Below are 141,187 nucleotides of genomic sequence, written 5' to 3' on the forward strand. Positions count from 1 at the left end.
TGGTTGAGGACGGGGGTGGGGGTGGTGGTGGGAGGGACTGAGGCCCAAACCCCCTAGGAACTGTCCAAATGCGAAAGACCGCCCAGCATGGCCAGCTGAGAGCGGGGAGGATTTGAGGAGGGGAGTTGTCCACATTTCCCTGTCTGCTGCCCGCCCCCCTCCCCAGCCTCTAGCAGTCTCATCACACTTCCCAGCAACTTCCTCTCACTGCTGGAGCCCTAAGCTTCCTCCAGCTCGGGCGCCTCTCCTGTCCTCTGCTCCCTTTCCAGGGCTGCCCTGCACACTGGCCTCACCCCCACTGGTCCCTTCATGTGGTTTTCTTCCACAGATGGCTCCTTGGAAGCAGGGACTTTGTCTTTGGATTCCAGTATCCTCAGCACTTAGCACAAGGTCCCGTCGTGCAGGTAAGGGCTCAATACACACATTGGTTAAAGCTCCGGTTTTTAAGCTGTGCAGTGCACTAATCTCTCTGCAAAAAAAAAAAAAAAAAGATTTCTGTGGTCAAATAAGTTTGGGAAACAGTGTACTAGACGTCCCCTTTTTATAGATGCACGATGCACGTCAGCATATTCAAGGTTCCAAGAAGTCCTGCAGTAAAGAACTTGGTTAACCCATTGCTTCCCTCGTAGAGTCGGGCGCAGAGCGCGGCTCCCTGCAGATCGCCGATGAACCTTCCGGGGGCACCCTCTGTGTAAAGTAAAGTGTCACTTCCTGCCTTCCCGTGGAGCTCCACTTGCCAGCCTCTTCCCCTCCTATTGTCACTTGGGGTTCTCCGATTATGGGCTCCTCTGGCCATGCCTGGGGCAGAAGGGCAGTTCACACAGTCCGGGGACCCAGGGCCTTCTGTGTTGATGGCCAAATAGGGTTCTCCCTCCCTCTCCGTCGTTATAAGTTAAGTGCTGATCCAATTTAGGGTACCAAATGTGGAGGGAGGATATTTTTAAGCTCTCCTTGTGGAGCAGGAAGGATGGAAGAGTCGTGAGAGAAATGCTGTCAAGGGGCCAAGAATCCTCGCGGTTCAGTCCCTACGGTCTCTGTACAGCCCAGGGGATGGGCTTCCTCGCAGACCCTGGAACTGCTGTGCTTTTGCCATTAAAATTCCGTTATTAATGACTCATTGTTAGTGCCCTGAAAGGAAATGTGAGGGGAGGCTAGGGAGGTGGCCTTTGTTAGCAGGGCCAGCCTGGGTCAGGACGACCCGAGGTTCGAGCCCTGATGCCCTCAGCAATGAGCCCTTTGCGCAAGGCTCTGCTGCCTCAGTTTCCTCATCCGGAGATGCTGTTTTCAGGGAGCCCTGACACTGGAGGGAATGAGGCTGTTTGGTTCATTATATCTTCAGTGCTAATACAGGGCAGGGCACTTAGTAAATGTTCAGTAAATATTCATTCAGTGAATGAGGGATTCTATGCATTGTCTTTTCTCCACCGGACACCAGCACCAAACCTACCCAGCAACATAGGAGGTGCTTTAAAATATCTGTTGAATGAATGATTCTGTATACCCCTCCCCTGACTGCCATTCCTAGTGCTACTTCTGACCTGTAGTCATTGCTCAGCAAATATAAAATGTTTGTTGAATGAGCGTTTCTGATCGTGCCCCCCACCCCAGACCCATTATATTGTGCCCAGTACTCAGTAGGGACTGGAAAACACTGACCTGTTTTCTAGGTACACACTATGTGCCAGGCTGAGCCTGTGCTAAAACTCCTCCCTCCCCTCCCCTGTCCTCTCTTCTCGTGTTGGAGATTTGGTTCTCTCCAGAGTCCCAAGGGTGGTAGTTGCCATCTCACTCATTTCAGTCAGCGGAGAGGTAGGGATCAGTGAACTGCCAAGCTGAAGTTGGGTAACAGACAAGGAGGCTTCCTGTCAATCTCAGGACGGCCCCCAGGCTCCGAGTGAGCACTGCATTGCCCTCCTGGTGCTGGAGGACGGCTGACTATTGATAAAAAATGTCCCTCTGCGCTTTCCAAATTAAGACGACATTTAACTGAGTGCTCGCTGGCTCGCCAGCTCCTTCAGTCTCCCGGGGGACAGAGCCCATCTTGGTGGAAACGGTTTTGAGCACGTCCAAGGTCTCAGCTCTGACATCTCGGCTTATGTCAAGAAGTTTCTGTAACCTTTCTGTTCAGCACACTCAGTTCTGTCAGCGTACACACTGCCTCACCCTCAGTCGGTTACTGGGTATAAGGGCTGGCATCAGCCTACTTGGAGGGGTTGCAACGTTCGGGTGAGAGCACTAACCCTCACGTACATACAACCCCGCCCTGATCAAAGGTCGGTTGCCTCAGAACAGCAACAGCTCTACCCATGAGTTCTCCAGGTTCGGCGGGGAATAGAGGATCACAGTGGGCCTTAATCTTATTTAGGTCACAGACCCCTTTGAGAATCAGATGAAAGCACTGACTCCTTCCCATAGAAAAATGCACGTCTTCGCAATTTTGCACGCAGTTCAGCAGGTTCTTAGATCCTGAAGCCCAACCAAGAACCCCAGGTTAAGAACCCTTGATGTATTAGAAAGAACATGATTCTGCACCTCAGATGCAGATGTCACAAGCCTGCCGTGTGGCTCTGGGCCAGTCGGCTCTTTCTGTCTTGCCATTTCCTTGGCTATAAAATGTTCAGACTCCTTGTGACTAAAATTGCCCACGTCTGTGGAGGTTTAGATAGTGACTGAGAGCAGTGCTGCTTATCTTTTTATAGGTCACATGTTCCTTTGAAAATCTGATAACTCCGTATCTCCTGCCTAGAAAAACACCTGTACACAAAGTCTCGCCTGGCATTCAGGGGGTCCGAGATTTAGGACTTTTGAACTAGAGTGAGGCAGTGATCCAGTTGCGAGCCCTGGTTCCAGTTTCCCTAGGTCACCTCCTCTTCCCATCTCTTCTCTCCACCTCCCAACATCAGCTCTGCACTGAAAATCCACTAGTAATTGGGGGTCAGCACTGTCTACTCCAGTGCTGTGGTTTTCAGACTTTGTCTTCACATAATGGAACATTTTTTTTTCTTTTCTAAGGAAGTCTTACCTGGAGCTCCAATATAGAGAAAAGGGACTCCTTGTAGCATCTATTTACCCATTTATTCATTTATTCTTCCATTCAACAAGTATTCATCAAGTGTTGCCTTGTGCCAGGTACCTGGCTGGTCAGGTTGGAGACCCTACCTGCTTGGTGTCCCCCAGCCTCTTTCATTGACTTGGGGAACCCAGCAGCTTGCAAATCACAGACCTTGTAAAGAGTTTACTCTGCCTCGGAGTGATCAGAGACCTAGAGACCCTGCTCCAGAAGCATTCCTGAAGCTCCTGAAGCACTATGAGGGCCTCATTTTCCTCATCTGTAAAATGGGATAATGGAATAATGATGCCTCATTGCATTCCAAGTGTGGATGGTTTTCATTATCCCTAGTTGGGAGTATGATTGGCCCATTTCTGTGGACAGTGAACATGTGTACTGAGCTCCAGAAAAAGGGCAAAAGGAGAGGCACATAAAGGAATTTTTCCCTTTAGTATCCAAGAAAGCCCCACATTACTGAGAAGCTGAATAGACTGCTTGGAAATTTCCAGGGAAATTATAAAGCTGAGCCTTGGGAAAATATTTGCTATTTTTTTCACTCCTTTCTCTCCTGGAAGGTTTGCTGCTGTCAGTGTCAATTTCATAGACCCGGTTCACACACTGTCCTCTAGGGCCTGAATTCACTGCTGTGACAGAGGAAGATTTACTCACGATTGGTGGGTCTGGAAAGATGACTTCTGTACCTGAAGGGCTGCTTGCTGGTAAAGGACAGGAGTCTGCAGACACCCACCCTGCATCAGGTCAGTTCCAAGTCCCTCTCACTATGTGCTTGGAAGAGCAGAGATGTGAAGGCCTGAGTGGCTTTGGAAATGTTCTTTTCAACAGTGTTTCTTGAGGGGATCTCAGGCAAGTCTGCCACTGGCAAAAGCTCACGTATGGGGGCTCTTCCTTTCCTTTCCTTGGCTGGCAGCCTAGTGTCAAGGTCGAGGGCATGGGTTTTGGTGTTGGACAAGCCTAGTTCCAATTCCTGGCTCTGCCTCCTCTCTCTGCTTGATCTTGGGCAAGACCCTCAGCCTCTCCAAGTCTCATGGCTTTGTCTGTGAAATGGGGATAATAACACCTCCCCTCCTAGGGCTGTGGAGAAATGAAATTAAATCCTATTGTAAAGACTTGTGTCTGCCTCGTGTTAATGCTCTATAGTCATGCTTTCCTTAGCCTTAATCTTCCAGCTGAGAATCGGATTATTTGATAATGTAGCAGCAGCAGAGGAGCAGGGGTCAAGAGTACCCATGTCCATCATTGCCTACCTAACACTGTGCACCCTCCTGTCCAGGCCCCGCATGACCCTCTGGCCAGGGACTGGATGACAAAGAACCTTCACTCTATTCTGCCATCCTCCCTCTCGACAGGTGCAAACAGGATAACGAGCCACTGCTTTTCCTTTATTAGTAGGTCAGAGAGCTTTGCCTGGTGCCCCAGGATCCAGCCCCCCACACCCTCCAGTGTGCACCCAGGCCATCCTTTCCTGCTTGTGACACTCCTTGGCATCTGCTCTGCAGGAGGATGAACCCTCTGTGCTCTTACACGTGTTTTGCCAGCAAACACTTATCTCAGCGGCCAACTGTCTTCCTCCAAAAAATCCACAGGCAGAGCCAGCCCCTAACAAGGGGTTGCTTTGGTCAGCCCGCTGTTTGTCCTGGGGCTCCTGCCTCCTCTGTAGGGCAGCACTGGTCACCTTAAGTTCTCAGGCCACCTCTGGTCAGTGAGTTCAAAGATTAGAGAAACCACCTCCTGTCCCAGAATCCTCAGGGCCTGGGCTTCCTAACATCTCCCGGGGCCCCTGGTTCCTGGATCCACAGGTCCCTGCTGCTGCTGCCGCTGCTGGTCCTGCCCTCGGCCCCCTTCTTTCCAGATCGGCCCCCAGGGCCTTCCGAGCCCGAGGCCCCGCTGGTGGCTAGGTCTAGACTCAGGGTCCTTCCGCAGACTGAGAGCCGCCGCAGCACCTCGGAGGCGGCCTCCACCGGCACGGCGGGGCGCTGCTCCAGCAGCATCTCCAACAGTGAGCTCATCTCCGACAGGAAGGTGCTGGCCAGCCGCGTGCCCGTCGGGCTCAGCTCGGGCCCCGGCGCCTTGCCGAACGTCTGGAAGGTCCTGGGCTCCTCCGAGGTCGCAGCGTCCGGGGAGAACACGTTGTCACGGTAGTTGGTGGCGAGGGGCAAAGAGAGTCTTGCCATCCAGGCTGGATCGGGGACGCTCAGCCGGTCCAGGGCGAGGCCTGCAAGGGGCGGAAGGGACGCGGTGAGGGCGGAGCCCATGGCGGGCGGGGGTGGGGTCGTGGGCAGGGCGGGGCGCCGGACAAAGGAGGACAGGGAAATGGAGGGGACCGATGGGGCGGCCGGAGGTGGGCGGGAAGGAAGAGGCCCTGACAGGGAAGCGCTCCGGGCAGGAAGGCAGCGGCTGATGTCCGCGCGTGAGCTGAGTGAGGACGCGGCAGGGGGAGGAGGAAGGCCTAGAATTAGAAATGGCCCGTTTCTAAAGCATCTCCCGGTCCGTGGGGCTGTTTCAGGTTTAGGTGTCCTTCATCCATCCCTGTACAGCCAGGATTTTCACTCCCTCAGGACACCACTAGCTGAGGATGCCGGGGGTGGGGGTGGGGGAATCCCCGTTTTTAGCCGTTGCTGGAGTTCCTGGCTTGGTGCTGCCTTCGGTTCCTATTCATAATAATAGTGACCACTTATTAAGTACTTCTGTGCTAGGCAATTTACATAATTATCTCATTTAACCTCCACACAAACCTTTGAAGTCAAGAGTATTTTATGGATGAGGAAACTGAAGTTCCAAGAAGTTGTCACACAGCTACTAGGCAACCAAGCCCAGATTTGACCCCCAGGTCTGATGACTTGGAAGCCCCCTGTCACTACACCACTGCACCCAGTCTCTGAAGAGCTGGCCCTTCCTCCCCCTGGATGCTAGGTGGCTCTGGTTTCCCAGGCCTACTAAGGTCTGTACTGTTGCCTCCTGGCCCCCATGCTCTCAACTCCTCAACCTTCCCCTGTCAAACTGCAGGAAACCGTGTGAAGGGGCTGGCTGCCTAAGAGCTGTCCCAGGGAAGGGCCGGGGCGGTGAAAAAGTGTCCCCCAGGCCCCAATCCCACCATCACACTTCTCCTTTTCCCATCTCTTCAACAGAAAATCCTGTCTCAGAAAACTAGTTCCAGGCCCAATGATAGAGGCCAAGCCAGAGGGAAGAAATTATAGGCCTTGTGGTTAAGGATGTGTGTCTCTAAAAAAAAAAAAAAAAGGCACAACATCTGCTTTAACATGTATTTAATATTTGCTTAAGGTAACCTGCTTTAAAATCTGTGCATAGAATGAAAGACTGGAAGGGGACGCGTCATAGTGTCAACTGAAATTACCCCTGGGCAGAAATGATTTATTCTCTTTTTGTTTATCTGCATTTGTCTATATTAACCAAATATTACTTTTGTGATTTTGAAAAGTTATTGCAAAATACAGTAAATGCTGTTTCTATTGATAAATGAGTCTCGGTCTTGCCTTCACAGTGTGGGGCTGTGCAGGCTGTGAGGCAGGGTCACGCCCCTTCCCGACTGGTCCAGCCCACGCCTGGGGCTTAGTGAACGTTTATTGAATGATTGAATGGACATAAATATTAACCCTGGACATTTGGGAAATGTAAACCTAAGTTTCCTGAGACTCTGGGGTAATAAGGTTAGACCTCTTCTGGTGTTACAGAATCAGGCTTTTCCTTGCACAAGGGTCAGAGAGCTTTGGAAGGAATGAAGCTTGGAATGAGAAAATCAGTGGAGTGTAGGAGAATGGCTGAAATGCGATGATGAATTCACTCCGCGGCAGGTGGGCACTGGGCAGGCCTGGATTTGATTTCCTAACTTTGCAGCTTATGAGCATTGTGACCTTGAAAAACTTGCTTAACCTCTCTGAGCCTCCTTTTTCGCTCACAAAGTGGTGAAATAGTAGCACTTATCTTGTCAGGTGGCTGTAAGCATTCAGTGAGCTCATGCAACGGTAAAATATGGTTATCGTCACATCCTCAGGTGGGGCTTTTATCTGATGCAGCCAAGACCCCAGTGTCAGGCACATTCACCAGTAGCCTCATCACAGTCCAGCCCTGTGAGCAGCGCAGGCACTTCTACCCCTGCTGCGCTCTTCGTCACACCACTTGTTACCATCTCCCTGTGTTCTTTGCCCTCTGTGCTGTGGGGAAGCAGGACCACATGGGAACTGAGCCCACAGGTTCCAGCGCAGAGCTGGTGCACACAGATATAATGCAAGGCACTGAGGTCGTCTGAAATTTTCTAGTAGCCACATTTAAAAAGTAGAAAGAGAAGGTGAAATTAATTTGTAAAAGTTTTTTTATATTTAATATCATTTTATCACATAATCAATATTTTTAAAATTATTAATGAGATATTTTACATTCTTTTTTCATACTAAGTCTTCAAAATCTGGAGTGTGTTTTATACTTCTATCACATCTCAATTGGTACTAGCCATTTTCACATGTGGCCAGTGGCTACTCTATTGGACCTCACAGCTCTGCATTCTAGACAATGCTGTCCTGTAAAACTCTGTAGATTTGTGCTGTCCCAAGCAATATCCATTAGCCACACGTAGCTACTGAGCTCCGGAAATGTGGCTGATATGACTGAGGAACTGAATTTTTCATTTTACTTGATTTTAATTAGATTTCATTTTACTTAATTTTAATTTAGAGCCACACTGCCTGGGTTAATAACCATTGGCTGCACAACCTTGGGAGAATTACTAAACACCCTGGCCCCTCAGTTTTTTTCCTTTATGAAATGGGGATAACGAATAGTCCCCATCTCAGAAGATTTTCTCGTGAGGCAATTAGAACAGGGACTAGCACATAGAAAGCACTCAATAAAAGTTAGCTATATATTTTTTTAACCAAGGAAAGGGAAGTCCCTGTCATGCCTTCAGCGCACAGAATATGTCCAGATGAAGAGCGGATTATTAACTACAGAAACAGAAAGTCAGCGTAGGTTGGACTTACTGTGCGTTACCTGAAGGGGGCTGACTGATGCGGGGGGGCGGAGGGAGCTGGCAGATTCTTGAATTCTCAGGGTAAAAGCGTATTTAAAAACATCAAAGAAATGCAGATGAGTGGTTTAGGAGGTAGAGAGAGGTCCCCTGATGGTAGGTGGGCTCAGGATGGCTTCCCTTCAATCATTGAAGTGACTCAGGGCAGGCTGTATTACCTCTCTGAGCCTCAGTTTGCTGATCTCTAAATTGGAGCTCATAATATCTACCTGAAAAGACTGTTTGGAAGCTTAACTGAGATAATGTATATAAGATGCTTCCTTGGTACCTGGCACACACCAAGAGCTCAGTAACTGTTCACTATTCTTATGATGATTTTTTTAAATGAATGATCAGAGTAGAATCTGATCTTTAAACAAATGAAATCTGAAGCTCCAGGGGAAGTGAAAAAATTTTGCCGATAGTCTTCTCCAGAAATAGAAAGGCTGTTTTCCTGCAGTGGATTGGAGCAGAACTCTGAAGCCTGGGCACAGGAGGGTACCATGGGGGCAGAAGCGGGGTCGGGGTGACCCTGAGGAGTCCCTACCTGTGTAGGGGTCCAGCAGGTTCGACAGCTCTTCTTCTAGCAGCTGCTTCACAGAGAGGTCCTCCTCAGGGTCCAAGGGCCCTTCCTCCTGATCTGGTTCTGTCTGGCCACCAGCCCTGGCACCTGGGCCATCTGTGTCTGGGATTGCACTCCTGCAAAGGGAGCCAGCACAGTCCGCGAGTGAGGAAATTCACACATAGATTCATTCATTCCTGCTCATGAATAGTCTTCTATTCATGCCAGCATTCATTCATCCACAGAGGGAAGTGGGTCCACAGCCCAGCCTTCAGAGTCAGACCAATCTGGGTTACTTGATCCCAGCCCTCCTGCCTACTCTGAGTCTGCTTCCTCATCTGTAAAATGGGAGTAATAAATAACACTCACCTCATGGGGCGTTGTGGGGGTAAAATGAGGTGTAAAGAGCTTAGCACAGTGTTGTAAGCCGTCAGCAAACAGAAGTGACTATGAATGCCCTGATATTACTCACCATTGTCCCTCCATTGCTTCTCATTACCTGGCATGGAATAGGAGTTTAGTAAACTTTGGGTGATCTAATGCAGTCATCCTTCCACCCCTCCATCCCTCTATCTGAGTATGAGCTCCAGTGAGGGCAGGGATATTTGTCTGTCTCATCCCCTGCTCTCTCACCAATGCTCAGAATAGGACTTGGCACATAGTAGGTGCTTAATAAATACTTTGTGGACTGAGTGACTGAATGTTCCTTCCTCCCTATTTGAGGCTAAATCCCAGACCAGAAGAGCAGGTCAATAGAGGATGCAGCTGAGGTGAGGCATCCGAAAGCTACTCAGAATCTACTATAGAGTCTCCTGCTGTCTCCCTGACCCCTCCCTGCCAAAGACCCTCTCTATCACCTGGGGGAGGCCAGTTCCTGGGACTACCTTAGCATGGTGGGGACAGGCCTGGCGCCTCATCCCAGCATCTGGAAAAGCTCCCTTTAAGGCCTGGGGGTCCTTGCTGCTTTTTTCTGTGGCCATTTCTGCTCCTATGCAGGGGTAGCAAGTTTGCAAGTAATGGCAACAACTAATGTTTATTGAGCAATTACTCTGAGTCAGACATATGCTTTGCAAGGTATATTTACCTTCTCATCAAACCTTTCACGTCTGTAAGGGGTTCTCTTGTTGTCCTCATTTTACAAATGAGAAAACCAAGATTTGTAAAGATTAAGTAGCTTGCCCAAGGTCCCCACAAATTAAGTAAGAATTCAAATCCAGGCTGATATGACTCTGGAATGTGTGTGCTCACCGCTACTCTACACTATTTCTAGCTATCTTTGCAAAAAAAAACAACAAAAAAAGGACTGTAAGTTGTCACAGCAAGAGCACTGAACCGGAAGTCAGTGTCCTGAGAGCTGGTCCCAGCTTTGCCACTCACTGGCTATTTGACCTTGAGCAAAGTCACTTTACGGGGAAAGGACTTAGCATTGTTTGTGTACCTCCCATGTGCCAGGCACTGGGCCATGGGCTTAGAACGCATGTGATCATTAAATCCTTACCCCATCACTACAAGGAAGTGCGGTGACCTCTGTTTCATGGATGAGAAACTGCATCCCTGAGGCTTGATTTGCTCAAGTTTACATAGCTGGCTTGGATCAAACTACTTAGAGCCTCAGTTTCTCCATCTGTAGCAAGAGGGGGTTAAATTAGATGTCCTCTTGAGGTCTCTTTAATTCTAGGACGGCCCAAAGGAACACACCCACACACCCACATCCTTAGCCAGGAGCCTTCATATTATGTTTAAGGGTCAAGAGAAAGAGCTAAACGTTACAGATTTAAAGTTCATAGCCCAGCACCTCTGCAATCAGGGAATAGATAGATAATCAGAGCCTCAGGGATGAAGTCGCTTCCTTAGTGACTCGGGTCCTGTAAATACTATTAATACAGTTGCTCCAGGACCAGGATGCCTGGGTGGGGGAATGGATGCTGTTCGCTGCAGTCTCCTAGGGGAGCAGCGTCTGGGATGTGCTCACCCTTCCTCAAGGCACAGAGGCTGCAAGCGTGAGGGCAGGCTGGTGGGGGGCTTGAGAAGCCAGTGGGGGCTACGTGCAGCTTACCTGCTGCCGCCGGGCTTGGCCAAGTACTTATTTCCCCGGTGGTTTGGTTTGGGCTGGAATTGGCCCTGATGCAGCAAGGACAGCAGCTGGGAGATTTGCTACAAGACAGGAAAAATCTGTTGACTCCACACAATTCCGACCCAGCACACTTCCTCACCGGATGTTTCCCTCAATGCCGGTGCTTTCTTTTTATAGTCTTTCCTCCAGCTTCAGATGTTTGTGGATCGGATGGGGGATGGTGAACGGTGATGGTGACGGAGGCAGGGATGTGTGCAGACAGGTTCCCTGCTTGGCCATGTATCAACTACAAATTCCCGGGACCTGGGAGTCTGAGAGAGAGAATGAGAACCCTCTGGGCCTGTCCCCCAACTCTCATTCCCCCAGGAGACCTGCTCCGGGTGGAAGCTGTGGGACGGGGGTGAAAAGGGCATGTCCTGACTATAAATGTATTATAACCTCGATAAGGATTATTGTAAAGTGTTATTTCCCCCGCTTCAGTGATGTTCAAAGACTGAGCCATTGTTGGCGGGCCAGATGTAAGACTATGTTGTACAGAAGGCAGAAGGGTGTCTTTGAATCATTCGTTTATTCATCCTTTCATTCGCTCGACAAGTATTTAATGAGAGCTTGTTTGTGCCACACCGAGCGCTTGCTGGGGGGGTAAGAATGAGAACAAGACCCAGTCTCCGCCCTCAGGGAGTTCCCAGTCTGCCAGGGAGGACAGTCAGGGGAGACAGGACACAGCAGTTGCTATGGGGGGTTGCACCAGGGATGAGAAACGATGGAGGTCAAGTGGAGCAGAGGAAGGCCCCTCACCCAGCTTGCAGCAAGGAGGGAGTTACGGGGTGGGGCTGTGGATACAGGGGGAAGTAATTCACTTATTTCAACATATGTTTTCTGAGTTCATACTACATGCCAGGCGCCTCTGCTGAGACCCGGAGGTTCCACAGGGGCTTGGCAAGTGGAGAGAGGGTGAGGGCCAGGGTGAGGGAGGAAGGGAGTTTCGGTCAGAAGGTGCTCAAGCTGAAAGGCCAGAGGAGACGGTGGCGTTTCAGAAAGGCTGGTGAATGGGGCAGGGGTGGGTGAGATGTCAGGGTGAGGCCCCACAGGCCCTTGTGAGGGAGAAGGCAACAGACCAAGTCAAGGTCGTTTCTAGCTTGTTGTGTGATGTCAGGCAGGTTTTTAGACACACTCAGACCTCAGTTTCCTCGTCTCTAAGGTGGACCTAAAAATACCACCCAGACTTCTTTACAGGGTTGTCAGGATTAATTAGGTGGTTTGAAAGTTTGAAATGCTCTGCAGAGTCAAGGGGTTTGGGTTGTTCCTCCTAGAAATGCTGCCTCTGCCTCCCAACTGGGCCCAGCCCCCCTCTTCCCCGAGAGGGTCCCTCTGCTCTCTGGGCAGCTCAAGACAGAAAATGCCAACCTCAGAGGAGAGTTGGAAGGGGAGGTGGCCAGGACTGGGGTTTCACTGTGATGTGCGAGGGTCAGGGTCCCATTGCCTGCCTCAGGGCAGTTCCCACCTCCTGGCTCAGGCCCAGAAACCCTCCTACAAGCACCTGCCACCCTGTTTTCGAGTGACAGCTGCTACTTCAGGGAAACTCCCTGAGTGCCAAACCCTAAGTTGTATGCTGTCATTCAGGCTGTCATTTCACAGTTAGAGTCCAGACTCTGGAGTCAGACTTGGGTTCAAGTCCTAAATCTGCCCCTGTTCCACTTCCCATCTGTGTGGCCTTGAGGAATTACTTAAGCATTCTGACCCTCAGTTTCCTCAGCAGTAAAAAAAAAAAGGGAATAAAAATGAGACTCAGGTCATGTGTTGGTTGTGGCTATGAGGATTAAATGAGTGAAAGTCTATAAATTACTTAGGAATAGATCTTATGATAAGCACTTAATAACTGTCCAGTGGTATATAATCTCATGTCATTCTTCAGTAACCCAAGGAAAGAGATACCATTATATCCACTTTACAGATGTGGCACCTGAGGCTCACAGGGGCTACACAGCAATTAGGGGCAGGGTTGGACTTTGAGCTGGGATCTGACTCCCCTGTGGCACTGTGCTACCGGAAAGACAAGCATTAGGCAAGCTGCCTCTTACCCTCAACTTGATCCCAACTTGGTACCCTCCTCTCTTTCACCCCAGTGGGGTCACCCACAGGGCTTGCTATCTGCTCTCTCTGTTTGCCAACCACCAGCACAGTGTTTGGCACAAAGAGCTCATTCAATAAGCATTTGATGAATGAATGGGTGAATGAATGAATGAATGAATGAACAAGTGAATGAATGCATGGCTCTGGGCAACTTCTGGGGCTGCACAGAGCCCAGGGCAGGACTCCTGAGAGAGCAGCTGGGCCCTCTCGAGGTGGCTTCCTGGGGAAGGGGTGGGGGAAGGAAGCTGTGTCCTTGCTCTGCAGGAAACATGAGCTGATAGCCTGGCTCATGACAGAAGTGTGCCTTGGGCAGGCAGCCTGGCACAGGGAAAATGATCTGGGGTTCAGAGGAGTTGATACGGGTGTGAGATCAGACACCGTCCCGGAAAAAGCTTTCCCAGGTGTGTCCAGTAAATCCTAGGTCACTGGACACAGCCATTCATCATCCCATTTAATTCTCAACCCCCTGGGAGGTAGACACAGCTAAGTTTGACATCACAATCCCCATTTTATAGATGAAGAAAATAAGGCTCAGATGTTAATGTTGCCCAGCTCCTAAAGTGGCTGTGCTGAAACTGGAACCTAGATCTGCCTAACTCCCAAGTTCCAAGGTTGTTTCCACTGTCCTATCCCATAGGCCTAGCTGGCAAGCTCTGGGGTCTCAGGCAGGTCAAATGCAGCCCCTGAGCCTGGGGGCAATGATGCCTATGCCGGCTTGCTTCACCCGGAGGTTGCCCAGATGAGATGAGGGCAGGTGAAATGGAGAAGAGCTTTGCAGAAATCATCATAATCATTTTCTGAGTGCTGACTACACGCCAGACACTGTTCTAGAGGCTTTAAGCACATTCACTTTATTACCTTCAAGCAAACTTGGGAGATGGGTGCTGTTAACTTGGGCAACTTCAACAGAGAAGCTGAGTGACTTCCCTGTGGTTCACAGCTTGGAAGAGGTGGAGCCAGAATTTGAACCTGGGCAGCCTTGCTCCAAAGCTTGTACTCTTAATCACTACCTTTGCTATGTGTCTACTTGCACAAGGCACTCTAAGTGCGTGCTCATATAGGAATTAACTGACCAAATCCTTAGGACAATTCTGCAAGGCAGATGCTCTTACTGTCATCCCTATTTTATAGATAAGGAAACTAAGGCTCAGAGACAGTAAGTCATTTGTCCAGGATCACACAGCTAAATTCTGTTGACCCCAGAGCTGTGCCCTGAACAACTGCACCCAATGCATCCTAAAGTGCGTGGTGAGGCTGAGGAATGAATGTGAAGAATGCGAGGGTAATGGGGTCTGATGCTGTTGTGGGCGGGTGAGGGGGGCTGACAAGAGAGGGAGCTGCCCACACCGAGTTACCTGAACAGGAGGCGAATCCACAGTGAGCTCCTCTACGGGGTTCCGCTCCGCAAAGGCAGCCACAGACAGCCGGACCAGGCTCCGCAGGATCTGACGGGGGCCTGACTCTTTCTCAGGGGCTACTTTGCCATGGAGATTCCGCTGCCGCCTCAGGGTTGCAGAGGAGGCCGGCGGGCTCAGCGGGGCCTCCTTACTGCCCTGGTCCCCAGGCACCCTCCCTGTGGGGCTGCCCGCAACCTTCAGGGGCCTTGAGCGGGGCTGGCCCGTCGCAGGTTGGGGCTCGGGAAGGTTCAGGTTCTCCCGGGAGGCATTCCTCTGCCTGGGATGGTTGAAAAGGAGGTTGACAGTGTCCTGCAGCACCTCTCGGCTCTCGGCCAGCGTTCCCTGGTTACCTTGGTTACGCAGAGTCCTGTACAGGGTCGGTGTGAGATGAAAGGGGGCCTGCAGGCAGGGGTCCCAGCCTGCTTCCATCATCGCTTCCTTGCCCACGTGCTTGGGGGGCTGCCCAGCTTCGCCAGGCTCATCCACCTGGCCCCTGAGCACAGGCACGAGGTGGATGTCCGCCTTCTGGATGTGTTTCTGGGGCCTCTTGGGCTGGTGACGGTAGGTGGACTCGGCCTCCCGACAGTTGTAGGCCCTGTTGTCCTTCTTCTCCGTCCGGCAAATGGACATAATCAGAGCCAAGATCAACCCGGAGATGGCCAGCAGTACGACCAGGCAAATCACCGTGAGCACCGATGTGCTCAGAGCCCCAGGCTCACGGGCTGAATCCCTCAAGTGGTCCACACTGGTGACGAAGAAGACCCTCAACAGGGCCCGGGTCTGTAAGGAGGGGCTGCCCCGGTCTTCCACCACGATCTCCAGCTCCCACTCACTCCCAGTGAGGCTGCTGGCATTGGTGATGTTGATGAACAGCTGCCCCAGGTGGGGACTGAGGACAAAGAGACCGGCTTCGTTCCCACTCTGAATGCTGTAGAGGAGCTCTCCATTTGCCCCCGAGTCTGCATCTCTTGCTACAATGGTCACCAAAAGGAATGGCCGGGAGCTGGGGGTGGCCTGTGGTGGCATGTCAGTGCCTGCTGGACCCACGCCATTGGGAGTTTCAATGGGCACCAGCAGGTGACCTGTGGAGGCATTTACAAGCACCGAGAGACTGGCTTTCCCATCGCTGAGTATGGGGTGAATCACCTCTGGGACATTATCATTGGCATCCAGCAGGCTGACCCACACAGAGACACTGGATGCAAGCTGGGGCTGCCCCCTGTCCTCTGCGATCACCAGGAACTCAAAGCCGGCCATCTGTTCATAGTCCAGTGACCTCTGAGCGGTGACCTCGCCTGTGTCTGAGTCAATAGCTACCAAGTGAGAAACTGGAGAGTCCTGGATGTGGTATGAGATTTTCCCATTAACGCCCAGATCTGCATCATGGGCCTTGATGGTAATGAGGTGAAGAGAGGGTAGGTTGTTTTCCCGAGTGGAGACCTGGTACCTGCTTTTCTCAAACACAGGTGCGTTGTCGTTGGCATCACTGATCTGAATGCTGAGCTGTTTCTTGACTGATAAGGGCTGGGGTCCTTGGTCTTGGGCCAAAAGAGTGAGGGTATATTGCGGCCACTGCTCTCTGTCCAGCGTGGCATTGGTTAGCAGCATGTATGTGTTGCCATTGGTCCTCTTCAGCCTAAAGTGGCCCAGCTCTTGGCTCAGCCAACAGTGGACCAGGCCATTGTTTCCTGAGTCTAGGTCATTTGCCATGATGAGAGCAATGAAACTGTCCTTGGGAAGAGCTTCGGACACCAGGGATGGTTGGGAGGCCCACGTGATGTGGATGTTTGGGGTGTTGTCATTGACATCCAGAACCTTGATGAGAATTTTGCAGTGGGCTGGGATGGGATTGGGACCCAGGTCCCTTGCCTGGACATCCACCTCGTAGGCAGGATTCTTCTCATAGTCTAGGGGTTGACGCAGAGTCACCTGGCCTGTCTTGGCATCAATACTGAAGGTGTCCAGCACCTCTGGAGGCACATGCTTACTGAGGAAGTATTCCACCTCCCCGTTGGGGCCTTGATCAGGGTCTGTGGCAGTCAAGTTTATGAGGAGAGTACCAGGGGCAGCGTCTTCTTGGATTTCCAGTGCCAGCGAGCTCTCAGCAAACACAGGGCTATTGTCATTGGAGTCCAGGACATTGACCTTGACCAAGCTGGTGCCTGACTTGGGGGGGTTCCCACTGTCATAGGCAGTTAACACCAGATCAAAAAATGAATGGATTTCCCGGTCCAGCTCCTTCACCACCACGAGTTCCGCGTGTTTGGTCTCATCGGGCCCCACAATGACATCCAGGGCAAAATGCTCGCTGGGAGACAGGGTGTAGGAGTGCAGAGTGTTGGGGCCAGTGTCTGGGTCCAGAGCTCTGTCCAGGGGGATCCGGGTGCGCAGGGAGGCGCTCTCAGAGATTTCCAGCTCCTGCTCACCTTTGGGAAACTGAGGCTGGTGGTCATTGATGTCCAGCACCTGGACCTCCACGTGGATGAGAGCCAAATCCCCTGTGGCAAGCACGTCAAAGGAAACCAGGCAGGGATCCTGCTGCCGGCAAAGCTGCTCCCGGTCCAGCCGCCTCCCTGTGCTGAGCAGGCCGTCCTTGGAGTCCACCTGGATGGGGAGCGCCTGAGGCAGCTGCAAGACCTGGAAGGCAGCCCCTGCTCGCCCAGACCTCTCCTCCCGGCCCAGTTCCTGAGACAGCTTCCCTATCACTGTGCCGGACGGTACTTCCTCTGACACTTGATATTTCACAGTGAGAGTGGCGACCTCCTGACAATCCCCTGAAAGGAACAAGTAGCCACCTGGCCCCCAAAGTCCCAGCAGAAGTGGCAGAAGTCGCATCATGCTTACCGCCAGAGTGGGCTAGATCCAGAAACCGCTAGAGTTCTTCAAAGGCTGGGCAAGTCCTCCAGTGTTTCCTGGGGGGCTTGATTAGCCCTGTTCTCCTGCCCCCAGACCTGCTGGCACAGCCTCGTCCCATAATTAGTTGATGGAGCCAGCAGAATTCCCAGGCAAGGCCATCTTCATCAGAAGAGATTTGAGGGGTCCAAGGACCAATGAAGTAAAATTGTTCAGGGGCACTGTTGGTCCCCGTTAGCAAATGATGGACAAGAGCCGGTCCAGGAGGGACTTGACCCAGTAGAGCAGGATGTGGGGATCTGACTTCCAAACAGTTGCTAGGCTGGGGAAACAGAGAAGCAGCTTTTTCCTATGGAAACCCCACCTACAGGAAAAGGGAGGGCTATGAGTTTCTATGCCAATTAGAGAAAGAGAGTTTCCGTGAAGCTGAGTGGCCCGCCGCTGAGGAGGATGCGGCTGGGGACAGGCCGGATGGGAAGGTGCCGTCCATGTGGCAAGGCAGCCACTGAGGGGAGGGGAGCCCCTGCTGTGGCCAAGTGAGCAGAGAGCCTGAGCCCCTCCCGGGCAAGTCACACCCTGGCCTCTCTTCCCTTCCTTGTCTCTCTTTGTTTCCGTCATCCCCCGTCATTCTTCCCCCATTCCCCTTTCTCCCACACTTGTCTACCTCTCAGTCTTGACGTCGCCCTCATCACCCGTTTTTGTCTCATGGGAAGCAGCGCTGATTAAGAGAGTGGCCGTCAGAGCCAAAATGCCTGGGTTCAAATCCTGACTCCGCAACTTCCCAGCTGGGTCATGTAGGACAAGTCACTCAACCTCTCTGGGCCTCATCTTAAGAGCGCGGATGGGAATAACAACAGTAGCCCTCTCAGCAGGAAATCGTGGGGATGAAATGAAACGTTGGCCCGGAGTCATAGGCAATGACATTGTTATTAGTGGTGGGTGGCGTGATCTGCCAGCTTGGCCTACCTTGTGGCTGCCTCTGGCTCTTGCACTGGCCCTGGGTCAGTCCCTGCCCACATACTTCAGGAGCCAAAGGTGCCCGTGTCCTTGGCTCCTGAAGTACAATGACCTTTCTGACCCGACGGTGTGGCCTCCCTCCCCCTTCCCTTCCGGCTCCCTAGCCTCCTGGCCCATTGTTCTCCACATCTGGTCCAGCCTGAGCCCCTGTCCGGGGGAATCCCCCAGCTCCTGCTCCTTGGTCTTGGAGGTTTTTATACCTTTCCCTCTCCCACACCTTCCTCTCCCTTTCCCTCCCTTCCTCCAATTCTTCTCTTCCCACTGCTGTTCATGTCCAAGAGTCCCGTCACAGAGGTGAGGCCAGGAGGGGGGCGAGTGGGCAGTTGGCTTGGGTGGCCTTGAGGTGGCTTGCTGCTTCTCATTTCCTCCTCCATCCACTGCCCCCACCATTGTCCAGTCTCGCACTTTACCTTGAGGTTGAGTCCAGAGGTTTGTAAAACTTTTGAAGTGATGGGAGTTAAGGGCCAGCTTCCCCTCGATGGGTGTTGGCAGCTCAGTCCTTGGGGCTGGAGGTGCCTGTTGGGACACAAGTGACTCCAATCAGGCCCATTGGCCAGGGGGCTTGTGGCCATTAGGATGGGGCGACTGAGAACCTCCCTGGCCTAAGCCTCACCTTGCACCCCCCTTCCCCTCTGTATTCTCTTTCCCACACCCTATCCTTTCATATTCTACCCCTGGAGGTTTCCCAATAGCAAGGGGCCTGAATCCAATGGGGTGTTTCCTACAGTCTGGCTCTGAAGACAGAACACTCAATAGCTCGGAGACATGGCACAAGTCACATAACCTCTTTGGGCCTCAGTTTCCTTCTCCGTAGAGCGTGGCTGTCACCCATCTCCCAAGTTTGTGGTAAGGATTTGATGAGATAATGCAAGTGAGGGCTTGGTGCAATGCCTGGTACAGAGAAAGCACTCATTACATGGGACTAGTTTACCTTGTACTATTTGCCAGGCTTTATACCTCGAATGCAAATGGTAAAAATGGTCTTGCATTTGTCCCTTCACGTTTTTTCCTCTGCCTTCTTGGCCAGGAAGGCTCATTTCCCAGGGCTTCTTCAGCTCGGGCGAGGGCCCAGTGCTACCTGCCCTGCAAGGGGAACCAGCGTGGGCCCCAGGTCCTCTGGTGACAGTCAGCCTGCATGGCGGCCTCACTGTCTGGCCCTCACTCACCCTACTATGTGCAAGGCAGTGAGCAAGACAAAGTGACCCCCAAAGGGCTTGTAGTCTCAAGCCAGGGTGGGGAAAATGAAAGAAGTGGGTCCAGTGGATGGCTCCAGAGTCAGGCTTAGGGATCAGGGGAGGCTCCTCCTGGAGGACGCTCCGACACACCCTGAAGGGTGGGGAAGAGTGAGCGGGGGTGGGGGGGGGCAGGTGTGAGCAGGTGGAGGGAGCAGAATGGAAGAGGCTGGAGGTGGGCGAGCTTGCTTCTCGCAGTCCCACACGAGGGCCTGTGCGAGTGGGGAGGAGGACGGTGGGCTGGGGGTGTCAGCAGGGGCCGCCAGATGATGGAAGGCCCGGGACCCCGTGCTCAGGATTTGGACCTTGTCCTGAAGGCCATGCAGAGCTTTGGAAGGGGTCTGAGCAGACTGATGAGAATAGCAGCTACCTGCCAAGCCTCGTCCCGAGTGTTTTACCTGCATCGTCCCATGCCACCCTCACAACCAGGCCATAGGGGTGAAGAAGCTGAGCATGGAGGGTTGGGTAGCTTGCCCAAGATCACGCACATTTGCCCTCCGCAAAGCCCCTTCAACTGTACTCTGGGACGTCGAGTGAAAGGGAACAGAGAAGAGGGAAGAAGGCGGCCAGCTGGGAGTAATGCAGGGGAGCTTTGGTGCAGGAGACTCTGGTGCTGAGAACGTTTCTAGAGTGCCATCTGGTGGCCAAAGGCAGGAAAGCCACAGAGGCAGGGAGGTGGGTGGCTGGAGTTCTCAAACGTCCACAGCTCCAGACCCGTGTTCCTGTGCTGTGTACAACACAATGGAAGGAGCTATACCCAGGTGACAATCATTTCACTTAGTGGGAAACCTAATGTGACCCAACGCCCACAGGAGGAATTATGGAATTCATGATTTTACATGTGTTAACATTCATATTCTGGAAAGGGCATTGATGTGTGTGTGTGTGTGTGTGTGTGTGTGTGTGTGTGTGTGTGTTGCCTTGACTGGGATTCGTGGATGTAAAAAATGGACTCACAGGCCAAGAAAAATTTTGAATTTGGATTTCGTAGGTGGTTTTTTTCTTGTTCTCTGTTTTACTCACGTTGGGGGCAGGAAGCTAAGACAACCCTTTAAGAGTCCGAAGTCAGCAAACCAGACCTTTTAAAGGCTATTACCTCTGGGAACGAGGTCCCCTTTTAGTAATATTTCCTCCTCCTTTCTGGCTACAGGGTCAGTTGATCTTTAGCCGCCACATATCAGGGGGTGAAACTGGAGTTTATCTGGAGAGCCTTCATGATCCTGAGTTTTGAAAATAGGTTTGAAGGAGCAGAAGTCCTCTGAAATAGGTCCGAAATAGCTGAGGACAGCCTCCCTCTTTTTGAAAAGAGGGCAGGCTTGGGCTTGGTGCTTGGAGGCCTTGTTCGCCACCAGCCTTGGGGTTGTTCACACTTGGGTCCATTGTTTGGGAGGGGTCAGGGAGTGAAGTGAGAAGGGTGGGGGGTCAGAGGATCCCTGGTGTCCTGAGGAACCTTGAGGGTTCAGACCAGCAGGGTGGGACTCTGACCCTTGGGGGACTTGAAGACCAGCTGGAGGAAGGCTAAGATCATGCCCCACCTATGAATGTCCTACGGGGTTGGCTGCTCACCCCCAGGGCTCCCTGTGAATCTGCCCAGTCGCTGGCCATAGTCATCATCGCCCACCAAGGCAGTGTTGATGAAACTGGGAAGCTTCATCCTCAGGATCATTCTGGTTGGGGAGGTGACTGGACCACCTAAGGTCTGCCTCTTTTTTTCAGCAAGCCCTTGTTGAAATTGGAGGCAGTCTAGCCAGGGCCATTGACTGGGAGACTCAAGTAGCTGTTCTGGGTCACCTGGTCCTGGCCCGCACTCTGTGATCTCTGTTGGGACAGACCACAGATGTCCATTCCCACACAATGGCACCTCTTTCTGGGCAAAGAGCAGAGAGAAGAATGCACTTTGCAGGGAGAAATTTGCCAAGAAATAAGACTTTTCAAGAAATGAAAAGGCTTTGTGCCTTGATTAAGAGTGGTATCTCTCAGAAGCGTCCACATATCACGATCACTTGAAAAGCTTTTCAAAATACCAGGAACAGGGCAAGAAAATTCATACTTTTCTCTTTCGCAGCCTGCCAAAGAGAATTTTATAATTGCCAGCTCTATTACCCCCTCTCTGAAAATGCTTCTCACCTTTCAGATCATTTGGGACCGGATTGAGAAAGTTGATTGGACCTTTTTTGCTGGCAAGAGAGGCCTAATTGATCTACATAATAAAAGGAAAAATAGATGAGGGGGTGGGGGATTGCTGAAGCTTGAGGATATTGTGGAGGGAGGTACCCTACAGAACAGGCAGAGGCTGTGAAGGAAGTAGATTGAAGATAAGGACTTTCTAACAGATAGTTGTAAACTATGGATCACCTTCGTGGTTTTCAAGATAAATGCAAGAAAAGATTTATAATTTATTTTGTGCTTTAGCAACCACAACACGGCCCCCCCGAACAGACCACATAAATTCTGAGTTGATAAGGGTAACACTTATGTCTCTCTCCCCAATCCTCAGAGGGGGAGAGGGCTACTTCCAGCATGTAGATTTCGGTTCTGATATACTGTAGGTCATTCTGCCATGCACCCCTTCTCCACCCCACCCTCACTGAGAACCACTGACATAGAACTTCTTAGAAGCACCAACAACCTTGTAAGGGCCAAACTCTACAGCCATCAGGCCTTTCTCACTGAGCATCCTCCTGGTCCCCACCTCCCCCCTGTGCTTGTGTCAATGCTCAGCAGAAGCTCTGCACACAGCTGGTTCTTCTTCTGTATTTCTGCAGGCTCTTCTCTCTGCTTCTCTGAATCCTCCTTTGGTTTGCCTTCCTTCTGACTCCCAGGTGTGGGCACGTCCACCAGATAACTCTTCAGCCCTCTCTTCTACATAGGGTTATTAGCTCAGAAATAGTTTGCCAGATTTAACAAATAAAAATATACTGTGCCCTGTTAAATTTGAATTTCAGATAAACAATGAAAAATTTTTAGTATAAGTATTTTTATCTGGCAATCCTATCCAGAAGTAATGTATGATCTTACCACAAGTTCTTTTCTGTTTTCATTTTTCCTCTTCTTCTTTTTATTTTTAGAACTTTGGTTTACACAGTGAATTTGAAAATCTATCAGTAAACACAAAAATCAAACATATTGACTGGGAGCATCATCTGTGCATGAATATTCAGAGGCTGACTCTGTTGATTGGCCTTGTTATGTATTCAGCATTTCTCGGTGACTCTAGGATGGAACTGTTCTCACACTGGAAGAACCACCCCAGAGAAAGCCTGGATCACACTCATTCATTAATTTATTCGGTCATCCAGCCACTCTTTTTTTTTTTTTTTTTTTTTCTTCAGTACGCGGGCCTCTCACTGTTGTGGTCTCTCCCGTTGCGGAGCACAGGCTCCGGACGCGCAGGCTCAGCGGCCATGGCTCACGGGCCCAGCCGCTCCGCGGCATGTGGGATCTTCCCGGACCGGGGCATGAACCCGTGTCTCCTGCATCGGCAGGCGGACTCTCAACCACTGCGCCACCAGGGAAGCCCCAAGCCACTCATTTATTTGGTGGAATTCAGCATGTTCTTCTCCATTTACAAGGTCAGGGTTTTTTTGGGAAGGGAAGTGGTAAATAGCTAAAGCTGACCCACATTTCCCCTTTCCATTGGTTTGGTTTTCTTTCTTCACATAGAATCTAATCCGCCTAATCCTCACCTTGCTTCAGAAAGATTCTTGCAGGAAGGAAAATGAGTCCTGCCATCATTACATAAATTCTCATGGGGCTCCCCTTTATAAGTTTATGACAGCCAGGAGTTGAGCCTGGAGCTCCGAGAGAAACAGCCATACACTGATTTATGATGGCAGCCGCTGCTAAATCTCACCCCTCCTTCTTTCTTACAGTGCCATGTTACCTTGGGGTTACAAAACTCTTTTCACTGTTATTCAGGGGAATAATAATAAAGTCCCAGTTTGCAAGTATAAACATGATCATTCTTTGCCTATTATTGTAAATCAAATTTTACCTTTTGCATCAGAAGCACAGAAAACATTTTTATACTGTTAACCACCGCAAGCCTCTCTAGGAGTCTGTTTTTATATAACCCTGGGATGACCTGAGGTATTGTTTGAGCTACGCTGACCAGGGAAGCTGGCCACACAGGTAGTCTGGCTATTTCTCCTTACAGACCTGAGCACTTTGCATGAGCAAAGTGTAAACTTGATCTAAGCATAGCATTAGGGTTCGTAATGTGGGCTCAGGACTCCAATTGCCTGGGCTCAAAACCTGGCTTTGTAATTTCCTATCTGTGTGACAGTGGCAAGCCACTTAACTTCTCTGTGATCAGTCTCTTTAGCCTTAAAATAGGGATGACGATGATGGTAATATGTTACAGGGTTACTGTCAGGTCTAGGCTAGTCAATACAGAACATTTAGAGTGGGGCATGGGACAGGAGTAGCGCTCTAGTTGTTAATTATTTATAATTGCTTTTAGTGTAGTAGCTCTCAATTTTTGTTTTGAGGATGAAGCCCTCGTTTTAAAGAAACACCAATTTTTCAGATTCCCAGGCGATAATGGTAAATTTTTTGAGATCTACGGAGTGAGCAAATATATAACGACAGGAGACCAGCAGTGATACTTCTGTAATGAGGTGGGGCTCACCACCGTCCAGTCCTGTCCCAGAGTTGGGGCAGGGCTTTCCCTTCCACACTGCTGCCCCTCTCTACGTCAAGGCTTGTTTCAGGGGTGCTTGTGAGTGGTGGCCATTGAAAAGGAGGCTGTCCCCTCTGGGCAGGTGGGATGAGCTCAGCAAAGTCTCTGGACACCATTTGGATACCAGTGATGGACGGGAACCAGTGCAGGTCCTGATGGAAGCCCTGCTGGTCCCTACAAGACCAGACATATTTTTTGACTTACTCCTGCATCTCTACCCAATGGCCTGGGTCTTGACCTCTGGCCTAGGTCACACATCCCATCCTCTCCTAGCCCTAGACTCCATCATCATCTAGTGTCCCTGGGAACGGGGGATGGAGTTGGGTCTCTTTCTCTCTCTCTTTGTATCTTCATTCTCACCTATCATGATGTCATAAACTGTAATCCTGACTTTCCTAGGGCCTTCCCTTTTCATTCTTAAAGCCAGAGTGATTTTATTCTGTATTTCTGTTTCAACAAACCCTAGTTCTTTCACAGGCTCTAGGAGAGGGTCAGACTGATGCAGAATTGGTCCTGCTACTATATGTCACCACTGAATGACACCGGTAAAATCACTTCACCCCTTAGTGCCTCAACTTCCTGATTTGTGAAATGGGGAGATAAAATTACCTTGGTCCTGGGGTCCTGGGTGTTTACATGGGACAATGCGTGTAAAACGCTTAGCACAGTGGAGGGCTGGGCACGTGGGGATAGCTCAATTTAAAACCAAACGACATAAAGCCAGTCACATAAAACCAAAGATACAAAAATGTTATTTTTATGGAGTCTAAAAAGAAAATTAAGTAGAAAACTCTCTTTATCCAATCCTGACCTCCGAATGGGACTCTGAATGCTCAGTCCACTTTAAACATTCATCCAAATTATTAACACTGCTTTGAAATCCTCCCTTCTATTCCCTCCATCCTGTGACCTCTGACATGAAGTCATGATGTGATGTCACAATTCACCTCCTACTCTGACTTTGTGAGAATTTCCCGACCTGGTTCTTCGGCTCCCTCACTTTTTGCATCTGGGAGGTCTCTGTCTGTGTTTGTGGTCTCACCTCCAGGCACTCTGCGGTACGGTTGCCATGCATTTCTCTCTGGATTTTATTTCCTTTGGCTAAACATGAACAGTGATATTAGTGAATGGCTTCAGAGAGTCTTCTTCCTTCCTTTACGTTTTTAAGGAGTATATTTCTGGTTTTGGTGTCCATTACAGGGGTAGTTAGGTTTCTGTTCTGTAATGGTCAAGATTTACAGTACAGAAAAGTAGGGCTGATTATTTGCATTTCAAAGATTTCCCTTCTGTGGCAGTCAGGTAAGCCCTTCCAGTGCCCGATTTTTTTTTCCCACTTGGCTTTTCCTTTCTCCTGGGTGCAGGACCAGCATCGTAATTTGTGAAGCCCAGCACAAAATGAAAATGCAGACCCTCTGTTTTCCAGGGTGGCTACACCACTTTACATTCCCAAAAGCAACATACGAGGGTTCCAATTTCTCCACATTCCCACCAACACTTGTTATTATCTGTCTTCTTTTTAAAAATTGTTAATTGAGGTGTAATTTACATAAAATGTTATGTTAGTTTCGGGTATATAACAGTGATTCACTATGTGTATGTGTTGAGAAATTATTTCCACAATAAGTCTAGTTAACATCCGTCACCATACATACAGATTTTTTTCTTGTGAGGAAAACTTTTAAGATTTATTCTCTTCGCAACTTTCAAATACCGTGTACAATACAGTATTATGTACTATAGTCACCACGGTGCACATAACGTCCCAATGACCTATTTATTTTATAATTGGAAGCTGTATCTTCACCCGATTTGCCCACCCCCTACCTCTGGCAACCACCAAATGGTTCTCTGTATCTATGGGCTTGTTTTTTTTGTTTTTTGTTTTTTTTCTTTTTATTATAGCAGTCCTAGTGAGTATGAAGTAGCTTCTCATTAGGGTTTTGATTTCCCTGGTGACTAATGATGTTGAGTATTTTTCACATGCTTGCTGACCACTTGTATATCTTCTTTCGAGAAATGTCTATTCAGATCCTTTGCCCATTTTTAGATTGAGTTACTGGTCTTTCTGTTGTCAAGTTGTAGGAGTTCTTTATATGTTCTGGTCATTAAACCTTTATCAGATATATGATTTTCAGATATGTTCTCCTATTCTGTGGGTTGTCTTTTCACTTTCTTGATAATGTCCTTTGAAGCACAAAAGTTTTTAATTTCTTTTTAAACTGTTCTTTTTAAAAATAATTAATTAAGTAATTAATATTTTTGGCTGTGTTGGGTCTTCGTTTCTGTGCGAGGGCTTTCTCTAGTTGCGGCGAGCGGGGGCCACTCTTCATTGCGGTGTGCGGGCCTCTCACTGTGGTGGCCTCTCTTGTTGCGGAGCACAGGCTCCAGACACGCAGGCTCAGTAGTTGTGGCTCACGGGCCCAGTTGCCCCGTGGCATGTGGGATCTTCCCAGTCCAGGGCTCGAACCCTTGTCCCCTGCATTGGCAGGCAGATTCTCAACCACTGCGCCACCAGGGAAGCCAAAAAAGTTTTTAATTTTGATGAACCCAATTTATCTACTTTTTCTTTCGTTTCTTGTGCTTTTTTTCGTATCTAAGAACCTACTGCATAATCCAAGTTCGTGATTTATTCCAACATTTTCTTTTAAGAGTTTCTTAGTTTTACCTTTTACATTTAGGTCTTTGATCCATTTTGAGTTAATTTTTACATATGGCATGAGGTAGGGGACATGTAATTTTAACTCCCACTCAGCCTGTTAATAATCGTGTACCCTTTGGTAAATTCTTGAACCTCTCTAAGTTTCAGTTTTCTCACTCGTAAAGTGGGAATAACAGATGGTACCGAAATCATAAGGCTATAGTGAAGATAAAGAGAAAATTTACATAAAGCACGTAGCACAGGGCCTGAAGCATCCTATGCTTAATAAACATGGTAGTTATTACTGTTATGAACAATGAGTGAATGCCTTCATAGTGGAGGTGTCAGAAAGATGGGCAGCATTTCTGAGACCGGGATCCGAGGAGGGAGAAGAGGCTTGCGTAGTCTACCTGGGGGAGCAGGTCTGGGATTGTTATAGGAACGTCTGCCCCCGGTAGATCGCTGCCTCATGATCACCTGTAGGGATTGGTAAAAATTCTAATTTCCGGACACTGTCACAGAAGTACTGAAAGGAACCCCCTGGGTAGGGGGCCCCAGAATCTGCATTTGTGTCAACTTCTCCAGAGGCATACTTATTAAGTGTGCAGGGCTGCGGTACGGGTGACGATGGTCGCTCCTGCAGCGCCGCCTTTGACCTGCGGGGGGCGGCCGAGGGGCCGGGGCGGTCAAGGCGGCTGCGCAGAGCCCTTCTCACGCGGGGGACTCCCAGCCAGATCCGCGCCGCTCAGCTGACAGCTCCGAAGACTGAAGAGGCGGTACGCTGGTTGAGCCGGGCGTCTCCAGGCGGAGCCGGCGAGTGGAGGTGAGGGGACCCGGAGCTAGGGTGGAGGGCGGAACTGTCGGGCCCGGCACGGCGGGGCAGCCGGAAGGTACGGTGGGGACTGCGCTCCGGGCGCGCGAGGCAGAGAAGGGCGGCCGGGCCGGGACTGCTCAGCGGGCTTCAGCTCCCCAGACCCGGGACTGGGCGCCCACAGCCCGGCCCGGCTAAGACCCACGGGGCGCTTAGAGGAGGAAGGGGAAGGACCAGGCCCTGCTCCTTTGGGACGCCCCGGGAAGGACCACACCCGTGCAGCGCCCTCCGTGTCCAAGCGCCGGGGCAGGTAGCAGGGCCCGGGCCTTCCCCCAAGTTGTAGGTGAGTCTCACAAACAAGGACTCCACACCCCGCGATGAGCGGTGGAGACACCGGCAGCGGCGTGCTGAGCCCGGAGCCAGGGCAGACCCCAGGGCTGGAGCCCGCACGGTGTGGCCTGGGAGTATGAGTAGGATTTTCCCAGGCCCAAGGGAAACCCGGAGGAGGAGGGGCCTTCCCTCACTGATGTAGCGGTTTCCGGTTTGCCAAAAGTAATATTAAACTTGAATTCTCTCTTGTGTCGTGGCACCGGGGTTTATTCTCGTTCCCGTGTTACGGCTGAGGAAACAGGGTGGTCCGAATCCAGGTTTAGTTATGTATTAGCTGTGTGACTTTGGGCCAGCAAGGACTTAAAATGTCATTTTTCTCTGTATAATGGAAGTAGGGCCAGGACTTGCTCCATGGGGCTGTGGGAATGTAACGAGCTAATGCATTTAAAGGGCTTAGCACAATGCCTGACACACGGTAAGAGCTCCCTAAGTGACTGTTCTTACGGTTACTGTGACGACCGACCCAACCTGTTCCTAGTGGGATGTGGCAACGCTGTCACTGAACCTTGATTCTAGTCCCCCATAAGAGCACACTGCATCTCACCCCAATTCAGTTCTCGCTTTTTCCAGTGTCTAATGTAAGGCACTGGTAGATGCTGAGAACAATATACGCAGATGCAAAAGACTTGATCCTCACCCTTAAGGAGCTAATGCGGTCTGGTAGGAGAGGAAGTGCAATTGCAAGTTCAGGGGAAGAACTGTAATGCAAGGTGGGTTGTGACAATATCATAGGAAAGTTGCAGTAGAAAAGTTTGCTGGATTTTTAAAGAAAGACATGATATCTAATTGGAAAATTTTACGTGGAATAGGGGCTTTGGATATGGGTCTTGAAAGCTGAATGGATAGAATCAGAAGGAAATCTAGGTCAGCGATCTGAATTAAGGGACTGGGACCCAGTGGCAGCTTCAGAAGCTGGGGTCTGGGGGGGTAGGTCATGAGGAGCTGCCGATGGGAAACAGCTTGGAGTAGAGCTTAAGCCTGGCTGCTCATTAGAATCACGTGGAGAGCTTGGATAGCTACTGATGCCTGATTGAATTGTTCTGGGGTATCGCCTGGGTATTGGGATTTTAAAAGTAGCTCCTCAGGTGATTCTACCATGCAGGCAAGGTAGAGAACACTAATCTAAAACCAGAAACTATAAATTCATCTCACCCCATTTATAATGTTTGAACAGGAAGAAACAAAAAGCTTAATTACATTATCACCATGTACTACACCTGGTAAAATTGTTTACAATTAAGTAATGTGAAAAGACGGTATAGTACATAGTAATACTACTCAGTAAATGTAAATTAATCCTGAATTTCATTCTTAGCTTATTTGGGAGTCACACATCTGAGAATTTGGTTTTAAAATTATGGTTTTACATCATATTTTTTGCATATAATATTAGGATGTTCATAGGATTCTCTAAAACCCATCTATGGACCACTCTCCCCTTCTCCTTCATTCCCCGTTAAGAAGCCTGGTAAAGCATTTAGAATAGGACTTAAAAGTGTGTGTGTGTGTGTGTGTGTGTGTGTGTGCGCGCGTGCGTGCGTGTGCGCTTTTATTGTTTTGTTTTTAAATATCCTGCTGTCTTGCTTAAATTAACCTAATGTTGAGTGTCCCTGGCAGGATTAATTCATTAGCAGGCAAGAGGACAAACTGGAGGGGGATAGGAAGTGAAGGAATAGAGGAAGCAGAAGAGGAAAGGAGAAACAAAATCAAGAAAACCGCAGGAAGTCGTTTGTTATGGGAGCATGCTGTACTGTCCTCTCATATGACCTCGGTGTTTCTCCTCAGCTCCTCCTGGGGCTGAAGGCAGTCAGATAAGAAGGGTGCTCTTATTACTGGGGACATGCACATGTCCGTTCAACCACGTGCCTCAGTTAGGCTGACCTAGGAGAGTAACATGCAGCTGTAGATTAGGATTGACTGTGTGTTAGGATGTGTTTGATTTAAGTGATGGTAACGGAAATTCAGAATTTAAATTTGGAGAGGGTCCTAACACCATCTTTTGTATTTTTTTTCTGCAATTGGCAGGATTTCTGTAGTATACCTAGTATGAGTTCCACATCTTGGCCTCTTATCCAGCTTCAGCAGTCTCATCTCCATCATCTGGAGAGTAAATGAGATTTGCATGAGTTCCAAACTGAGCTGAAATACGGACTGCAATGCCAGTATCCTTTTCTTCTGGTTGTTATTAACAGGTACTAACTGACCTCGAATAGAATATGTCACTGTGTCTTAGGGACACAGCTCAAGCAGAACTGTTATCATCTGCTGGAAAAACGTACCTTTTGAAAATGGAATCATTTTAAATGAATCTGTCTCAGTTTTGTAGTATCACCTTTTATAACGTGAAAAACCATGTCCTAACTTTTCAATTCTGTGCATTTCCGTGTAGAAAAATATTTCAGCCAAGAGGGAGCATATTTGCAAATGCAGTTATAGTCCAATATTTTAATTGATAGAATGGTAATTTTTGGTGGTGGTTTTATTAAAGTAATTTTCGTAGATGCTCACTACATATTTTTTGCACGTTTAAATTATCTGATAGTGTGGTGCATCTTTCAGTTGCTGTGATTAAAAAGCATTGTACAGTTTAATTGTAGCATATTTTCACTGTTGGTGTTACCTTAAAAAATGATAAATGTTACAATTGATTTGACAAAATTCATTATTGTTTCAAAAATTTAATGTTATTTTGCTACTTCCTCAGTTATCTGTCTTACATAGTATCTGTCCCTGTAACATTCTCTAGAGTAGGGTGGTCTCAACTGGGAGCAATTTTCTTCCGCCTTCCCTGTGCAAGGGGGGGATATTTGGCTGTGTCTGGCGATATTTGTGACTGTCACAACTCTTGAGGAAAAGGGATGCTATTGGTATCTAGTAGGTTGAAGCCAGGGATGCTGATATACATCCTCTAATGCACAGGATAACCTCCCACAACAATTGTTTGTTCCAAAATGTCAGTAGCGCGGAGTTTGAGAAAACCTGTCCTAGAGATTGCTGTGGATTTAAAAACTTCATTTATTTTTAAGCATATCAAGTATACTTTGACTACTTTTATGAGCAAGGCATTTTCGGAAGTTCAGTGGGCAAGTCAAACTAATTTGTGATTTTTTTGATTGTGCTTTTTTTCTTAAATCATACCTAACTGATAAAGTCAGCAATTAAAAGAACCACAACTCTCCTTTTTGGAAAAGGCTATTGCTGTTGCAGAGCTACTGGAATATTAGATATGCCTGTCATTTTTAGTTTGACAGAAAAGTGAGAATATTGATTAATTCTTTGCAGTTGTTTTTGAGGAACTTTCTTTTTGGGGGGTGTGCGGGGGGGCCGTGGACAGTGCCGCTAGACTTTTCCAAACTCTGTGCCTTTTCTGTTCTTAACTGACTTGAATGATTGTCTTCAGCTCCTCAGAAAATTAAATGTCGTCAGAAGACCGAGAAGCTCAGGAGGATGAATTGCTGGCCCTGGCGAGTATTTATGATGGAGATGAATTTAGAAAAGCAGAGTCTGTCCAAGGTGGAGAAACCAGGATCTATTTGGACTTACCACAAAATTTCAAGATATTTGTGAGCGGTTAGTTAATATTCTCTTAAACAGATTTTTCTAAATAAAGGTTATTCTCAGTTTCTTAGTGTACCCTAAATTATTTATTATCTTGTATTTATAGGCATCAGTGATATATGGTAGTATTACAGATTTAATGCCTGTTTCTCTTTTAATTGAAAATTGAGCTGGGGGTGAACAATTTTCAATTTGATCCTGCCTTTTTGATCACTGAATTAGGATATTGTCCTGCATATTTCATGCATCCTAATCGTCTTAACTAGCAGTTCATTAGCCATGAGTCATTGGCTGTTAAATAGGGATAATAAAAGAGAAAATGAAATAATATATGTGAAAACACTTGGAAAGATTTAAAGTACCATGGCGGTTGTTAATACTATTTGGTTTCCAGAATCTTTTCAACCACCATAAACACATGACACTTGCTGCTACTCTGTGACCTTCTGCTTCAGAAAAAAGTTGAAAACTGGTACTTTTGATACCAATGTACCAGATGTCATCTGTGAACACTTTCTTAAAATGTTTCTACTATAAAGGCTTTGAGTAAACAAATTAAGTGTGATAACTGAAAATGAAACTTCGATTGTGAGAGTGTTGTGTGTTGTATCTTGCCCTCAAGAGATCCTTGTACTGGCACAAATTCTCCCAACTATGATTCATGGGTAGTTGGCACATGGTGGTCTAAGTAGGTTGTGGCTCTTTGATAGAAATAAACGTTCTTTTCTCTAGATTGTGTCTTTAATCATCTACTGTAAAACAACAACAAAAGAAAACATTGTGTTATTACTTGTCATTAGTGTTAGGAATTATACTCAAAAGTGTATACAAGAATAAGTTGTGTATCTTCATTTTAAATTTCATGATGCTTAGTAGATTTTTTTAAGGGCTTACAAGATTTTTTTTTTAAGGTGGCGGCTACGAAGTAACATTAGGGAATAGAAGGTGCTTTGGGGCAGGGTTTTTATCCCCTCAACCAAAGCATTACGTTTTTCTTGAGCATTGCTCAGCAGTAACGGACACTCAAGTGTTGACCAACTGATCCTTTCTAATCTTTGTTTTTGGTTCAGGCAATTCAAATGAGTGTCTCCAGAATAGTGGCTTTGAATACACCATTTGCTTTCTGCCTCCACTTGTGCTGAACTTTGAACTGCCACCAGATTATCCATCCTCCGCCCCACCTTCATTCACACTTAGTGGCAAATGGCTGTCACCAACTCAGGTTAGACCCGAAACTTAATTTCTCCTATCCATCTTTAGAAACTTAAAAATCATCTTTAATTGAACACTACCTTGATGATCTTGAATTCAGTGCATGAAGAACAAATGGGTTTGATTTTGTAATTTTTTTTCCCCTTGCCTTCATGAATTGCAATGTTAATAAATTGAAAATGTTTGGTGTTTTAGAAAAGAATGGCGTAATTAGAACGATTAATCATTTTGAATTGCAGTAGGAGTAATTTCTAATCAAGTATATTGTTTCTCTCTTTGTCTTGTTATTTTCCTATTTAATCTGTATTGTAATGGATACTATAAGGTCCTCCTCATTTTCCTTAGATGTTGGTATTGCTTTTTTTTGTTTTTGGGGTTTTTTTTTGCTGTACGCGGGCCTCTCACTGTTGTGGCCTGTCCCGCTGCGGAGCACAGGCTCCGGACGTGCAGGCTCAGCAGCCATGGCTCACGGGCCCAGCCGCTCCGCAGCATGTGGGATCTTCCCGGACCGGGGCACGAACCCGTGTCCCCTGCATTGGCAGGCGGACTCTCAACCACTGCGCCACCAGGGAAGCCCTGGTATTGCTTTTTATTTTTTTTAGTTTCTTATCCATTCCTTAAATGAAAGATTTAATTGTAGTCAGGAGGACTAAAATTGAGCTAATGTAGTTATAATAAATATTTCCTAAGAAAACGTAAGAGTGCTTTTATTTTTAAAAGTCTGTATATTAATAACAGAGTTGTTGACTACTCTCACATAGGTGTGACTGCACACAAATAGAAATGTGTATGATTCCTGTAGATATCTCATTAAGGCTTGAGATCTTATATTATGATCTTTATCCTGGGTTGTATATCTTTTTCTAGTAACAACCTCAGCTCTTGATTGAGGCATAAATATGGCTTGAAGCTAATATCATGTATTCTGGGGTAGATAATGGATCAGTAGCAGTTATTTTTCTAGAAGTCATGATGAAGATTGATAGGCTGATGTATTAAGACAAAAGCTGTCAGAGTTACTTGACCTCAAGGAACAGCTGTCAGTTTTTCCTTTTTGATCGTGTAATTTTCATTCCCACCCCTGCTCATCACCAGTCTAATCTTTAGATGAGAGTGCTTTTGTAAAATTGAACTTACAGTTTAAAAACAAAATTAAACTTTAAGAAAGAATAATACATGTAGAGTAAAAAGGAATTTTACCTTACATTTTAATATCTGTGTCAGAGGCAACACATGCAAGACAGTGGATGATTTGCCCAAGAATATCAAAGATGTTTGACATTTAGATCACCGAGAGTTGACTGAATTATCTAGATGTTTATAGTCCCATTTCTCTAGAGAGCTCTTGATACTTTATGTCCATGCATGTTTGCACATATACAGTTTCAGATTCCAGCCAAATAGCATCTACTTAATGCTGGCTTTTAGGGTGTGGGGAGAAGAGGGTTATTCATTATTTTATGTTACACAGCTAAAATTACAGTAGGGTTCTCTATCAAATTTTTGTCCTTCTTCAGTTCTTGTTTGTTACTGGGCCCTGATTCCTTGGCATCATGAATTTCACCTGTTGATAGTGAAGTTGATTCATGGACCTGTCCCTCACTGAATTTGGTTGGTAGATAGAAGTGGGTTTAGTTTTCTAGTATTTTCCATTATTCCTCTTCCAGTATATATACACAGTCTCTCTCATGCTCTTCTCTTTCTTCCTCCCTTATTCCTCACATTTATGTACATCCCAGATGCCTCTTTTGAGAAGGGACTAGAGAAGAAAAGAGGACGGAGGAGAATGGCTTCTCCACTGGACTTGGTAGCCCAAACAATACTCACGAACAAGGCTTCCCTTTTAGTATTTATTACATTTTAAAGATTTCATCAGGTTTCTGGTTGATCATATTGCATGATTCATATTCATGCAAATGTATAAAAGCATTAGTTGTCCAATCTTGAAGTAGTCAGTAAGTGTTTAATTTTGTGCCTGTATAGGGTTTAGTGAATAGCACTACGCAGCGTAAGGAAGAGAGAATGTGGTCCTTTTTCACTTGGTATTCAAATTTACAAAATTTATTTACATCTGGAAGGCTTATTTTTTGATGTTTACCTTAAAAAGAAAAGCTGCTTATGATTCCTGAGCTCTACTTTAAAATATTTTACATTTCTAATGGAAAATCTTCTTATATTTGCCTTTCAAATTGAACAGACCAGTTTTTTGGGGTTTTTTTGTTTTGCGGTACGTGGGCCTCTCACTGTCGTGGCCTCTCCCGTTGCGGAGCACAGGCTCCGGACGCGCAGGCTCAGCGGCCATGGCTCACAGGCCTAGCCGCTCCGCGGCATGTGGGATCTTCCCAGACCGGGGCACGAACCCGCGTCCCCTGCATCGGCAGGCGGACTCTCAACCACTGCGCCACCAGGGAAGCCCATGAACAGACCAGTTTTAAGGAGGAAAAGTCAAAATAGTTTAAACTTTGGTTGCTTAGGTTAGGAAATGTGAGCTTTGCCTATGGCAGCCAAACCATGTTAAGGGCTTATAATCATGTCTGGGTTCAATATCAGCCTGCCTCCCTCTATTAGCCAGGATCTGGTGTAAGCCCAGATTGCTTAGTTGAAATCAGCTTGTAAATCTGAATACCAAGGACTCTGAGGTTAGATTCTGTTAGTGATTCTTTCGCACGAGGTGGCTTCTTGATACGACTGAAAGAATTAATTTTAAGGTTTGGATGGTATTTTTAAACTGTTCTTTTCCTAATCATTATTGTAGGGTACCTACAGGGCTAGGACTCCAAGGAATAGAAATAGTTCATTTTAGAACTAGATCTCTTCTCCTACACGAGGTAGCAATACTAACGTGAAGAAAAATAAAGAACAGAAAAAGTCCCCCATTGCAGTGGCTCGTATGTAAACCTAGTTCTGCATTTGGTAGAGTCTTGCTGTTTCTCTTGTTTTAATGATACTTCTTTTAGCTCTGACCTTGTGTTCTACTGTGGCTCGTGTTGCTGAATAGTTTAAGAAGTGCTTCGATAAGAACACTGATGCTGTTGTGCAGCACAGTTTATCACAGAAGTGAAAAACCATGTTAGGAGGTAGAAAACCCTGACCTAAAAAGATTTCAAGGGAAATCAGGAGTTGACAGCATCGTCATCTTTCCAAACTTACCAGCATCCTCATGTGTTTTCCCCTAGCTGTCTGCTCTCTGCAAGCACTTAGACAACCTGTGGGAAGAACACCGCGGCAGCGTGGTCCTGTTTGCCTGGATGCAGTTTCTTAAAGAAGAGACCTTAGCGTATCTGAATATTGTCTCTCCTTTTGAACTCAAGATGGGTTCTCAGAAAAAAGTTCAGAGGAGGATGGCTCAAGCTTCTTCCAACACAGAGCTAGATTTTGGAGGAGCTGCTGGATCTGACGTAGACCAAGCGGAAGTTGTGGACGAGAGAGCCGTGCAGGATGTGGAATCGTTGTCCAGTCTGATCCAGGAAATCTTGGACTTCGATCAGGCTCAACAGATAAAATGCTTTAATAGTAAATTGTTCCTGTGCAATATCTGCTTCTGTGAGAAGCTGGGTAGTGAGTGCATGTACTTCTTGGAGTGTAGGCATGTGTACTGCAAAGCCTGTCTCAAGGACTACTTTGAAATCCAGATCAGAGATGGCCAAGTTCAGTGCCTCAACTGCCCAGAACCCAAGTGCCCTTCAGTGGCCACTCCTGGTCAGGTAACTCTTTTACTCTGCTGACAGCTGCCCCCTAATTCTCTCTCACAAAGGGAGACATTTTCTCAGGAACTTCTTGATAGGGCTCATCAGGGCAGTCTGAGGCCTGGGAGCCAGCGCACAAGTTGTTTCATTGTATCCATCAAGAATGCCACGATCTTAGTTTAAGCAAATGTAAATGCTTCCTTTGCTGGCTTTGGAATGTGTGGTCCTCCGCAGGGATGAGCAGTTAAAAAAGTAAAGTAATTCTGGTGATTTACTCTGTATATCTGCTAGGTGGGGGAAGTTCTACCCTGTCTTTATGTGACAGGGTTGGGATCTGGAGGGGTTATCTCTTAGAATAGTTAACCAAATGTTTTACAGACTTTTAAAGACAGCCTGCTTGGTTTCCTTTTTTTTTCAGTCAACTCCATTAAGGCATAAATGTACTCATTTAAAGTGTACTGTCTGCTTAGTTTTTTTTTTTTTTTTTAACATCTTTATTGGGGTATAATTGCTTTACAATGGTGTGTTAGTTTCTACTTTATAACAAAGTGAATCAGTTATACATATACATATGTTCCCATATCTCTTTCCTCTTGCGTCTCCCTCCCTCCCACCCTCCCTATCCCACCCCTCCAGGAGGTCACAAAGCACCAAGCCGATATCCCTGTGCCATGCGGCTGCTTCCCACTAGCTATCTCCCTTACGTTTGTTAGTGTGTATATGTCCATGACTCTCTCTCGCCCTGTCACAGCTCACCCTTCCCCCTGTCTGCTTAGTTTTTACACATGTGTAGACCCATGTAACCACCATCTCAGTCAAGATGTAGACCTCCCATAACTTGGTTTGATTTTGAAGGTAGAGCTTTAGTTTATGTGCCTCTGGTTTACACTAGCTTCCTAAGGATCTCCTCAGGATCAGAACTGGTTGGGAAATCATCAAACCTATGATGTTTTATATTTCCCTCCAGGTCAAAGAGCTAGTGGAAGCGGAGTTATTTGCCCGTTATGACCGCCTTCTCCTCCAGTCTACCTTGGACCTGATGGCAGATGTGGTGTACTGCCCCCGCCCATCCTGCCAGCTGCCTGTGATGCAGGAGCCTGGCTGCACAATGGGCATCTGTTCCAGCTGCAATTTTGCCTTCTGTACTTTATGCAGATTGACCTACCATGGGGTTTCTCCATGTAAGGTGACTGCAGGTAGGTTGTAACTGTGTGAACTCAGTCTCCCAGCGCTCCACCCGCCTCCCCCCCACTCACCGGAAATAAAAAGAGACATCACTTCAATTCTTCAGTTTGGAAGAATTGTGTTCTTCTGTGTTTGTTCAACACATACTTTTGAGTCAGTTACTGTCCTAGGTTCTGGGGATACAGCAGTGACCAAATGCTCTCATGGAACTTACATTCTAATGGGGGAGATAGGCAGACAAAATAAATAAGAATATTCGATGGTGGTAAATGCTGAAGAGGGAAAAAAAAATAAAGCAGGGACAGGCTATGAAGTGTCCTGAAGGGGAAGGGGCTTTGGATTTTATTTAGAAAAACCAGGGGAGGCCTCGCTGGCAAAGTGGTTTGAGTAAAGACTTGAAGGAAGTAAGGAAACAAGCCACGCAGATATCAGGGGGAGCATTCCAGGGAAGGAATGACAGGGTAATTTCTGTCTATGAATATGGAATAATGTAGATCCTGGTCGGCAGATGGCAGATGCAGAGCATCTAAGCCATCACTCTTGTTTCCACTGTACACATGTTTGATCAGTCATCAGGTGCTTTCTCAGTGAGCCCTGGGAGGCCTCAGAATCTTCCTCAACACAGTGCTTCAGAAGGCCACCCTCTATTGAGGTCGTCACAGGAGGTAAAACCTGTTAGCCATTTCTGATCTAGATTAAGGTTTGAGGAATCAGGCCCTGGACATCAGTTTGACTAGACTTCGGTGACTTAGTCTTTCTCAAACTAAAAGGGCTGATGATAATAGCTACTTCATAAGGTTCTTGTAAGTTTGAAATGACCTGTTGGAGTGCTACTTAAAGTTGTAATAGTTGTTATACTGGTCTGTGACAAGGTGAATACAGAAATTGAGAGTCAGTGTTTGAAACTTTAATAACGATTTTGCTATCGCTATTCACTGACTAAATTTTATGGCAGTCAAATCTAATAAAAATTTAGGCTTATATTTTTTGTCTTTTTACCCTCATTTTTCTAATAATTCATTTGATTATATTTTGCAAAAGTACTGGTCCTTGACAGAGTGAGGGAAAAAAACTGGTACTTAACCATAGTTTGAGAATGGGCTAATGTATGGAAAATGCAAAATGGTAACTCTTTCTTTTTTAGTTTGTGTATTTATGTATTTATTTAAATTATTGAAATATAGTTGATTTAAAATGTGTTAGTTTCTGCTGCACAGCAAAGTGATTCAGTTATACATATGTGTACATTCTTTTTCATATCCTTTTCCACTGTGGTTTGTCACAGGACATTGAATATAGTTCCCTGTGCCATACAGTAGGACCTTGTCGTTTATCCATTCTATATAAATACAACAGTTTGCATCTGCTAACCCCAATCTCCCAATCCATCTCTCCCCCAGGCCCCCTCCCCGTTGGCAACCACAAGTCTGTTTTGTATGTCTGTGAGTCTGTTTTTGTTTTGTAGATAGGTTCACTTGTGTCATATTTTAGATTCCACATGTAAGTGATATTATATGGTATTGGTCTTTATGACTTAGTTCACTTAGTATGATAATCTCAAAGTCCATCCATGTTGCTGCAAATGGCCTTATTTCATTCTTTTTTATGGCTGAGTAATATTCTGTTGTATCTATATACATACCACATCTTCTTTATCCATTCCTCTGGCGATGGACATTTAGGTTGTTTCCATGTCTTGGCTATTGGCTATTGTAAATAGTGCTGCTGTGAACATAGGTATCTTTTTGAATTATAGTTTTGTCTGGATACATGCCCAGGAGTGGGATTGCTAGATCATATGGCAACTCTTATTTTTAGTTTTTTGAGGAATCTCCATACAGTTTTCCATAGTGGCTACACCAATTTACATTCCCACCAACAATGTAGGAAGGTTCCCTTTTCTCCACACCCCCTCCAGCATTTGTTATTGGTAGACTTGTGTGTTATTTTGTTGGGTTTTTTTTGGCCTTGATGTGTGGCATGTGGGATCTTGGTTCCCTGGTCAGGGATTGATCCCGTGCCCCCTGCATTGGGAGCATGGAACCTTAACCACTGGACTGCCAGGGAACTCCCCTGTAGACTCTTTTTTTCTTTCAAAGTTTAGTTTTTATTTTTATTTATTTATTTATTTTTATAAATTTATTTATTTATTATTTATTTTTGGCTGTGTTGGGTCTTTGTTGCTGCACGTGGGCTTTCTCTAGTTGTGGCGAGCGGGGGCTACTCTTCGTCGCGGTACACGGGCTTCTCACTGCGGTGGCTTCTCTTGCTGCAGAGCACGGGCTCTAGGGTGCGCGGGCTTCGGTAGTTGTGGCTCGCGGGCTCTAGAGCGAAGGCTCAGTAGTTGTGGCACGTGGGCTTAGTTGCTCTGCGTCATGTGGGATCTTCCCAGACCAGGGCTTGAACCCGTGTCCCCTGCATTGGCAGGCGGATTCTTAACCACTGTGCCACCAGGGAAGTCCTCCCCTGTAGACTTTTTAGTGATGGCCATTCTGACTGGTGTGAGGTGGTACCTCATCGTAGTTTTGATTTGCATTTCTCTAACAGTTAGCAGTGATGAGCCTCTTTTTATATGTCTTTCGGTTATCTGGATGTCTTCTTTGAAGAAATGTCTATTTAGTTGTTTTGCCCATTTTTCCATTGAGCTGTTTGTTTGTTTTTTGTTGAGTTGTATGAGCTGTTTGTATATTTTGGAAATTTAGACCTTGTCGGTTACATCATTTGCAAATGTTTTCTCCCAGCCTATAGGTTGTCTTTTCATTTTGTTTACGGTTTCCTTTGCTGTACAGAAGCTTGTAAGTTAGATTAGGTCACATTTGTTTACTTTTGCTTTTATTTCTATTGCCTTGGTCAGGAAATGTTTTGCCTGTGTTCTCTTCTAGAGGTTTTATGGTGTTATGTCTTATATTTAAGTCTTAAACCACAAAATGGTAACTAGTAATGCCAGTATTACTATAGTTATTAATTGTTATTAATTAATTAGTTATTAATTGATTATCAGTGTCATTATCTCTAAGAAAGGACTCTGAGCGGAGAATGAGTAAATACAGTACTTCCAGTTGCCTATTGCAGAGTTTTGTAGTGTTTATAGGCAGATGGGATGGAGAACTCACCAGAATATAATGTTAGCCTTTACTTTAGACTTCTGTATCCTTATCATTGAGAGGCTGAAGTACATTTCGGGTGTTTCACAGTGTTTGGGGAAGAAATCAAAGATAGGCTTGGGGGCTTCAGCAAAATTAGCAATCTCTTTCTCAGTCTCTATATCTATATATTTGATATTACCATACAAAATATATGATATACTAATAATTTTATTATTTTGAGAACATTAGAGCAGCAACCTTTGTGCTTAAGATGTCTAGGAACACAAAAACGTTTTGAATTAGTAGAGGAGATAAAAGTGACAGGATAAAAAAATACATGTCTGCTACATCTAAGTAGAAGTGACGGAGTCATGGGAATGAACAACACAGAGAAAGGATTCACAAGTGAAGCAAAAGTGCAGATAGAATTCTGCCCCTGAAGATGTCCACTGCGTTTAGAGGGAAGATGTCCACCTCTAAATAATGTGAGGAAAGTAAATTAATAACATAGCTAGAACATTGTTGAGAGAGGTCTTTAATTAATTGTGTTGAAAAATTAAGGTAATAGAATTATGAGCAAAAGCCTTGTCTACAACTAAAGCCTTTGGGAATGGCTGCCCATTCCATTTGAGTTAAGTGATAAAGCAGTAGAAACCAGACTGAAGAGTATTAAGGGGAAAAGTTGACAGGAGGGACTATTCATTTCCTGTGGGTGGTAAACTTTATTCACTGGCTTCTTTTTATATACAGAATTGAATAGCTGGTCTTTGCCCTGGTGCTCTTGTTTAATTTGGTAGGCCTGTTGTTATCAAATGGTGAATGATGCTGATTTAGTAGAAAATCAGCGTCTGTTTCAACCTTTGTGTCATTTAGATAAGTCAGTCTTAAACTGTACTACTAGTTGTACTAGTTGCACAAAAATATCAACATTAATAAGTTAAAAGCAAAGGAAAAAGATAAGCTGTTATTCTGTCACCTTTAACAAGTCCAGCTTTTCTACTTGGAGGATTCCCGTCTGTTCTTTGTCTTTCATGCATGTGTAATTTTTACCTAGTTACAACCTAAATATGCTTTTTTCTGAACTCCATAATGAGTATTTTAACTGAGTTGTAGCCATCCTAATTATAAGTTTTAATAACTAAATATTATATCTTAAGTGGCTCCACACATAATTATTCCCTTGGACATTTAATTCGTTTGCCATTTTTATATGTAACTTTACTTTGGATTAATTCCTTATGATTAAAATCCCAGGAATAGCATTATTGAGTAGTCAAAGGTTATGGCCAATTTTAATGGTTTTTAATCAGCATTACAAGTTGTATAAAAGTTAATTTTCCATTTCACTTTCTAGAGAAATTAATGGACTTACGAAATGAGTACCTGCAAGCAGATGAGGCCAATAAAAGATTTTTGGAACAGAGGTATGGTAAGAGGGTGATTCAGAAGGCACTGGAAGAGATGGAAAGTAAGGAGTGGCTAGAAAAGAACTCAAAGAGCTGCCCATGTTGTGGGACTCCCATTGAGGTAAAGGTTTGGGGACAGACATGGCGGCAAACCTAATTGCAAGCATGTTACGATTTCCTCAAGAAGCCTTTTAATTTTGTGCCTAATTAAGAAAACACATTTTGGTATTTATTAAACTTTCTTAACTTGGAAGATGTAAATTTACTACTAAATATTGTTATTGACCTAAAATGTATGTAGGCTTCCCATTTCAAAGTGCTTTCATACGGTGACAGTTGTTCTCACATTATATCCACCTCAAAATTGAGTGGGTTATAAAGAGGCCATACTCGAGCTACAGTCAACTCTTAACTCATCTACGTGACTAAAAAAGAATCAAGCCTGACTTCTCCTCCGAACTATATACCCTGGAATTTAATAGCTGTTTTACAAGTGCCTGCTTATGAAATGGAGACATCTGAGTCAAGATAGATAGATACATCTACTGCTTCTTGACAAAATCTTAATATGTTTCAAAATTGAAATATGTCTTTGCATTTGATTCTGTTGTTCCAGTCCATCATATCTGAGCTGACCCTTGTGGTGATGCCCCAGTTACTCCATTAAGGAAACTGGCCTTCTATTTAACCACTTCTGACATGCCTCAGCTCTTATAGAATGGGGGACTTGGTACCAAATGTTTACTTAGATTTATGTAAAAAGTTTAAATCCCACATATTAAATCCAAACATTTTAATATTAATCTAACTGTATGTTTCACTTATACATGTTTGGTTTGTATTTACTGTTTATCAGAAGAGGTTTTGCTAAGTATCTAATTGTAGGAACACCTGCTAAGTGTTTTCTGTATTTTACTTGTAATGCAAGCGAGTTAGGCATTCATAGTTATCATTGTGTGTTACCTGTATATCTCCACCCTGCATTAGAAAAGGGAGAAGACAAGGAGAATGTTGTACCAAATCATTTTGTCATGTGCATTTCTCTTTTGCTTTTGTAGCCTTGATATTTTTCTCTGTCTTTCCCACCAGAAATTAGATGGATGTAACAAGATGACATGTACCGGCTGTATGCAGTATTTCTGCTGGATTTGCATGGGTTCTCTCTCCAGAGCAAACCCTTATAAACATTTCACTGATCCTGTTTCCCCATGTTTTAACCGGTACGTACACACAGACTCCTAGTCTCAGCAGTTTTGGGTACTTGGTTTGCGGACCATAAGCCCAGAAAGTTTTACTTCAGTACTTTGCTTATTTAGAGAATTCTCATATATTTTCCCCCATGTATGAATTTTCTTGAAAATGAGTTTTATGATGAAAATATACTATCTGGGGATTTTCTTTTATTTATTATCCTCCTCAACTTTTTTAGTGAAAATTTTCAAACATACAGAAAAGATAGGACTATGATTAATAGGAAGGATACCTTCCACCAAAATGAACAATTGGTAATATTTTGCCATATTTGTTTTCTAAATTTATTGCTGAACTACTTGACCCTAAGTTGGAAATATGATGCTTCATGTCTATATGCTTTTTTTTCTTTAATTAATTAATTTATTTATCTTTGGCTGCGTTGGGTCTTCATTTATGCGCGCAGGCTTTCTGTAGTTGCAGTGAGCGGGGACTACTCTTGGTTGCGGTGCGCGGGCTTCTCATTGCGGTGGCTTCTCTTGTTGCGGAGTATAGGCTCTAGGCACATATGCTTCAGTAGTTGTGGCGCGTGGGCTCAGTAGTTGTGGCTCATGGGCTCTAGAGCTCAGGCCCAGTAGATGTGGCACACAGACTTAGTTGCTCCGCGGCATGTGGGATCTTCCTGGACCAAGGCTCAAACCCGTGTCCCCTGCATCGGCAGGTGGATTCTTAACCACTGTGCCACCAGGGAAGTCCCTCTATATGCTTTCACATGTCTTTCCTACGATAAGAAAAGTCTTCTATATAACGACAGTACTGCAAAAAATTTAACAACAATGGCATACTATCATATAATAAAATATTTAAGACTTATCAACTATCCCTAAAAATATCTCTTGAAGCTGTTTTATTATACCAGGATCTAATCAAGTTCAATCACTTTATTTGGTTCTGTCTCTTTAGTTTCTTAATGGAGAAAAGTTTTGCCCACCTTCTTTTTGTTTGTTTGTTTGTGTTGCGGGGAGCATTGACTTTTTGAGGAGTCCAGGCTGTTGTCCTGTATAACTTCTTACCTTCTGGAGTTTTGTTTCTCCATGGTACCTTTTTTTTTGTTTGTTTTTTGTTTTTTGTTTTTTTTTCGGTACGCGGGCCTCTCGCTGTTGTGGCCTCTCCCATTGCGGAGCACAGGCTCCGGATGTGCAGGCTTAGTGGCCATGGCTCATGGGCCCAGCCGCTCCGCGTCATGTGGGATCCTCCCGGACTGGGGCACGAACCTGTGTCCCCTGCATCGGCAGGCGGACTCTCAACCACTGTGCCACCAGGGAAGCCCTCTCCATGGTACCTTTGAGTTTGTTTCTCTATCCTCTCTATTGCCTGTGAAGTGGAAGTTAGCTCTAGACTGGAGTTTGACTAGATTTAGAGTAACATTTTTGACAAGAATACTTAATAAGGGGTGATGTACTTCATGTCGTACCACATCAGATCCATAAAGTCAGGCTGTCTCACTGTTAGTATGATGCTCAGTTCTATCATTTGTTCCACTGTAAAGGTAAGGTTTCTCTTTTTGTTATTAGTAAGTGATCTGTGGGGTGATTCCTTGGCACAATGTGAATATCTTGCTCTCCACCAGCTCCAATTTCAGCATCAGCTGATAATCTTTGTTAATAGACATTTGTGGAATACCTACAATCAATCATTGGTGTTATGAAACTATAAGATAAGTCGAAGAAACAGTCTCTTCCCATGAACCATTGGAAATATAGTGTTGAAAATTGCATAAATTTTAAGTAACATAAGGGGAGGAAAAGAAATTGGCAACTGAAAAATACTCTATAGATGGAGAGTGCAAGGACAGTGAAGATGGAGAGGATGGAGTGATTAGCGTGTAATAAAGTTATAGTGTTTTGAATGAGTTCAGCTTCTAGACTACCTGAATTTTCCAGTCTTGGCTTATTCCACATATTGTACACATTTAGTATCAGTTTTGTGATACCCATCTCCCATTACTGTTTATGCTTGGTCCTAGAGAGTTGTCTGGATCCTTAAGAGGCCTGTTCCTATAAACTTTAAGGGACCCATATTTCAGCCCTCGCCAGTGGAATGATTAAAGGAGAGGAAAAGATATACAAAGATGTTATCAGAAGAGTACAGAAAGTATATTTGAGAAAAGGAAAGAAATTATATTCAGTTTCTATCAGGTGTATTAAAATGTACCTTATTTTATGCTTCCAGGTTGTTCCATGCTGTGGATGCTAATGGAGTTATTTGGGAAGATGAGTTTGAAGACTAGTTAACTTCTGCTGCTCAAGATATGGAAGTGGAATGGTTTGCCCTAATCTTTTGTCAAGTATACAGAGTAACTTCGCAGGATATTTAGGGTACCATTGATTCCCTCTTCCTATGTAGAAGATATGGAAGAACAAGTTTGATATTTTCATGTGGTACTACTGATTAAGGCACATTCAGACATTTTTCATTGCAACATGATTGAGGAAATATTAAGCCAAAGGTTCCAAAAGTGAAAACTAGAAAATATTAGTATTACAATGTGCCGAAAGCTTTTAGTAGTTAAAAATTAAATATTTATTTTCTTCTCCAAGCTTTAGGTAAGGAGAGAGGGGTCAAGAGTAAAGCTTTTAGTCCTTTTTATCTCTGAGAAACATCCCTCTAAGACATTCTGTGGGAGCTCCCTCAGTAGTACTGCTTACAACTGGGGTGGGTAGAAGCCTTATTAAAATTGTACCGAGAGCCTGATGTTAATTTACTCCATGTTACATTCTTTCCAACCTGAATTTCTGCTAAATTTTCTTTGGAGGAAGCCCTTTACTCTATAACTGATTGGATGGCCCAGTGTCATTTTGATCTGATTTTCAGAATAGAAATTTATAGATAATTTTAAAAATATTTTTTGATACCACAAACACTGTGGGTCACCTGATATATTTATTAGTGGTCTGTAGTCCACTGGTTTTGAGCCAAGTCTAGAATTTATTGATACTGGCTCAGAAGAATTTCAGCCCTATTCAACTTTCCAGTTTCTTCTAGGCAGTAGAGCCTAGATTCAGAACGACTTGTCTTCTGTTCTGCATTCTTTCTGTTGACTCTTGCCCTGCTTTTCATTGGTAAGAACAATTTTAATATTAGCTCCAGCAGCTCATATTTCTGTTTCCTCTGCTGGGATAGGAGAAAGCCTAATATGTTCCCAAGACGAACAAGCTGAACTCTTTTTTTTTTTTTTTGCGGTACACGGGCCTCTCACTGTTGTGGCCTCTCCCATTGCGGAGCACAGGCTCCGGAAGCGCAGGCTCAGCAGCCATGGCTCACAGGCCCAGCCGCTCCGCGGCATGTGGGATCTTCCCAGACCGGGGCACGAACCCGTGTCCTCTGCATCGGCAGGTGGACTCTCAACCACTGCGCTACCAGGGAAGCCCGCAAGCTGAACTTTAATTATCTGCGTTTTGAACACTGTACCACCATAGTTCCAGTCCTAACTTTCTGAATTCTTTTTAAAGGGCTTCTCTAATGAGCTATGGAAATTTGTCTTCCTATCTTTTTTTTTTTTTTTTTTTTTGGCAACAGCGCTGTTTCAGGGGATAATTTTGGCTTGATACCTAGATCCTTGTTTCTGGGTTTTGCTGGCTTTTTGAAAAATTGTCTTTCCTTGTGGTTTGGTGAGTGGCTTGGTAGCAAAATAAGATTTTTGGAAAAAAAGGACAGAGGAATTCTTCTGCAGCTGTGAACATGTTCTTTTTTCATACCTTGTCATTGAAAATTGGTGAATCACTTTTAACCATTTTAAGTGTGTGTATCCAAAGAGCACGGACTGTTTCTGGATTGTCAATGAGGATGCTTAATCTTAAAAATAAAAATTATTTAAAAATTGTCTTATAATTAAAGCAGAGTTGCTGCTCTGTGCTCTGTCACCAAGGCAACTGGTCACATTTAAAAACTATATGGTATATAACACATATTCTTAAAATGAGCAGAAGAAAGTCATAGTGCAGCACCTCCGCTTGTGACTGAACTTAGATTTTAGAACCCATATTTTGTTTGAACTACATGGACTTCGATTCAGCACATTTAATATAAGAACGAAAGTTAACTTAAAGAATAAGTTGAAGATAAGAAATGGAAATTAAAACAACTAATTATACAATACATACTTGAGAAGAGTGCTTCTTCTCAGTGACTGGATAGGAGTTCAATTCATCTTTCACTACTAGCCACTCAGAAGCTCTTTATTAGTTCATGGGCTAGTTGATGTTGCTAGAGATTATTTTATTTTAGGCTGTTGTACATTATGTTGATGATGTATTGGAAGTAGGAAAGAAGCCTTAGTTTCGTGAAACAAATGGCGTGGTTTTTCTCCATGATTTTAAGAAACACGTGGGCTTCGCTGGTGGCACAGTGGTTAAGAATCCGCCTGCCAATGCAGGGGATATGGGTTTGAGCCTTGGTCCGGGAAGATCCCACATGCCACGGAGCAACTAAGCCCATAAGCCACAACTACTGAGCCTGCAGCCTAGAGCCCGCGAGCCACAACTACTGAGCCCACTCACCACAACTACTGAAGCCCGCGCACCTAGAGCCCATGCTCTGCAACAAGAGAAGCCACTGCAATGAGAAGCCCGCGCACTGCAACGAAGAGTAGCCCCCGCTCGCCGCAACTAGAGAAAGATTGCACGCAGCATCGAAGACCCAACGCAGCCAAAAATAAATAAATAAAATAAATAAATAAATAACACAACAGGTCGTTAGTCTTAAAGATTTGTTTGTTCAACTGAGTGTTTCTTCCTTAGGTACAAAATCTTCACCCCTTAATTTTCACAAAGACAGTAGGGCTTATTTTTGAGGCATGAGTTAAGAGCTAATTTTAAGATGGTATAGTTTTGGGTAGAGTACTTCTGTCTCTGAGTAAAATGGAAGATTGAGGTAACCCCTTATATGACCTGTGAAATAAATAGGTTTGTGGAATGTTGGTATTATCAAGAAAGTATATGAGAGAACAAAGAGTTTTGTGTATCTAGCTTCATTTCATGAAGGCCTTTTTTTCCTCCCAGCATTTAAAATTATTGTTTTATTTTAAAATTAACTTATTTTTGCCAATCTGATAGGGCAAAATGGCACACAATTAAATTTTTTGCACACATTAATCACTAATGAGTATAATTTTTGGAAATTTGAAATTTCATTCTATGAATTGCTGTTAATTTCCTTTGAATTTTTAAAAAGTTATTTATTTATTTATTTTTGGCTGCGTTGGGTCTTCGTTGCTGCGCGTGGGCTTTCTCTAGTTGTGGCGAGCGGGGGCTACTCTTCGTTGCGGTGTGTGGGCTTCTCATTGCAGTGACTTCTCTTGTTGCGGAGCACAGGCTCTAGGCGCGCGGGCTTCGGTAGTTGTGGCACGTAGGCTCAGTAGTTGTGACTTGCGGGCTCTAGAGTACAGGCTTAGTAGTTGTGGCGCACGGGCTTAGCTGTTATGCGGCATGTGAGATCTTCCTGCACCAGGGCTCAAACCCGTGTCCCCTGCATTGGCAGTTGGATTCTTAACCACTGCGCCACCAGGGAAGTCCCTGAGATTCTTTTTTGATTGAGGTCTTTTTGTAGCTTTGAATCAGGTTTTTTTGAGAACACTGGCTGTCTCTGGAGTTTAGGCTGTGTGCCTGTTGTGGTCATTTTTCTGCTCAGCTTCATGAGGAAATCATTAAACACTGGACAAGTTGATCATACTTGTGGGTCATCTGGACTCACGGAGGCTCTGCACTGGTGTGAGAGGATTAGCCTGCCACCTCAGCTAAATACTGAATCCAACGAGTGAGCATCTAGTGGCTACATCCCTTCCTGTTGAGGAGATGGGTAAGGGAGAAAACACTTGGCAGCCGTACTCCCAGACCTATAGCATTGTCAGCAAAGTCATTTTTTAGTAGTAGAGGGTTCTCGTTTACATTAGAATTTCATTAATATACTTACTAGTTTTTTGTTCAGAGAAAAAAAATTGGAGTTAATCAAATATGATAATCATAAAGCCATTCATGTGGTTGCCTGCTTTAGAAGGGAATTTTAAAATTTTGACTGGAATTTTGGAGAGCCCACCAAGTATTAATTGTAATATAAGCACCACCAGCAGGTGGCAACAGTTCCCATGTTATAAATGCAGTAACTGGTTATGACAGGCGTGTACTTTGTTATAGAAGCAGGTTTATTTCTGGGATTTTAATTTTCCTCATTGTGTTTCATTATAGTCTGTTACACACCTTGGTAGGTAGAATAGCATCAAATGAGACAAGCAAGGCAGGAATAGCAGTATTACCAAAAACTGTAAGGCCACTTAAAACTATTTGAACCGTAGTTGACATCCAATTGTGATGTGACATTAAAGTGTCACTCCTGATAGTAGCACTTGCCTGCAACCACTGAAGTAAAGAAATTAAGTTATAGCTGAAGCTGCTAAGTAAGACAAGGAATTGTAACACTGTGGTGCCCTCTCATACTGGTAAGAGTAGCCAAATAGTCTGTTCCATGAACTTTGGCTCATTAAAAAAAAATCGGCCCGCAGGCCAGGTTGAGAGTTTGTGGTCAGAAAGCTGTTTATGGTAATATCAACTTTCAGCACCCATAGTCTATTCTTTGCACAATTATTCAGGTAGCCCAAAGATTTACCACTCCAAGTAGTCCCTCATTTCTCAGAGCCAGGGGTTGCTTTGGAGAATATTGTGCACATTGAAAATGTAGTGAGATTCTGATGCCACAGTTGGTAAGTAGAAAGTCAGCACAGTTGTTTCTTTTCCTTGGCTCTTTTTAATTTTTTTCATTGAATCAACAAACTAAACTAATATTAATATAACCTAAATGCATATAAATTTAAAAGGTGATTGTGTATCTTATTTTCGATCCCGTTCCACTTCTTGTAACCTATTGTGTTTCCTAGTATTCATTTACTCATTTAACGAATATTTATTGAACACCTCACAGTGGGCCTTACTATTTTTCTAGGTGCTGAGAATGTAACAGTGATTAAAGCAGGTATAAATCTCCCTGCCCTTGTAGAACTTAAATTCTGGTGGAAGGAGACAGACGCTAAGCAAATCATATGGTTTATCAGAAAATAAGCACCACAGAGAGAAGTTGGGAGAAGGAATAAGGTGTTAGGGGAAGCAGAGTGATGTTGGAATCTTAAAGAGTGGAGAGGAGTTCATCAACATAGCACTTGAACAAAGGCTTGGCAGTGTGGGAGTGAACCTTGTGGACACCTGTGAGAAGAGAGTCGAGGCAGAGGGAACAGCAGGGGCAAAGGCCCTTGGGGTAGGAGCATGTTAGAGGGCTCCAGGCACAGTGTGGTAGCCAGTAAGGACTTAAGCAGGCTGAGGAAGGGAGAATTTTAAGAGGTGGGATGGGAGTGGGTGGTGCTACAGACTGCATAGGGCCTTGGGTGAACTTTGGCTTCTACTCTGCGATGGGAGCCGTTGGAGGACTTTTGAGCAAAGTGTGATAGGGTCTGACTTAACGTTTCAGGGGAGCAGGGTGAGCAGGGACAGAAACAGACCAATTAGGAGACTACTGCAGTGACTCAGGTGAGAAGTACAGATGGCTTGGACAAGTGTACCAGCACTTGGAGTCTTGACAAATGTTCAGATTCTGTACTTCCTTGAAGGTAAAACTAATAGGATTTGCTGATAGATTGGATATACAATGTGAGAAGGTGAGGCATCAGAGTTGATTTCTAGGTCTTTTTGAATAGTTGAGATGGAGAAACTTATAGGTAGCAGAGGTTTGCCAGTGAAGATCAGGACTTGAGTTGTGGACAGATGAGTTTGAGATGTCTGATAGTCATTTCAGTGGAGATGTTCGGTAGGCAGTTGGATATTCTAGTCCAGGGTTCAAGGGAGAGATTCGGGCTGGAGATATAAATATGGGAGTCAATGTATAGATTGTGTTTAAAGCCATGAGACTGGATGAAATTACCAAGAGAGTGAGTTTTAAGAGAGAAGAGGTCCAAAGACTGAGCCCTGGGACACTGCAAATGCTAAGAATTCAGGGTGATGAGGAGGAACCAGCAAAGGAGACTGAGAGTGGCCAGTAAGGTAAGAAAACCAGCACAGTGTGATGTCCTGGAAGCCATGTCAAATTTGAAGGAAGGAGGGGTCAGCTTTGTCAGGTACTCAAGTGGATCAAATAATAGGAGCTCTGAGCACTGACTTGGCAATCAGTGTAGAGGTCATTGGTGCCCTTGACGAGTGCTGTTTCACTGGGGGGGAGGTGAAAATCTGGCGTGTGTTTGAGAAAGAATGGGGTATCTTCACAATAAAAAAAAGCTGAACAAACTGAAAATCAGCTTTTCTTCGATCCATCAGAGAACTGAGGTCACAGGGCAAACTTCCACAAAAACTAGAAAGACAGGAAAATGCAGAAAATACAGATCAGCTCACCCAAAGTCGAAGTTGCTTGAGGCAATAATTAGGATTTAAATGAATTGCTAGGGCGCTGAGTGTGGATTCATTTGAGAGTTTAAAACTCTGGGGAGCAATTTGTAACAAGCATCAAATTATTACAACTTAAAACAGGAACAAGACAACTCCTGGGAGTTTTCCTTAGGGGGCCCCCCACGCTTCTGTGGGTTTTACCTCCAGGAGCTGGATCATGTTCCCACTGTGAAGATGGCAGAGGAATCCCCTCTTGTTGGGGGAACGGGTGGCCCCGGGGGATGGGGGTGGGGTGGGAGGAGTAACCATTTGGAAATACACCCAGAGCTTTGCTTCCATGGCAGAAGCCTGCCCTCAAGGAAAATTACTTTGCTGGAGTCTTCTGTGATCTAGGGGAAGGGCATTTGGATGGTGTGAGCCCCCTCTAGCCTTCCTTGCTCACGTAAGTGGGGAGGAAAAAAAGGCTAAGGAACTTCTGTAGGTCTCAGCCCAGAGATTCTAGCCCAGTAAAATAAAGCAGATTTAACCATAAGATTATAGAATGCTTCTCCCTAATACTATATCATCTATAGGGCCCCAGTCTTATAACAGTGGATTACAGCTCTTGAAAGAGTTGCAAGACACAGCCTCTATTTTAAGGAGTTTCTAGGGAAACCCAAAGACAACAGGGGAGACAAAAACAAAAGACACTGAAGAAAACTGAAGCATCTGACACCTACAGGAGACATTAAAACACAGCCTAGCTGCTAGCCAGATAAACATAAAACCTCACATCAGGGGCTTCCCTGGTGGCACAGTGGTTGAGAGTCCGCCTGCCGATGCAGGGGACGCGGGTTCGTGCGCCGGTCTGGGAAGGTCCCACATGCCGTGGAGCGGCTGGGCCCGTGAGCCATGGCCGCTGAGCCTGCGCGTCCGGAGCCTGTGCTCCGCAATGGGAGAGGCTGCAACAGTGAGAGGCCCGGGTACCACAAAAAAAAAAAAACAAAAAAAAAAACCTCACATCAATGGCCCATTTATCTCAGTTTCTATTACCCAGTACCTCGTGTCCAACTTTCAATAAAAAATTACAAGGATGCTAAGAGGCGGAAAAAAATAACCTGAGGAGATAAAGCAAGCATCAGAACCAAACTCAGACATGGCAGAGATTTTCGAGTTATCATAATGGGAATTTAAAATAACCCAGATTAATATGATAAGGTCTCAGAAAAAGTGGACAACATGCAAGAACAGATGAGTAAGCAAAAGAAACTCTAAGAATTGAAAGAAATGCTAGAAATAAAAACATTGTAACAGAAATGAATGCTTTTGATGGGCTCATCAGTAGACTGAACACAGCTGAGAAAAGAATCTTGCACTTGAAGATATGTCAATATCTTGAAATGTCCCAAACTGAAATTTAAAGAGAAAAAGGAATGAAAGAAAAATAGGTACAGAATATCTAAGAACTGTGAGAATTGCAAAAGGTGTGTAACGTGCATAATGGGAATACCAGAATAAAGAGAGAACTGGGGGAGAGAGATTGGAGCCGGAGTATAGGTAATTCCAGAAATTTTGCTTATTGAAAAGGGTATCAGAGAATGAAGCTATTATAGGAGGGGACAAACAGGGTAAAGAGTTTTATTTTTAAAGCTTCCTTTGTATTCTGATAGGGGTGATCCAGGAAAGAAGGAGTTTGATGCTGTAGGTGCGAGAGGAGAGTCTTGCTTGGAGCAATGCCCTCAAGGAGGCAAGGGAAGATGGGATCTAGTGCACAGAGGGTGACAAGAAAAGGGCAAACGATGAGGGCAGGGCTGGCAGGCGGGTGTATGTGATGGTGGGAACTTGTGGAAGTTCTTTCCGATTGCTTCTATTTTCAAGGTCATCAGCTCAGAGAAGAACTGGAGGAAAAGGGATTAGAGTCTTGAGACATTATGAATTAGGTCTCTCTAAGTAGACCGAATGGACTAGGGGAAAATAGTGGGTGTTAAGGGCACCCTTGAGATCCAAATTACTATGTTGTTTTATTTACCCATTGTTTCATAACCCAGGATTCTATCACAATATGTCTTACTGGAAACTTATGCATGCTTCACTAGCATCTCATCACAGTAGGGATTTTAGTTCCCAGGAAGGAGGCATCAGAAACTATCCCAGAGAGGGATAGAGAATCAGGATTGCTACTTTATATTGGAGGGTCAGGGAAGATCTCTCTGATAAATGACATTTGAGCAAAGAGCTGAGGAAGTAAGGGAGTAAGCCATAGATAGGGGCGGGTAGATAGTGGGCTAGACTCTTGTATCCATCTGTTCTTTATAAACAGACATATTTAATAGGAGAGGTGACACCCATTTATGTCAACATGCTGCTTGTTTTTATTAAATGTAATGAAAATTTAAGCACATTCTATCCACCCTTCCTGAAATACAACTCCATGTATACTTAATGTTACCATTTCCTTTTTGAGTGTCACACTTGGGGTTTTACAGATAGATTCAATTTGTTCCACTTAGCTGTATTTATTTATTTTTTTAAAATTTTGTTGAAGTATAGTTGATTTATTTACAATGTTGTGTTAGTTTCAGGTGTGTAGCGAAGTGATTCAGTTTTATCAATACATATACATATATTCGTTCTTCTTCAGATGCTTTTCCCATATAGGTTATTATAGAATATTGAGTAGAGTTCCCTGTGCTATGTAGTAGGTCCTTGTTAGTTATCTATTTTATATATAGTACTGTGTGTATGTTAATCCCAAGCTCCTAATTTCTCCCTCCCCCCAACATTTCTCCTTTGATAATAATGTTTGGTTTTGAAATCTGTGAGTCTGTTTCTGTTTTGTAAATAAGTTCATTTATATCATTTTTAAAAATTAGATTCCACATATAAGTGATATCTTGATATTTGTCTTTCTCTGTCTGACTTACTTCACTTGGTATGATAATCTCTAGGTCCACCCATGTTGCTGCAAAATGGCATTATTTTGTTGTTCTTTTATGGCTGAGTAATATTCCACTGTATATATGTAACCCATCTTCTTTATCTATTCCTGTCGATGGACATTTAGGTTGCTTCCATGTCTTGGCCATTGTCAATAGTGCTGCAATGAACACTGGGGAGCATGTATCTTTTCGAATTATGGTTTTCTCCAGATATTATGCCCAGGAGTGGGACTGCTGGATCATATGGTAGTTCTATTTTTAGTTTAAGGAAACTCCATACTGTTCTTTATAGTGGTTGTACCAATTGACGTTCCCACCAACAGTGTAGGAGGGTTCTCTTTTCTCCACACCATCTCCAGCATTTATTGTTTGTACTTTTTTTTTAAAATTAGTTTTACTTATTTTTGGCTGCGTTGGGCCTTTGTTGCTGTGCGTGGGCTTTCTCTAGTTGCAGTGAGCAGGGGCTACTCTTCGTGTGGTGTGCAGGCTTCTCATTGCGGTGGCTTCTCTTGTTGTGGAGCACGGGCTCTAGGGTCGCGGGCTTCAGTAATTGTGGCTTGTGGGCTCAGTAGTTGTGGCTCACAGGCTCTAGAGCTCAGGCTCAGTAGTTGTGGTGCACGGGCTTAGTTGCTCCACGGCATGTGGGATCTTCCCAGACCAGAGCTCGAACCCGTGCCCCCTGCATTGGCAGGCAGATTCTTAACCACTGCGCCACCAGGGAAGTCCTGTTTGTAGACTTTTTGATGATGACCATTCTGACTGGTGTGAGGTGATATTGTAGTTTTGATTTGCATTTCTCTGATAATCAGTGGTGGTGAGCATCTTTACATGTGCTTTTTGGCCATCTGTATGTCTTCTTTCATTTAGCTGTATTTAATATTTCTTTATTGATCAAACTGTCACAACCTGGCCAATAGGAGTCTCATTAAACAGGCTGCTTTGTCCTCTCAGTACTGCCTCGGACATTTTTGAAAGCATCCTTGTTTTCTGGGAACAGGATATTCCAGGCCCACTGTGATCCCTGCCCCCAAAACATATAATTTCTCCTCTCCAAGAAGCCCTGAGTGGTATCAGAGGCCCAGTCTGGCCCAGGAGTATACATCCCACTTGATCTGCATAAGAGCTGGTTGTAGCAGGACGACACGGCTGTTGGGCCACCAGGGAAACTGGCCTGGGAAAGACAGATTTTTTTTTTAAATCATTATTATTATTTAAATTTTTATTGGCGTATAGGTGATTTAATGTTGTTACTTTCTGCTGTACAGTGAAGTGAATCAGTTATATACATATATCCACTCTTTTTAAGATTCTTTTCCCATGACAGATCTTTTTAAGGTCCTGAGTTCATACAGACATCTCCAGCTTAGCTGTCATCACTAAATCCTTTCTCATTTCGTTCTAATATGATTTTTTTCCTATTAACATATGTACTTAAAATGTAATCCCTTCTTTACCGGATAAACAAAATGTGGTATATCCATACAATGGAATATTCTTCAGCAATAAGAAGGAATGGATGCTTGCTACGTGTCATATGGGTAAGCCTCAAAAACATTATGCTTAGTGAAAGAAGCCAAGGAAGATCCAAAAGATGTCTGCTGTATGATTCCATTTATATATGAAATGTCCAGCAAAGGTAAATCTATAGGGACAAAGTAGATGAGTGGTCACCTGGGCTGGGGTAGGAGTAGGGAGCTTTGGGGATGATAGAGAGGGACTGTGGTGAGGAATTGTACAACTCCATAAACTTAATAAAAATCATTGAATGTATATTTAAAACAGGTGAATTCTATGGGAATGTAAATTATCTTAATACAGTTCTTAAAAAAGTTAACCCTTCTTTCAACTTCTACTTATACCTCAGTTGGTTACGTTGACCCAAGATGTTCCATTATATTGACTTTTTTAACTAAAAAAAAAACCTTAAACCTGTCTTCCATACCTTGCAGTTGATACATCCCTCCTGGTCACAAATCTGCCTTATTCTAGTTAACAGTCATATCTTCATTTGGACGCCAAGTAGAGCCAGAATCGGATACTTTATTGCTCATCTGTTCATTCCTACCATTTTTTCACACAGGCACTTCATTTTTATGAAATATTTTGATTATTTTCCCCTCGGGTGATTGAAGAAGATCAACAGTTGCTATGATTGTGACGTCCTGCCGAGCTGCTGTGAGGAGTGAGTATGAAGCTTTGCTCGCTAGCTATTCTCAAAATATATAAATATCAACCCAAACCAGCTTCTGACCTTTGGGGGTGAAAGTCCACAAACAACACATTTTACTTGAAAATACTGGATTTAATAGAAAATATTGTAAACAAGTCCACTGATCCATTAGCTTAAGACAGAATGACAGCACAATCACGTATAAAAGCTAAAGATGAAATGCTGGTACCAAACACAGCACTTAAAGAGAGGCCTGAGCCAGGCTCCGAAAGGTCTTTCCCAGAAATAGAGGCAGCAGCAGCTTCAAATGGGCACAGAAATAGGGAGGAGGAGGCAGCATCCAAACCATCAAGGCAGAGGAGTAAAAGAAGGCAGAGCAGTGGACAGCTTGTGAACAAGGGGTGAAGGATAAAGGAGCAAAAGCACTGTATTTCCTGATGTTCTGGGAACATCGGACCATGCCACACGAACCTGGGAGGGTTAGAAGGGCAGGGTATTTTCAGTGGGGAAAGGACATTAGGCAACTTTAGAAACAGTTGGTATGTTTCTTGGCATTCAGCTCTTAGGGATGTAGAACATGTCACTCGTGTGTTGTTTCTAACTCAACTAAGCTGCTTGCCCTGGCTCCATCACCTTGACTGAACACAACGCTGAACTTGACAGTATCTGCTGGCCCTGTGGACTTATGAAAGAGCACGTATGAGAGGTGCCACAGTGAGACCTTGGAACAAAACACAGGGCTCTGGTGGGAAAAGCGTTTCCGCCTTCCTCCTGGTGCTGGAAGGTCCCTGATGGAGGGGAGTTTGACGTGGCTGGGCCCCTTGAGGCTCTGAGTTTATCAGCAAAAGCCGCCTTCTTAGTCCTACCCGCCCAAATCCTCCCTCAAGGAGTCCTCTGAGTTCACAGAAAGGCCAACTGAAAGAGCAGTAAAAACTGGGGAAAGAAAGTAAGGGATAGTTTCCTTCCCATGGCACTTGTTACTGACCAGAGGGACCACTTCCTTATACTGATTCTAGACGTTGGGAGTGTTTGTTCCTTAATCTAAAACAGTGATTCCCAAATAAGGGGCAGGCCTGCTCAAGAGGGGCTCTCAGGACTCTCCAAAGAGGTTTTGTCCCATATACATAAGCCCCTAACTCCCTCCCAATTGAGAATCAGTGCACATAATGATAGAACTTACTAGCAGGAGTGTATTGTACACGTGAACAGTGTCAGAGACAGAACAAAAAGTTAAAAACCCCTAGTCAGGCCAACATCAAAATTATGGAGTGATTTTTTTTTTTTTTTTTTTTTTTCTGATTAACAGTAAGTTACAACCAAGTAGCTAAACTCCATGACCGGACTCCACGCTGCATAGCCAAGAATAATAAGTTCACCCACTTATCTGGAGTAACCGTACTAGATTAAAGAAATACAATTCTGTCCTCCTAAAGACAATTTCCAGAAAGACCTGCCTGTCCCAATGAGGTACTTGACACTAGGATTAGCACAGGCTAATCACTGTATGGTTTCTTAGAAGACTGGCTTTTCTCTGTTTCTTTCTCTTTGATACTGTACAAGGGATCCACCAACTTGTTATGAACAAGCATTAAACCTACAAAAAATTAAAAACAAAAGTCATTAATGCAGGTAGAGGCAGAGTTCCATGATTATCAACAGTAACATCCAGGAGCTCTCAAATTTTGTCCTAGAACTGATACTCATCATCTTTCGTCTGTGGGCCCAAACGATAAACACCCTAAGAATAGGAAAAGAATTTGTTACTCCTAATGAATGCTAGAATCCACGGGACTGTTATAAATTCAGTCTCTAGGAGAGTTGGCCATTATAAGGTTAATCTTGGGCTTCCCTGGTGGCGCAGTGGTTGAGAGTCCGCTTGCCAATGCAGGGGACACGGGTTTGTGCCCCGGTCCGGGAGGATCCCACATACCACGGAGCGGCTGGGCCCGTGAGCCATGGCCCCTGAGTCTGTGCGTCCGGAGCCTGTGCTCCGTAATGGGAGAGGCCACAACAGTGAGAGGCCCGCGTACCGCAAAAAAAAAAAAAGTTAATCTTTTCATCAAAGAACAAATTCCTAATTTGCCTGTTCAGTAAATGAGGATTTTCCCATAAGTTTATTTAAAGCAGTGAGTGTCCGCTTTAAGTAGAAGAAAAAAAGATATGCATGGCAGTTCAGTGCCTTGACTACAAGGAAAAGGCCTGTACAAGATCCGGAAAGATAAAAAACCTAAGGCTCAATATCGCTGCAAGGAGATTACCAAACTGCCCTTGAACTACCACTTTCATTTCATTTTCTTTCCTCCTCCTCAGAGCAAACAGGTCTCTAGAAATGGACCCTTAAATAGTCATGGATGGAAGAGAAAACTGTATTCTGAGAGGAGGGTTTGATTTTATTAAAATCATAGTTGTCAAAGTGGCCAGAGCATGCAAGCTAGATCCACTCCTCACTCCTGGCACACCTGAACTTGGCAACCTACTCCCTGACCTACCCCACCCTCACCTTTGAAATACTTGACGGTCTTCACTTTCAACTCCAGGGTGGCATCCTCGTCGCACACAAACACCGTGCGGGGATGCTGCTGGAAGGCAGACACGGTCCACATGTGGTTCACTCCCTCCTCGATGGCCTTGTATAGAGCAAACGCCTTGTGAGCACCCGTGATGAGGATCATCACCTGGGGATCAGAAAACAAGCCTGTGATGGAGGAGAAGGAGCAGCGGAACGGGGAGTCTAGACACCTGAATCCTAGTGGCCACCCAGGACAATCGTAAGGACTGTTGTTGTTATGTGTCATTGTAAGTCGTTAGCACGTGGCACACTGCTCCACGCTCTGTGTGCTCTGTCACACAAGTAGCCTGAGATGGGGAGCACTGTTATCCCTACATTCTAGGATAAGGGAGTGGACTCTGTGATGGGGGTTTCAGTAACTTGCCCCAGGTCATTTCTAACCCAGAGTCCATGCTCTTGACCACCACATGCTCTTGACCACCACATGATAGTGCCTCCTGGCACCTTTGATGATGACCGTGAAAGTGCCCTGGGAACAGATGTGCCATACATACAGAGGCCCACGCCTTATCCCGACAGTTCTGACACTGGGTCCCGGGGCCGCTAGGTTGGGTGAGTTTCCACAGTGACAAACTGGAAAAAGACGGGTCCTGATTTGCGCCTCCAGGGAGGCCTTGGAAGCAATGGTGAGAGTTATCTGTGTGGCTGCTAAGGTTGAATCCCAATAAAGCTTCCCCTTAATCTGGTCACTTTCAGTTCAGAGTATTAGACCTGCTCATGTGACTTGGAGTAATGCTTTTTGTTTAAGTAAAACAGGCACAGACTCCCCTCAACACTTAAAATATCGAGAATGTTAAGTGTGGGAATTCCCTGGCAGTCTAGTGGTCAGGACTCCTTGCTTTCACTGCCGAGGGCCCGGGTTCAATCCCTGGTCAGGGTACTAAGATCCTGCAAGCCGTGAGGCACAGCCAAAAATAAATAAATAAAATAATTAAAAAAAAAAAAAAGAATGTTAAGCGCCAGAAAGTGATTATAAAGAACTCAGCATTCCAGATATCCTTTCATTGTAATTCACTTCTGCCATGGAGTTGTGAGCAGGATATACTGTTCCTTTCTTGAAATGAGAAAACAGAGGCATAGAAAGAATGTGACTCTTTGTTCAGGACCCCAGAACTCGTTTTAAAAAAAAGAATTTCCAGATTTCCATCCCCAGGTCCTTTCTGCACACCACAGGAAGAGCCCTCAAACTGTAGTGTTTATAAGCTGCAAGGCCAAAAACAGCAGAATGACCTCCCTAGGTACTGATTCAAGGTTACCCAACAGAAATCTGCTGCCATCGCTCATTTCACAAAAAATCACTTTAGACAGGGAAACTTTTTCAATGATTTACATGTTTGTTTACAGACTTGGGCAAAGAAACTTAAAGCTAAAATGTCTGTAGCTGCTTCCCACTGAATATATCAGAAAGGAAGAGAAAATGCTTCTAATGAAAGTAAGGAAATTGGAACTACAAAAAATTCAAATGATACCCAAATTTCTATAGAAAGACTCAATTCAGTTCAAGACACTATTTCAATCACACTTCTCCACATTTATGAATCCCTGAGCACAGGGCTATAACCACAAGCATCCTGCGGTTGCAGGGGGAGCTCCCTTCAAGCATTGGCCTCCACCAACTGCAGGGAACCAGAGGGCCCCTCTCAGTACCTGGACAGGTACAAATTCATATTCTGATATTAGTGGTGCTGGGTAGGCAGAGACCAGGAGCCTGTGGCCTCCTGGGCAGTCAGTGCTGAAAAGGTTTCACCTCACACTGGGAAGAATGGTTACTTCCAGAGAGGAAGGACAGCAGTGATAGGGTCAGTTGGGATTTTAGCCTTATTTACAATGTCTTCATTTTTAATAAAATGGATTCAGGTGGTACCTGTATGGTTGAAATTAACAGCAAAAAGCCAAGTCCAGCCCCCCTTGTGCCCTTACCTCTCTAGCATCCATGACAGTGCCCACACCCACCGTCAGGGCCATGGTGGGCACCTTGGCGAGATCTCCATCAAAGAACCTAGCATTGGCCAGGATGGTGTCCATGGCCAGCGTCTTCACACGGGTCCTGGACACCAGACTGGATCCCGGCTCGTTGAAGGCGATGTGTCCGTCAGGGCCAATGCCTGCCCAGAAGAGACAGGGCAGCCCTGTCAGTCCCAGGGATCCAAGATTTCAAGAACGGACAATCTCTCCTTCCCCACCTGGGGTCTGAAAAAAATCCTTGAAAACCATGCCTCTCACCTCATTCATTTAAAGGTACACTTTAAGCATACGATCTTCCCCTCTCATTTCTAGCTGAGGCACACACAGACATTGTTAACTTGCCGCCACCCTCAGAAAGCTAAGTAGGGAGCAATCCCAAAAGCTTCTGCCCCCCAGATCATCCAAGTGTAACTTCTCTCTCTCCTGCCACTTCTCTATCCCTGCTGGGATGGAGTCACACCGAAGAAAACATACACAGGGCCTGGAAAGGGGCTGCCAAGTTTATAAGATCTCAGAACATGAGCACTCCTAGCCATTTCCTCCCCACCTTGAAGTAAAGAAGGGTTAAATCTGGAGCAGTCAAAGACTGTTCAACTTCAGCCTCCCACCCCCACCCCCCATGGGGGACTCCAGAGGCCTTGACAGATGCAAGTGTAAGAGGGCAACTCAGGGCAGGGACAGGCATAAACCTGAGAGCGGGATACCCTAGGTCCCCACCCTCTCTCCACTGCTCTGGCTGGCTGACCCTGGGCAAGTCACAAAACTTCTCTGGGGTTCAATTGCTATTTTTAGCATGCAGGGGCTGATGGTGGAATCTTCTGGAACTACATGAGTCTGTGATTATGTTTAACTAAATCCCATGACTGATCCATAAAACCTTGTCTGAGGAATAGAGAGAATCTTGGAGTCCAAATCCAAATACCTCAATTTACAGACAAGGCATCAAATTGCAGAAAGAGGAGATGCCCCAGATCACAAAGTTTCTGAGCAGCAGAGGCAGGGCAGGGCACCAGGGCTCCCACTCTGTGCCTTCCCTGCTGCCTCAGGCTAATGAGTGACCCCACTGTCACCGGTGCAGAGAGAGGGAGCTGTTTGCAGACAGGCATGGGTCTTGTCCCCTTCTCATATGTTCCAGCCACCCTGCATTTGCCCTGGACACCTGCTGCGGTGTCGAGCTCACCTCCGACAAACAGCTCAATCCCACCCGCAGCCTTGATCTTCTCCTCAAAGGCATCACACTCAGCCTGCAGGTCAGCTGCATTCCCATCCAGAATGTGGGTGTTTTCTGGGTGGATGTCAATGTGCTTGAAGAAGTTGTTCCACATGAAGGAGTGGTAGCTCTCCGGATGGTCTCGACGAAGGCCTGTGGGGCCATGGCTGCACTCAGTCATGCCAGGCTGAGCAAGGGCGCCCTCCCAAGGATGGCAGGATACTCCCAGACCCCAGAGACACTTTCAGGGAAGAGCCCATCGGGGAGCCTTGGGCAGTAGCCCTCTCACCCCCAGCCACTCGGAGTAAGCTGAGCTGGTGTCCTTGTGCCCATGACCATGACCATGGGCCTGGGCCCTCATTCTGATCTCCTTTTCACAAGAGAATGGCTGGGGGCCAGGATCAGTCTGGACCTCTGGAGGTGGGCTAGCCTCTGTGGGGGAGGGCTGGGCCCATCAGGAAAGGAAGCAAGAACACCCCTTACCCTGTGCCTCCCACCTCACCATTCACACCCCCCCATTACACCCTGCTCAGCCTGAACCCCAAGTGGAACACCAAGTGGTTGGAGAGAATTATCTCAGAGCTTCCAAAAAAAGATTTTTTTCAGTTAAGAAGAAAAACAGTGTTTAAAGTGCATGTTTCAGGGGCCTGAGGAGCGGGGAAGCGGGCGGTTGACTTTTAATGGATAGCTCCAGTTTTGCAAGATGAGAAGAGTTCTGGAGATTGGTTGCACAACAATGTGAATCCACGCAACACTGAACTGTACACATAAAAATGGTTAAAATGGTAAATTCTATGTTACGTGTAGTTTACCACAATTAAAACAAAAAAGAACCTTTAAGGCGAAACCATTACAAAATGGTGGTGGAGGTGGAGAGGGTGACAGAAGCCCAAGGTGCCACGTTTCATCAGTGGAAAGGACACCAGTCTCAGCTCCCTTCCCAGTATACTTGGCAGGAAGGGGACTGGAAGATGAACAGCAGAGATAAAGTCCAGACACAGACACTGGTGTGAGGGGGGGCACACACCCCAGCCATGGGACCCCAGATCCCCTTTGCAGCCATTTGTTCCAGAAAGAAACGGCATGGAGTTGGGGAGGAGGCAGGGGAGGAGATATGCTGGAATTCATTAAGTGCTTGCTCTGATCAAGAAGCTTCCACACCTGTTATATCACTTAATGCTTTCAGCCCATGAGGTCAGCTTTATTAGCCTCATGTCATAGCTGAGTGAACCCAGGCCTGGAAGATACAGTATCACCAATTGAGCCTACCCCCAAATGCCACTGGTTCCTGAGACCTCCCCCGTCCTCTCCTGGGCCGATCCTGTGAGGGGAGGAGTACGATTCTCCCAAGACTCACCCACATACTCGTCCATGTTGAAAGTCTTCACATATTTGAAGGACAGGTCTCCATTCTTGTAGTATTCAATCAGCTTCTTGTAGCAGCCGAGTGGGGTGCTCCCTGCAAGAGAGGCCACAGCCATGAACCCCCTTTAGCCCCCAGCTCCTGGAAGCCCAGAGGGCGCCCGGGAATGAATCAGGGATGCTCCACCAGGAGAACCTGTCAGACCTGACAGAAACAAATCAGATCTGAAGTCCTACCCAATGTTCAATCCCAACTGCCATCCGTTAAGTGCTGGTTTAATGCCTATTTCCCCCCTAGACTGTAAGCTCCAGGACGGAAGGGCTGTGTCTTGTCTTGTTCATGGCTGAATCCCTAGCATTCAGCACACTGATGATTGAAATGACTGTGATTAGCACCTAAGTGAATGTCAGACTTAATTACTGACATGACATTCCCTGAACAACCAGTACGTGAGAGGTACGTGATGGGGATGCAGAGAAGTGAGAGACACAGCAGCCACCCTGGAAGAGCTCACTGTTTAGGAGTGGGGACACGAAGCAGTAATGTCGGCTGTGGTACAGGCTAGCCTGTGGGTTTGGGGAAGACTTCCCCTCAGAGCAGCAAACCCGAGCTGAGTCTCATTAAAAAGTCAGTCATAAAACCCATAAAAAGGCAAGAGGACTGCTGTCGATTAAGGAACTAAATATGCATGAAGCCTGACTGGACACTGGGATTAATTTTTTTAAAAAACTCTAAAAAATAAATGTGGACAATTAGGGGAAAAAATTTAATATAGTCTATATATTAGATGATATTATGAAATGATTTTTAATTTTCGTAGGTATTACAATAGTATTGTGGTTATATAAGAGAATGTCCTTATTCTGAGGAGATATGTACTAAAGGATTTAGAGGTAAAGTGTCAGGATCTCTGGACCTTGCTTTCCAGTGGCTTATAAGAAATGTGTGCGTGTATGTGTGTGTGTACAGACAGAACATGAGCCACAAGAGATGAAAGCAAATGTGGCAAAAGGTTAACAATTGGTGAATCTAGGTAGATGGTACTGTACTATTCTTTCAGCTTTTCTGAATGCATGAAACTTTTAAAAATAAAAAGATGGAAAGAAAAAAGCCCCACCCAAATCAGATCATTCTTTTCATAACCCACTAATGGCTTTTCATTTCACTCTGAGTTATAATCAGTCCTAACAAAGGCTCTATATAACCTGGCCCCTGGCTAACTCTCTCCCCAGCTAGGAATCCTGCTTCAAGCAATTCTACCTCAGGGCCTTTGCACATGGTGTTTGTTCCCTTTGCCAGCAATGCTCTCCTTCAGGTATCTGCATAGCTAACTCACCTCTTTAGGCCTTTACTCAAATGTCATTTTCTCAGAGAGACCTTCCCTGCCCCCATATCCAACACTGTAACTCCCACCTCTGCCTAAACACTCTCTAGCCCCTTTCCCTGCTTCATTTTTCTCCTTCCCTCTTATCACCATCTAACATACTCTATATTTTGCCAATTCACTTGTTTATTATCTGTCTCTCCCACCATAATTCAAGCTTTAGGAAGGCAGGAATTTGTGTTCTTTTTATTCACTGCTGTATCCCTGGCACCTAGAACAGCTTGGCATACAGCAAGTATTCAATAAGTATCTGCTGAATGAATGACAGTGGCAGCCCCATCCACACAAAATAATCAGCCTATCCCTGTGACATGGTCTTAGCCATGGCTGAGCCACACAGCTTCCCTGTCCTCCCCCTGAGCTTCACCATGTCCATTTTCCAAACTTGTAGCCTTCCCATCAATTCTGTGAGCTTCCACTATGTAGCCAATAAATTCCTTTTCTGCTTAAGTTAGCCAGAGTCGGCTTCTGTGGCTTCCACCCAGAACCCTGAGGGTGCTTCAACTAACAGTAGGAATGTTCCAAGGAACCCATATGGAAATGCTGTGCTGGTTCAAGTGTGATAGTCAGGAAGGCGCCAGGTCCTGGAGGGCCCTGGCACCACTCTGAGGGGCTTGGATCTAATTTTGCAGACGATGGGGAAATGGGGAGGGGTTTCAGCAGAAGCCCAGACTCTGACCCAGGGTGGCTCCACAGTTAGAAAACAGGATGTTAGCACAGCCCCGACACAGTCTGAGACGCTGGTGGTTTCACAGATACCTACCTGAATATACTGTTCCCACAAACCTCTAGAGCAGAGGTCGGAAAACTTCAGCCCACAGGCCAGATCTGGCCTGCTGCCTGTTTTTGTAGAGCTCATAAATTAAGAGTAGTTTTTACACTTTAAAAGTTTTTAAAAACCAAAAGAATATTATGATATATGAAAATTATATAAACTCAAATGTCAGTGCTGGCGGACATCCATGCTCATTTCTGGATTGTCTATGGCTCCTTTTGAGCTACAAGGGCAGAGTTAAGTAGCTGCAACAGAAAGTGTATGGCCAGTGAAGTGTAAAATATTTATTATTTGGCCGTATACAGAAAAAGCTTGAAGACTCCTGCAATAGTGGATTGGTCACTGAGGGAAATCCACCCCACTTCTGAAAGAAATAATCAGAACATTTGCCTTAAAAAAATATCCCCTTGAAAAAATATGCCTTTAAAATATCCTCCCATAAAGGCAACATTCTGATTTTTTCCCCAAAGAAACTAGGACTGTTTTTCACTTAGGTCCTGTGTTTAATTAAGCCTTACAGAAAATGCGTTGGGTGACTATCTTCTCAATTCTCCCAAGGATGGCGCTTAGTTAGTAGCACTCTAGATGCAGAGAAGAGAAATTAATTCATTACATAAAACGTATGCCTTAAGGTATTAGGACTTAATTCTGTTAAGGAGACTTGACTGACAGGGCTGGCTTAGGATATAGCCTAAAAATCAAAGTTTTTCCTGCCTAACCAAGATCCCTTCTACTCCAGGACTCTTCAGGAGCAGGCAGCAACAAACCAGCCCAGAGGAAGCTGGGTCCTCTCTTTCGTATGTCCGGGGTCAGGGGAGTCATTCACTCATAGGGCCAGTACCTCAGAGCCCTCCTTGCAGTCCCTTGGCTGAATGGGCCTACCTACCTGGCCCCTTATAAGCCCATAATGCCCTCGCCCACCCTCCCCATCCCACAACGCACCAGTAGGGAGCCCCAGGGTGAAGTACTTGTCTGGCCCTGGGTTAAACTGGATGATGCGGTTCCTGATGTATTTGGCTGCCCACTCACTGGCCTGAGAATAGTGGTCCAGGATGATGAGCTTCATCTTGTCCTGCGGGGGTAGGTGACAAAAGGAATCAGTGGTAAGGGGTAAGGAGAAAGGGGTGGAGGGGAGAAGCCCTTCTCTCCATGCTGTCTGAGCCCAGAAGGGGAAGTTCACAGAGCATTGACAGGTTGGGCCAAGTGCCTCCACTACCCACCGGGAGGCGCTGCTGTGGGACAGACCTGGGTTCCAATTTCGGTTCCTCCATTGATCAACTAACTGCAGGACCTTGGTTAAGGACCCAAGTTCTTTGAGCTTGTTTTCTCTTACGGGAAAATGGGGACAACAGCACCTACCTGACAAATTTCATGATGGTGAATGTGAAATGAGAAGATGCATGTAAACCACATAGTATTCAATATAACATGTTGGCTATCATCTTGCAGCTCGACCCAGGTCCCCCTTCCCCACCCCTCGACAACCCCCACCTGGCTAGATACTCTACTGTTGAACTCTTCCTCAATAAATAGAGAGGTCATGGGTTCATCTTGGCTCACTAGAGCAGGTGGAGGCCTGGAGAGGTGTGTTCTTTCAGTACCAGAGAGGGGCGCTCCCAGCGGCCTGCCTTGCTTTGCAGATCCTGTTCCCCCAAAGAACACGCGGCAAAGGTAATCGCTCTGGAAGGAGGGCGTTTAGTCCTCCCCGCCGCACTGCGGTCAAATCAGAGTGGGAAGGCCAAGGCTGAGGTGGCCGGATCCGCGGTCCGTGGGGTACAGGAGTTTTTCCCCCACCCCAATGGCGATTCCATCGCCCCTCCCGGGGAGGGACCCGAACGGATCGCTGGGGGTCCCGGTCCCAGGTTGCCGGAGGCTGGGCAGCGCCCGGACCCCCGCCCGCGAGGAGGGTTCCCGCGGACCCCGCTCCCCACTTACGCGGACGCTTCCCGCGGCTGATGCAGCGACTGCGCTGGCGGCCCCGCCCCGCGTGGGTCATGTGGCTGCAGGTCACGCGGTGCCGCGCTCTGCCCGCGGGGCTGACTTCTAGGGGCTGCGGCTCCGGGGAGGGCTCTGCCCGGCGGGCCAGGAGCTCCCATTTTCTTAGCACAGGGGCTGTGTAGGCCCCGGAAAAGCCGTGGGGGGCGGGGCTTGGAGACTGGTTTGGTGGAGGAGGGAGACTTGGGGGGTGTTCCAGGTCGCTCCCAGGGATGCAGTCCCCAAGGCCGGGGGCTGGGGCAGGGTTTTCAGTGCTGGGGGTGGGGCGCGGAAGGAAGAGCAGAATCGCTTCCTCTAGGGCTGGGCTTGGCTCTGCCTTCAGTTTATTTTTTTAGATATCATTTATTTACCTAGTTATTACTGCTTTTTTGTTTTAAATATAATTGGATTTTTTCTACCTTAAAAAAAAAATCCATCTTTGCAGCAGTATGAACTAGAGAAAAATGTAGGTCCCTGGTATCCTCTACTTCCCACCCTAAGGTAATCATTGCTAACAGGTTAGACTACATCCTCAGTGATTTTTCGTGAATATCCTTACATTGTAGTTTACAGAAATGAGAACACACCACACGTGTGGTCCACAGTCAGCTGGGTGACCACATCCTGCAGTTCCCGTGACTTGGTTCGCCTCTTCCTTGGGCCTCGCTGCGACTCCGGAGCAGCTTGAGAGAGTGGGCTTCTAATGGTGAGGCCCTGATGAGCCCGGGCGGTGGAGCTAACACAGTTAGAGGGACTTGTTCTTTGGCCTCAGTGTTGGTGTAGGTGTCTTTTGTTTTTCTGTTTTTTAAAATTCAGTTAGAAATCTCATCTTAGCCTGAGGATTGCAGATGTTTCACAGTGAGGTTCCCATCCCAATCTCCAAACACTTCAGATGATACCTCCAGGTCTGCAGCACTTGCCCTCAGATGGTACAGGAAGTGACTTCATGGGACCTAATTGGGCCTGTTTCCCCAGAGTTACCCTTTCAGTAGGGAACCAGTGCAGGTGTCTGTTAAGCCCGGAGGCTCTTGATTTTGCATGCGGACTAATCAGGAAGGCCTGGGTTTAAATTCTGATCTTGCCAATATCCATTTCTTGAGTGAGTGACTCAAGCCAATGACTCAGCTTCTCCAGCTCTTCATTTTCTTATCTGGAACTTGGGAATTGAGTGGAAATTATGTAATAGTGACCTCATGTAGCTGTTGTAAGCATTAAATGAAAACCAGTGGGCCCTCCATATCTGTGGTTCCAAATGCACAGATTCAACCAACCTCAGATGGAAAATATTCAAAAAATAATTCCTGAAAGTTCTCAAAAAGCAAAACTTGAATTTGCTCTGTGCCTGGCAACTGTTTACATAGCATTTACGTTGTATTAGGTGTTATAAGTAGTCTAGAGGTGATTTAAAGTATATGGGAAGATGTATGTGGATTATATGCAAATACTGTGTCATTTTATGTAAGAGATTTGAGCATGCATGGATTTTGGTATTTGTGGGGGTCCTGGAACCAATTTCCTGGGGAAACTGATGGCTGACTGTGTTAGCATATCATAGCATGGCTAGCCATGTTACCAATACCCCTTATTTCCTCCTACCCTCCTTACAGCTCTCCCTCTCTAACCCTGAAATACTCTCTACCCTACCTTCTGCCCTCCTCAGGCTCCTCCCACTCCATGCCTGGGTTTAAACTGTTACCCATACCCATCCTTCCATCCTCTTGTTTTGGAACTAAAGTTGGCTAACTAAAAGAACTGTGAGTCCCTCCCCACCCCAGGTTTTTTGCTTATGAGTTCATCTATGCAGTCTCTGTTCCTTTTCCTTCCTTCCTGTGGTGAAGGCAGATGTGATGCCTGGAGCTGGGGAAGCCATATTATAACTATGAGGCAATAAGCGTGAAGGTAGAGTGGAGGATAGAAGGAACTTAAGTCCTTGATGTTTGACAAGTGCTAGGCCTCTACTTCTGGACTTCCTCTAAGGAAATAACAAATGTCCGTGTGGTATTTATTTAAGCCACTGCTGGTAGAGTTTTCTGTGTCTTGAGATTAAAAACATGACTCACTGTTACAGCAGATGACTCAGGTCTTCCTTGGGGTTTTTGTTGGTATTGTGGGGAGATATCTTTCTTCTACAGGAATTTTGAGCTGTGAAATCCAGGAAAGCTTAGAGCTGCCAGTGAGGAAAGTAGAAACAATAGAAAAGAGATGCAAAGCCCTGTGACATCATTTGAGCTGCCTAGATCTAGCCATGTCCAAAGCCAAATATACTCTGTTGGGTTTAAGTTGGGTGAATGAATGAGGGAGTATAAAAATAATATCTTTTCTTCCCTGAGGCTAGTGAGGGGAAACTCTAGGAGAATATTGAGTTATCTATTGCTGCATAACAGATTACCCCAAAACTTAATGGCTGAAAGCAATAATTACAATAAGGGCTAAAAAGAAATACGCTGTCAAGCCATGAAAAGACCTGGAGGAAACATAAATGTGTGTTACTGAAAAGGCTACATACTGTACTATTCCAACCCTATGACATTCTGGAAAAGGCAAAACTATGGAGACAATAAAAAGATGGTTGCCAGGAGTTAGCAGGGAGGGTGGGATGAATAGGTAGAGCACAGAGGTTATAGGGTAGTGAAACTATCCTGTATGACACTGTAATGGTGGATACATGTGGTTATACTTTTGTCTGAACCCTGGAATGTACAAGAGTGAACTCTGATGTAAACTATGGACTTTGGGTGATTATAATGTATAGGTTTGTCACTTGCAACAAGTGTGCCACTCTGATCAGTATATTGAGTGAAATCTCATGAGAGACCCTGACCCAGAATCACTCAGCTAAGTCAGTCCTGAATTCCTGACCCACAGAATCTGTGAGATAATAAACATTTGTTGTTTTAAGCTGCTAAATTATAAAGTCATTTGTTATGCTGCAATAGATAATTCAACACACTCAGGAAAATTCCATAGGTGGGGTAGGTGTTAAGCAGGGGATTCAACCCCTGTTTCTCTCCCCTGTGCATGGAGGTGTGTCATCTGACCCACCAGAGACTCCATTCCTCAGACCACACATTCCCGCGTTGTGCTGCCCTCCGCCATGTTTGTGGAATCCCCGGCCAAGGCTTCTGCTGAGCTTTTCTTCCTGTTTACTTGCTGTTTTCTAATTATCTGAGGCCATGTCTTACCTTCATTCCCTGTAGCTGTTTCTCACTGACCTTTGCATTTCCCATACCACCTAGCTCACTACCTTGCACATAAAAGCCAAAGCCCCACATGTTTCAGAGCATTGGCTCTGGAGCCCATGGGGTTCAGATGCTAGACCAACCACTTATTAGCTGGGGTACTTTCTTAATCTCTGTGCCTCAGTTTCCTCAACTGTAAAATAGGGAGAGTAATGGTAGCTACTTCATAGGGTTGTTTTGAGCATTAAAATACATTGTCACGTGGAAAGCATTTGAAACTATGCCTGACACGTGGCAGCTGCTCCATAAATATCACTTATTAGATTGAATCATACAAAAATTGTCATTTTTCTGGGTCAAAAAACTAAATATTGGCAATTTCACATAGTTTAATCTCATACTATTATTTCTATTCTTTCACCAGAGTTATATTCAAAGAAACAGTCCGGCAACCGAAAACAATTACAATTGTTGGTAATGTCTCTAGAAGAATGTTAAAGACAATCCAAATCAGAACTCAGAGCACCTCTTAAAATTCTCCTTGCCTCATTCTTTTTACTGTTACCAGGAAACCTTTTCCACTGCTCATTCTAAACTCCTAACTAAAAAATCTCTGCCCCAACACCCCATCCCACATAACCAGCCAAAGTAGGTGACTACCTTGCCCATCCTTCAACTTACCTCCATTCTTTTCCTCACAGTAAATTTCTCTTTTTTGATGCAGACACCTGGGTTTGGCTTCCCAGGTGTCTCTCTTTTCCTCTCTCTCATTGCAAAAACCTAGACATGATACTGCCCAAAACTGGCTTCCTAGAGAGCAGAAGAGAGGGGAGAGGCTGAGAAGGCAAAGGTGAAATTCCTTCTTTCTTTTAAAAAAATTTTAATTATGGTAAAAACATACAAAGTTTACCATCTTAACCATTTTTAAGCATCCAGCTCAATAGTGTTAAGTACATTCATGTTGTACAACCAATCTCCACGACTCTTTCCTCTTGGCAAACTGAAACTCTAAACCCATTAGACAACAACTTCCCCATTTCCTCCGGCCCCGAGTCCCTGCAGCCACTGTTCTACTTTCTGTCTCTATGAATTCGATTACTCTAGTTCCCTCATATATGTGGAATCATGTGGTATTTGACTTTTGCAACTGACTTACTTCAGTTAGCACAGTGTTCTCACATACATACATAGATACATACACACACATACATACGTACATACTATATTATTTTATCCATTCATCTGTCCATGGATACTAAGGTTGCTTCTACCTCTTGGCTATTGCAGAATTCCTTTTAAATGGGGAAATATGAACAAATTTAGTAATTTCAGGCTCCTTCACAAGGGGAAGACAATGTAATAAACTGCATGATTGTGTTGTTCAAATGTTAAATGGGGAAGCAGGTCATGGCCCCAAGAGAGCCACATCGGTCAGAGCCGGACAGACTTGGGTGGCATATCCAGGAATGGATGCCAGAGCCACACTGGCTTTGAATTCCAGCTCTACCACTTACCGATTGGTTAACTTCTGGGAAGTCAATTTCTCTCTCACTAATTGCTTCGTCCATGAAATAGGAAAAATAACACCTACCTTATTGTATGGACTATTATTGCCAAGAGTAGTTACCTCAGGGGAGGAATAAATGATTTAATACATGTAAGGCACTTAGAACTGTGCCTGGCATTGAGTTAGCTGTCACTAAGGGATCATTATTATTACTAGGGTTTTCAGATGGTCCTTGAAAGAGAATCAGGGTTTGGTCGCTGAAGAGGAGGAGGGTGGCATTACAGACAGGGATGATCAGAGGCAGGAATGGACTGAGGCTGGGGGAATACTGTTTCCAGAGTTAAGAAACAAAAACACAGGATATCCAGTTAAATTTGAATTATGGCTACTTGCCTGTGCATATGTACTTTGAGATAAAAGAAAAATATCGCATGACATACTTATTCTAAAAGCAAATTTTGGGGAATTACCTGGTGGCGCAGTGGTTAAGAATCTGCCTGCCAGTGTAGGGGACATGGATTCGATCCCTGGTCCAAGAAGATCCCACATGCCGCAGAGCAACTAAGCCCATGCGCCACAACTACTGAGCCTGTGCCCTAGAGCCCGCGAGCCACTAAAGAGCCTGCGTGCCACAACTACTGAAGCTCTTAATCTTTCTTTGCAGGATTTGCTTATAAAATTCCTCAAAGTTACAGTCTGTGTTTCATTTACATTTTGATATGATTTCTTTAGTGGTCACATCTAACTTATTCAGTTCTTGGCCGTTGAACATTCACTAATGAGAAATCGTGCTCAGCGTTAGCATTATGAGCCAGTATATAGAACTGGCTGGTCATAAAGTTAACGACTTGTCATAAAGTTAACAACTCTGAGAATTACTCTTCAAATTTCATTGGTTGAAGCCCATAATACAGTCTTTCACAGCATAACTTGCTTTTCCACTCTTCAGGATTACATTGTACCTTTTGATCAACAACTTCTTAAAATGTGCACGAACAAAAAGGAGCATTGTCATCAGTGTTTATTCTTTTTTGCTTCAACACTGCACCTGATGATTCCACCTGTTTCCACACTAAAAGCGTATTTAGTAACATCCATGTAAAAGAATTGAATTTGTCAATGGATGAAATCCATTTCAAAAGATAATCATAACAAGTGCTGCAATAATTATCCACTTTGGGCTGAAATTTATTTTCCTGCTCACATAATGTTGTCCCTTTTAAAAACAGCTCTGGTAATAAAAGGGATACATTTTCCATCAGTTCTTCTTTAACACATTCAACAAGTTCCTTTAAGCAATGGAGTACTGCAGTAACACTGTTGGTTCTTCTTTCAGTTTGCATAATCCTATCGCTAAATTGATACTGAAAACTAGGAACAAACTTCATTCAGTGCATTATTTAAAAAGCCAACAAGAATTTTGGGGTCCTTTTCTTCAGAATTGAAGCATAATGTCAGTGCTTCAAATAAATGGAGGATTCTCTCAACTGCAGTTGTTAGAGAGCCAGTGGTTTTTGAATGTGGAGAAATAAAGAATACTGAATGCCAAAAAAATCACAAAAAGCTTTAAATCGCTTAGTTAGAATAGTGTAAATGCTGAAGTAGGAGAACATTGCATGACAGTTACTTCAATCTCAAAAGAAAAGACATCAGGTACTCTTTTTTTTTTTTAATAAATAAATAAATAAATTATTTATTTATTTATTTGACTGCACCGGGTCTTAGTTGCAGCACGCGGGATCTTCGTTGCGGACTGCAGGATCTTTGTTGCGGCATGCGGAATCTAGTTCCCTGACCAGGGATCAAACCCAGCCTCCCTGCATTAGGAGCACAGAGTCTTAACCACTGGCCCACCAGGGAAGTCCCAACATCAGGTACTCTTGAGCACATTATGCAGAGCACAGGCAGGACCACCAACGCCTTCCATAGAATTATTCATGCTTTGTTTCAACTTTGAATAAACGTTGTTTGTACCTTTATGGAAACATCCACCAAAAGTTGTATTTGTATTATCTCCAACAAAAATAGTAAAAATTTCTGATTAACTCTTTATTTTTAAAATAAAATTTCGACTTTATTCTGATATCCAAGAAGTTCATTCTGTGATTGTAGTATTGCGTTTTGACCTTGACTTTGGTCAAATACTGATATAAACATTGTTATTCAGCCAAAATGTGTATTTGGTGCACTTATTTGGAAAGATTTTTCCTTCCAGTTTGATTAAGATATAATTGGCATACAGCACTGTATAAGTTTAAGGTGTACAGCATAATGATCTGACTTACATTCATCATGAAATGATTACCACAATAAGTTTAGTGAACATCCTTCATCTCATAGATACAAAATAAAAGAAAAAAATGTTTTTACCTATGATAAGCACTCTTAGGATTTACTCAACATCTTTCATTCATAACGTACAGCAGTGTTAATTATATTAATCATGTTGTACACTACATCCCTAGTACTTATTTATCTTTTAAAAGGAAGTTTGTACCTTTTGACCACCTTCAGCCAACTCCCCCTCCCTCCACCCCCTGCCTCTGGTAACTGCAAATCTCATCTCTTTTTCTGTGAGTTTGTTTTAATCTTGTTCATTTTTTATTCCAAGTTTCCTTGTACATATCCAAAGAGAAGTGATAACTGTTAATGTGTGGGCTCCATGGGCAAAAGAACAACCTTACAAACAGCTAAATAATGCCAGTTTGATATCAATGTCATCCAGTGTTTTAAGTATATCAGTTAACTCCAATGGGGATTTGATTTTTTTTCAACCAATTCATGGAATCAAAATAAAGCTTTAAGAAGTTCATTCTGCCAAAGGTAAAACATCCAGAATTAATGTAAACACAATTATAAATTTAGTTAAAATATCCAGCATTCAAGATAAAATTGTTTCTGTGGTCTCAATACAAATATATATTTTGGTGGATCACAGCTTCATGATAAAAATGTTTTTACCGTATTAGGATATTAGCAATGACCTTAGAATTGGTTGTGATGCACATGTAATTTCTTTCTTTTTTTTTTTTAGGAGGGAAAATATTTTGTATTTTTAAAATTTTTTTTTAAATTTAATTTTTATTCTATTTATTTATTTTTTGGCTGCGCTGCATGTGGGATCTTAGTTCCCTGACCAGGGACCGAACCCACACCCCTGCAGTAGAAGTGTGGGTCTTAACCACTGGACTGCCAGGGAAGTCCCTACATATATTTATTCTTTTTCAGATTCTTTTCCCATGTAGGTTATTATAGAATATTGAGTAGAGTTCCCTGTGCTATACAGTAGGTCCTTGTTGATTATCTATTTTATACATAGTAGTGTGTATATGTTGAGTTTGTTTGGTTTTGAAGTATAATTGACCTACAACACTGTGTTAGCTCCTGGTATACAACATAGTGATTCGATATTTCTATACGTTACAAAATGATCACCACAATAAATCTAGTTACCATCTGCCACCATATAAAAATATTACATTATTATTGACTATATTCCTCACACTATACATTTCATACCCATGACTCTTATTCTGTAACTGGAAGTTTATACCTCTTAATCTCCCTCGCCTATTTCTTTCATTCCCACGCCCCTCTCGCCTCTGGCAACCACCTGTTGTTCTCGGTGTTTGTTTTGTTATGTTTGTTCATTTGTTTTGCTTTTAGATTCCACATATAAGCGAAATCATACAGTATTTGTCTCTGTCCATCTGACTTAGCATAATGCCCTCCAGGTCCATCCATGTTGTCACCAATGGCAAGATTTCATTCTTTTCTTACGGCTGAATAATATTCCATTACATGTACCACGTCTTCTTTATCCATTCATCTATCAGTGGGCACTTAGGTTCCTTCATATCTTGGAAATAATGCTGCAGTGAACGTAGGGGTGCATCTTATTTTTTATTATTTATTTATTTATTTTTATTTTTGTTTTGGCTGTGTTGGGTCTTCGTTGCTGTGTGCGGGCTTTCTCTAGTTGCAGCGAGCGGGGACCACTCTTCGTTGCGGTGCATGGGCTTCTCACTGCGGTTGCTTCTCTTGTTGTGGAGCATGGGCTCTAGGCACGCAGGCTCAGTAGTTGTGGCTTGTGGGCTCTAGAGCGCAGGCTCAGTAGTTGTGGCGCACGAGCTTAGTTGTTCCACGGCATGTGGGATCTTCCCGGACCAGGCCTCGAACCCATGTCCCCTGCATTGGCAGGCAGATTCTTAACCACTGCACCACCAGGGAAGCCCGGGGTGCATCTTTTTGAATTAGTGTTTTTCTTTTTTTTTTTTTTCTTCAGATAAATACCTAGGAGTGGAATTGCTGGATCGTATGGTAGTTCTGTTTTTAATTTTTTGAGCCACTATTTTCCATAGTGGCTGCACTAATTTACATTCCCACCAACAGTGCACAAGGGTTCCCTTTTCTCCACATTCTCGCCAACACTGGTTATTTGTTGTCTTTTTGGTAATAGCCATTCTGACAGGTGTGAAGTGATATCTCATTGTGGTGGGGAGTTTTTAATTCATTTATTTATTTGGCTGCGTTGGGTCTTAGTTGCGGCACATGGGATCTTTCGTAGCGGCACTCGGGCTCTTTGTTGTGGCGCGTGGTCTTCTCTCCAGTTGCAGCGCAGGCTCCAGAGTGTGCGGGCTCAGTAGTTGTGGCGCACGGGCTTAGTTACCCCATGGCTTGTGGGATTTTAGTTCCCTGATCAGGGATCGAACCTGTGTCCCCTGCATTGGAAGGTGGATTCTTAACCACTGGACCACCAGGGAAGTTCCTCATTGTGGCTTTGATTTGCACTATTAACTTTTTAAAATATATACAAAATACTACATGTATTTAATGTGTATAATTTGATGAGTATGGGCATAAGCATTCCCTGGGGAACAATCGCCATAATCAAGGTAATAGATTTATCCATCACCTCCAAAAGTTTCCCATGTCCCTTTGTTTTTGGTTTTCGTGTGTGTGTGTGTGTGTGTGTGTGTGAGATTAACTCTTTTTTTGCGGTACGCGGGCCTCTCACTGTTGTGGCCTCTCCAGTTGTGGAGCACAGGCTCTGGACGTGCAGGCTCAGCGGCCATGGCTCACGGGCCCAGCCGCTCCACAGCATGTGGGATCTTCCCGGACCGGGGCACGAACCCGTGTCCCCTGCATCGGCAGGCGGACCCTCAACCACTGCGCCACCAGGGAAGCCTGAGATTAACTCTTAACTCAATAAGAGAGTGTCTGCAAACATTTTTACTGTTTCTGAAATCTCATCTGAAAGGCATTCTACTTGCAATAGCCTTATATGAAAGCCTTTTTCACAAGAAAAATATTGCACAAAGGAAAATTTGTTTCTGCACTGTGATTATTTGCATTTTGGCTATGCCATAAAAGGGTGAGACATTTAGATCTTTGATAATCTCTGTAGTAATAAATGGAACTATTATATTATTATTATGGCAGTAGATTTCATCCTAGCATTTGAAACTTTGTTTGCAATTTTGGAACCTGAAAACACTTCTGGTGGTAGTACATCCGAACACTTACTTGAGCTGAAAGACTGATGATGATATACAGGTGTGGGAGCCCATTACATTTCTGCTGTGATTGTATTATCTGCTTAATCTGAATTTTTCCTAAAAAAAAATTGTTTATCACTTTCCTTAGTGTTAGTTAAGGAAATCATACATCTCTTATGGTTAGTTGTTAACATATGCTGGCTTATGTCTGATTTTTCATCTTTTATTAAATGAACAACTGCATACTGCAGAAACTTTCAAAAGGGATTTCTGTCTTGTTTAATAAATGTTCACTGCTCAGAAAGTTCAGCACAAGTTATGCTTGCTCTTTTATATTTGGGGGTTCATATATACAGAAAAATAGATTTCTGATAAAGTGTTAATATCCAAAATATATAAGGAACTCATACAACTGAATAGCAAAAAACAAACAATCCCAATTAAAAATAGGTAGAGGATCTGAATAGACATTTTCCAAGGAAGATATACAGATGGCCAATAGGTACATGAAAAGATACTCGACATCACTAATCATGAGGAAATGCAAATCAAAACCACAATGAGGCATCATCGCATACTTGTCAGGATGGCCATTACCAAAAAGACAACAAATAACAAGTGTGGACGAGAATGTGGAGAAAAGGGAACCCTCGTGCACTGTTGGTGGGAATGTAAATTGGTGCAGCCACTATGGAAAACAGTATGGAAGTTCCTAGAAAATTAAAAACAGAACTACCACACGATACAGCAATTCCACTCCTAGGTATTTATCTGAAGAAAACGAAAACACTAATTCGTAAAGATATATGTTAGGACTTCCCTGGTGGTCCAGTGGCTAAGACTCTGAGCTCCCAAAGCAGGGGCCCCGGGTTCGATCCCTGGTCAGGGAACTAGATCCCACATGCATGCTGCAACTAAGAGTTCACATGCTGCAACTAAAAGATTCCCACATGCCACAACGAAGATCCCACGTGCAGCAACTAAGACCTGGAGCAGCCAAATAAAGAAATTTTTTTAAAAAAGATATATGCAACGCTGTGTTCACTGCAGCATTACTTACAACAGCCAAGATATGGAAACAACCCATGTGTCCATCAATGGATGAATAGATAAAGGAGATGCAGTATAGGGACTTCCCTGGCGGCACAGTGGATAGGACCTCATGTTCCCAATGCAGGGGGCCCCGGTTCTGATCCCTGATCAGGGAACTAGATCCCACATGCGTGCCACAACTAAGAGTTTGCATGCCACAACTAAGGAGTCCGCCTACCACAACTAAGATGAGGTGCAGCCAAGTAAGTAAATAAATAAATATTTTTTAAAAAAGAAGATGCAGTATATATTACACAATGGAATACTATTCGGCCATCAAAAAGAATGAAATCTTGCCATTGGCAACAAAATGGATGGGCCTCGAGGGCATTATGCTAAGCAAAATAAGACAAAGACAGAATAGCCTATGATTATATGTGAAATTTAAAACAACATCAAAAAACCAAGCTCACAGATACAGAGAACAGACTGGTGGTTGCCACAGGTGAGGGGGTAAGGAGTGGGAGAAATTGGTGAAAAGGACCAAAAGGTACAAGCTTCCAGCAATAAAGTAAATAAATCATGGGGATGTAATGTGACTGTAATGTAATGGTATAATGTAATGGTGACTACAGTTCAACTTTACTGCAGATTTTAAAGCTGCTAAGAGAGTAGATCTGAAAAGTCCTCATCACAAAAAAAATATTTTTGTAACTGTATGGTGTCGTGTTAACTAGGCTTATTGTGGTGATCATTTTGCAATATTTACAAATATCAAATATTTTGTTCACCTGAAACTAATACAGTGTTTTGTCTGTTACACCTCAATAAAAAAAATTGTAGGAAGGTTTAAAAAAAAGTAATAGAAACCACTTCAAGAATCAAAGAGATTGAATTTGATAATCTCACAGCTGTGAGAGTGCATTTGTCATTTACAGGTTCAAACTCTTGACTTACTATAAACTGGGTCCAACTTGACCCAGTTTGAAAGGGCTGCAAAACTGCAAGCTAACATAAACTGAGTTTAACATCTGATTAAAAAAAAAAAAAAAAAAAAGGTGAACTTCCTGTTTGCCTGAAAGTGAGACTGCACTTTTAAGGCAAAGTCTCCCCAGCAAAGCCAGAGCTGATTTTATGGAAGGTTTTGGGAAGCCTGGGCGCAGGGGCTGGTGGACTTTCAGAAGAGAAAGGCTTTAAGGATGTAAGGACTTTCAGCTGCTCCCTGGAGCAAGGTTGTCTTTGACTGGCTGGCTTTCGAGCACGGTCCTGGGAGTGAGACGCTTGCTGATTGGCTGTCGTCTAGGAGCGTGGGGACTGTCACTGACTGGCTGGCTTTCAGAGGCTTGGTCGTGGATTTGTTCACATCCAGAAGCATAGTTACTGAAGTGAGAGTATCGCTGATTGGCTGATTATCAGAACAAAAATCGTAAGTGATTTCTCATCATCGCAGTCACTGGTCACAGCTTGGGACTTTGGCCAAAGAACAGTGTTCTCCTTTCCTGAATATGAAAATAAGTACCTTTAATTCTCAGTCTCCCCTTTTATTTCCCTCAGCTAAACCTGCAGGAGATCATAAGAGGCTGAATTTTTATTTGTGGAGATACGCTTTTCAGCTGGTGTTGCCATTTAAGTGATTTAAGCACCAGTTACTGTGAAGGAAAAATAGCTCTGACGCATTTTAGTAATTTATTGAAAAAAGCTGAATGCAAGATATTCATGGTGTCCTGACAGTCAATACAGGACGCAGGACAAAATATAGGACATGTCCTGTATGTACAGGCAACTCTATGAGCAAAGTGCTAAGGGAAGAGAAGGAAGCCTCACCTCAACAGAAGGAAATTGAATTCTCATTTCCTTCTAGAAGGGCATTCATTGTAGCCTGCTTGTTAAAGGCAAATACTGGAAACAACCTAAATGTCCGTCAGTTGGGAACTGGTTGGATAAAGCTTTGGGTACCTGTAAAATGGAATACAGTGCATCCATTAAAAATGAGATGGAGTTCTGTGAACTAATATGAATACTACCATGATAGATAGTTAATTTAAAAAAAAAAACAAGATGCAAATTCCATGTATGGTATCATTTGTGCTAGAATATGTGTGGGGGTCGTGGAGAGAGGAATAAATATATGTTCCTATATGTGTCGACTGTCTGTGGAAGGATATTCAAGAAACAGTCATGATGATCTTGGGGAAGGGGAACTGAAAGGCTGGGAGGCTGAAGGGCAGGGAGCAGAAGAGGCTTCCTTTTCAGGGCATATCCTTTTGCAAACGGAACACTTTTAATTATTTTTAAAACAATGATTTTTAAAAAATTGAATGTATGACCTGGGCTTGGGTGAGAGGCACAGGTTTGATAGGCTAAGGGTGTGGACAGGATGTTTTTTGAGCCTAGTGACCCGTCTGCACAAGGGTGGACCTCTGAGGCTGGCTAACCAGCTGTGTGGGATGTTTCCCACATCTCCGAGTCTCCACACCACAGAGCGCAGGAACTAGCCTGGGGCTGGGAGGGGAACAATGCCATCCCACGTAGCAAATGACCAAGAAACAGAGTTCACAATAAGTGCACTAAATTGCACAGGCAGCCAAAGGGAACAGGGATCGCTCTAATGATCCTGTGTCGAGTTCACTTCCTGGGAGCTCTCCACTGCTGATGGAGATAAAAACCAGGAAGGGTCCCTCCAAGCATCCTCGGAATTTCATCGCTGGAGGTCTCCTCATTGGGGAGTCAGTCTGCTTTGAGGAGAACAGCTCCTTTCCTGGCTGAAACAGATCTCTGCAGCATAAAATGTATAACAGAGAGAGTATGACAAAAACTTTTGAAAATGGAGGAGTTGGAAACAGTGAACCCACTATAGGGGATCATCATCACAATTATAGCAGCTAATATTAACTGAGCATTTATCGTGTCCTAGGGACTGTTCCAAGTGCTTTGCATGCATTATACTCTCACTTAGTCCTTAAAACAACCCTATGAGGTAGATACCCTTATTCCAGTTTCACTGATGAGAAAACTGGTAACCAGAGGTTTAGAAATTCACCCAAGGTCACATATGTAGTTGATCTGGGGTTTGAACCAAGGCTGTGTGTACTCCAGCCATTTGACCATACTGCCTCCAAAAGAGGGCTTCTCTGGCACAACCTAAAAACCAATTAACAGCATTAAGCATAGGTGCCATGGGAAACATTTGGTGTTCCTGAGTGCCAGCACAGCTCCTGGAATGTGGTTTTTTTAAAAATTGAGGTGAGGGACTTCCCTGGCCGTCCAGTGGTTAAGACTCCACGCTTCCACTGTAGGAGGCATGGGTTCAACCCCTGGTCGGGGAACTGAGATCCCGCATGCCGTATGGTGCAGCAAAAAAAAAAAAAAAAAAAAAAAATTTGAGGTGAAATTCACCTAACATAAAATTAACCTTGTTAACGTGAGCAATTCAGTGGCATTTAGTGCACTCACAGTGTTTTATAATCATCACCTCTATTTAGTTCCAAAACATTTTCATCACCCCAAAAGGAAACCCTCTACCCGTTAAGCAGTTTCTCTCCATTTCCGCCTCCCCCCAACCTCTGATAACCACCAAATATGTGTTCTGTCTCTGTGGATTTATGTATTCTGGATATTTCATATAAACCGAATCATGCTATATGTGACCTTTTGTGTGTGGCTTCTTTCCCATAGCATGTGTGTTTGAGGTTTATCTACAGTATAACATGCATCAGTGCTTCGTTTCTTGTTATGGCTGAATAACATTCCATTGTATGCGTCTGCCACAATTTGTTTATCCATCCATTCATTGATGGGCTTTGGGGCTGTTTCCACCTTGTGGCTGTAGTACAGCTGTGAACATTTGTGTATGTGTGCTTGTTTGAGTACCTGTTTTCAGTTTTTTGGGTGTATACCTAGGAATGGATTGCTGGGTCATGTGGGAATTCTGTTTAACTTTTAGAGGATCTGCCAAATCAGAATGTGATGTTTTGATATTAGAATCTCTCCTTGGTACCTTGGCTTTCTCCTATCCAAGAAAAGGAGAGCTCATTTTTCAGGTGAATAAGAGAAACACAGTGTGTTGTAGTGCAGGGAAGACACAAGCTGACCTGGTTTTGAATCTCTGCTCTACCACTTATTGAAAGCGTCTGGTAATAAGTTATCAGCAGAAATGGAGATGATCACACCATCCATCCATCCATTCATTCATTCAGTGAATCCGCTGAGGGCTTGTTGCAGGTCTGGCACTGGGGATAGAGTAAGCCATCGTGAAGTTTACAAAATGAGTGGTGGGAGGAGGAAGGGAGGACCCAGGAGTGAATTATTTTACAAAAGGAAGAATCTTTTTGTCATGAGAATAATCACTCCCTTTAGTCACAAGTAGTCAGTGAGCACATCCAGGTGGGCCTGCATCTTATTCCTCTATCCCCAGCAGCCGACACAGGGCTTACAGAGATAGGTCATTTAGGATTCTGGAGTGGCAAGCAATAGAAACTCAGTGGCTTGGTTTAACAAGGATTACTGGATAAAGATTGGGATAGCTCCCAGAATGGAAAGAATAGCTAAACAATCAGTCCTCTGGGAGGCTGGAAAGAGGCCAGGAAGTGATGGGCGTCTCAGCACCAGAGGCTTGTAGCTCGGCCTCCCCTGGGGCTCTGTCTTGGATGACCCAGCTCCAACCTCTGCTGGTGTGGCAGGGTTCTTCCTATCACTGCAGTTTGGGCTTTGCACACTCCAGGGGGTTCCTTCATGTCACAGTCGTCAGAGGATTGAATTCTCATTAGGACAATTTTCTAGCAAATGACAGTCAAGTGTCTTGAGGAAGGGTGTCTTTGTACAAAGTCTCAGTTGGCGCTGAAAGTGAAAATCAGCTTGGACTGAAAAAGAAAAAAAGCCGGCTGGGAGGACAGAGGAGATAAAGCCAGCTGCAAAGCCACAGCTTTGTGTTTCTCCCACAGTCAGGCAGCAGCTGTGAAATGCCACAAGGACCTCTCTTTGGGTGACTGCTGCTTTCTGACTTTTGACAAAAGACAAAAGCAAAAGCCTGGTTTGCTATTCTCATCTCTTACTGCAGACAACCAACTGCTCTGTGGCCTCACCTCATGACAGCACTCCATCCCTAGTTAATCTCTGCTTCTCTCAATCCTGAGTCCAAAACAGCAACCAGTCCAGAACTGATTCCCACTTCCCTTTGACCCTCCTTGGAATCCTTGAGCTGGAACCCAAAACTTACAAAAGAGCTGCCATCCTTCTGTGGGTCCTCTGGAGTGCCCCACCTCACTGCTTGGAGCCAAGAAATCTGATTCCAGCAGACCACAGGCTTGTCCTTGGTCACCTCTGGCTGGTTAGGCTGGAACGATTTATTACTGACTGTCAGGAATAGAGGACTGTGATGGAGGGAGGAAGGTCCCCAGAGGTAAATGAGATGCTGTCATCAGGAAAAGGTGAAGGCATTGAGCATGCAGACCCAAGAGATGGCTCTTGGAGTAGTACTCAATTAATATGAATTATTATTAATGAAGTCATGTTTTTAGAGACACTCTAGCAGATATCTTACAAAATGATAGATAATAACAATGCCTAATAATGATGGAATATTTGCTGTGTGCTAGGCTCTCTACTACCTCATTTAATTCTTAGAGTGGCCTCCCATCTATCTTACAGATCTCTGCAGTTTCTAGGACATACTGTCTGTGCAGGAGGAGTTATCCAGCATGAATGCTGGTGGCAGGTTGTTTCTGGCTCTGGTACCACCTCGGCAACTGCACTAGCCTGAAAGCAACCCCTGGATTTCCTCTGTATCTTGGTGGGAGTGTGTGATGTCAGAAGTGGCTTTAGACCCAACTCTTGCCCTGCTTTAGGATGGGGGACTCAAACTCTACTCTGGCAGCAACAATGATAATAACAACCATTAGAAACACTCATAAGCTGTTTTACCACATGCCGGGGACTGTGCTAAGAGCTTTGCATGTATCATCTCCTTTAATCAGATGAACAGTCCTGTGAGGTGCGTGCTGCCTTATTTCTCAGATGAGCACACTGAGGTCTGGATATCCTTCTTGCTAAGGTCACACAGTTAATGAAGGTCAGAGCCAGGACTTGAACCTGAGGCTGTCTAGAACTCAAGTGCTAAAACAGAAGGCTATACTGCTTGACTGACTTGCAACCATCTGTAAATACAGCCTCTGTTTATATTTTTGTACACGTTTACTTATGTAAATATATTTTTAAATGAATTAATGAATAAAACACTTAGCACAGGGCCTGGCTCATGAGCCATTATTATTATGGTTACAAATGGGTGTGTTCTTGACAAGTATAAAAACCAAATCCTATCTCTCTGTAACTTTAGCTTGTGATTCTCATTTTATCTTCGTTGCTCAGTGATGTTCAGTTTGCCATGGATCTTAAATGCTCTCCACCTCTCCCCTGAATGCCATCTGCCAAACTTCTCAAACTCTTAATCTGGCAAACAAACACCTAAGAGCAAGCACCTGAAAAGTGAAAGCATCCCTTAGCAAATTCTTTTGGGGAGGGAAGAATCCTGTTGTCTTGGGGTAATAAGTCATTGACCCCTAATTTTTCTGTTTATCATCTCAGGAATCATTCCCAGTATTGGGGAAGGGAAAGGGGGAATAGAGACTATGGTGGCTGTCTCACAGACTGGGGACAGCCCAGGGGAGTCTCTGCCACTGAGAGTAGCCAGCGGGGTTGAAGATATGGGCTCTAGCCATTAGCATTGCCATCATCGTGGGCAGCGGGGCCAAAATTCAGGTTCCCAGGCTCTGCCCCAGACCCACTGAGGGCACATCTCCAGAGATGGTGCCTGGGAACCGGCATGTAGTGTTTCCTGGTGAAGAGCTATAGTCTTATTCTAATGTCTAGGGGAAGGAACCTGGGATGGGGCTGGGGTCACTGTCAGAGGAGCAAGTATGCTTAAAAAGTGGCTCATGGATGGCTGCCATTTTAGGAGGTCTCCTGATTTTGCTTCTCACGTGTCTTCCCTACACAACTTTTCATCATGGCTGCGACTGCCTTTTTAACATCAACTTACTTATTACACTATTGTTCTAAAATTCCACCTCTGGAGAATGTGCTGGGGGAGCAATCACTCTTCCTGCTTCTTCCCCCACACACGTTTCTGCTCCCCAAAGGCTGCTTGCACAGGACCTACCATCCTTCCAGGCCCCTCTTTGTCTTATGTCTTCTGGTCCTTGCTGCTGCCGTTCCATTGTGAGGGGATGCAGGGAGGATGCTCCTAGAATGTGCAAAGACACATTCCCTTTGTGAAGTTCAAAGGTGAAATTCATATGAATCACTTCACATTTGGATTTGAGGCACTGAAATTTTGTGCCCAATTTAGTAAGGACCGGATTGAGAGAATTGGAGGCTATCTGTTTATCCTCTTAGTTGGCCTTCCCCTCCCTCCTTTCTGCATTTGGTTATTTCTTGTCTAGCTGCTGTTGCAGGTTTCATTTATCAGGCTGAGGTGCCTTGGGAGGCCAGCAGAGGAGGCGGGGCCTGAGTCTGTGCCTGGCGGGAGCATTAAGAGGAGGCTCTGGGGCTTCCCTGGTGGCGCAGTGGTTGAGAATCTGCCTGCCAATGCAGGGGACACGGGTTCGAGCCCTGGTCTGGGAAGATCCCACATGCCGCAGAACAGCTGGGCCCGTGAGCCACAATTACTGAGCCTGCGCGTCTGGAGCCTGTGCACCGCAACAGGAGAGGCCGCGATAGTGAGAGGCCCGCGCACCGCGATGAAGAGTGACCTCCGCTTGCCACAACTACAGAAAGCCCTCGCACAGAAACGAAGACGCAACACAGCCATAAAAAAATAAATAAATACATAAGAGGAGGCTCTGGGAGCACTGTGGGAAGAAAGGACTAAACTCGTGTAAAACACCTTGCTGTACTCAACAACAGCACAAACAGCTCAAATTCAAAGATGACTTAGATACACATTTCTCCAAGGAAGGTATGCAAATAGCCAAGAAGCACCTGAAAAGATGTTCAACATCACTGACCAGTAGGAAAGTGCAAATCAAAACCACAGTGAGGGGACTTCTCTGGTGGTCCAGTGGTTAAGACTCTGTGCTCCCAATGCAGGGGCCCCGGCTTCAATCCCTGGTCAGGAAACTAGATCCTGCGTGCCACAACTAAGAGCCCGCATGCTGCAACTAAAGAGCCTACATGCCACAATGAAGACCCCGCGTGCTACAACTAAGACCCAGTGCAGCTAAATAAATAAGTAAGTAAGTAAATAAATAAATACTACAATGAGATACCACTTCACACCCATTAGGATGGCTATTATAAAAAAAAAGAAAACTGATAATAAGTGTTGGTGAGGATGTGGAGAAATTAGAACTCTTGTGGTGGGAATGTAAAATGGTGCATTGCTGTGGAAATGCAGTATGGCAGTTCCTCAAAAAATAAAAAATGGAATTACTGTATGAACTAGCAATTCCACTTCTGGGTGTATATCCAAACGCAAGGATTCGAAATGATAGTTGTTCACCCATGTTCATAGCAGCATTATTCACAATGGTCAAAAGGTAGAAACTACCCAAGTGTCCATGGATAAACAAAATATGGTATATACATATAATGGCATATTATTATTATTATTTTTTTTTGCGGTACGCGGGCCTCTCACTGTTGTGGCCTCTCCCGTTGCGGAGCACAGGCTCCGGACGCGCAGGCTCAGCGGCCATGGCTCACGGGCCCAGCCGCTCCGCGACATGTGGGATCTTCCGGGACCGGGGCACAAACCCATGTCTCCTGCATCGGCAGGTGGACTCTCAACCACTGCGCCACCAGGGAAGCCCATGGCATATTATTCAACCTTAAAAAGGAAGGAGGAAGAGGACATTCAAGATGGCAGAGGAGTAAGATGTGGAGATAACCTTCCTCCCCACAAATACATCAAAAATACATCTACATGTGGAACAGCTCCTACAGAACACCTACTGAACATTGGCAGAAGACCTCAGACTTCCCAATAGGCAAGAAACTCCCCACGTACCTGGCTGTGTGGCTGACAGAGTCTTGGTGCTCCGGCCAGGTGTCAGGCCTGAGCCTCTGAGGTGGGAGAGCTGAGTTCAGGACATTGGGCCACCAGAGACCTCCTGACCCAGCATAATGTCAATCGATGAGAGCTCTGCCACAGATCTCTGTCTCAACGCTAAGACCCAGCTGCACTCAACGACCAGCAAGCTCCAGTGCTGGACACCCCATGCCAAACAACTAGCAAGACAGGAACACAACCCCACCCGTTAGCAGAGAAGCTGCCTAAAATCATAATAAGTTTGCAGACATCCCAAAATACACCACTGGACACAGTCCTGCCCACCAGAATGACAAGATCCAGCTTCATCCACCAGAACACAGGCACCAGTCCCCTCCACCAGTAAGCCTACACGACCCACTGAACCAACCTTACCCACTGGGGGCAGACACCAAAAACAACGGGAACTATGAAACTGCAACCTGTGAAAAGGAGACCCCAAACACAATAAGTTAAGCAAAATGAGGAGACAGAGAAACACACAGCAGATGAAGGAGCAAGGTAAAAACCCACCAGACCTAACAAATGAAGAGGAAACAGGCAGTCTACCTGAAAAAGAATTCAGAGTAATGATAGTAAAGATGATCCAAAATCTTGGAAATAGAATGGAAAAAATACAAGAAACGTTGAACAAGGACCTCGAAGAACTAAAGAGCAAACAAACAATGATGAACAGCACAATAAATGAAATTTAAAATTCTCTAGACAGAATCAATAGTAGAATAACTGAGGCAGAAGAACGGATAAGTGACCTGGAAGATAAAATAGTGGAAAAAACTGCAGAGCAGAGTAAAGAGAAAAGAATGAAAAGAATTGAGGACAGTCTCAGAGACCTCTGGGACAACATTAAGCGCAACAACATTCAAATGATAGGGATCCTAGAAGAAGAAGAGAAAAAAAAAGAAGGGACTGAGAAAATATTTGAAGAGATTATAGTTGAAAACTTCCCTAATATGGGAAAGGAAATAGTCAATCAAGTCCAGGAAGCTCAGAGAGTCCCATACAGGATAAGTCCAAGGAGAAGCACGCCAGAACATATTAATCAAACAATCAAAAATTAAATATAAAGAAAAAACATTAAAAGCAGCAAGGGAAAAGCAACAAATAACATACAAGGTAAAAAAAACAACAACAAGGGAATCCCCATAAGGTTAACAGCTGATCTTTCAGCAGAAACTCTGCAAGCCAGAAGGGAGTGGTAGGACATATTTAAAGTGATGAAAGGGAAAAACCTACAACCAAGATTACTCTACCCAGCAAGGATTTCATTCAGGTTCGACAGAGAAATTAAAACCTTTACAGACAAGCAAAAGCTAAGAGAATTCATCACCACCAAACCAGCTTTACAACAAATGCTAAAGGAACTTCTCTAGGCAGGAAACACAAGAGAAGGAAAAGACCTACAATAACAAACCCAAAACAATTAAGAAAATGATAACAGGAATATACATATTGATAATAACCTTAAATGTAAATGGATTAAGTGCTCCAACCAAAAGACAAAGACTGGCTGAATGGATATAAAAACAAAACCTGTACATATGCTGTCTACAAGAGATGCATTTCAGACCTAGGGACACATACAGACTGGAAGTCAGGGGATGGAAAAAGATATTCCATGCAAATGGAAATCAAAAGAAAGCTGGAGTAGCAATTCTCATATCAGACAAAATACAGTTTAAAGACTATTACAAGAGACAAGGACACTACATAATGATCAAGGGATCAATCCAAGAAGAAGATATAACAATTGTAAACATTTATGACCCCAACATAGGAGCACCTCAATACATAAGGCAAATGTTAACAGCCATAAAAGGGAAAATCGACAGTAACACAATCATAGTAGGAGACTTTAACACCCCGCTTTCACCAATGGACAGATCAACCAAAATGAAAATAAATAAGGAAACACAAGCTTTAAATGGTACATTAAACAAGATGGACTTGATTGATATTTATAGGACATTCCATCCAAAAACAACAGAATACACTTTCTTCTCAAGTGCTCGTGGAACATTCTCCAGGATAGATCATACCTTGGGTCACAAATCAAGCCTTGGTAAATTTAAGAAAATTGAAATCGTATCAAGTATCTTTTCCTACCCCAATGCTATGAGACTAGATATCAATTACAGGAAAAAAACTGTAAAAATTACCAACACATGGAGGCTAAACAATACACTACTAAATAACCAAGAGATCATGGAAGAAATCAAAGAGGAAATCAAAAAATACCTGGAAACAAATGACAATGAAAACACGACAACCCAAAACCTATGGGATGCAGCAAAAGCAGTTCTAAGAGGGAAGTTTATAGCAATACAATCCTACCTCAAGAAACAAGAAAAATCTCAAGTAAACTACCTAACCTTACACCTAAAGCAATTAGAGAAAGAAGAACAAAAAAACCCCAAAGTTAGCAGAAGGAAAGAAATCATAAAGATCATATCAGAAATAAAAAGAAATGAAAGAAACGATAGCAAAGATCAATAAAACTAAAAGCTGGTTCTTTGAGAAGATAAACAAAATTGATAAACCATTAGCCAGACTCACCAAGAAAAAAAGGGAGAAGACTCAAATCAATAGAATTAGAAATGAAAAAGGAGAGGTAACAACTGACCCTGCAGAAATACAAAGGATCATGAGAGATTACTACAAGCACTCTATGCCAATAAAATGGAGAACCTGGAAGAAATGGACAAATGCTTAGAAAAGCACAACCTGCCAAGACTGAATCAGGAAGAAACAGAAAATATGAACAGACCAATCACAAGCACTGAAATTGAAACTGTGATTAAAAATCTTCCAACAAACAAAAGCCCAGGACCAAATGGCTTCACAGGTGAATTCTATCAAACATTTAGAGAAGAGCTAACACCTATGCTTCTCAAACTCTTCCAAAATATAGCAGAGGGAGGAACACTCCCAAATTCATTCTACGAGGCCACCATCACCCTGATAACAAAACCAAAGATGTCACACACACAAAAAACTACAGGCCAATATCACTGATGAACATAGATGCAAAAATCCTCAACAAAATACTAGCAAACAGAATCCAACAGCACATTAAAAGGATCATACACCATGATCAAGTGGAGTTTATCCCAGGAATGCAAGGACTCTTCAATATATGCAAATCAATCAATGTGATAAACCGCATTAACAAATTGAAGGAGAAAAACCATATGATCATCTCAATAGATGCAGAGAAAGCTTTTGACAAAATTCAACACCTATTTATGATTAAAAAACCCTCCAGAAAGTGTGCATAGAGGGAACTTACCTCAACATAATAAAGGCCATATATGACAAACCCACAGCCAACATCATTCTCAATGGTGAAAAACTGAAATCATTTCCACTAAGATCAGGAACAAGACAAGGTTGCCCACTCACACCACTCTTATTCAACATAGTTTTGGAAGTTTTAGCCACAGCAATCAGAGACAAAAAAGAAATAAAAGGAATCCAAATTGGAAAAGAAGAAATAAAATTGTCAGTGTTTGCAGATGACATGATGCTATACACAGAAAATCCTAAAGATACTACCAGAAAACTACTAGAGCTAATCAATGAATTTGGTAAAGTAGCAGGATACAAAATTAATGCACAGAAATCTCTTGCATTTCTGTACACTAATGATGAAAAATCTGAAAAAGAAATTAAGGAAACACTCCCATTTACCATTGCAACAAGAAGAATAAAACATCTAGGAATAAACCTACCTAAGGAGAAAAAGACCTGTATGGAGAAAACTATAGGACACTGATGAAAGAAATTAAAGATAATAGAAACAGATGGAGAGATATACCATGTTCTTGGATTGGAAGAATCAGCATTGTGAAAACGACTGTACTACCCAAAGCAGTCAGCGCAATCCCTATCAAACTACCAATGGCATTTTCCACAGAACTAGAACAAAAAAATTTCACAATTTGTATGGAAACACAAAAGACCCTGAATAGCCAAAGCAATCTTGAGAAAGAAACATGGAGCTGGAGGAATCAGTCTCCCTGACTTTATACTACAAAGCTACAGTAATCAATACAGTATGGTACTGGCACAAAAACAGAAATATAGATCAATGGAACAGGATAGAAAGCCAAGAGATAAACCCATGCACATATGCCACCTTATCTTTGATAAAGGTGGCAAGAGTATACAATGGAGAAAAGATAGCCTCTTCAATAAGTGGTGCTGGGAAAACTGGACAGCTACATGTAAAAGAATGAAATTAGAACACTCCCTAACACCATACACAAAAATAAGCTCAAAATGGATTAAAGACCTAAATGTAAGGCCAGACACCATAAAAGTCTTAGAGGAAAATATAGGCAGAACACTCTATGACATAAATCACAGCAAGATCCTTTTTGACCAACCTCCTAGAGAACTGGAAATAACAAAAATAAATAAATGGGACATAATGAAACTTAAAAGCTTTTGCACAGCAAAGGAAACCGTAAGCAAGACGAAAAGACAGAATGGGAGAAAATATTTGCAAATGAAGCAACTGACAAAGGATTAATCTTCGAAATATACAAGCAACTCATGCAGCTCAATATCAAAAAAACAAACAACCCAATCCAAAAATGGGCAGAAGACCTAAATAGACATTTCTCCAAAGAAGATATACAGGTTGCCAGCAAACACATGAAAGGATGCGCAACATCACTAATCATTAGAGAAATGCAAATCAAAACTACAATGAGGTATCACCTCACACCAGTCAGAATGGCCATCATCAAAAAATCTACAAACAATAAATGCTGGAGAGGGTGTGGAGAAAAGGGAACCCTCTTGCACTGTTGGTGGGAATGTAAATTGATACAGCCACTATGGAGAACAGTATGGAGGTTCCTTAAAAAACTAAAAATAGAATTACCATATGACCCAGCAATCCCATTACTGGGCATGTACCCTGAGAAAACCATAATTCAAAAAGAGTCATGTACCACAATGTTCATTGCAGCTCTATTTACAATAACCAGGACATGGAAGCAACCTAAGTGTCCATCGACAGATGAATGGATAAAGAAGATGTGGCACATATATACAATGGAATATTACTCAGCCATAAAAGGAAATGAAATTGAGTTATTTGTAGTGAGGTGGATGGACCTAGAGTCTGTCATACGGAGTGAAGTAAGTCAGAAAGAGAAAGATAAATACTGTATGCTAACACATACATATGGAATCAAAAAAAAAAAAAGTCATGAAGAACCTGGGAGCAGGACAGGAATAAAGATGCAGACAATGGACTTGAGGACTCGGTGAGGGGGAAGGGTAAGCTGGGACGAACTGAGAGAGTAGCATTGACATACATACGCTACCAAATGTAAAATAGATAGCTAGTGGGAAGCAACCACATAGCACAGGGAGATCAGCTCAGTGCTTTGTGACCACCTAGAGGGGTGGGATAGGTAGGGTGGGAGGGAGAGGCAAGAGGGAGGGGATATGGGGATATGTGTATATGTATAGGTGATCCACTTTGTTATACAGCAGAAACTAGCACAACAATGTAAAGCAATTATACTCCAATAAAGATGTTTAAAAAAATAGAAATAGAAAAAAACAAAAGGAAGGAAATTCTGACACATGCTACAACATGGATGATCCTTGAGGATATTATGCTAAGTGAAATAAGCCAGCCACAAAAGGATAAATATTGTATGATTCCATTTATATTAGGTACTTAACATTAGTTAAATTCATAGAAAGTAGTATGGTGGTTGCCAGGGTCCCGAGGAAGGGAGAAATGGGGAGTTATTTTTAATGGGTATGAAATTTCAGTTTGGGAAGGTGGAAAAAATTCTGGATATGGATGGTGGTGATGGTTGCCCACCGACGTGAATGTACTTAATGCCATTGAACTATATACTCTAAAATGGTAAAAATGATAAATTTTATGTATATTTTACCACCACAGCAAAAAAAAAAGAATGGGGACAATAAGGGTACCTACCTGAAGGATTACAAATAACGGCCAGTATTTATTGAGCCTTTACTGGGTCCTGTGCACTGCTCTAAGAACTTGACACGTTTTGTTTCATTTAATCCTCACACAAACCTTTAAGGTAAATTCTTTTTAAATTTCGTAGCTGCAGAAACTAAGGCCCACAGGGACTACTGGTCGATCATCTAGTGAAAGGTAGGTTTAAAATCCAAATCTGGTCCAAGTGAAGCCTCTGGCTTAGGTAACTTCTTAGAGTAGGGACTTGGACTTGGCACTGCTGTTTCTCCAGTACCTAGAACAGCACCTGGCACATAGTAGGCTCTTAATAAAATGTGCTGACTGAATAACTCCAAAGCCTGTGCTGTCAGCCACTCTGCTAAGTGGGGTAACACATGGAGAGAGCTCAGCACAGTCCTGGCACGTTGTCAGCTGTCCATAAATAGAAACAATTATTACCATCATGGGCCCATCCATATGGCTGGGAGCTCTGAGGAGGGTTATAATTCACCCCCCACCCCGTTCTGTGAGCCTGGCTTGTTTCTTCCTCAGTGCACTCCTAGGCATCCCTCCTTCTTGGCTTCCTTCTACATTTTTAATGCTTTTGCTCCTCTCTACTCCCAGATGGACTGAGTACATTAAGAACAAGATGGTGAAATCTTTGTGTCTGCTCCACAGGTGCCACACACAGGCTTTAGGCTCAAAGGACCGAAAAGAAATAGTGGGAAACCCACATGCTTGCTGAATGGGTGTGTGTGTGGCTTCTCTTCAGTGGGCCCTGTGGCCCCCAGGAACTCAAGGGCAGTCAAAGCCCTTACTTCCTGCTCTGCTGGCAGGACCCTGACCCTTAGCTCTGGCGTCCAAAGGTAGTTCTATCCAAGTTGGGAAGCATTCTGGTCAGAAACAGGTAAAAAGGAAAGAAAGAAAGGACTTTGGGGATATTGATAGGAAAGACAAATTCCGAAAACAGATCTACTCATAGACCTAAGAAAGAGAGCGCCACCCAGAGTTAGGGAACTGGTCCATTATCTTTTTTTGTTCAACAAATTCAGTATTCACGGATGTGCACTTCCCCACGGCTTTCCTCTCTGTCAGTCCTTCATCCTGGCAGCTGTCCCGGCCCTTGGTCAGCCCTGCAGGCAGCCACTTGCCTGTGAACCCCACAGACAGGAAGTGCCCCCTTGGGAGATCTGCTGACCCAGGAGTGCATGGCTCTGGGTGCCGCATGGGTGAGGAGTGGGGGCCTTTCCCCTTTGCCCCAGGGGAACAAAGAAGAAGAATCTCTACTGTGGCTGCAATATAAGTCCCTTTGGAGAAACCTGCACTGTGTTTCCTTCAAGGTCTTGCTTTTTCTAGCAAATGGTCTCTTGACTTCCAACCAGCCAATTTCTGATGCCTCTTGAAGAGATTCTGAACTAACTGTTGCTCTTCTTTTCCTCCTGATTCACCTGCATAGACCAGTCCCTTAAGTACCTCCCCCTGCCCCACCCCAAAAAGCCTGGGTCTCCAGGATCATTTCATGGAGGGACAGTGGTTTATCAAAAATTCAAAGATTTGCCTACCACTTTATAATTTGTTGCTGTTGCTGCTATATCCATGTACCATCTGTGTTGTTACATACTTAATATTTTTATTTACAGTCACCTTTTATTTTATTCATTTATTTTATTTTATTTTATTATTTTATTTCTTGGCTGCTCTATGCAGCTTGTGGGATCTCAGTTCCCTGACCAGGGATCGAACCTGGGCCCCCTGCAGTGGAAGCACAGAGTCCTAACCGCTGGACCACCAGGGGACTCCCTATGGTCATTTTTTTAACTTTAGCATTACCCTAACCAATTGTTATCTATGAAGTTATGGATTTTATGTTCCATTATACACGCATGTACTTACACACACACACACAATTTTAAATAAATACATAACAATTAAAAAAATTTTCCGACATACCACTAAAATTATCGGGTGCATGTACCCTACCTCAGGAACACTGACCTAACCTGCAGTGCTCAGAGCAGAATGGAGGTAGATTCTCTCAGGCTTGCATGGAGCACGGGTCAGCTGTGGCCGTGGGAGCCTTCCTGGCCAGTGGGTTGGGATCTCACCCGCCTCTTCTCTACATGAGTCCCAGAACATTCTCTTCATCTCTGGGGGCAAAGGCAGCTAGAAGGTGCTGTGTGTAAACCTTTAGACTCACTCCACACTCCTACTAGCATTAGGGCATTCTCCCCAAGTTTCTGTTCTTCCTTCTCTGAGTGGAGCTGATTTGCCCTGTTCTGCCTGGCCCTGGGCTGAGCCTCTGTTGTGTAGGCAAATCAGCTGACTTGAGGGGGTTGCCCCTGGAACTCTGAATGGTGTCCTCGGTCCCAGAGAGGGATGCTCAGTTCTGTTGAGTCTCCAGAGGCTGCTTTTCTTTGCTTGATATGTCTCCTAACCCTCTTTTTTACAGGTTCATTTAAATTTTTAAAAATTTATTTTATTGAAGTATTGATACAACGCTTATACCTTTTTAAAATATTTATTTATTTATTTTTGGCTGTGTTGGGTCTTCGTTTCTGTGCGAGGGTTTTCTCTAGTCGCGGCCAGCGGGGGCCACTCTTCATCGCGGTGCGCGGGCCTCTCACTGTCGCGGCCTCTCTTGTTGCGGAGCACAGGCTCCAGACGCGCAGGCTCAGTAGTTGTGGCTCACGGGCCCAGCTGTTCCGTGGCATGTGGGATCTTCCCAGATCAGAGCTCGAACCCGTGTCCCCTGCATTGGCAGGCAGATTCTCAACCACTGCGCCACCAGGGAAGCCCTATACCTTTTTTTTTAAGATTTTTTTTTTAAAGGTCAAGTCTTTATTTTATTTATTTTTGGCTGCGTTGGCTCTTTGTTGCTGCGCGTGGGCTTTCTCTAGTTGTGGCGAGGGGGGCTACTCTTCGTTGCGGTGCGCAGGCTTCTCATTGCGGTGGCTTTTCTTGTTGCGGAGCACGGGCTCTAGGCGTGCGGGCTTCAGCAGTCGTGGTTCGCGGGCTCTAGAGCGCAGGCTCAGTAGTTGTGGCGCACGGGCTTAGTTGCTCCGCGGCATGTGGGATCTTCCCGTTCCAGGGCTGGAACCCGGCTCCCCTGCATTGGCAGGCGGATTCTTAACCACTGCACCACCGGGGAAGTCCCCAACGCTTATATCTTAAATGTACAGCATGATGAATTTTTATATAAATATCCGTGAAGCCACTGCTCAAATCAAGATACAGGCTTGCACTATTCGATACAGTAACTACTAGCCACTCTGCCTGCTAAGCAGTTCAAGTCTGGCTAGTTGGAATTGAGATGTGCTGTGAGTGTAAGATACACTTCCAACAGCTTAGTACAATAAAGGGGAACATATGTCATTGGTGGTTTGTTTATAGTAATTAAATACCCCAGTGACAATATTTTGGATATATTATATTAAATACAAATATATCCTTAAAATTAATTTCACCTGTAAATTTTAATTTACATATGCAGCTTACATTATATTTCTTTTGGATAGCACTGATTTAGAACATTCCCAGCACGCCAGAAATCTTCCTCATGTTCCTTTTTCTTCAATACCATCTCTAAAGGTAACCCCTAGAAGATATGTAGAACCTACACTTAGGCAAAATGAAGATAATAAAACATACCCACCATTTCAAGTCAACTGCTGTTAACACTTGAAATACATATATCCATCTGTACGTTTATCTGTATGTATACTGGCAAAAATGGCATCATACTACAATTATATTTTTTTCTAACAGTTTATTGTACTGTACCCATCTGTCCATGTCTATGAGTATTCATCTACAGCATAGTTTTACAGAGTAAATAATGTTCTATTTTATGGATGTGCCATAATTTAATAAATCCCCATATTCTTTTTTTTTAAAAAATTGAGGTATAGCTGATTTACAATGTTGTGTTCTTTTCTGCTGTACAGCAAAGTGCTTCAGTTATACATATATATGTATTCTATTTCATATTCTTTTCCATTATGGTTTATCACAGGATATTGAATATAGTCCCCTGTGCTATACAGTAGGACCTTGTTGTTTATCCATCCTATATATAATAGTTTGCATCTGCTAACCCCAAGCTCCCAATCCTTCCCTTCCCCAGCCTCCCCCTCCACCACCACCTTGGCAACCACAAGTCTGTTCTCTATTTCTGTGAGTCTGTTTCTGTTTCATAGATATGTTCATTTGTGTTGTATTTTAGATTCCACATATAAGTAATATCCTATGGATTTGTCTTTCTCTTTCTGACTTACTTCACTTAGTATGATAATCTCTAGTTGCATCTATGTTGCTGCAAATGGCATTACTTTGTTCTTTTAATGGCTGAGTAGTATTCCACTGTATATATGTCCCACATCTTCTTTATCCATTCCTCTGGCGATGGACATTTAGGTTGTTTCCTTGTCTTGGCTATTGTAAATAGTGCTGCTATGAACACAGGGGTGCATGTATATTTTCTCTGGATGTATGTCCAGGAATGGGATTGCTGGATCATATGGCAGCTCTGTTTTTAGTTTTTTGAGGAACCACCGTACTGTTTTCCATAGTGACTGCACCAACTTACATTCCCACCAACAGGGTAGGAGGGTTCCCTTTTCTCCAGACCCTCTCCAGCATTTGTTATTTGTAGACTTTTTAATGATGGCCATTCTGACCGGTGTGAGGTGGTAACTCATTGTAGTTTTAATTTGCATTTCTCTAATAATTAGCAACGATGAACATCTTTTCATATGTCTATTGGCCATCTGTATGTCTTTGCAGAAATGTCTGTTTAGGTCTTCTGCCCATTTTTCGATTGGGTTGTTTGTTTTTTTGTCATTGAGTGTATGAGCTGTTTGTATATTTTGGAAATTAAACCCTTGTCGGTCGCATCGTTTGCAAGTATTTTCTCCCATTCTATGGGTTGTCTTTTCACTTTATTTATGGTTTCCTTTGCTATGCAAAAGCTTATAAAGTTTGATTAGGTCCCATTTGGTTTTTTTTGCTTTTATTTCTATTGCCTTGGGAGACTGACCTAAGAAAACATTGGTACGATTTATGTCAGAGAATGTTTTGCCTATGTTCTTTTCTAGGAGTTTTATGTTGTTATGTCTTATAGTTAAGTCTTTAAGCCATTTTGAGTTTATTTTTGTGTACGGTGTGAGGGTGTGTTCTAACTTCATTGATTTGCACGCAGCTGTTCAGCTTTCCCAACACCACTTGCTGAGAAGACTGTCTTTTCCCCATTGTATATTCTTGCCTCCTTTGTTGAAGATTAAACCATAGGTGTGTGAATCCCCTTACTCTTGAGCCTTTAGGCTCTTGCCAATTTTTCACTATTATAAACTATGTTATAATGGGCATCCTTGACCTAGAGAATACTATGCTTGGTGAAATAAGACAGAGAAAGACAAATACTATATAATATCACTTACATGTGGAATCTAAAAAATAGATCTATGTCCAAATGAATCTATATACAAAACAGAAACAGACTCACAGACATAGAAAGCAAACTTATAGTTACCGAAGGGAAGAGGGGGGTTGGGGTGGGACAAATTATTAGTATGGGATTAACAGATAAAAACTACTATACATAAAATAGATAAGCAACAAGGATTTACTGTATAGCAGCAGTCCCCAACCTTTTTGGCACCAGGGATGGGTTTCATGGAAGACAATTTTTCCATGGATGGGGTGGGGGGATGGTTCAGGCCGTAATGTGAGCGACGGGGAGTGGTGGGGAGCGACAGATGAAGCTTCACTCTCTTGCCTGCCACTCACCTCCTGTTGTGAAGTCCGGTTCCTAACAGACCACAAACTGCTACCGCTCCGTGGTCCAGGGGTTGGGGACCCCTGCTGTATAGCACAGGAAATTATACCCAATATCTTGTAAATAACCTATAATGCAATATAATCTGCAAAACAACAACAACAGCAAAAATGAATCACTGTGCTGTAGACCTGAAACTAACACAATATTGTAAATCGACATTTCAATTAAAAAAAATAATGCACACCCTTGCCATTAAATCTTTGCTATGTCCTTAAAATTTTTCTAACCATGGAGTTGCTTGTTAAAAGACTGAGATGTGTGATTTGAAGGCTGCCAGATTGTCCCCCTCCCCACCCTTGACAACAAAAACCTCTTACTGATGAATGCCAGTTTTGAAGGTTAGAGGGAAAAGAATCCTCTCTAGAACACAGACTCACTCCTTCCTAGATCTAAAGTGCAGAAGGCACTGCTTCCCTAAGAATACTAGGTCATCTGTAATGCAAAAGCACAGGCAGGTTGGGACTTCCCTGGTGGCGCAGTGGTTAGGACTCTGCGCTCCCAATGCAGGGGGCCTGGGTTCAATCCCTGGTCTGGGAACTAAATCCCACATGCGTGCTGCAGCTATGAGTTTGCCTGCTGCAACTAAGGAGCCAGTGAGCCGCAACTAAGGAGCCTGACTGTGGCAGCTAAGACCCGGCACAACCAAGTAAATAATAAAAAAAAAAAAAAAAAAAAAAAAAAAAGCCCTGAGAGAAATATTTAAATCAGGAGACCTCACCCCTCAGAAAACATCCAGTAGCCTCATTTAAAAAAAAAAGCACAGGCAGGTCTCATTCCTCTGGGGCAGAGGGAGAGCTGTTGGGTTCCCAAGGAGGAGATATTTGGAACAAGGATGGGAAAGCTATATCTGTGAGAAGGCACGTGCTAACTAGGTGAGTTAGAGAGACCAGACATGCTCTCAGGTTAGGTCTGGAAAAAGGGATGGGGCTAGCAGAGCATTGTTCATGCTGATAATCCACATCCCCAGTCACCCCCCCCATCGGTCTCCATCCATTTATGTGGGATATTTGCTCTGTGAAGGGAGAAGAAGAGTAGCCCCCCCTCACCGCAACTAGAGGAAGCCTGTGTGCAGCCACAAAGACCCAACACAGCCAAAATTAAAAATAAATAAATAAATTTATTTAAAAAAAATTAGAAGAAAACTGAAGTAGAGCAGGATACTGAGTCATGACACAAAAGCTTAGGCAACACAAAAGAAATGATTGATGGATATGATCGTGTATGAAAATGAAATACTTCAGAAGGGAAAAAAAGTTAAAAGACAAATGAAAGCAGGAGAGAAATATTTGCAACTTCTGAGACAGACAGGAACTAAGAGCTCTTACAAATTCATGTGCGTGAGAGCGCGCACACACACACACACACACACTCCAAAACACGTCCCAGAAGCATGTCTTCTCTCCTGGGAGACTGGACTGTAAATGTGCAAGGAGAGAATTGTGTCTGAAATGTCTTTGTTCTGCCCACGGGACATTATACATGGTAAGTACTCAGGTGGAGTCTGTTGATTTCAGCTGTTTATTGCAGTTTCAAAACTGTCTGCACCTCTTTCCCTTCCTCACATGTAAAGACTCTCCTCTCTCACTCAGAAAAATCTCATTAAAATGCTTCCTCTGCAGTTTGTGGCTCACAGCTGGATTATGGTACCCGCAGTGCTGATTTCAGCAAGAAATCCTCCCCCAGGCATAGGTTGGGTTCCTGCAATGCCCAAAGAGTGAATTAAACTGGAAAGTCTTTGCAACCATTCAGCACCTCTTTCTTATGCCCTTACTATGTATCTGGAGCCGTATTTACTTTTTTTTTTTTTTAATTTAAGTTTGTGCTCATAAGGGAGAGTACAGACAAGAAGAGGCCTGGTCAAGAAGAATGGGCATGATGGACTGGGAAATCTGGATTTAGTAGCTCTGCCACTTCTTATCTGCATGACCAGACAGGCCTCTTCCATCCCTGGGGCTCAATTGCTCCCTGTGTAAAACGAGTGGGGGAACTAGGTGGTCCCCACAGGGTCTTCCAATTCTAACATCTAAGGATTCAGCTCATTTTGTCTAGCCATTTAACCTTATTTGAGAAGTTTTGGAAGTCCCTTGAGAGTCCTTTTCAGATTTTGGAACCCACCGAGAGTAAAGTAGAAAATGCTTTCAATTACTGAAGTTGTTCCTCCATTTTCTAAGAAAGATTCCGTTCCACTCATTTGGAAAAAGTAAAACTGCAACAGAATTAAATAACTAAGGAGGCAGTAATCAAGTTAGGTGGTGGGTCTGCTCCAGTCCCCACATGTGCTGCAGTGATATGTGTTGCCCTATAATTTGAAAAGTGCCTGTTGGCTTTCCAGGGACTCAGTGTCCTCTGTTACCCCAGGAGACTGTCCAGACCAGGGCTGGCTCCAGACACAGACAGAATAAGCTCTGGGGTTGTTGTCCTGCCCCACAATGGCCTTCTATTTGCCTATGATTTTGGAATGTCCATGATGTCAGAAATTTATAACACTAGCTCCTCCCCTTTGAATTAAGGTCTTTGGCAGTGATTATTTTTGGCTGCTCAGCATGTCCCTCTCACCATCTACCCTAGTCCACCTATGCCCCTTCTTCTGATCTGGCCACAGATGTAGGTGTGGTAGCTAGTGTAGACCAAACATTAGCCTTCATTTTCCTAGACACATGATTGATCCAGATGGGCATGACACACGTTGCTGGGAGAGAGAGGGTCCCTGTCCTCAGATCTAAAACCATCCCTGGGGGCTACTAAGCTGGGAGGATGTAAGTCTGAACTGCTGGCAGCCATCATTCTTGTAACATGGAAAGAACCTGATGTGGAATGAGGCCAAGCTGAGGCTACAGAGATGAGATATGGAGAGAGTATCACGGAAGGAGGGAACCAAAGAAACAAAAGGGAGGTTCAGAAAGGTGGGGGTGATGAAACAGAGAGAGAGAGAGAGAGAAGAGAGAGATTTACTGATCCACCGTGAAGCTGAAGCTTTGGTTCCTGTAACCCCCTTAGAGTCTGTAAGCTGCTCTGCTATCTTCCCAGCTACATAAACAAATAAATCCTCTTTCTGCTTCAGATGTTTTGAATTTGGACGTGTCCTGAATAATGTATTATTGTATCTCCGGGAAGCTTTTCTTAAACTGTGAATGTGTTGTCCAGAGGGATGACACATGAAGCCAGTAATGTAGATTAGGTTTTCAGATAAGCTGTGACTGGTACATAGAATAGATAACATTTTGACCAGGAAGATAAAGTAAGGGTATTACTAGAGAAAGAAAGGTAGTGCTAGAAAAGGGCAGAACCCTTGTACGCTGCTGGGGGGAATAACGTAAAATGGTGCAGCCACAGTGGAAAACAGTTTGACACTTCCTCAAAAAATTGAACATATGTTACCTTATGACCCAGCAATTCTACTCCTACGTATGTACCGAAGAGAATTGAAAACATACGTTCGCACGAAATCCTGTACATGAATGTTCATAGTAGCATTATTCATAATAGCCAAAAAGGAGAAACAAACCAATTTCCATTAAGTGATGAGTGGATAAGCAAAATATAGCATATCTGTACAATGGAATATTATTCGGCAATAAAAAGGAATGAAGTACTGATACATGCTACAACATGGATGAACTTTGGAAATATTACGCTAAGTTAAAGGAACTTGTCACTAAAGGCCACATGTTACGTGATTCCATCTATATGAAATGTCTGGAACAGGCAAATCTATAGAGATAGAAAGTAGATTAATGGTTGCCAGAGGCTGGTGTACAGTGACTTGTATACTTTAAAAGGATGAATTACATCTCAATTTTTAAAAAAAGGTTACTCTTATTTTTCTGGTCATTCCCATCTTTGCATCATACCATCCAGAGTTCATTTTGTGGTTTGGCTCTGATTCTCCCCAGACCTAGAGCTCCCCATCCCACCCTGAATCCTCCACAATATTTAGAACCCTTGGGACACTGCCTGCCATGAATAGGAGCTGGGGCTGACTTCCCCTTCAAAGAAGCTAGACCCTTTTCTCCTTGCTCGGTTATTTTGCTGGGGTACAAGACCAGTCTTATCAACTCAAAGGGGATAGGCGGCAGTGGACTGAAACTAATTCACAATTTTGTTTAAATTTATTTGTCAAAGGCAGAAATATTCAATTTCATGCATACTCCCAATTCCCTTCACTGGGAGCAGATTTCCAGAAGGCAATTATGTAGAACAAAATGTAATGGGTAACAGGGGGTACCTTGTGAATTATTCATAATCCGATAATGGTTTGAACCCATTTTTATCATGACCTGCTATTGGTGTTAGCTTCTGGAAAGTTCCCAAAGTAAGCAACAGAGAGGCTTCCTTTAGCAATGCTTATATAACCATAAACCTCCTGCCTTTCCCCAAACCACCTGAATAATTAAAATCAAAAGAGGCCTGGGATCCCTTTTCCTCCTCAAGTTCTTCAAAGCAAAGGGAAATGCTGCCTTACAGACTCCATCTCGCTCACGCATTACTCCTCCTTAGAGACTTCTCAGGGAGGTTGGTACAACATCATGCCCAGCAGATGGGCTGGCTCTGGGAAGGTACACAATACTTATTTGTTTTTGATTGTTTGAATGAATGAATGAATGAATGAATGGTGGGAAGAATGAGGTACTTGTAGTAAGGAAGACTTTGGGCTAAGTGGTTTTGCTACTTATCAGCTGTGTGATTTGAGCAAGTTTCTTGCTCTCAGTTTTTTTTAATCTGTAAAATGACACCTGCTTTGCTGGGTTATTGGAAGAATTTGAGAACATAATAAGTGCTCCGTGAGCAATAGCTATTATCATAGCTAGTCTTTCTTTCTAGTAACAGCCCTAGAACTTCCTCAAATCTGGTAAACAATGAGAGAGTCAGCCAAAGCTTCTAGAGCCACAGGTTCCCAGATCTGGCTGTGTAGCAGAATCACCTGGGGAGTTTTTTAAAATATAAATTTCCAGATTCTGCCTCTGGAGATTCTGATTCAGTAGGAATGGGATGGGGTCAGAGGATATATTTTTTAGTTTTGCTTTGAAATTCAGGTAAAAGTTATCTACAGCGGATTACACGGATCTTCAGAGTATAATTGGATGAGTTTTGACAAATGTATATAGAACATCTCCATGGCCCCAGAAAGTTAAATCAACCCCCACCCTGCATAGGCCACCAATGTCCTGATTTCTGCCACCATAGGTGAGTTTTGCCCCTTCGTGAATATCAGCAGAATCATACAGGATTCACTTATTTGGATCTGGTTTCTTTTGCTTCTCATAGTGTTTTCCAGATCCATCCATGTTGTTGCATGGATCACGTCAACAGTTCATTCCTTTTTATTGCTGAGTAGTATCCACCATATGGTTGTACCTCAATTTGTTTCTCTCTACACCTACCGAGAGGACTTTTAGGATTGTTTTTGGCCATTATGTATAAAGCTGCTGTAAATATGTTTTCATTTGTCATAGGTAAATACCTAGGGGTGTAATTGCTGTGTAAGGGCGTTTAACTTCATTTTTACTTAAGCCCTTCAGATGATTCTGATGGTCAGCCAGACTTGGGGACCCCTAAGGAAGAGAAAGATCAACCTTGATGATTCGGCTGATTTGTTCAGCTTTTGTGTCACTGTGCAGGTGCCAGGAACAACTTCTTTCACCAGGGGAACATCTTGTGTTGCCCCTCTCTTGGCTACCCAGCTCTTCTTTCCCCCGCTTGCCAATTTCTTACCAGAGAAGAGAGTTCCAAGCCAAGGATCCCCGTGAATCTCTCGAGGTGTCATCCAAAGAGTTCCAGGAAACACTGAGGGTGTGAAGGGCGTCGGATGAGGCTGCCAACCCAACAAAGACTTGCTCTAACCTTGGGATCGCTTGCTTAGGATGAAAGGCCAACCCTGCAGTCACTTGGGGTGGGAAAGGAAGGCCATTTCCCTCTGGGCCACAGCAACCCCACCACCTGACACAGGGCCAGGCCTGGGGCAGTTTGGGACTGAGGCCTTCAGTGACCACATGGAACTCTAAGAGAAGTGCAGTGGCCAGGGCCCAGTAGACTCCTCAAAGGCTCAGGAAATTGGAGTCAGTGTTGGGTTCTGTAAACTGTGATGGGAGAGGAAAAGCTGTCAAAACACAGCAATTTTGTTTCAAGGGTCATGCTGGCTGTTGGCTGGGGAATATTTTTTTTTTTTCTGAAATTGCTTCTCCTTTTTGGGATTATTAGAATCTCACAGTAGGGGTGAAGACATTGGGAGCTGAAGTGGTGCTCTAATCCAGCGTTTCCGAAGGGTGGTCCACATGTATGGTAGTCAGGATGGTTTCAGGGATTATACAGATGAGTGTGATTAAAAATAAATATTTCTGGGCTTCCCTGGTGGCGCAGTGGTTGAGAGTCCGCCTGCCGATGCAGGGGACGTGGGTTCGTGCCCCGGTCCGGGAAGATCCCACGTGCCGCGGAGCGGCTGGGCCCGTGAGCCACGGCCGCTGAGCCTGCGCGTCCGGGGCCTGTGCTCCGCAACGGGAGAGGCCACAACAGTGAGAGGCCCGCGTACCACAAAATAAATAAATAAATAAATATTTGTTTCAGCACATAGTCGAAAAAATAAAACTAGCACCATAAATATGTGATTTCATGGATGTATTGCTTAGCATGGAGCCAAGTTATAAAGATTAATGAATTTTCAGGAAACGATTAAGTATATAATAAGACAGGTAATACACAGGTGTAACAAAAGATATGAAGGTGGAGATGAGTGACTATGGTTCAGAAAACTATCAAGCCATGCGTTTGACATGAGCAAACCAAGGCACCAAGATGCAAGTGACCTGCTCGCCGTCAGACTTCCTCAGAGCCAGGACCAGATCACCCAAGTTACCTGGTTCCTGGCCATGTCACTAACGTGCTCTTCCCTCCTGTGAGGAGGGAAAGTGATCTCGAGGCCATGTAGCGTAGCCCCTAGATTCAAAGTCAAATGCATTTGCAGAAACCACCTGCAGTTTGCTCAGACCATGAAGTCAGGAGGAGTCCATAATAGGACCAGGCTCCAGGAAATCTGAGTTAGCGAGAAGGAACCAGCCTTCTAAAGAAGGAGCACCAAGATCTTGGTAACTCTCCTCATATGAACTCTCTGGGGGAGAAGAGGACAGAAGTAGAACGGGCAGCTGGTTTCCCCATCCCTGTCCCTCATCCTTCCAGAAGATTAAAAATAGCCTCTAAGTTAAGGCACTAGAAGGCATGAGTGCCCTTTGTGGGCAGCCTACCTCTGCACAGGTTTTTCTGAGGTCTCAGGGAGGGCTCTGATTGTTCACAGAGATAGCGTCAGGCAGCTGGAAACATGTCAGGGCACAGCTTCCCAGATGACTGTCATCTTTGAATCTTCACAAATCCAATAGGGAGCTGTGGAGGAGACACCCCGTTAGGCGTCTAGCATTTGCTGAGCCCCATGGCATTGAGTGAAAAGAGCAGGCACTGGAAATGCAGGCACGGACTTGAACTTTTTCAGCTGGAAGGTAATGTAACTGAGCATGGGAGAGAGGATCTGTTACTGAATCGGTTGACTGCACTCGTGCTGGGGTCCTAGCCCAGACCAAGACCCCTGTCTCTGCCAGGGAGGTTCTTTTCCCGATCAGATTCGCACAGCCAATACAAAACTGATGCTGAGACTGGAAAAGCACAAGCTTTATTCAACAGCCAAAGAATGGAGAAGCAGGAACCTAGTTCACAAATCAACTTCTCAACACAATTCGGGTGGAGACATCAAATATATAGGAGGGTCGAGGTAAAAGGGAGGAAATTGGAAAGAATGGGAGGAATATTTGTGAGTTATCCAAGAACAGGGGTGTGGTTTGGACCCAGAAATCCAACTCTCCTTTTCAGTCCTTGTATGGGCTTTTCCAGTTGTTGTCATGGCAATTGTCGACTGTCATGGCGCTGGCGGGTGTGTCATTTAGCATGCTAATGTATTAAATGAGACTATAACGAGGCTCAAGGTCTATTGGAAGTCAAATCTTCCACCATCTTGGGCCTAGTTGGTTCTAACCAGTTGTTTTTTTCTCTTTGTAGCTTCCTCCTGAAACTTAGATAAGAGTAGTTGGTTTCTGTTCGAGGGAGGGACAGAGGTATGATTCTGGGGCAATAGGCTTGGTAACAGAGCCATATTACTATTTCTCTTCCCTGAATGGGATCGTGTGTCCCTTGCTGAAGCATCCCCGACCTCTGCAGTCTGGGAGCCACTTGTTCTTCCTCTGTGTCACCTTCTGGGTGTTGGGTAGTGTGTGACCTGCTAGCCCACCTCTCAGAGGAACTCTCAGGGATCCAAAAACACGAACCCATCTAACCTCAAAGTAGGCATGGTGGAATACACTGTGTGTAAGTTTTCCCGGTCAGCCTTACAAGAGTTCCACATCGAGGAAGACACCGCTTTATCCTAGGCCCAAATCAGAGTCTGTGCATGAACTCCTCTGCCCCCACCTCCTGTCCTGGCTCTGGTCCTTGGGAATGGGAGGCCTAAGCATTTGAGAGTGGATAAGTTAAACCAGTGACTATAGTTCCAAAGTTTCTCCTGTCCTTTGTAGGCTCAGCATGAAGATTCTTTAGTTGAGCAAAGCACCTTAATGTGTTTTTAGGATATGCCAGTGTTGGCACGGGAACCTGATTTGAGTGGAGACAGACAGGTGAATACCTCTGCAGTAGAACGTAATAAGGAATTTCCAGGCGCCTGCTGTGAGTTGGGGGTGGGGTGTGAGGTCAGGAGGGAGGGAAACCAGATAAGACCCTCCGGTCTCAGCTCTAAGGATAGAAGATGGTGAGAATCGGACCACAAGTTGGTCTTGTTCTGAGCTATGGTGTGTTCGCCCTCTGTCACCTCCAGACCTTCAATAAAACCTGCTGTACCTGCCCAGTGTTGATGGTGACCTGGACTCATGCATGGGGTGGTTAGGATTCCACATGAGGGTGACACAGGTGAGGTGGGCAGAGAAGACCCCAGAGCAGAGGGTGACCTTCAGAACTGGGACTGGACTGGGGTACAGGCCACAAAGCTGCCTCTCTGAAACAGAAGTTAGACCATTAAGGTATGAAAGCAGGAGTAGGGGTGGGGTGAGGTGAGGGTGGGGGAGTGGCAGGGGGCACACACCGCGATGGGTCTCACTTTGTAGGGGTGGTCTAGACCCTGGGATGGTCTGCCTTCCCCCAGAGCACAGAGCACTAACCCTTATTAGCACTCTGATCCCATCCTTGGCCTTTACTGGTTAGCCCAGGCCTGGGAACCTCCAGTCTGGGTCAATGAGTCTCTCCCCTTGGTGTTTTAGTCTGGGAATGGGAGAGTGCTTGAGGTCAGGCTGTCTTCCATGACTGAAGCTGTGAAAATTAAAACTCATAGGATCTGTCAGCAGCCACGCTTCCTGTCTTGTGGGAAAAGCCACTGCAAGGGGAAGGAAGGTTGCTGATGTCCTGAGAGGGACAAGAGATGGGGATGGAGTCCTGATGACTTTCAGACCTCAGATCCCCAGCTGCATCACTGCCTAAAGAACACTTCTCCCTAAGTTTGGTCTTTGCCACTTGCATCCAAAAGTGCCCACTGGACATCAAGCACCATCTACTCACCCCTCATCTGGTGTGCCCCTCCCTCTGCAAGTGGGGAACTTAGATGAGGACAGAGGAAAATGTCCAGCCTAGGATCGGAGCCCCTCAGCTCCTTTATCTGCACCACACTTACAGATACCGCAAATTATATTTATTTGTTTGTTTACCTGTTTACTTTATCACCCCTCTCCCCTGGGGAAATGTAAAGTTCCATTCTGTCTTGTTTAACATGGTGTCCCTAGTGCTTGGAACATAGTAGGTGCTCATGAGTCATTGAATGAATACATGAATGAATGAATGAAGAAATCAGGCTTGAAATCAGGCCACTGTAGACCGCATACAAAGTCACGGTTGCAACGGAAAGATCTTGGTGCCAGACACTAAGTCCCAGATGTCTGAAATTTGTGTGTCCAAGCTCTCTGCAAGTCGGTTGAGTACATATGCTGGGAGCAAGGCTGGACAACACAATCAGTGCTTCATAAACCCCAGATAAAGAGCCAGAGGCTGGGTATGATAAATGGGCTCTTGGGAGGAGAAGTTCAATGCAGATTACAAAGGTTTTCCAACAGGACTAGGGAACTGAAAGGCAGCTGTAATTAGAAAGCCTAGGCATTCAAAGCTGCCTGGAGGTCAGAGGGGCTGGGCTGGCGGGCTGGGAAGCTTGGGCAGGAAATGGACACGGAGGCACTGCAGTTCTGGGCTGACATAATTGGACAGAGATCAGCAGCCAGTTGCCATGGTAACAGCCAATCCGAGGGGCTGCTTCTGCGGCGTGGAGTGAAGGTTTCTAAAGAAGGGGCTGAAAAAGCTGCCTTTGTTCCCACTCTGAGCGAGTTGCTGTCAGATCCCTGTGGGGGTGATGCCGCTTGGGGCCTGAGCCAACAAGTGCTGGCCACTGTGGCCAGGATGAGGCCACATGAGGACCCAAGAGGGCTGGCTGAGGCTGGGGAAGCTCACTGTAGTCATGTTCTGTAGCTGCTGGCACTTCCCAGTATAGAGCAGTGGCCAATGGCTTGGGTTTCAGCATCTGAGAGCACAGTGTTTGGATCGCAGTTTGGCCCCTTAGCAGCTGTGTGACCCCAGGAACGAGGGAGCCTCAGTTTCCTTACATGTAAAGAGAAAACTGCCTTTTCTCCAGGGCAGTTGTGAGGATTGAGAGAAGCGATGCATGTCACACACTCAGTGAGTGGTAGATACTATTGTCATTCTTTTGACAAATGACACAAACTGCTTCTCAGCAGGTTCCCCAAAGGGCATTTAGCTTCTGGGGCGTAAAAGCCAGGTTTTGCTTCTTTAGGGATACCAAAAAGGCAGCCAACAGAGCCTCAAAAACTCCAGGACATGACCAGTTAGACTAACAAAGTGGTATTTAAAAAGAAAACATTCTTAAAAAAAAAAAAAAAAAAGAAAGAAAACATTCTTTTTTTATTAATTTAATTTTTTAATTTATTTAATTTTTGTCTACGTTGGGTCTTCGTTGCTGCACGCGGGCTTTCTCTAGTTGTGGCAAGTGGGGGTTACCCTTCGTTGTGGTGCCTTCTCATGTTGCAGAGCATGGGCTTTAGGCGTGTGGGCTTCAGTAGTTGTGGCTTGTGGGCTCAGTAGTTGTGGCACACGGGCTTAGTTGTTTCACAGCATGTGGGATCTTCCCGGACCAGGGCTCAAACCCCTGTCCCCTGCACTGGCAGGCGGATTTTCAACCACTGTGCCACCAGGGAAGCCCCAAAAAGAAAACATTCTTAAGGCCGTCTCGAGAGCCGTGAGCCATCAGAGAGCCCTTGTCCTTTGTTCTTCTGGCCGATTTGCGGGCCTGAACAGGATACAAAGATGAGGCCATCCCTTCCCTTGCCTTCCACAGCAGGAGAGAAAACACAGAGGAGAAGGCTCTGAAGCGAGATCTTCCTCCGATGTTCAAGGGATGTGGGGGTGAGGGGCAGAGGAGGTGCTTTGCTTAGACACCAGGACAGACCAGAGGCAGACAGAGCCAGGGCATGACTGTGGACCGGCCCCCCTCCTTCTCGCCCTCCCCAGAAGATGTGCTGGGAGATGCAGACATCCCTATTTGGACTCTGGCACCATCCTCTGTTGCTACGGCAACTCAGTGGGCTCGCTGGTGGGTGGAGGAAGGCAGCCGCTGTGTGGAAATCAGCATTGGAGGCAGCAGCTCTGCCCTTTCGCTGCGGCAGTCAAGGCGTTTCTGAGTGATGGAGAGCCGTTCCCTCTCCCATCTCAGGAAGCCTCAGGAGGCCCCTGAGACTTCAGGGCTGTCGCTCCTGGCTCCGATCTACACCTGTGTCCCAGTGAGGAAGCAGGCTCCTGTGTGGAGAGAGAGCTCCCTGGGGACCCCTCCCTTGGAGTGTCTCCTCACACCACACGTTCTCCTGGAGGTTTCCTCCTTCATTTTCCTGGTTGATGTATTCATTCATCTGTTTGCTCATTCATTCGATACGTGCATACTGTGCACCTGCTGTGCCAGGGGCTGGGGGCAAAACAGCAAACAAGACAGACAGAGCACCTGCCCTCAGGGAGCTCGCAGATTTGTGGGGAGAAAACAGTAACAACTGAGTAGAGGGAGACTCGGAGGGTGGTACACAGGGCAGGATGATACAGAGAAATTGGAGTGGGTGGGCCAATCTAGAGTGGGTGGTCAGTGTAGGTCTTTCTGTGCCGAAACTGGCAAGCTGAGAAGGAGCCATGGAGTTGCCCAGGTGTGAGGAGTGTTCCAGGGATGTGGATTTAGAGGAGGAGGAAGGAAGCAAGTTGTGAGGGCAGCGGGGGATGGAGCTGGAGAGGCAGCAGTGGGATCACGGCCTTGGGCCTCGCTGTGGAGCCTGGATTTTGCTCTGAAGGCAACAGGAAGCGCTGATGGGTTTTAAGCAAGAGAGGGAAGTCATCTGACTTATGTTATTATTTTTTACTTTTTAAAAATATATAAATAACTTTATTTATTTATTTATTTTTGGCTGTGTTGGGTCTTTGTTGCTGCGCATGGGCTTTCTCTAGATGCGGCCAGCAGGGGCTACTCTTTGTTGCGGTGCACAGGCTTCTCATTGCGGTGGCTTCTCTTGTTGCAGAGCACGGACTCTAGGGCGCGCGAGCTTCAGTAGTCGTGGCACACAGGCTTCAGTAGTTGTGGCTCATGGGCTCTAGAGCGCAGGCTCAGTAACTGTGGTGCACGGGCTTAGTTGCTCCGCAGCATGTGGGATCTTTCCAGACCAGGGATCGAACCTGTGTCCCCTGCATTGGCAAGTTCTTATCCATTGCACCACCAGGGAAGTCCCTGCCATGTTTTTAAATGGCTCTGCTCTCCTGCTGGACGATGGACTGTAGGAAGGCAAGAGTGGAAGCAGGGATTCCAGCGGGGAGATGGCTGCAGTGACCCAGGTGCATGGGCCTGGCTTGTGGGGAGCGGTGTATAGAGAATCTGTAGGTAACCCCAACAAGGGCTTACTGGGGGACTGACAGGCGGAGATAAGGGAAAGGCGGCTTCACAATGACTCCCAAATGTCTCCCTTGAGCCCCTGGGTGGGTGCAGGTGCCATCCGTGAAGGGAGGGGTAGCAGAGGGCCAAGGGGAGGGGTTGCACTGAATCTTTGCCTTGTGACCTGGAGGAAGGGAGTTTAAGTTGCCCAAGCACCTCTTTTCCCATATTCACCATGAAACCCCTGAGAGCTAGTACATTTCACAAGCAGCATCTCTAAGGAGCTAGGCTGAAAGGAAGCTTTCCTACAACACACTAACAGGGAAGAAAGTCATATTTAAAAAGCCAACCGCCAGATGTCCTAGGGTGGTGGCAAAACTTAGGGCCATAACAGCCCTTTTGAGCGGTAAGGGACTTGATGGGTCATTTCCTGGCGTGAGAGGTGATATTGTCACGGATGCCTAGCACAAATGTACGAGGGACGGTGCTAACCCCTTTAAATACATTCTGGTGTTACCCCTGTCACATGTTAAGAAACTGGAGCTGAGAGAGAATGAGTACCATGCCGAAGGCCATGCAGGCAGCAGTAGCAGAGCCCCGATGTGGACAGATGGGGCCTATCGACCACTCCACAAGACCAAGAGAGGTCAACTGCTGGGCTGAATAAGAAGAAAGCAATGGGAACGGAGGAGCTGTTCCCTGGACAGTGAAATTGGAAGAAATCTGGGGAGATGGCAAAGGGCCCCTGAGAGAGAGGAGGTGACCTGGCAAGTTGCCATGAGTCCAGGGCCTGAGAAGTTCAGCCAGTGGCTCCCCCCAGGGTACTGCAGTCAAGGAGTTGTTCAGAAGAGTGATGCCTGGTATTCGTTGTAATGCTTCCTGTTCAGCACCCTCTCCTTTACCCACAAACCGCAGAAAGACATTGATGTTTGGGAGAACTAAAGAAGGAATAGCAGCCATGATGAGTGTGGAGAGAGGTGTGAGAACAGAGAGGCCAGTAGCAGATTCAAGAACAGGACAGGGACAGGAAGTGACCAGGGACACATAAGTAACCCTGGAATCCACAGTAATCCTGGGGAGGGAGCTGGCCTTGCCATAGGTTGTGAAATAGGAAAAGCAGCCATTTTGTTTTGTTATTGAAGGGAAGGGTACTGTCTGAAGGCTGGAAGACTTGGGGAAATAGGCTGCTCGTGATATTATTACATCACAAGCTGAGGAACAGAGCATCTCCAGAGAGAAGCGCAGTGGAATGCAAACTTCCACTGGGGTCAGTACAATTAGCCATCACTACTTTGTTCATGGGATCTGGTGATGGCAGCCTCCTGAAGTCTGTGTTAGAGCACATACCAATTTTCCTTCTCCATTGCTCCATCTGAAGTCCTCTCTCTGTCCCTTCAGTGCTGCTTTATTCAACCAGAGGATGGGAAGGAAGAGGGGCGGGGCCTGGAGGAGGGAAGGGTGAGGAGGGGGCTGCTCTCCTGAGAAGTCCTCTATGCTCACCATTCTCTCTCTACCCCCAATCCCCGATGACAGTGCAAATGGTGCTTTATTTGTTTTTTAGAGTTTGTATTATTCTATGGATTTGCATGCCTCTTTTTGCTTGTGAACACTATATCAGTTTTAGGCCACAATCTCCAAAGGTACATACATAGCAGTCCTGTACAACCATGTCACTGCTTAGGGGAGATCCCTGAACTTTCTTTTTGGAGGGTAATTCGGGAGTGTCTCTTAAAATTTTAAATGTGTATATGCTTTACCTCAAAAATTCCTCTTCTCTATTTTACAGAAATTATTTTTTGACTGTGTATAGTTTTCACATACAGCATTGGGTGTAATAACAAAAAGTCAGAAACAACCTACATGTTTATTCAGAGGAAAATCCTTCCATAAACTATGATACACCCATACAGTGGAATTAGAATGTGGTGGTTACAGAGAACAAAGTAGATCTGCATACCCGGAAAGGGAAATAAGGCCAAGACAAAATGTTAAAAGAGAAAAGCATGTTATAGAGTAACACATAGAATATGATCCTGTGTAGGAAAACAACAAAAACAACCTTCCCCACAAAACAAAAGGTTCAAAATACACAAAATACCAAATTGGCTACAGTGGATACTTCTGAGTAGAAGGTGGATATTGTTTGACATTTTATTTATTCATTTTTTTTGCGGTACGCGGGCCTCTCACTGTTGCGGCCTCTCCCGTTGCGGGGCACAGGCTCCAGACGTGCAGGCTCAGCGGCCATGGCTCACGGGCCCAGCCGCTCCACGGCATGTGGGAGCTTCCCGGACCGGGGCACGATCCCGTGTCCCCTGCATCGGCAGGCGGACTCTCAACCATTGTGCCACCAGGGAAGCCCTGTTTGACATTTTTGCAGCTGAAATATATTCATGTTGTGGGGCCCAGAGTCGGCCACCCCCAAATGTGCCTCAATGGCATATTGATTCTTTTGAATTAAAGTGACTTAAGAAACAGCCAGGGCTTCCCTGGTGGTGCAGTTGTTAAGAATCTGCCTGCTAATGCAGAGGACACGGGTTCGAGCCCTGGTCCGGGAAGATCCCACATGCCGCGGAGCAACTAAGCCCATGCGCCACAACTATTGAGCCTGCACTCTAGAGCCCGCGAGCCACAACTACTGAAGCCCGCATGCCTAGAGCCCATGCTCTGCAACAAGAGAAGCCACCGCAGTGAGAAGCCCACGCACCGCAACCAAGAGTAGCCCCCGCTCTCCACAACTAGAGAAAGCCTGCATGCAGCAACAAAGACCCAATGCAGCCAAAAATAAATAAATAAATAAATAAAATCATTAGAAGAAGCAGCCAAAGCAAGAGGGACACCCTGACTCTCTGTCTCCCTGAAAGCAGGAAATCAATCTCTCATGTGACAGATGCACTCCCTGCATCTGGAGGTAGAAGAATGCCCTTATCACCAAAGATAGGAAGTCAGGCCAAGAAGCCTATATAAACAAACCTTGTTCCTTCTTTAATGTACTGTCCCAAGCCCAAACTCTGTTTAGTGTCTTCACTAATCCATCACCCCAAACCTATGTTTCTTTATCCAGTCAATTCCTCACAGATTTATTGCTTCTTGTCTAAAAAGGTTAAAGGTGCCTGCTTTGAGCACTTCTTAGGTTCCGTTTCTATGGGACCTCCATGTGCATGAATTGAAATTTGTTTCTTTTTCTCCTGTCTTGTGTCAATTTTATTATTAGTCCAGCCACAAGAAATCAAGAGGAGTAGAAGAGGAATTTCCCCCTCCCCAACAGTGTAATTCCTGTGTAATTAAAAATGAGGAAAATTTCTAAAAATAAACAAGTGTCCCTGAGTGTCATGCAGAGGAGGGCTGGCACCGACTGTCTTAGGTAATGACTCAGTTTCTCCTAGCGCACCTCGGAATGCCCTTTTGTTGATCCAGAAATCACGTGGGGCTGTGATAGAGCACCTCCGCAGCTATGTTGTTTCTTAGTTTCCTATCGGAGTTTTTAGAATAATAAAACACTCATTTATTATTATTTTACACTGCAGTTGGTTTATACCACATGAATGAAGTTTCTAAAACATAGCTGGAAATGCTTCCTGTTGTTGCCTGCCCGGGAAGCACATTGTATACGCAGCCACTCCAATACCTCTGTGGACTGAGGCAGGACCTACGTAAACGTACATGAATAAGTACACATATCCTGCTGTGTATCAAATGTCCCAGTATCATAAACCACCCTCCCCTGCAAAAGTGTACGTGCGTACATGCACACACACACACATGCACACACATTCTCTCACAAGCAAGTGCTCTTCCCACAGGGTACTGAGGACAATGGGAAGCTGTTAAAGGGTTTTGAGCAAAGGAGTGACCCAATCAGATTTGCATTATTAAAAAATCTCTGCCTGCAGTGCAGGAAATGGAAGGGGTTGCGGTGAGACCAGAGTGGGTGAGGGGAGAAGAGGTGGGACGGGAGGCTGCTGCTGTGGTCCAGGCTGGAAGGGATGGTGGTGATGAGCGGGGTGAGCATGGTGAGATAACAAACGTGCTTTGTCATTTGTAAACGCCTTATGGGGGGACTCACCGTGACCACCCTGTGCCCCCCTTTGCAGCTCCACCCCACGCTCCAGTCCAAGCAGAGATGACAGGCTCTCCTTAGGAACAGCCGAGAAGAGAGGAGGAAGGGCATGCTCAGGTTGCCTCAGCTCATGAGGTGAGGGGGAAACTTCAGTCCTGCTGGAGCCCTGAGTGGCTCAGGATTGCAGACCTCTAATGTGTCACTGACAAAGGGGCTTGTGGAAGTGCTATGCAGGCAAAGGCAGAGGGAGACAGAATTTCACACAGAGGGGCAGGAGCACCCCCCTTTTCCTTGCATTTATTTCTATTCAACTCAGCTCTGTTCTCTGGAAGACAAGCTCTGATGAAACTGCAGAGCTAGAGACATGTGAGACCCCAGCCTGAGTAAGAGGGAGGAGCCTGGGGCTTAGCACTTAACCTCTTTGAACCTCAGTTTCTGCATCTGTAAAATGGTGATTATCATCCCTCTTGTGGAATTTAATATGAACAAATTACTAAATGCTGTTCTTGTGACACAGAAATCCACAGTCTCATAAAGTGGTGATGGTTCAGGCTGTGCTCCTGGTGCCCCTCTGATGGCTGAGGAGGGTGAGTGGGTGGGGCTCTAGACCTCTCCCTTCCCTGTTTCGAGGAGGGCAGCCCCACTCTTTAAAATATTGGAATGTTGAGGGCTTCCCTGGTGGCGCAGTGGTTGAGAGTCTGCCTGCCGATGCAGGGGACACGGGTTCGTGCCCTGGTCCGGGAGGATCCCACATGCCGCGGAGTGGCTGGGCCCGTGAGCCATGGCCGCTGAGCCTGCGTGTCCGGAGCCTGTGCTCCGCAACGGGAGTGGCCACAACAGTGAAAGGCCGGCGTACCGCAAAAAAAAAAAATTGGAATGTTGAGTAAGATTTCATCTGCACAAAAGGTTGTGCTGCTAAAACAGTTTCAAAACCTTTATTACAGAGCTTTCCTCACTGGGTAATTCAGGTATGTGACCTGAACCCAGGGACGGCAAACGAATCAACTACCATATCTGAATCCTGTGCCTGTGGCAGGCATCACTAATCAATCACAGGCCCTTTCCTGCTGAACCTTAATAAAGCCTCAGAATTATTTGTAACATAACTCTTCTAGCAGCCAGTTCCACTGTAGGCATATGAGATGAAATCAATTTTCTACTCTTGTGACTTCATTGTAGGTAGACCTTGTGTGTTCAGCTGAACTGAGGACAACAGCTGCTCTAAAACTTCATTTGGATAAAGAAGTTTAAAACTTCTTTGAAATCTTTGCTTTTGTCTTAGATACTTTGGGCTGCTATATAGCTGCTTAGCCAAACTGACCAAGAGACCATAGGCTGGGTGGCTTAAACAACAAAGATTTCTCACAGTTCTGGAGGCTACAAGTCTGAGGCCAGGGTGCCAGAATGGTTTGGTTCTGGTGAGGGCTCTTGTCTTGGTTTACAGATGACGCCTTCTTGCTATATTCTCATATGGCAGAGAACGATCTCTCTCTCATGATTCTTCTTCTAGGGGGACTAATCCCATCATGAGGGCTCCACCCACATGACCTAATTACTTCCCAAAGTTCCCACCTCCAAATACTATCCCACTGGGGATTAGAGCTTCAACATGAATTTGGGGGGGGGACACGAACATTCAGTCTGTAGCAGAATTCAGACCTTGTTTTACCAACATGTATATTAGAAAACAAGATCAGTTATTTTTGGTCAGTTACAGACTGCCCTTCATCCTAGTATGTCCCACCCTCCTCTCGTTTTACATATGCAAATAATACCCATCCTTTTTTTTTTTTTGTAATATTTATTTATTTATTTGGCTGCGCTGGGTCTCATTTGCGGCACGTGGGAACTTTGTTGCGGCATGCAGAATTTTTAGCTGTGGCATGCAAAGTCTTAGTTGCAGCATGTGGGATCTAGTTCCCTGACCAGGGATTGAACCCAAACCCACTGCATTGGGAGCAAGGAGTCTTAGCCACTGGACCACCAGGGAAGTCCCCATACTCATCCTTTAAATCCTAATTCAAATGCCACCTAGTTTCTCCTCCATGAAGCTGAATTTTCTTCTCTGTCTATTCCACAGCATTCTGTCTGCTTGGTTCATGGCATTTAATTCCTTGTCGTACTGGTTTTTTCTGTAAATGCTTTATGTTTCCATCTAGACAGTGAGCTCCATCTTCATACCTGTTTGTATTGCTCCAGAGTAGCCCAGTAGTTACTCAGTAAATATTTGCTGAAAGAACGAATCAACGTAAGAAAATCTGAATACTAGCCCAAAAGGCTATTTCATTTTGTTAAACTACAAGCTGAAGGGTCCTTGGGCTCTGCTAGTGAATTGAAAGTAGTCGCAAAAATGTAAAATCCAGGAAGACAGGTGATCTTTGTTTTGTTCATGCTTCACTGATGTCTAGAACAGCACCTGGCATATAGTAGGCCCTCAATTTATTTTAGTTGAATGAATAAAGGAATGAACGAATGAATACATAAATAATGGTTCCAGAAAATACTGTAGCCTGGCAATGACTTCTCTTGTGTTTATCTCACATTAGGTAAGGTGTTAAATGATTAACAGGATCATTTAAATGTTAAATGATTAACACTTTTGAGACCAGCTGGACAATTGTCTGGGGTTATTTGTATGGAAACTTGCACATTTCACATTTTTTCAAACAGTTAAGAGTTGGGGGGCTGCTCCCATCTTCTGAGACAGACTGCATCTGCCTATGGAATGTGTCTCTCTCTAAATAAACTTGCTTTCACTTAAAAAAAAAGAGTTGTGGGCAGGAGAGGTGTTATGTGACTGACATGTGACTTCTACCTCTAAGCGGGAATTTACTTACTCTTGCCATGTGGAAATCTGAGTAGATGTGGACCTTTAAAGGATGAAAATATTCTGTATATTTTTCAATTTATATTTGTTATCAAAATAGCTCCTGAAAATCCTGTTATTTACCCTGTGTTTGGCAAATGAAGATTTCCGTCTTCTAGGGTCAGCCTTCCAAGAGAGCTACTGTTGGATTTTCAATTTCTCTTTGCTCCGAGAAATCGTTTGATAGTTTGCTATCAAGCAAGATTATTCAATAGTTTGCTGGTTTGCTTGAGTGCTGGTTGTGCACTTACTGATGGAGAAATCCACATTCAGACCGATGTAGTAACATTCCCAATCACCGGGCAAAATCTTGACGTCACATAGGTGGCCTTTTAGAGCCCGGTGTTTGTAATCCACTGTCCGGCACATAGTAGGTGCCTGAGTGAGCCTCAAATCTGTTGCATTCAGTCTTTTGACAAATGTTGCATCAATGCCTGCCCTCCACCTGAAGTTACCAACATTAAATTCAGGTTCTGAGAACATTACTGGTGCTGTCGCTTAGAGTCGAGTTAGCTAATTAACATAACATCGGCATGCTGTTTTTTGCTTGTCTGGCCTAGTACTGCCAAACGGTTCAATTCAAGCCATAAAACTAAAGAGAGATTAATCTTCCTTTAATATCTGTCATCAACAGGGGCTCAGTACTGTGCTAAAAAGACCTGAGTAGAGATTTTATTGGGCCCTTCGCCTATTCAAACTAGTGTATAACCATTAACTAGTTAATCCAAATCGGCCCTCAGGGAGGCCTGGCAGAGCCATCATCTTTACAGCTCTGGGAGCCAGGTGGCTTTGCTCTAGGCCACACAGAGGAAGGTTAGAGCTGGTTTACAACAGTGGAGGACTGGGGTCCGGCCCTTCTTTGCCAGGATTGGTCAACTGACCTCTCCCCAGGCATTTGCACATCTGTCTTTATTTTTCCCACGGACGAGGAACTTCATTTTGCTACCTTCCAGCCCTGCCAGTTGGTAACGTCATTCCGACTGTCCTTTCTTCTCAGACACCCTGCTTCAAAGATGCCTTTTGGTGAAAGCGCTGGCCCTTGAAAGCGAGACTTGATGGCTTTCTGTTTCAAAAATCATGCCGAATTGCTGTGCAGACATCGATAGCTAAAGCTTTGGAGTCAGGCAACTGGGGTTCAAATCTTGGCCTTGTTGCTTTGTAGGCAGATGACTTCGGACAAGGTGCTTAACCTTTCGCAAACCTCACTTTCCTCCTCTGTAAAGTGGGGGTGTGTTAACAACAGTACGTGCGTATGGTGACGTTGCAAAAATTAAATGGCATCGTGTCTGTAAGCACTTAGCACTTTGCCTGGTGTATAATAAGTGCTCGATGTATAGTAGCTATCAAATTATTAGGCCACTGTTAGAAATTGCTTCCAGACAGAGAAATAAGACTTCTAAATCAGTCGCATCTGGTCTTTTCAACAAAATGCACCTGAAAAATCTATAGACAGAAGACAAACCAACCTGCCAAAGTGACATGGAGCAGATCTGACCTATATACATATGTGTTGGCTAAAACTTGGGGCAAATATGTATGTAATGAAAAAGGAGTATACCTTATAGTATCTGGATGTAGCAAATTGAAGAGAAAGCAGACACACTTTGGAGAGATGCGTTTATTACCTTTGGGAGGCTGAGCTGAAGTACAGCTGAGCAACCAGTATTTTGAAATTTATCTGTTTTCCCGATGCTTTATGGGCTCTATCTAAAACCAGTCTAATGACCTTCCTACCAAGGCTGAACAATTTGCTGATGGAGCTGCAGGTTGCTGGGGGCCTTTTATGTGTGTGTGTTTGAGTGGCTTTAATTTCATTTCTGGAATAAAGGAAGTGCAAAGACATTAACTCTGAGTCCAGCAAAGAAAGAACTCTGTCACTGCAATTTGGCAGCAAATGTGCTTGTGCTGTGTGTACTCTGAAAGCCCGTGATGATTAATCCTGCACATTTATCTGAGCCCAAGAGCAGACACGCAATCATGACATCCGCAGAAGGCAAGAGTAGGTTGAGCTTGATCACTACAGCCCTGGGCCTGCTGTGATGGACAGAAGTAGCAGCATCCACCAGATCTCAGCCAAGAAATCTAGACCTGTATGTCCACCTTGGTAGCCATCAGCCAGGTGTGACTATTGAGCACTTGAAATGTGGCTGATCTGAATTGAGATGTGCCAGGAGTGTAAAACAGGCACTGGATTTCGAAGACTTAGTACGTAAAAGAGAATGTAAATATCTTTGTATTGTCTATGTTAAAGTAATCATATTTGGGTTATATCAAATTTATTATTAATCTCGTCTGCTTCTTTGTACTTCTTTAATGTGTCCGCTAGAAGTTTTTATTTTTTAATTTTATTTTTTTAATTTATTTTTGGCTGCATTGGGTGTTCGTTGCTGTGCATGGGCTTTCTCTAGTTGCATCGAGCAGGGGCTGCTCTTTGTTGCAGTGCGCAGGCTTCTCATTGCAGGGCATGGGCTCTAGGCACGTGGGCTTCCGTAGTTGTGGCACGCGAACTCAGTAGTTGTGGCTCGTGGGCTCTAGAGCGCAGGCTCAGTAGTTGTGACACAGGGGCTTAGTTGCTCCACAGCATGTGGGATCTTACCGGACCAGGGCTCGAACCCATGTCCCCTGCATTGGCAGGCGGATTCTTAACCACTGCACCATCAGGGAAGTCCCTGCTAGAAAAATTTAAATAACATATGTGGTTTACACTTGTTTCTGGCATTATATTTCTCTTGGACAATGCTGCTCTACAGATGAGGCAGACACCTCTTGGGTTTGCCCCCTGGCTCACAATCTTTCCCCTTTTTCAGGTGACTACCTTTGTCTTGATCTCAGGGTTGAGTGGCCTCCAGGAGCCCTGGTGCTGTTTTCTGACCAAGGATGGACACCTGACTCAAGTTTGTCAGTCAGAGAGCTTCCCTGGGAAGATGGGCTAGGAGCTAGTGGTTGGAGCTGTACCGTGTAACATGAGTGGTCGTGGTTTTCTGTCCCATGGGTCAGAAAAGCAGATGGAGCTGATCTTGCAAGAGGAAGATAGGAATGAAGCACATGTATAGGTTAGGGAGGTGGATGAAGCACGAGGAGTCCTGCTGGTGTTTGAGTCTCCGGCTGCAGTACAAATTTGGCCCAGCTAGATGCTCATTCTTGGGTCCTGTCATCCTGGATCCTTATCATAAATGTCAACTTTTTTCACTCCATCAAACTCAGTGGGTTTCTGAGTACCAAAAGAGTCTGAATAAGTTGTACTTCAAATCTACTTTTTCTTAAAATTTAATTTAATTTTATTATTTTTTTAATTACATGATGTCATTTCTTTTTTTTTTTTTATTAGAGAAGTGGTTTTGTTTTTTGTTTTTTTTTAAACCCCACATTTGTTTATTTACTTATTTTGGCTGTGTTGGGTCTTCATTTCTGTGCGAGGGCTTTCTCTAGTTGTGGCAAGCGGGGGCCACTCTTCATCGCCGGTGCGCAGGCCTCTCACTATCGCGGCCTCTCTTGTTGCAGAGCACAGGCTCCAGACGCGCAGGCTCAGCAGTTGTGGCTCACGGGCCCAGCCGCTCCGCGGCACGTGGGATCCTCCCAGACCAGGGCTCAAACCCATGTCCCCTGCATTAGCAGGCAGATTCCCAACCACTGCGGCACCAGGGAAGCCCTAATTTTATTATTTTTTATTGAAGTATAGTTGATTTACCATGTTGTTGCTCTGCAGCAGAGTGATCCAGTTATACATACAGACACATTCTTTTCTTTCATATTCTTCTCCATTATGGCTTATTGCCGGATAGTGAATATAGTTGCCTGTGCTATACAGTAGGACCTTCTTGTCTCTCCATTCTATATACAATAGTTTGTATCTGCTAATACCAACCTCCAACTCCATCCCTCCCCGCCCCCTTCCTTGGCAACCACAGGTCTGTTCTCTGTGTGAGTCCATCTCTGCTTCATAGATAAGTTCATTTGTGTCATATTTTAGATTCCACATATAAGTGATATCATATGGTATTTGTCTTTCTCTGTCTGACTTACTTCACTTAGCATTGATAATCTCTAGCTCCATCCATGTTGCTGCAAAGGGCATTATTTCATTCTTTTTTATGGCTGAGTAATATTCCATTGTATATATGTGCCACATCTTCTTTATCCATTCTTCTGTTGATAGACATTTAGGTTGTTTCCATGTCTTGGCTATTGTGAATAGTGCTGCTATGAATATAGGGGTGCATGTATCTTTTCTAATTAGAGTTTTGTCTGGGTATTTGCCCAGGAGTGGGATTGCTGGATCATCTGGCAACTCTATTTTTAGTTTTCTGAGGAACCTCCATACTGCTTTCCATAGTGGCTGCACCAACTTACATTCACACCAACAGTGTAGGAGGGTTTCCTTTTCTCCCCACCCTCTCCAGCATTTATTATTTGTAGGCTTTTTATTCTTCTTTTTTTGGCTGCACTGTGCTGCTTACAGGATCTTAGTTCCCCAACTAGGGATCAAACCCTGGCCATGGCAGTGGAAGCGCCAAGTCCTAACCACTGGACTGCCAGGGAATTCCCTTTGTAGACTTTTTAATGATGGCCATTCTGACTGGTGTGAGGTGGTACCTCACTGTAGTTTTGATTTGCATTTCTCTAATAATTAGCCATCATGAGCATCTTTTCATGTGCCTGTTGGCCATCTGTATGTCTTCTTTGGAGAAATGTCTGTTTATTTAGATCTTCTGCCCATTTTTCAATTGGGTTGTTTGTTTTTTTGTTATTGAGTTATCTGAGCTATTCGTATATTTTGGAAATTAAGCCCTTGTCGGTCATACAATTTGCAAATATTTTCTCCCAGCCCGTAGGTTGTCTTTTCATTTTGTTTATGGTTTCCTTTGCTGTGCAAAAGCTTGTAAGTTTGTTTAAGTCCCATTTGTTAATATTTGCTTTTATTTCTATTGCCTTTGGGAGACTGACCTAAGAAAACATTGGTACAAAAATCTTTTCTTTACTTTTCTTTATCACGTCAGGTCTAAACAGAAATAGATTTTCCATGAAGCTCAGGAAAGCTTAAGCTTTAGAGCCACTCACTTGCAAAGGCCCCTTCCAAAGCCCTATTTTGTATCTGTACTTTTGTATTCTTTTTCTTAAAGAGGGGCCCCCCAAGTTGTAAGTTTCAGACTGCATAAAATGTGGATTTGCCCTGCGTTTGCATTCCTCTCTGTGGTTGCAAATGCAAACCTTGGGTGATTACAGGAAGACTCTTCCTTTGTAACTCCAGACTCATAGCTACATTACGGCTTTTGACAAGCCTTTCTCTGCCTACAATGTTTTTTCCTCAGATCTTTACAGAGTTGGCTCCTTCTTACAGATCAGGTTTTACTTTCAAGGTCACCACCTGCAAGAGGCCTTCCCTGTGTACCCGACCCGAGGAGATCTCGTATCTCTATCACACCATCCTTTTGTTTTCATGACAGTTTCTTGTTTATTTGTTTATTTGCTTACTGTTCCTCTCCTGCTGCCCCTTCTAAAATGAAGGTACCACAAGAGCCGGAACACTGTCTGTCTTCTTCATTTCTGTATTTGCAAGCATCTAGAACAGTGCCCGGCACATTGTAGGCATTTAATAAGCATTTGTTAGGATTGTATTTATTTATCGGATATTTATAAAGTGCTTCTTGTGTGCCAGGCATCATTCTAAGAACTTTACAAATGAACAAATAAAGTTCCTAACTTTCTATTAGGAAATCATGTTCTGTAAAAGATTTCCAATTCCTAATTTCCTCTTACTAGGACAAGATTGGAACTCATCAACACATATTTATTAAGTTATGCCCATGTTTCAGGCACTGGGCTAAGTACTTGACAAACATTATCTTATTTGACTCCTCATAGAAACCCTGTAATGTAGTGTATTCACTTGGAACTACATTTGGTTGCATGTAACTGAATCCTGCCAGCAGTGGCTTAACCCACTAAATGTTTGTTTTCCTTATGCAACATGAAATCTAGAGTATGTCGTCCAGGATTTGGACAGCATTTTCATGAATTCATCAAGGACCTGGTTTTTTCTGCTTTCCTGCTCTGTCATTCTTAGTGTGTGGCTCCTATAGTTGCAAAGATGGCTACTGCTCCTCTAAATGTCATTTTCCTGCTTCAGGTGGGAACAGGGGGAAGACTTAAGGGCAGAGTATATATATCAGATGAGTATCTCCCTTTTGAGCAGGTATACGCCAATTTTCTTGTAAGCTCCTTGTGATATATAAGAAACATATGAGTACTGCTTATATCTCATTGGTCAAACTGGGTCACATGGCTACCCCTAACTGCAAGGAAGTCTGGGAGGTAAGCATTTTTAACTGGGCACATTGCTGCCCTGCATAAAATCCAGGTTCTGTTAGTAGAGAGAAAAGGAAGTAGATATTGTGTAGGAAATTAGCAGTGTTGGCATGACTAGGTTCTATTATTGTATCCAGGACCCACTACAAAGTCACAAGTATTCTAGGTGTTCTGTGTGTTCAAGGTAACTGGAAACACCAAGTGGTCTGAAGGTTATGTAGGATTTTGGGTGATTGGATAAGGGGAAAAGCATTTTATTTTACAGATGGAGAAATCAAGGCTATAAGTGGTGAAGTGTTTTGCTTAAGATGTAGCATCTAAAAAGATTGAGAGGGGAAAAAAGAGATATAGAACTGAGATTTAAACCCAGGACTGTCTGATTCCAAACCCTAATTTCTTAAAAATTGGGCTTTCTTAGACTTAAATATAGTTAAATTGTGATTTTCTGGAATTGAATGAGCCATCTTTTGAAGACAGCTTTTCACAGTAATAACATCTACCATTGGGACTTCCCTGGTGATCCAGTGGGTAAGACTCCATGCTCCCAATGCAGAGGGCCTGGGTTTGATCCCTGGTTGGGGAACTAGATCCTGTATGCTGTAGCTAAGGGTTCGCATGCCACAACTAAGACCCCGCTCAGCCTAAATAAAATGAACAAATAAACAAAACAAAACAAAATCTACCATTGATTAAGCACTTACTGTATGTGATCTTTTAAATGCATTATCTCATTTTGAAAATGGCTTTATGGTTTTTATAAATATCATTCCTAATCGTTGTAAAAAAAACCCCCACACACTAAAAGAACCCCCAAAACTTAAATCCCCAAAACAAAGAAGCCCAAGCAGTATGGAAAAAAATGAAGGAAAAATATCTTAAGAAATCCCACCCCCAGAGAAAACCAAGGTTAGCATTTTGGTAAACATCTTCCTAGACATCTCTCTTTGCAGATTCACATGTTAGATATGTGTTTAAATACACGAGTGGGCGCATACCATGTGTTTTCCTATAGACATAAACTGTCCCAGCTGATCATCCCAACAACCCTGTGGGGTAGGTATTATCATCTCCATTTTATAGTCTTAGGAAGGTTGGGTGATGTGCCCCAGGGCACACAGTTAACAAGTGGTAAAGTGAGGCTAGTTTCAATTTTACCTGAACCGATCACCCCAAATCCTTGGCAGAATTAGAATTACAAAGCAAAGGTCTCTTCCCTGGAGAATTAAAAAAAATAAAGATAGGGCTTCCCTGGTGGCGCAGTGGTTGAGAGCCCGCCTGCCGATGCGGGGGACGCGGGTTCGTGCCCCGGTCTGGGAGGATCCCACATGCCGCGGAGCAGCTGGGCCCGTGAGCCGTGGCCGCTGAGCCTGCGCATCCGGAGCCTGTGCTCCACAACGGGAGAGGCCGCAGCAGTGAGGGGCCCGCGTACCGCAAAAAAAAAAAAAAAATAGATAGATAAACAGATCGATCGATTGATCGATCGATCGATCTCAAGGCACCTTGGTGGTAGGAAAGCACGGCTGGCTCAGTGGACTCAGTAGCTGTAGTAAATAACCCGTTAGGAATAAAATAAAGCATTTTCAGTGCCGGAAGGCTTCCGAGACATTGTTAATCCGAAGTCTGTGTGAAGCAACGCTGCACTGATGTCACCCAGAGCAACACCATCTGACCCCATCACGTGACTGAGTCTTCTAGGACTGTCGACGTTTACTGCTTATGATCTTTGCAAGTGATCTTCGCTCTGGTGCATTACAAACAGCTTTTTTCCTACAACTCCCCCACCCCAGTTCTGCTGATGATTTGCTTTACAGTCGTATTTGCCAGATGTTCTGGACCAAGCTGAATCATCTTTGGAGCTCTAGGAGTTTGAGTAAATGAATGAAATAGGGGTCCCTCCTCTCTTTTGATGAATAGTGTATCAACTGCCAAGGGGCCCAATGAAGTCTTTAAAAGATGTTTTGCCATTAATAGGGTACTGATTAAATTATGACACATCCATATATTGGAAAACCATATGCTGATAAAATGAATGAGGTGAATCAGGAAAGAATGCCAAGATGTATTATTTAATAAGAAGGAAAAAAAGAACAAGGTACAGAACATAATCTAGAGCATTATCTCTCTCCTGTTTTTGGTAAATTTTTTTTAAAATGTGTATATATATACATATACTTTTTCTGGAAGGACTCATAAAAAATTATTAATAAATAATAGTTGTTACCATAAGAAGGACAGGAACGGAGGTTATCACTTGTTATTCTATACTTTATTTTATATTTTGATACTTTTATATTATTTTATACTTTAATGCTTAAAATTTCAAAACTTATACATGTATTACTATTCTAACATTATAATAATTATCTCATATCAACGGGAGTGATCTGGGCAGTGAGAACAGGGACCATTAAATGTTTTCTCCTCTGTACTTCTCCATGCTTAAAAAATATTCAAACTTTTTTTTTTTTTTTTTTTTTTGCAGTACGTGGGCCTCTCACTGTTGTGGCCTCTCCCATTGCGGAGCACAGGCTCCGGACGCGCAGGCCCAGCGGCCATGGCCCACGGGCCCAGCCGCTCCGCGGCATATGGGATCCTCCCGGAACGGGGCACGAACCCGCGTCCCCTGCATCGGCAGGCGGACTCTCAACCACTGCGCCACCAGGGAAGCCCTCAAACTTATTTTTAAAAGAAGTTTTCAGAGAGATTTTCCTTCCTCCTTAAAAGAACAAGGGGCCCTCTCACCTTACGGACTTTGGTGATGGGAAAATTCATGAAACAGTGCAAGAAAACACGATCTGAGCAACAGTGTAACTGAGTCCAGTTTGGGGGACAGATTTATTTTTTCTTTTCCAATTATTGTAATAAATCAAGCCAAATACTGCCAGTTAAGTTCAGTGGTGGTGGCTGCCTGGAGTGCTGTGCGGAAGAACCCAGAGGCTGTTTCCAGGCTTGGCTGTGATTGGTGAGCCGTGGCTGCCCTTGGGGGTTGAGGGTGAGAGTCAGAAGAACAAGTTTCCCATGGGTGGGTGTCTCCGAGGGACAAGTTCTCCTCAAGTTATTTCCAGCCTCTTCCCAACCCCCAGCAAGCCAGCCCATCACAATGTGCTCCCCACAATGTGCCAACATCCCGGGGTGGGGGAGTCTAGGTTTAATGGAAATGCGAGAGAACAGGAAACCTGATGGTGCAGGAAATTAGCAGTGAACACTGGGAAACAAGCATTAAGTCATAGCTCTGTTTGTTCTGGGACGGTGGGGCGGGGGGGGGGGGGAATCACCATTATTTCATCTGAATAGAAGCGAAAGCCAGAGAAAAACTGAGTACCAACTAATCAAAAGGGCCGTCACCCCCCTTTCAGATGGTGGCCCCGCCACCCCTCACCGTTAGTGAGCTCCTGTGGCCAAGGAGACAGAACTAGGGCACTGTGCGGGCTGAGACGAGCGATTTCATCTCTACAGTCTCAAGGGCTGTGTGAGGCACCAGGGTAGCCCCCCCCCCCGAGGAGGTGACATCTGAACTGATTGCCAGGTAATACAAAGGAGCCAGCCACTGGCACTTCGAGCTGCTGCTTCAAGCCAAGGCACTGTGGGATTTTTCAGGTGCTTCCAGATAGATATGTCACCTCTGGCCTGGCATGTCTGCCCAGGTTTCCCTAACAAAGGGCAAAGAGGTGTTTTCCTGAAAGGGACTTTTCGGGCTTCCCTGCAACTTGTCTTCAGTATGTATTGCAGAGTATGTGGCCGTCCGGGCCATGAAGGTGCTTCTTGCACTGTCTGTTGCCAGCATTGACTAACTGGACTTGGTGCTGCTTAAAATAGCGGCATTGAACCATCTGTTTATTCTGTTTCTCCCAGAGCTGCAATTAGCCAGCACTGAGGGGTCAGGGAGCCCTGGGAGGAGGATTGGGGGCTTACAATGCTAGGTCTGTTCACCTCCACGGGCACCCTTGGGGTTTGGTCAAGTCGCTTTGATTTAGTATTTAAAGACTTTTTTTGTTTGCTTTTGTTTTCATTTTTGTTTCTCAGTATAAACTGCAAAGGATAAAAAAAAAATCACTCTCCTCTCAAAATTGGCAGATGAAGGATTATGACCGAACAGGTTTGTTTGGTTTTCTACTGTGGGTGCCCCCTCCCTTCCCCAAAATGCTAAAGACAGTCTTCCAGCTCCCCTGCCTCAGATAGACCATGATTTGTCCCTTAGAACTGGGTGAAACCGGGGTCTCCAGGGGAGCATAAACAACAGGGTGGGAGTAGGTGAGTGGGGCAAAAGCTAGAAATCTGATTTAGACACGCCTTCCCTCATTCTCTCATTTAACAAATAGAGTACTTTTATGGTGCTCCCACCACAAAGATGCAGGCCTTGTTTTCAAGAACTTAGAGTCTGGTGGGGGAGTTGGGTCTGTAAAAAAACTGAGTCTGACTTTGTTTTGCTTCTTTAATTTATTTCACTGAAACTTTCTGCGGCAATCCTGTTCAAGGCAGGATTAACGGGCAAAACCTGTTAAATGTTTAAGCTAGTTTAAAATTTGAACCTCTGGTACATAAATAAATGCATGAAGTTACCTGGATCCTGTTCCCGCAAAGAAAAGGACTTAAAAGGGGTAGCGTTAGTGAGTCTGGACACTATACTTCAGTGTCACCCTCATCTTTATCACCAGATCTTTTTGTGCACCCACCTAGCCATGTCCTTCACCAGACTGCAGTTTTCTTAATTAATTTCTTAATTTACTTTACTTAGTTCAAATTAGCATAGAGTGATAGGATCAAGGCTTCCACAAATGAAATTACATTTGGCTTTAAAGAAATAAGGCTCGGGAATTCCCTGGCAGTCTAGTGGTTAGGACTCTGCGCTACCACTGCGGGGGGGCCGTGTTCAGTCCCTGGTCAGGGAACCAAGATCCCGTAAGCCACGCAGCCAAAAAAAGAAAAAAAAAAAAAAGAGAAAGAAAAAGAAAAGAAACAAAGCTAGGAGCAAATAAACTTTATAAAATATTTATTTAGGTTGTGCCGGATCTTAGTTGTGGCATGCGGGATCTTCGTTACTTGCAGCACGCGGACTCTTAGTTGTGGCATGCGTGTGGGATCTAGTTCCCCGACCAGGGATCGAACCTGGGCCCCCTGCAGTGGGAGCACGGAGTCTTACCCACTGGACCACCAGGGAAGTCCCAAAATAAACTTTTTGATATCCTGAAAAGATGACTCACAGGATTGGTATTACAAAGAATTATATGACTTTATGCAAAAGATAACGCCCCTTTTAAAGGAAGTGCAGAGTTCACCCAAAAACACGTACACGAATGTTCATAGCAACATTATGCATAATAGCCCCAAAGTGGAGATGACAAAAATGTCCATCAACTGATGAGCGGATAAACCAAGTGTGGTATATTCAACAATAACAATAAAAGAAGTATGGATACACATGCTATAATATGGATGAACTTTAAAAACACTATGCTAAGTGAAAGAAGCCAGTCACAAAATGTCACGTGTTGTATGATTCTATTTACATGAAGTGTCCAGACTAGGCAAATCCATAGAGACAGAAAGTTGATCAGTGGTTGCCAGAGGCTGTCAGGGGAGGGGGACAAGTGAGGAGTGACTGCTTAATGAGCGCAGGGTTTCCTTTTGGGGTCATGAAAATGTTTTGGAACTAGATAGAGGTGATGATTGCACAACATAATGAGGGTGCTAGATGTACATTTTAAAAGAGTTAATTTCATGTTATATAAATCATATCTCAATTTAAAAAATAGAAATTAAGTACAGATACATACTAAAATATGGATGAACTTTGAAAACATCATGCTAAGTGAAAGATGCCAGACACAAAGGACCACATATTATATGATTCCATTGGTAATGAAATACCCAGAACAGGCAAATCCATAGAGACAGAAAATATATAATGGTTGCACAGGACTGGAGATCTGGGGGGAATGGGAATGTTCTAAAATTGTTCCACACTGCAAATATCCTTAAAACCATTGAATTGTACATATTAAATGGAAAAACTGTGTGGTATGAGAGTTGTATGTCAATAAAGCTGTTACATAATAAAAGAGATGTATACATTTAAGCTTTTGAAAAATTGAATCATTTCAGGGGTGGTTAGGGTAGCTTACGACCTGCAGCCTGAAGAATCCTATCTCCTTAGTTTATCTAATTTGTATGTTGAGTTTGTGAATTGAGTTTTCTAAAATTCAGGACTCACAATAAACTTATGAACAGATGACTGAAAAAAGAATCCGGGGTTCAGAAATAAGCACATGTATATAAGGATATTTTGTATATGATAAAGGAGACTTTTTAAATGATTGTTCAACAAATGGTAGGAGAGCTAGCTAGCCATTAAAAAAAAATGGATTCCTATCATATTCCTTGTCCCCAAATAAATTGAACTGGATCAAATATGTCCACGTAAAAAAGAAAACCGTAAAAGTATTGGAAGAAAATATAGGTGAATGTTTTCATGATCTTGGGGATGAGAAAGATCTTCCTAAATTAAAGCAAGAAGTTAAAAAAAAAGGAGACATAGATTTGACTACCTTTTTAAAAAAATGCAAGAAACTTCAGTACCGCAAATAGCCTTCCTCTCTCCTCTTTTCTAGTTACTCACTCTACCCAAATTTGATCGGTCCTTCAGGGTAGAGCTAAAATTGCTCTCCCCTGTGGCATCTTTCCCAGCCACTGTAGCACATATGATCATTTCTTCCTTTCCTGAACTTCTGTTGAACTTGGTCAAAAATATAGGGATGGAAAGAGGAGGTGGATGGATTGTATTTTACCTGCCAACTCCAGACAACTGGCAGTGGTGATTCAGAGCACTGTGTTGAGAAGGATTCTGAGCTGCATTGACCTCGGTGGGAGTGTTGTGATCAATTATTGGTATCTATCTGGGGCCTGGGATAGGTGGCATGAGTCACATGCGTTTCCTCTGCCTTTGGGCATCCCATTCTAAGTACCTAAAGCCCAGGGACCACATCTTACACTTCTTGTTCTTAATGATATATCTTTGTGTTGCTACTGTTGTTATTGCTTTTTATATTCCCTCAGAATCTCTCGTGGAGCTATGTACAAGAGTGCCCAATAAATACTGTAATAATGCTATAAAAAATACTCTGAAAAGAGTACCTGGCATTCTGAAACTTGTGCTTTCCAGGAGCCGAATGGTTCCCACACCCAGAAAATATCCCCAAAGTGACCTCTAGTTTATGGTGTGGAGGCAGGAGGGTGGCAGGGGCTGGGTGCACTAGAAGGAGGCACATCTTTACTTTTTTATTCAAACAAAACCCGTTTACCTTCAAACTATACTCACTGCATGTGGGCTTTGTATGTGGGCAGAAAATGGAAGGTTTGTTGAAACAGAGGAAGCTGCCCATGGAGTAAGAATTAACAATCTATTTAATGAATGAATGAATACATGAATAAAATAAAAGAACTGAAAACAGCTCTGACATGACAAGGTGTTCCACGGAGCTCAAGCATCGCATGCCCCTGGCAAGAAGCTAGCAAACAGGTCTCTGTATTAAGACCAACTCCAGGTTAACACAGCAGAAGAGACTCAGTTGGAAGGTCCGCCCACGGCTGAACAATGCTCTCTCCCAGTCTCCTCAATTCTGCTGTCTGGTTGAATTCATTTCTGCTCATTCTAGCGCCCTGCACCCCGTTTTAGCCAGCATCAGTCCAGCCTCAGGACTGCTTTTTGCAGTGGTCCTAATCTCATCTCAGCAAGTAAGGAGTTACCCACAGAAAGCCCAGGCCACGAAAACTCCCTGGGTCTCTGCGGCTGGAAAATCTGTGTCACCAGAGGTATCGCTAGAGAAGTCATCCCTTCCACTCACTGCAATTTTGGAGATGCAGGGACCACAGGCAGAAACACGTGATAGTTCTTGATATTTGCAGTTTACAAAGTACTTTTACATACAGTATCCATTTTAGTTGATCTTCAGGAGGTAAAAGACTAAGTCAGAGACCCACACCTTTTTCCTTGAAATCTATCTGCTTTAGAAGAGCAATTTTTGCCAAAATTCATATGAAAGGTGGTTTTTTCCTGCTGGCAAGAGACACTTTTCTACCTTCCCCAATAAAAGAAGTCTAGACTCCAGGTGGGAGGAAGGCTTATCTTTAGACACCTGCTGGGTTAGTAAGGAAGGGCTACGCCCTGGGCAGTGATGTCTGTGTTTTGGAAGGGAGAAGGGAGTGACATTTTTAGGCTGCAAGCCTCTTCTGACAGTGCTGAGGACAGATCTATTTTTGGAAGCGTTCTCTGCCACCCACGAAGACCTCAAAAGGTAACCAAGCACCTGGCACAAGGTTTCCTGTGGGGAAAGTTGTTAAGGGCTGGAGAGCTTCTGCGTATTCTGAGTCATGAAGTTTGACTTCATCATCAATCTGTTGCAGAGAGAGCACAAAACGCCCCCACGCACCCCGCCCCGGCCTTGTTTTGAATCACATTTGGTTGCATGATGACAGCACACTTGGGGATGGCACAAATTCTCAAATCATAAAAGATTGGGCCTCAGACTCACAGAGAGGAGGCCAGGGTGATGTGTGTTAACCTAAAACGGTAGATGGTATAGTTCCGAGGTGGAAGGAACCTTGTGCTGGGGATCAGCTCTGCCACTTCCTGGCTGTGTGATCATGGGCACGTGACTTAACCTCTCTGAGCTCACTTTCCTCATCTGTAAAGTGAAGGATCAAATCAAATGATTTCTAAGGTCCTTTTAGCCCCAGTCTTCGATGATACACACACACACACACACACACACACACACACACACGCAAGATAATTAACTTTCATGCAACTTGTTCCCTCATCCATAGAACAGAGATAGAAACAGACTCTACCCCATGTATTTACTATGAGTGGTAAAAAGATAAATGTAAACTGCTTGGCACAGTCCCCAGTGTAAAGTAAGTTATTAAAGTTATTAATGTGAGTTATTAAAGCACTGTTCATGTGGCCAGTGACATCAGAGGCAGCTTTGTTAGGGCGGTGGACAATAAAAAGCGTGACAAACATCAGTGGGAATTAAGCTGGTATTCTGGATGACCTACAGATGAGTATACTGACCATGTTTGCCACTGGAATGACACTGGCTTAACAGGTAAAGGAAAGACAAGGAGAGAGGATGTTTGGTGTTTCAAGAGCTAACAGCTTCCATCCCCGCCACCAAGAGGGTAGCGAATTATACCACTTAAAATTGAAATGTGAGATTTTGTGACCTGTTTTGTTGCAATCAATTCTGGAAAGGCTGCGTTGCCAGGGTGCCATCCCACCTTGTACCACTACCCTAGTAGAGCACTGCTGACTCAAGGAGAGGAATTTGGCATACAAGGGGGCTTCGCTTTGTTCCATCTACGGGCTTTAGTTACTGAAGATGTGGTGAGGATGGCGAGACCCACACAGGAATAGTGTTAGAGAGGAGTTCCTGAATAACTTGGCCGGGATGTCAACACTGCTTAAAAACTAAGGTGTAATTTCCAGGTCCGTATGTAATCTCATTTAGAACTCGAGATTCTCTCTTGTACTTTGCCTGAGGCCTGCTCTAAGTCACCTGGGAAGAGCTCCCTGAAGACCTGTAGGAACCAGCATGCATGCCCACAAGCTGCTGCTCAGTTTAAGCCAACCTCAGCTTCTTCCAGTGGGGGGCCCCTGCGGGTCGCTTCTCTTCTGTGTCATAATTAGTGCACATCTTTTCTCCCGACACACCACAGGAATAAATATGAGCTTTAGTATTTCCCTTCTGTAATTGTGTTACTTATTATACTCCCTAAACACAGTAAGAAAACTACTAGCCTGGGAAATGTGACAAACCCTTTTCTTACCCTTCCAGTCAGCCTGAGGGTTGGAGATTTAAGCATTTCCCTAATCACCTTGTTCTTTTTTTCAAAGAACTATTTAATACAATTGGTTGGTATGTTTTGTCCAAAGCTGAGGATCACTCACTTGATTTCTTTGTGGACCCTTTGCTGTTCCTCATTCCTTTGCCACCCACAATGCCCCTAAATAAACTGGGAGCCATTTGTCAGGGGAGGGATCACTCAAAGATGTTGTGGGTTCACCTCCTATGGTTGCACAGATTGTATATTGCCCAAATTCAGGGTGGTGGGTGTCATTTGCATAGACTACAATGGGATGGCCATTCCTGCAGTGGGGCAGTGCACAACGTGCACAATCGTATATGGCAGTAAATACGTGGACAAACTGTAGCATCATTCCTGGCAGGGAGGATTCCCAAAACTTAAAGCATATGTTCTGTTCAGGACAGAGGGGTCAGTTTAGCATCTTTATAATTAAATGTTAGTGAAGACTCTTGGAAGAAATTTCTCCATTGTTTTCGGTATCTTCTCGTTTTATTTATTTATTTATCATTAGTTTTTAGTAAATTTATTTATTTAATTATCTTTTTATTTTTTGGCTGTGTTGGGTCTTTGTTGCTGCTCACAGGCTTTCTCTAGTTGCGGCGAGCGGGGCTACTCTTCGTTGCAGTGCGCAGGCTTCTCATTGCGGTGGCTTCTCTTGTTGCGGAGCACGGGCTCTAGGCCTGTGGGCTTCAGTAGTTGTGGCACGCAGGCTCATTAGTTGTGGCTCCCGGGCTCTAGAGCGCAGGCTCAGTAGTTGTGGCGCACAGGCTTAGTTGCTCCGTGGCATGTAGGATCTTCCCGGACCAGGGCTCGCACTCGTGTCCCCTGCATTAGCAGGTGGATTCTTAACCACTGCGCCACCAGGGAAGTCCTTCTCGTTTTATTTAGCTCAGGTTCACTATCAATTGTATAACCAATGAAGTCTTCACTATGATTGGATGCCAAATTTATGGTGTGCCTGTAATATGTATTACTTCATTTTTGTGCTAACCTCATTCCTGATGTTATTTCAATCCTACAGGGGCCTACTATGTGTCAGGCTCTGTTCACATAGAGACAACAGTGAACAAGAAGGCAAAGTCTATTTCATGTTGCTACTCTTGTTTTGCTTTTTCTTTCTCATCTACTCTAATCTATGATTTCTTGCTATACTGTAAGCACTTATATCCTTTTTGGATCAAGAAAGTGTAAAAAATAAGTAAATGCTGTAAATATATATGTACCTAACAATAAAGCACTAAAATATATGAAGCAAAACTGACACAACTGAAAAGAGAAATAGACAATTCAGCAATAATAGTTGGAGACTTCAACAATCCACTTTCAGGGCTTCCCTGGTGGCGCGGTGGTTGAGAGTCCGCCTGCCGATGCAGGGGATGCAGGTTCATGCCCCGGTCCGGGAGGATCCCACATGCCGCGGAGCGGCTGGGCCCGTGGGCCATGGCCGCTGGGCCTGCGCGTCTGGAGCCTGTGCTCCGCAGTGGGAGAGGCCACAACAGTGAGAGGCCCGCGTACAGCAAAACAAAACAAAACAAAACAAAACAATCCACTTTCAATAATAGCTAGAACAACTAGGCTGAAGATTAACAAGAAAATAGAGGATCTGAGTTAACTATAAGCCAGCTAGACCTCATAGACACCTGTAGAACACTCTACCCAACAGCAGCAGAATATATATTCTTTTCAAGTAAACATGGAACATTCTCCAGGATAGACCATATGCTATAGCAAAAAGCAAACCTCAATAAATTTAAAAGGATTGAAATAATGCAAAGTATGTTCTTCAACTACAATGGAATGAAATTAGCAGTCGATAATAGAAAGAAATTTGGGAAATGCACAAATATAAGGAAAGTAAACCACACACTGCTACATAATCAACAAGTCCAAGAAATCACAAGGGAAATTAGAAAATCCTTAGAGATGAATGAAAATAAAGCCATAACATACCAAAACTTATTATCTGTTAACTAAAATAAGTAAATAACCACTCTTAGCATTACTTAATTTCATTTCAGAGAATAAATGAGAAACTATTCTTTTATAGTTTCAGGTTCTAGGCAGAAAGCCTCAGTACTTGCCCATATTGGTGCTAAATTAGTATTTGTTGAATGAATGAATCAGTTGCGTTCCAGTGGCAAGAAGGTAAACTAAGGAATCAGGAGTCTCATGTTGGATTCCTACTTGACTAACCCTTTTCCTCTTACTTTTTTGCACAAGCCATTTATGTTTTAAGAGTTTTTATAAATTCCCATCCTTTTCACTCTTTCCCTTTCTTCTCCATTAGGCCTTCTGCATCAATCTGTGGTTTAAACTACGTACTCAAGCTCTTAGCACATAAACTTTTTTTGTTCTGCTGTGAAGCTAGGTATTGGCAAACTACTGCCTGGGGGCCGAATCCAGCCCACCACCTGTTTTCGTATGACCTGCATTAAGAATAGTTTTTACATTTTTCAATAGTTAAAAAAAATCAAAAGAAGAATAATATTTCATGACATGATAGGAAATTCAAATTTCAGTGTCCATAAATAAAGCTTTATTGGAACACAGCCACGCCAATCTGTCTACTATTTTCTATGGCTCTGTTCATGATACAACGGCAAAGTGCAGTAGCTGTGACAGAAAGCTTGTCACAAAGCTTTTGTGGTCCACAAAGCCCAAAATATTTACTATCTATCCCTTTACGTAAAAGTTTGTGGACTCCTGTTCTAAGCTTTTGTACAACTATATTCATGACTTGCTATGCCTTTCCCTCTTTCCATCATGACAAACCCTTACGCTCATTCAAAACCCTTTCTCCTCAGTCCTTACCTGATTATCACACCTGGTCACATAATTCTCTTCACCACCTCTTGGCATTACTTAATATAGGCCAACACAAATATAGTTAACTTGCAATTTTTATATTTAAAAATATGTCTTGAATATGTGTTTCCTATCTTCTCTACTTCATTGTGAAGACTCCAAGGTTCTTCTATGTCCTATATTTCCCTCCATATACAGGGCAGTGCCCAAGTTTTGTTGTCAGACAGGTTCGCATTTTGGTTCCACCACTCACTAGCTGAGCAAGTGAGGTACATTTCCTGAATCTCTTCATCTGCAGAAGGGTTTTGTTATGAAGAATAAGGAGATGATTATGAAAGGGTCCAAGACCCAGGAGGTGCTCCACAAACAGTAGTAATTATCAGTGGATAATTTCTTTATTTGCAATAGCAAGACATTACCTTTGCCCTTAATGAAACTCATAGTGATGGAGTGAGAATTCAAAGAAGTAGTAAGTCACTAGAAATGGAGCTGCGTGGTTCAGCTGGAGCCCTGTAAAGATTAGCTGGAGACATTCAAGGCCTGAAATGAGATATTAGACCAATGAGACTTTGTTTAAAATTTAACAAACCTTTCTTGGTTACTGAGCTCAGTACTGCCTTGGACAGACCTCAGGTGATGTGAAAGAAGACCACATCTATCCTGGAGGAGATTTTTGTTTAAATTGGGGTAGGAGTGGGGAAACAGACATGAGCTATGTTCTTACTTGTCCGTAATTTTTCTCTTCTCTCTCAGGATGGATGATTCAGAGCCAGCAATTCACATAAAAAGAATTGCACATGGAAAGTATTACTGCTATTCTGTGGGGAAATAAGCTTCTAAGTACAGCAGTCTGAAATTAATAACTTTCTCTGTGGAAACTCTCTTGACAACATCTCAAGATGAAGCCAAAGAGTGCAATTTTTACAGCCTTGGATTATCTTCTCTGTCTGCTTGGCTTGTAGCAGGCACGGATCCGTGAGTCAGAAATTCAGAGTTTGCCCCTTTGCTGTACAGTTTGCTCGCCAGCTGGAGACCTTACACAGCAGTGACTCAATTTCTCAATTCCCCAGTTCACGCAGCCATTGAATCAACACACATCACCTCAATTTACTTACAAAAGGCTTGTTTTGGGGGGGGCACTCCGTGCAGCTTATGGGATTTTAGTTCTCCAACCAGGGATTGAACCTGGGTCCTCGGCAGTGAGAACATGGAGTCCTAACCACTGGACCACCAGGGAACTCCCAATCTACTTACAAAAGGCTTTGGGGGAACTCAGAGGAAAAAAAAAAAGTCCTCACCGTTAACAGAAAACATACTGGTTCAGGACATCAGAAAAGGAGCAGGAAAGGGAGATTGGAAGCTGGAGATCAACTTTTTTTTTTTTCTTTTGAGAGAAAATATTCCTGTGAGAAAGCCCAGTGTTTATATTATGATAAATATGTATGTCCACATGCAGGGAGTATATAGCTATTGAGGGAGAAAGTAATTTAGGAAAGAAGTAGATGAGAAGGACAGCAACTTCTTATCCACAGAAGCCACAAAAGTGCTGCAGACACGCATGAAGGTGGCAGTTGCCCCAATAGCCATATGTTTCAGCACAGACATCTTTTTTTATTCCTTCTTACCCATAAATTTAGAAAATTTGAGCAAAGAAGTCTGGATTTCTACTTTCCAAGGATGAGATTTCTTAAAATTTCAAATTAGACTTTTTTTTCCCTTATATAAAACCACAAGGTAGGAGATTATGTTTGGAATGACTCAGTGTACATCGTTACATTTGAAGGTTGTTATTCCGGATTAAAAAGAACAATTGTGGGACAGACTAAGGAGCAGACCCCTTGGAAACTCTCGGACTGGCATGTTGCTGGATTTGTTCACTCTCCCACAGTGGACATATGTGAGGCCAGTGCTTGGAAATAGGGACAGACATGTTGGAGTTTGGATACTGGTAGAGAACTCAAAGTGAGGAAGAGAAATATATAGAATTTTTTTTTTTTTTTTTTGCTGTACGCGGGCCTCTCACTGTTGTGGCCTCTCCCGTTGCGGAGCACAGGCTCCGGACGCGCAGGCTCAGCAGCCATGGCTCACGGGCCCAGCCGCTCCGCGGCATGTGGGATCTTCCCGGACTGGGACACGAACCCACGTCCCCTACATCAGCAGGCGGACTCTCAACCACTGCACCACCAGGGAAGCCCCTAGAATTTTTGTTGATTACCGTTGGCTTCTACATACAGAGACCTCAGGGTTGGTTCAAAACGTGCAGCTGAGGTTTAAAATATGTAGTTAAATGATTTGAAAAT

At 44.5% G+C, this 141,187-nt stretch overlaps 3 protein-coding genes and 1 pseudogene across 11 annotated transcripts; 1 reads left to right on the top strand and 3 right to left on the bottom strand.

Annotated features, from left to right (window-relative positions):
- Nucleotides 1-4,428: 4,428 nt before the first annotated feature.
- PCDH12 (protocadherin 12) lies at nucleotides 4,429-17,412 on the bottom strand. The gene is made up of 4 exons (XM_022589967.3): nucleotides 14,212-17,412; nucleotides 10,706-10,803; nucleotides 8,635-8,786; nucleotides 4,429-5,282 (listed from the first exon to the last, which is right to left on the bottom strand). Exons 1-4 carry the CDS (start codon nucleotides 17,089-17,091, stop codon nucleotides 4,813-4,815), a joined length of 3,600 nt encoding a protein of 1,199 aa, XP_022445675.1. The 5' UTR covers nucleotides 17,092-17,412; the 3' UTR covers nucleotides 4,429-4,812.
- A 9,695-nt stretch (nucleotides 17,413-27,107) lies between these two features.
- Nucleotides 27,108-29,723, bottom strand: LOC149749676 (uncharacterized; annotated as a pseudogene).
- On the top strand, nucleotides 27,364-68,095 carry RNF14 (ring finger protein 14). 8 transcript variants are annotated; one of them, XM_022589969.3, is made up of 10 exons: nucleotides 27,364-27,497; nucleotides 29,901-30,067; nucleotides 31,276-31,445; nucleotides 32,504-32,655; nucleotides 35,822-36,349; nucleotides 37,299-37,527; nucleotides 41,957-42,129; nucleotides 43,098-43,228; nucleotides 45,432-56,719; nucleotides 59,245-68,094. In XM_022589969.3, the coding sequence occupies exons 3-9, from the start codon at nucleotides 31,292-31,294 to the stop codon at nucleotides 45,487-45,489; spliced, it is 1,425 nt and encodes a 474-aa protein (XP_022445677.1). In that variant the 5' UTR covers nucleotides 27,364-27,497; nucleotides 29,901-30,067; nucleotides 31,276-31,291; the 3' UTR covers nucleotides 45,490-56,719; nucleotides 59,245-68,094. The 8 variants fall into 8 exon arrangements, with proteins under 8 accessions (XP_022445677.1, XP_022445681.1, XP_089765545.1 ...); XM_089909419.1 differs by lacking the exon at nucleotides 27,364-27,497 and adding an exon at nucleotides 27,579-27,828; XM_089909421.1 differs by lacking the exon at nucleotides 27,364-27,497 and having other exon boundaries at nucleotides 27,864-30,067; nucleotides 45,432-56,173; nucleotides 56,618-56,719.
- GNPDA1 (glucosamine-6-phosphate deaminase 1) lies at nucleotides 56,819-68,017 on the bottom strand. Of its 2 annotated transcripts, none has more exons than XM_022589975.3 (7): nucleotides 67,909-68,017; nucleotides 66,916-67,045; nucleotides 63,809-63,910; nucleotides 62,422-62,604; nucleotides 61,197-61,381; nucleotides 59,208-59,382; nucleotides 56,819-58,301 (listed from the first exon to the last, which is right to left on the bottom strand). In XM_022589975.3, exons 2-7 carry the CDS (start codon nucleotides 67,037-67,039, stop codon nucleotides 58,201-58,203), a joined length of 870 nt encoding a protein of 289 aa, XP_022445683.1. In that variant the 5' UTR covers nucleotides 67,040-67,045; nucleotides 67,909-68,017; the 3' UTR covers nucleotides 56,819-58,200. The 2 variants fall into 2 exon arrangements, with proteins under 2 accessions (XP_022445683.1, XP_089765551.1); XM_089909425.1 differs by lacking the exon at nucleotides 67,909-68,017 and adding an exon at nucleotides 67,333-67,401.
- Nucleotides 68,096-141,187: the final 73,092 nt, after the last annotated feature.

This window comes from Delphinapterus leucas, chromosome 3, assembly GCF_059928025.1.
Source record: "Delphinapterus leucas isolate spDelLeu-1000000601 "Yukka" chromosome 3, BTC_Dleu_Yukka2, whole genome shotgun sequence".
Classification (NCBI taxonomy): domain Eukaryota; kingdom Metazoa; phylum Chordata; class Mammalia; order Artiodactyla; family Monodontidae; genus Delphinapterus; species Delphinapterus leucas.

Excerpts from the sequence above, each read along its gene's own strand:
- PCDH12 (XM_022589967.3), bottom strand. The coding sequence starts at position 17,091 with ATGATGCGACTTCTGCCACTTCTGCTGGGACTTTGGGGGCCAGGTGGC. Across the intron at positions 10,804-14,211 it reads TGGATTCGCCTCCTGTTCAG|CAAATCTCCCAGCTGCTGTC; the intron begins GTAACTCGGTGT and ends CCTGTCTTGTAG. Across the intron at positions 8,787-10,705 it reads GCCAAGCCCGGCGGCAGCAG|GAGTGCAATCCCAGACACAG; the intron begins GTAAGCTGCACG and ends CTCCCTTTGCAG.
- RNF14 (XM_022589969.3), top strand. The coding sequence starts at position 31,292 with ATGTCGTCAGAAGACCGAGAAGCTCAGGAGGATGAATTGCTGGCCCTG. Across the intron at positions 32,656-35,821 it reads AATGGCTGTCACCAACTCAG|CTGTCTGCTCTCTGCAAGCA; the intron begins GTTAGACCCGAA and ends GTTTTCCCCTAG. Across the intron at positions 42,130-43,097 it reads GTTGTGGGACTCCCATTGAG|AAATTAGATGGATGTAACAA; the intron begins GTAAAGGTTTGG and ends CTTTCCCACCAG.
- GNPDA1 (XM_089909425.1), bottom strand. The coding sequence starts at position 67,386 with ATGTGGTTTACATGCATCTTCTCATTTCACATTCACCATCATGAAATT. Across the intron at positions 67,046-67,332 it reads ACCATCATGAAATTTGTCAG|GACAAGATGAAGCTCATCAT; the intron begins GTAGGTGCTGTT and ends CTACCCCCGCAG. Across the intron at positions 61,382-62,421 it reads GATTGAGCTGTTTGTCGGAG|GCATTGGCCCTGACGGACAC; the intron begins GTGAGCTCGACA and ends TCTTCTGGGCAG.